At 44.6% G+C, this 129,333-nt stretch overlaps 4 protein-coding genes across 16 annotated transcripts in view; 2 read left to right on the top strand and 2 right to left on the bottom strand.

The window, feature by feature from the left end:
• The window catches only part of LOC147023888 (regulator of G protein signaling 7-like), a 318,575-nt gene extending 313,322 nt beyond the window's left edge, over nt 1-5,253 (top strand). For 3 of the 5 annotated variants that reach the window (XM_085889793.1, XM_085889789.1, XM_085889790.1), the window contains 3 exons: nt 499-585; nt 3,972-4,025; nt 4,833-5,253. In XM_085889793.1, coding sequence (XP_085745919.1) covers nt 499-585; nt 3,972-4,025; nt 4,833-4,946 — 255 coding nt within the window. In that variant the 3' untranslated portion in view covers nt 4,947-5,253. Of the gene's footprint in view, nt 1-498; nt 586-3,971; nt 4,026-4,194; nt 4,232-4,832 lie in introns of all 5 variants that reach the window. The other 2 variants (XM_085889791.1, XM_085889792.1) reach the window with 2 other exon arrangements.
• A 2,584-nt stretch (nt 5,254-7,837) lies between these two features.
• LOC147023887 (zinc finger protein ubi-d4-like) lies at nt 7,838-54,896 on the bottom strand. Of its 9 annotated transcripts, none has more exons than XM_085889801.1 (13): nt 54,715-54,896; nt 38,219-38,379; nt 37,252-37,359; nt 32,771-32,901; nt 32,190-32,297; nt 23,508-23,609; nt 21,293-21,365; nt 21,095-21,136; nt 20,301-20,435; nt 19,926-20,054; nt 13,787-13,899; nt 13,529-13,610; nt 7,838-8,987 (listed from the first exon to the last, which is right to left on the bottom strand). In XM_085889801.1, exons 2-13 carry the CDS (start codon nt 38,241-38,243, stop codon nt 8,917-8,919), a joined length of 1,119 nt encoding a protein of 372 aa, XP_085745927.1. In that variant the 5' UTR covers nt 38,244-38,379; nt 54,715-54,896; the 3' UTR covers nt 7,838-8,916. The 9 variants fall into 9 exon arrangements, with proteins under 9 accessions (XP_085745927.1, XP_085745920.1, XP_085745921.1 ...); XM_085889794.1 differs by lacking the exon at nt 54,715-54,896 and adding an exon at nt 41,264-41,330; XM_085889795.1 differs by lacking the exon at nt 54,715-54,896 and adding an exon at nt 41,264-41,330 and having other exon boundaries at nt 32,190-32,282.
• Nucleotides 54,897-61,602: 6,706 nt separating this feature from the next.
• On the top strand, nt 61,603-71,644 carry MED6 (mediator complex subunit 6). Its single transcript, XM_085889787.1, has 8 exons — nt 61,603-61,716; nt 61,884-62,040; nt 63,641-63,732; nt 66,766-66,848; nt 66,946-67,054; nt 67,309-67,424; nt 67,906-67,933; nt 69,266-71,644. The coding sequence occupies exons 1-8, from the start codon at nt 61,695-61,697 to the stop codon at nt 69,391-69,393; spliced, it is 735 nt and encodes a 244-aa protein (XP_085745913.1). The 5' UTR covers nt 61,603-61,694; the 3' UTR covers nt 69,394-71,644.
• A 20,217-nt stretch (nt 71,645-91,861) lies between these two features.
• On the bottom strand, nt 91,862-121,163 carry C7H19orf47 (chromosome 7 C19orf47 homolog). Its single transcript, XM_085889786.1, has 8 exons — nt 121,028-121,163; nt 118,124-118,217; nt 116,994-117,108; nt 109,067-109,151; nt 103,956-104,132; nt 103,431-103,583; nt 103,123-103,199; nt 91,862-93,928 (listed from the first exon to the last, which is right to left on the bottom strand). Exons 1-8 carry the CDS (start codon nt 121,050-121,052, stop codon nt 93,317-93,319), a joined length of 1,338 nt encoding a protein of 445 aa, XP_085745912.1. The 5' UTR covers nt 121,053-121,163; the 3' UTR covers nt 91,862-93,316.
• Between the last annotated feature and the right edge of the window lie 8,170 nt (nt 121,164-129,333).

The following is a 129,333-nucleotide window of genomic DNA, read 5'->3' as shown; positions in this document are numbered from 1 at the left end:
TTGAAGTTTAGCTATATTTAGTTTAGCAAATTCTATGCCTTTTAAACTTTTGTTTTGTGATAACGACAGAGTTCTAAAATCTCTATCTCTTTCTTTCAGCACACCATCCAAATGCAAAAATCTGTGCATCAGCTTGTGGATGTTAAAGATCCCTCTTGATCAAAAAATAAAAACATTCCATTGTGTTCCCGTGTCTTCATCAAATTCTTCAATTGGGGTCATCTGTATAACTTGCACGACCTGCTGTAAATAGGAGCAGTGTGATGTGGATACGGTGCAGGCATCACTGGACCTTTATCTGTGGCTTATGAGTCAATATACATAACGTGAAGGCTTAGTGTATATACATATGGACCTAAATATACATAAAGGCTTCGTAATAAATGCTTTAAAGTACACCTACCACAATACTGTAAGGATGAAGTACAAGTTTGCCTGAAAACCATAATCAATGGCAATAACAAACATAACCCATTCACAGCTCAACCTGTTTTTAAGGAACACATTTTCAAGCTGATGAAGAGTGACAGCTACACCCGGTTTCTCCGCTCCAGTGATTACCAAGAGCTGCTGGTAAAGAAAAAGGTAAGATTTTCTTTCACTTCTCCCTTGATCATGTTGAAACCGAGTCAATATCAACGGGAACAGGAGAGGATTTTTGCCATTCCACAATTTTTTTTAACCAATAGTATTGAGATACCTATTTCTGCAATGTCGTTGACAAGTAGTACATGTGGAACTTTGAGTTGATACAGTCCGTGTGAGTTGTGGGCTGACATGGTAGACGAGGATACGCACACTCTCCTCTGAGCAGTCCAGCCTGGGTTTGAATCCAAACCCAGCTATAAACTTTCATCCTGCTATTTTCACAAACAGGGCAAGGCATCAATTTGTGTGTGCCACCCCCGATGTTAAATTAAACTGGCGTCGCATCTGCCGCTATTAGTTGGTGGGCATTAAAGATCTCATGGTGTCCTGCACAAAGAGTAGGGGAGCTATCGCCAGTGCCCTGAACAAATTTCTGCTTTAAGTCTAACCTACAAGGGGAACTACATCAGCGGCACAGCCACACTCCCAACAATGATGCAAACCTGTAGTCATGTGCTGCATAAGAAAGAAGAGTTATCATAAAGCTGAATAATGGCTTTTGTGCATTTCTGATCCAGCTCTGGCTTTCATCTTCGATCTTCCAATATATCGATGTTGATACTGCAATGCCTGAATTTGCTCATTTTAATACATTACTAACATTTTGTCTTACAAAAATCTGGACAGCACAAAATGTATGGACTTCCCATAATAAAGCATTCCTTTCATGCTGTGAGGCACATACTCGGACTGCCAAGGTATATTCATTTTGGTTAAGGAGTATAATCCTCGACTGGTCACCACTCGACACAGGGTACTCGAATGGCTTATTGTCCCAGTAAGCTGGTGCTCATTTTACCGACCCCGGAAGGTTGACGAGCTGAGTCAAACCACCTGGCCAACCACACGACAGGGGCTCAAATTCAAAACCCGAAAATAAGATATGGAGACATGACAAAAGTAAATCGACACCATGATTTTAAAATAATTTTTTTATTTAACATTTAATCCATTTTAATAAGTACACCAGTATTTTGTCGACTTGCTATTTGCAGATTTCAATGCTTTTACTCTTTCAGGCATAGAACTAATGAGTTCTGAAATTTTCTCTTGTGGAATTTCTGCCCAGGCTTCATACAAAAGGTTGAGGAATTCGGCCCATGATGTTGGTTTCCTGGACTTTTTCCGCACAGCTCGATCAAATATGGCCCAGAGGTGTTCAATGGGATTCATGTTAAGAGACTGACTTGGCCATGGAAGTCGCTTGATCCCATTTCTGTCCTGCCATTCTTTGGTCTTTTTTACAGTGTGGCATGGAGTTCCATCTTCCATGAACAGAGTGTTATTTTTGACCATCTGACCAGTGGAGAAGACGGGGACGTCCATCCTCAAGGATAGAAATGTGTATCGTAGTGTTGATGTTGCCTACACACTCCACAAGCTCTGACCGACCAGTGCTCCAGATTGCTCCCCACATCATCACTGAAAAAAAAAACATCGTGTTTGACAGTTGGCTGCAATTGGTTCAAAGAAAACTCTTGACTGGGAAGTCTGCAGACCCATTCACGTCCACTGTCAGAAAATTGAGCAAATTGGGACTCATCTGAAAAATTTAGTTTGCCAAAACTCCAAGGGTCTGTTGGCCATCTCGCTTCTATCTTCTTTGAATGTTGGTTGGTCTAAGAAGAGGTTTTCTCCAAGCTGCTCTCCCATAGTAACCCAGTTGATGAAGGTACTGCACGGCATTTCTTGAGCTAACTTGGACCTCCTCTGCAACATCTGCTGCCTTGCAACGGGGAGTTTTCTCAATGGACCGCTTGACATCTCGAAGACACCTTTCTGAGGGCCCAGATCGACCAGAACGGGAAGCTGTGGATTCCTTGCCTTCGCTGGTGAATTGCACAATCACCCGATTGACCGTAGAAAGCGGAATGCCAAGGTTCTGAGCGATCTGATGCTGGCTTACTCCACCTTCGAATTGGCCAACAATTCATCCTCTTTGAAAAGCAGAAAGTTTGAGTGTTCCCTGGATTTAAGGCATAGTTAATTGTCATCCAAGACGCAGGAACTCGTTTCTGCAAAGAAATAGTCGAATATTAGTACAAATCATTGAGTAAAACTGCATTATACAGATGAAATGAAGAAATTTAAGGTGGTGGTGAAGTGTCGATTTCCTTCTGTCATGTCTCTGAAAATCTTTAACATAATTTGTCAAGAAAATAACTTCTTGCACATTTTAAAGTATTGTTTTTCTGATTGACATTTGGCAAATGCATTTTGAGGCTGGTGCTGGCTTAAGATCTTAGGGTCTTGAGTTTGAGTCCCTGTCATTCTGTTGAAATAACTCCAGGTGGGTTGACTCAGCTTGTCATCCTTCCGAGGTCAGCAAAGTGAGTCCCAGCTTTCTGGGGCAATAAGCCATTCGAGTACCCTGCAACGGAGTGCCGACCCATCCAGGACTATACTCCTTACCCAATGAAACTGCTTCGGCAGCCCGATGTGCTTTGCGACGTGAAAGGAATGGTTTATTATTTTAATGCATCTTTAGAACGTTCATTCCATGGTTTGCAAGATATGTGTCACTCGTGGATATACCCGTCCAGGATGGGTGATGGGATTTGATAAGCAGGTGGGCACAGAGGGCCAAAGAACAATCCCAAGACAAACAGAGTAAATGGAGATAACTCCAACAACAATTCCATGACCGTTGGTCCTAAAATACATACAATATTCTGGAATGTTGAGACGTCATCCTGTATGGTACATGCTTCAAGAAAAGTCTACTTTCGACTTCTTCTTTCATGTACAGCACAAGACTACAGGGTAACATCAGTGGCTGAGCTTCTGATGCATGACCTCTGCAAGCGAAAGCAGGAATTTGGAATTTGTTCAGGGTGCTGGTGATAGCTCACCTATTCTTCACAAAGGACACCATGGGGCCTTTAACATCCACCAACTAATGCTGGTAGATGGGATGCAAGTTTAAAGTCCATCCAAGGGATGGCACATATTGATGAATCACCCTCCGTGTAACACCATGATGAATTTATAGCTGGATCAGGATTCAAACCCAGATGAGACAGCTTGGAGGTGAGCATGTGTTCCTCTTGGCCATGCAATAAAAGGAGTGACGTGTAAACTTGGATGCTTCAATTGGTGAAGGTGTGTGCATGCAGAGCGGGAATGGAATAAGTCAAGGATGGACAGACACCATCCTTTTATTTATTTATCGATCTATGTATGTCGATTAGTGTGCCACGCAATTGGGGATTGAATTGACTGGTCGAGTGTTCTCGTTTACTGCCCTCTGGTGGATGCCTTCAGTGTTTTAATGCCGAATTCTACCAATGCCTCCTAACAAATTATGTCCCTTTCGCCTAAAGTCTGAACAAGACCAGGACCGGAGAACGTCCTTTGAGAAATTCACACGAAACGTCGTAAGTACTGAATGCAGAAGGATGTCTCCGTGGGTGCCCCTTTCCCATTGTACTTGAATGTGACACCCATGAACAGCAAAAGCTTCATATTATTTGACAGCAGTGGAGTAATGTTGCAAACCATGAGCACAACAAAAAAAAAAAATGTACTTATCATCCTTGCCCACAGAAAAGTATGAACTTGTTTTGACCACGAAAGGTGATTGGTAAGAGGTTTAAAAAGTAGTTTAGCCTTCCATTTCATGGCTTTACCATTCGTACCAGGCAATCATCTTGTCCTCATCATTGTGGGAATTTGCATGACAATCTTTGATGAAAAAGCTGAACATGGGACCAGCAGACAAAATTCCATCATTGCTCCAGAGTTCACATGTGATTGAGGGCAGTGTCTCTCAACGCAATTAATAAGGTGTGGACTTAAAACATACATGTGTGCACACAAATGTGAACTGGATTTATTACATTATCCATAACTACTTCAAAAATGGAATACTTTCATATTTTTCCATCAAATGTCATGCAAATACTCCATTGATGTCACATCACCCCAGTTTAAGAAAGGTAACTGTTCAAGCTGTTGGAATGACTTGGTAAAATGAATCACACTGCTGTGTGAAAATAACTTGTCTGTGGGGTGATGTGCAGAACACCAAAGCTGGTTTTGATTGGCAACAGGCTGTTTAGAAGTAGTGCTGGAACTCCTCCTCCCATCATTCCATACTCCTGCAGCCAAAACGGTGCAACTTCTAATCAATGGATTAGTGTTGGAATTTAAATCAAACTTAATTCTACCTCAACCTGTTCTAGGAGATGCAATTCAAGCCCTGCCGGCAAAAGCACTCCTGCTCTGCATTGGCATGCCCGACCGAGCTCGAGGGAGAACCTTCACCTCTCAAGGGCCCTGGTGTGAAATTAAAATGATTTCAAGGTCAACTTTGGAGAAAGCAGTTTATATACAACTGGCATGAATGTGATTTGAAATGTTCCATCCACAACTTGTAAGGAATTTGTCAGGTGGGAGAGTTAGAGTACTTTAATAGATAATTATTCTGCAACAAACATTTTCAGAAAGGTGTGAAACAGGTGTATAATTTAAACTCTACAATTTCATACAATCCTGACCATGTCACTTCGCTATTTTCTACATTATCCATGCAACATTCCTTTATTTTACTTGACAGTTTGAAAACAACTGCATTTACAATAATAAAGTTGCCTGTTAAAAGTTGTGTTTTCTCCCAAGTTTTTATTTTTGAAATGACAAACCTTAAACTTAAGCAGCCAATTTACAGGTCACAGGTTAAATTTTTTCTCATGGGAGCCAAGGAGCTCAGGTTTCAAATGGTTGAGGACAGCCATTGCACTTTTGTACAGTGAGTCGGCTCGTGTGAACTTGTTCTGACCCGCATCAGAACATCCCGTCCCATTTTGATCAATGAAAAATTATTTCACTTGTATCTTTTACACCATTTAGAGTCTGCACCAATGATTGCCTTTTCCTATTTTCAAACTGATTTTATGAGTTGTGCAAAACAGAAGGGAGAACTTTCACCACTCAAGGTCCATGGTAGGAAAGGATATTTCACTTCAGTGCGGAAAACAAAACAATATTGGCTCAAACGGTTTCAGGAAAGTAGGACCTGTCCCTACCAGTTTTGATCATTAAAATAGCATTTTGTTAACCGATCCATCACCATGTCACTTGGCTGAATGTTGGTTCTGACAATTGTAATAGAACAACCGAAACGACAAATAATTGTTCGCAGAGGCCAACTGCCATCTCCACCACATCTGAATACATATATATATATATATATATATATATATATTCATTCTGTCTCTCTCCCAGAATCCTATGCTGAAGAAGTGTCAGCCAAGCACATTGCTAACTCAAGATGAAGGCTATAAGAAAGTTTACTCGTTAGCAAAGTTGAATCTGGATGTTTTCAGAAAGGGGCCTGTGAGCAACACATTTGATTGGTGGGATGATTTAAAGTGTTCAAATGTATAATTCATCTCAAATAAGATTTTAAATGTTGTAGAAGAAAAATTCAGAAGTTTACCACATTACATTTGTTCTTTGTGCATGCTTGCATCCTTAAAAACAGTAAGTTTAGTGTTTGGAATGATTTTTTAATTTCATTTCACTGCCAGGTTGGCACAGAGAGAAAAAATATCTCCATTTTTTTTTTGTCTGCACATTTTGCCAAGTACTACTCAACTGCAGGTTCATGTTCAAAAAGATAAATATAACATTCAATGAAATTCAGTTGCCCAATCATAAAATGCCATTTGCAGACAGAGTGAACCAATGACTTAACCCCACTTTTCACTTCGTGCAATTAAAAGAAAAAAATTCTACCTTTGACATTTTCTATTCCATGAGAACATTTAGCCTGAACAATCCATCTCAGCTTGTCTGAGGTTCCCAGATTTCAACATTTAGAAACTACTTAATCACTTTATGGGATCGAAAGAAAGGGCTGAGCACTTGGACGAAGATGACATTCTGATGAAGCAATAAAAGCACTCTGCACCTGCACAAATTCAGGTACAACACCCATTATTAGAAAAACCTATCAAATCACCGAGGAATGCTTGTGCCAGCTACGAAGCAGATTCATCTTGTACAGGGCACAGATATTAGGCAAGTTGTCCTTTGAGGTTTCTCTATGTATTCACAAAACAGCCAAGTTGGAATAAGGAAGAAAACTATGCTCATCACCCAGAATTGGCACGTACCTGTACAAGCTTCAATAAAGGTTGCTTTCATGACGTGGAGCTAGCTGGAAGAAAATCCTGCATGTTATTCTTTCAAATGATTTAGTGATAAACAGTGCATGGGTATCAAATGAAACCTCAAGAAAGGTTGGTTGGATTCAAATTCTTGATAGGGAGAGAAAAAATAAAATTAAAATAAAAAAGCTGAGATGTAAATAACCACAATCTTTTATATGAGCATTTCAAACAGCTTGAGCCAAGAATACCAAAATAAAGGTGTTGAACTTTGGGACCAGTAAACAGTGATTTATTTTTTGAAGTAAATAAAACAACCAACCCTGGAAAGTGCACAATACTTGGCACAAGGGTGACCACAAAATGCAGATTTTAACCAAATCAGAGATGAAACATCACAAATTTTGAAGAGTGCATAAGTGAGAACAGCAATGGTAAATGTGAATGAGTTTAAGCTCAAAAAACAAAGAAGGTTCTTACCTGACCATAAAGTCAATAGTCTTGTCAAGTTTTAGCAAAACGTCATTATTCCACATTGCTGAAGTCAACAGTCAGATAAGAGATGACGTACACTAGACTCGGAGTCTGGGAGGTTAGCCAGTGGTTCAAACGCCGGCAGTCATACCAAAGAAGAAAAATGGTACATGCCGCTTCCATATTTGACACTCAGCATTTAGAAGAACAGAGCACAGCCAAACAAGTATAGGTTGGCAACCATTGCATCAGCTTTGAAGGACCTCATTGCCACCTCCAGTGTTAAAGTTCCTTGTAAGGGAACTCATGTATTTTACCACAAAAACCATGCGTACTGAAAAATGGTTCGCTTTACATTCCATCTCCACCTCAGTTGTACTGGGAGCTCGCATCGAGCGGTCATGTCGTGCTCGAAGGATAGCATAATGGTGGATTTTCTTGTAAAGTGCAAGTAGTTCATGCTCATTACACAACAACTCCATCAGCCCACAATTTCTACAATCCAGAAGTGCAACTTTAATGCCCTTCCAGCTTCAAAACAGGAAAAAGCATTACAAAATCGGTTTCTGTGATGCGAAACAGAATGTTCGAGGAAACGGGGCTTTTTTTTTTTTTTTTTCTTTATTTTACAGTTTGCGCTCATTTTGTTTGAATCATACCAACAAATAAACAAATCAACTCACGGGGCCAGCAGTGAGAGGGTGTAGTGAAGCTCTTTCTCCCCCAATCCAAAAAAACAACAGCTCAGTGCTAGCAGTGTGTGCGTAGTAAAGCAATTTGTATTCCAGGTGGCCAGACGAATCCTGCCCCTAATGATGAAGAGCCAAAGAAATTTTCAGCATGACCAAAACAATATATATTTTTTTTTAAAGGGTACAGCAAACAAATCCAGAGATGGCATCTGCAGTGTTTATTTTGCAGCAACCAGCAGTTACAGCCTACGATGACTGTTGGCACACGATTATTGACATAATCTCGTTACCTCGAAAGTTAAGGTCTCTCATTGAATGCACAAGACGTAACCTGCACACCCCCCCCCCCCCTTCAACCATTATGTCCATTGGGCAAGAATCGAACCTTCAACAGTTAACCACAAGCTCATTTGCAAATGTAATGGAGCCATTTAAGTTCTCCACAAATTAGACTTCAGAGAAACATGAAGATGTGCTTCAATAAAGATCAACAAGGTTTAAAAATGGCATAGATTTAACATTTGTCATTATATGGTGGGAATTTTTTTTTTCTTTTTTATAAAATTATGTAAGAATGTGCATCTGTATAAAAAAACAACATGACAAAGGCAAACAGCGAATTAAAATTTAAAAAAAAATGAACAGGGTTTGACACTGTTACATCACATGATTCCCGTACAAACGAGCGAATTTAAAAAAAAAAAAAAAAAAAAAAAAAACGATGCGCAAAAGGAAGTGAGACATTGGAACAATACGAGGCTCAGGTTGGTTCAGTCAGGGCGGTTAGACTTTTCAGATAGAAAAAATAAAAATATTAAACACACTATATATCAGTACTTCAGAATGTATACTTACCCTTACAAAATAATATACCTGAATGGCTAACGAGTAGGAAATGTCTGTGTTGCATACTTCTCTTCTCGCTTGCTCCGAGTACCCTGATTGTTAATGGAGCGTAGGTGAGCAATTTTTTTGAAAAAATACCCTCTTTATGCCTTGTTCGTGAAAACCGAAGCTCTTTCCTTAAGCAGTTCCAAACAAAGGTGACAACTCCAACTGCCTGTAAAATAAAAATACAGAACAAAGCCAAACTGCATAAATGACAAAAACTACAAAAGGTTATTAAATTAGTGTTTTAAATGCATACGTCAAAAAGCTATACTAACTGGCATCCCATCCTCCAGGTGGGCGAACACTTCTCAACCCACTTTTGGTGCGCAATGTGCTGCAGTACACATTCTGGGAAATGCACTATGAATAATTGTCATTTTTGGAAAATTACTTTATTAAATTCACAAGATAAAGGGACATTTATAATACCGGCTACAACCAAAGGTGGCGCGATTTCTGCCACATTGTCAGTTTCATTGAGTTTTGGTGACTTCCAAGTTTGCTCCATTAGAGCAAAATTTATGTATTGCATCGTGAAGGCTGGTGGATGATGCATGGAATCTATCAGATTTTAGATCCACAATACATCCATTGGGATGTTATGATTGGATTGGAGCACTGGCACAGATCTCGTTTTCAACCAAATGTCAACAAGCTCAAGTTGTACGTTTATTCTTCTTCTTCTTAATCTCTTTAAGCCTACCAGTGGACGGTCTTCCCAGCATTGCATACACACCACCAGTGCAAAATATCTCTGGAGGATGAAAAGTACATACATCATATTTTTCTGCCTCCAAGTCAAATTGGCCAATATCCACATTTTTTTTTCATTCATTCATATACAAGACAAAGTCGGTTCAGTGTGTGTACTGCCTGGACACAACTGAGGTTGTGGTCTACCGATGTAGGTAATCCACTTATGTGGAACTGTGACCAAAGTTGTGGATATGCCGCTTTGGGAGGTTCTGGGCTGAAAGAATCGAAACCTCGAAGAAGAAGTGTGCCCAGCTAATGATCCATGCAGTCGGGAAACCATTCTATTGCTTACAGGTTAAGGTTATTACTTTAGGTAAGGGAACCATGTTTTGAGGTGGACAATTTAAATGAAGTTGAATAGAGGATGTTGTGAAATTAACATCATTTACAGCAATCCTTTAAATTATATATTTTATTTTAGGAATAGCTGATACTGTACAATGTGTGTCTTCGCATGAAAAGCTTTTTTTTTTTTTCCCCTCTGAAAGCACTTGGCCGATCAATGCAAAACTAAGCAGAGAGACTCCCCATGGAGAATACTTTGATTGCTCTGACATCACAAGTTGCATGTTATGGCAGCCATGTTGGATAAAGGGGAAAAATTGACATATTCTTTGAAACTGCTCTTCGAAAGAAAATTTTAACTTGCCATATGTCAACTCCCCATCAGGTATGTAGGGTGACAATGATGACATTAGTGAAGTGGTATTCCGACAATAATTGGTTGAATCAAAATCCTTATCCAAAAAATCTGATCGACCACCTGATGAGTGAAGAATTAAATTTATGATGTCATCGATCATTTGGTCTGACAGCCATATTGGATTGAAAATAAAAACGTTTAAAAAAAAACAACTAAAAAACTTCTCCAGAATCGCTTAACAGGTCGATGCAAAACTTCATACATATTTTTGTAGTTATGGAAAAGCCCTGGGGAGTTGCATCCAGCACAAAAGAACCCTGGAGTTTAGATATTTGCACCGTGATTGTTTAGTTAGGTTACCCATCCTCTCATTTCAGGGGAAAGGGAGATGCATTGTGATTATCGGTAGAACCTTTCCATTTGTTCTCTTCATTATTTTCCAACACCAACCCTCAAATCAACCGCCATTCTCAAATGCTTAGTTTCCGACACAGACTTGAACCCACGTTTTCTTGCTTCATTCTCAAACACAGATCATCAAATGACGTCACCTTAAGAGTATTTTAGCGAGATAATCGCCAATCCAGCACTGTAATGGCCGTGACTCATCACCATTCCAGAATCGGATCAACGGAGGAACTTCCTGAAGCGCTGTAATCAATCCTAGCTGCTGGATCGCAGCACACCATAACCAATTAGGTTAGTTTCCAAAAGCGGATGTCATTGGTGACACCGTGGAGGCAACAATAAAAACCCGGCATGTAGTAGTTGTGGAGGACTTCACACACCAGGTAGTTGGTGTTCAGGTCTGTCACAGTCCAAATCCAAGAAGAGAGCAGCCCAGATCTTGAGTAAGTTTGCGTCCAGTCCAGGATGAACACCAAAGGCACAACCGAGCGTAATGAGAGAAGGTGCGAGGTGAATACTTCCCAACGAGGGCGCAGAACAGGGTGCTCGTCAAAAACACCAGGTGGAACGGGCACTCCTGATGGAAAGAAAAGGTGCGACGCCCAGAGCTCTCCAAACTGCAAGGCGGGATGAGCACTGACCAACCTGATTTCTTACACGTCTTTCACACACAAACACACCATATAACCTCGCATCTTCCAGCAAATACACCTCAGGGCCTGTCTGTTGTGGAACATCAATGAACAACACGAGACCCCCCCCCCCCCAACAGTTATTTTCAGAGACAAGCAACACACGATACCGCACCTCCTACCAACTCCTGTCACTCACCTGTAATGATGCCTCGTTGAGCCCCACGGGGCCAACCTGCTCACATATGAGTGAGGAAGGGTTCGTCAATACGCCCTGACTAATCCTTTCTTTCTGTCCCTCTCCAATTTCCCTGGATGAAGGTGGTGCCTGTCTGCATTTCGTAAGGCCGTTTGTACAAGGGGTTTTTTTGAGTGCGAGAGGTAAGGAGGTTTATGTGACACTGCATTTTTGTAAATACATGCCTGTTTATTGCATGTTTTTGTTTCCAAACCTGCTCGATTGTTGCTTCCTTCATTGGTTACACAGAGCACACATAAAAAATAGACAGGACGTTGTGCCCCACTGATTCGCTGTGCTCGTCTAGCTCGCAGCCCACCTACGGTTTCGCTCGACCGTATACAATTAATAGACAAAGATGGGAGGCCAAGATGTCTCTTTCTGAATTAACTAGGTCAACAGTAAGGTAACGCATGTCTTGGAACGGGGACCCTGACAGACTTAACCTTCTTAGATGGCGTCCATTGTTGCAAAGCAACCTGCCGGGTCCCGGAGTTATGCGTGGCTTGCGGCTCGGTCGCAGGTCGGGAAACGGGTCCAAGAAGGGTCACTCGTGACCCTGTGACATAGCCACAATATGATATGATCGACTAGTCATGGGGAAAAAAGTTTCAATTTTTCTTCATATTAATCTTCATTGACACAATTTAGCCTTCATGTGCACAAAAGTGGTCATACAATATCCTCAAAATCAATAATGAATAAAGCTTCAGATAATGGCAATGGATGTGACATAATAGGATGCATGAATACAGGTGTATGGGCCATAACAGCAGTGAGCCATAATAGTTGCATTTTTGTACAGAATGAGCATGTGTAGCGTGATGATGTGCTCTTCCGAGTGTCTTTCTAGTTGTAAAACAAGCAGTCAATGTTTTTCCACCTCGCTTTGCAGCGACGATTAGCCTTCTTCGTTTTCTTGGTAGTCCGTAACGTATCCTTCGCTTTATGCCAGTCCCGAACACATTTCTTGTATTCATATTTCCCCCAGTGCTCTGATCACACCATCTCACAGTACCAGTGATGACTTTTACGCTCTGAATTTCTCCGTGTGGCCCGTTCAATCAGAGAATTCTCTATTCCAGATTCGCCATTCAACTCACCCGAAAACCTGATCAGGGCAAGGGAAGCACCATAATCGCTCTCGGTTTAACCCTCCCCCCCCCCCTTTGCCTTCCCAGACCACAAATTATTTGAACAATCCATCTGAGACATGAAGGTCCACTTCTCCCTCCCTGTACCCCTCCACTCCAACCAGCACCTCTCCCGTCCCGCCAAGCAATCTCGGCTCCACATTTTGGTGAGCACCCTTATAATGTTAATTGTCCATTTGTTATCTATTTGTCTCGAATATGTAGTTAAGTGAGGTAAGTTGTTAGGGTGACCGAAAATGTGCCCGAGGAACACATTCCCCCCATTAAACACTCTATGCAAATGTCTCCTCTATGAACATTGCACTTTCTAGGAACGCATCCACAACATAAAGTGGAAACTACCTGTAGTGCTTTAAATGAACAATTATACAATTTATTTCAGAAAATATCACACTTTGCAAAATATAAGTATATATATATAAATATATATTTTTTTTTCATTGAGGCCTATGCAATTCAATGTCTATTCTGAGTAGGAGTCCGGGCCAGACTTCTGGGGGGAGGGGGGGGAGAAAAAAGTATCGAATTGTACACCAAAACTATGGTGTATGTATGTCTGTCTGTCTGTCTGTCTGTTCCAAACTCTGAACCAAAACAAACATTAAGGCTGAATTAACCAGTCAGGCAAGAAATAGCACGTCCTGCGACAAATGCAATCATCATTATTCATACTGTGATTTACTATTTCTGCTTCAACACGAGTAAACTAACAGGAGATTTTCATTGAGACAAACTGTCTTCAGAGTTGATTATAAATAAGAACAAGTTTTTGTGCATTTTTTTTTTTGCAATTATTTTGTCAAAATTAGACTGGAGGATGATTACTCTTCACAGGTTTACAGTAAACTGAACAATACTGCAAGCTTCTCGTGCATGTACCTTCAGGTGGTTCAGACATGGGAGGTGATAGGCAGTACATGTGGTAGCCACGATCACAGTCATCACAGAAGAGCAACTGGTCCTGAAAAAGGGGGGCAATCAGGTCCTTGAATAGTCTGATTTCTCAACCTAGACTATATATATACATATATACACACATACATACACAAAAGCAGATACATAGCTACTGTGTTACCTTCTCCAGGACAATTCAATTCCCATGTTAAAAGCACAAAAGGTGCATGAACCAATACATACATCATTCTCTGACGTTCCACAGAGATTACAGCATTTGCATTCTATGCATTGCCAGCGGTATGTCTTGACAGCAGCAATCATGTTTGGGGTGAATTGCAGGCAAGAAGGGTGGCCTGTCAGCAAAGGGAAAAGGGGGCTTCAGTCGGCAACTTACATTGCAACCGACAATGTCAAGACGAGCAATTTACAGCATCAACCCTTTCGCTGCTGGGCTACACATCGAAATTTAGACCCGTTTCTTGCAAGGCAATCAAATTTACATGTTGCATTGTACAAGTGCTTCAATTTATCAAAACATTATGGTGAAACACACTTGAACTGCTTTCATGTAGATTTCCGAGAGAAAATAATAACAACTGGAAACTTCTGTAAAGTGCAAACAACTTTATTAAGAATAAATACCAAATGCTTTTAATACTTGTTTAAACATCTTTCAACCTGCAACAGAGAATTACATCAAAACACATTAAGTGCAAGTTGTAACAAAGAGCAGTGTTTTCATATAATCAAATATACATCTTATATATTACGTGCAGTAATGTAAACAAATCGGTATATTGCAAAAAACACAACTTCCGAGGCTAAAACAAAAGAAACACTTTGCATCATTGCCAGGCATGGCAGAACCAAACAAATTATTTTTCCAGAAAGAAAATTAATGGCTCAAAATATCAAAACACCTTGAATCTTTGCATTTCACCCAAAAGAAACAGTCATGGGGAAAATTCAACATGTTCAGTAGTCGAGTATTTTTTCCCAAATTAATAGCAAACCAGTGTTGAGCCACCTATATGAAACACCTTTGAAAGGAGTAATTCAAAGACACAAACTATGCTGAGAAAGGGGAAAAAAAAAAAAAAAAAATCACAAAAAAGTAAAAATATCTTTTGGTCAAAAATACATGTTTCCCAATGTTTGCTCACAGCTCAATTCCCCTGCAGAGATTTTGAACATCCCCATCACTGCAAATTCTACCCCTGGCAGTTTTAAATTTCACCAACAGAAATTTAATTATCTTCAAAATGATGACAATAAAACTCAACTTTCACATCATTAGTCACTATCGATATATTTCCTTACCACATGAATTAAGAATGCTCTTCATCGCAAACATGATGAATAGAACAACATGCAATTCGTACAAGAACTCAAACCAGGGCTTAACAACTAAGAAGGGGAATTCATTTTCAACACAGATCAGACACAATCCTTTGGCATACAAAGAGACTGGGCTCTATGTGGTAACAAAATTGTACCTTGAAATTATCTCACGTCTCAAACAATTTGCTCAAAGCTTTACATTCCCTGCAAGAGATTGAATAGGTTACGAAAAGTGTGCGTTGCGTATCGACATACAAACAGCAGCATCAACCAAATCTTTTAAAGTCAAAAAACACTTAAAGTTTATTTGGTGCTGCTATCAGGAAGGAAAGTCGGTGACAGAATACGGACAAACGAAAACCCACTTCTGCATCCCCATTCAAAAAGGAAGGCCATTTTGATTATTTGACACGAGTAACACTTATACACATCACAAACAACAGTAGATTCGTTATTCAAAATGATTGTCTTTGGGAACATCCATTTTCAAAACTGGAGGCACCACCGATTGGTGGGTGAGGCTCAAGGCCGACTTTTCAACTGCTCAAAGTGATCAAAAAGTCAGATCTCAAAGTTTCGCCGTTAAAGCTGCGAACAGTGACAGTTCCTTAAAATTTTCAACAAGAACTTCATTCATATGTTCACACAAAAGGGGAAAGAAAAATGTTAAGCCTACTTCAGTGATGATAAACTCTAGTGAAGAGATACATTCACAAGATATAACATAACATATATATAAAAATAACATACATACATATATATATATATATATATATATATATATATATATATATATATACATACATACACACACAACACACACAATACTGTATATGCAGAAATGTTGATTTTGTGACATGTGGCTACTGCAGCTGCTTGTATCCAAAATACAGAAAAATACTATGGCTTTTAATTTAAAATTTCAACTTTTCCAAGCACAAAGAGTCAATGGATTATGAGTTTGGGGTGAGAATGCAAAATAAAGCATGAATAGGCATCAGCTGATTACCTGATCTGAAAATGCAAAACAAAGATGTAAATAAATATATAAAAGAAAACAAATGCTTCAAAAACTTTCAGCAATTTAAAAGTACTCTCATGAAGAACTCAAAGCTCCAAATGTCTGACAAGGGACAAAAGCTGAGATTAGCAAAACTAATCTAAATGTACAACCTGCGATTGGTGATATTGGATGCACTGCCGACGATACGAGGCGTGAAACAAATGAATGAGACACGTAATAGCCTTTAGAATAATTTGTTTTGTTTTCACGAATTTAAAAACAGAAAAAAAGCATTACACAGAAAGTTATGAAGAACTACGTGCAGACAATACACGCAGAACGTTCCCTGAAAAACAAATATCGAGTTGGAGCATTCCACCAAGCACTGCGCTTGCAACTTCATTTAAAAACCTCAAAAGCAATCATATGCCGCCCAGCTGTCAATCTGCAAATACAACTTTGCACTCGTAACCAATTCCCACTTTAACTGGCATTGGAGGAGGGGTGGATGGGGGAGGGTGAGCGTTGTTGCAATTAGATATGGTTTCAAATGCAGAATTTCTGGTGGTTTAAACGGCATAAAAGCTCCTCCGATCATGATGCTGCAGCACACTTCTCTTCGGAGGCGCTCTTGTGAACTACTCAATGACCGTTGTCGGCTAGGGCCTCTTGGCGGTCATCTTCAGAAAATCCCAGAAAGGTCGAACAGTCGCTATCGGAGGGTGTAAAAAGCTCCTGCAAAACGTGCATGTCTGCTTCGTCGGAGTCGCCAGCCCAGGCACACCACCGGGGGTCAAACATGATGCAAACAAAGCAGCGCAGCCGCCCGTCACTGACCTTCCACAGCACGCACGAGCTAAAGCAGTTACCGGTCGACTCTCAATTAGTCAAATACTCAATTCAAAATAATTTACTCATAAATATGGTCCCCCATGTAGACCATTCAAGAAACAATAATTATTAAATTAGTCTTTTACGTTTTAATTGGAGCAACTGCCACTGCTGTACAGTGGTATGCCATGTGACAATTGAAAAAGAACACCATTCGCTGATGCTACTTTAATGTACATTCAAATTGGCAATTGACTCGTAGCTTCCGGTGACTCACGATGATGGACATTAAAAAAAAACAAAAAAAAAACAGAAAAGTAAAATGAAAAGCTATCTGTTTAACTTGAAAAATTATGTCTATGTACTCTTATAGGACTAGAGATCAAGTCATTATGGAAGGTGGCGATAGACATCCCTCTACAGGGCATTTCCATGAAGAGGCCTGTACCACATTAACTTCCTGTCCATTGATCCCGATTAACAGAATATATCTGGTGCATTTTCAGCACATCCCATAGAAGGCGAGCTATCACAGGCATTCTGGCCAAATTACAAATTCCTGCTTTAACCTACAAGGGGCACTGCATCAGTGGCACAGCTGCACCACCAAACACACAACCCTGTGGAAGAAGTGGAAGAAGAACAAGAAGAACTGGCATCCGTTGAAGACAAAGTCTTCGATATCCCCTGCCATAGTAAATGAGGATTAACAAAACATCTATTCCCTAAGCGTGTGCAATATGTATGTGAAGTTTCCCCTTGATCTGACCAGCCGTTCTGGAGAAGATGTTTGAAGGTTTTAGGGTAAATTCGATATGGCCGCCAAGCCATGTGACCTATCAATTAGAAATTAACAAACTTCTGAAAGGATGTCCTGGGGAAAGTGTATGTGAAATTTTGCCTCAATCTGTCCAGCCATTCTGGAGAAGAAGATTTTAAAAATTTATTAATTTTCAATCCAAGATGGCTGATGAACCATGTTACCTATGACATCATAAATTTACATTCTGCCTCCAATCCTCCAGTGAAATAAGTGTGTGAAGTTTCGTGTTAATCGGATGAGGTGTTTTTTTCTATCCAAGATGGCCACCAATCCATGTGACTTGTGACGTCATAATTTTTACTATGTATGCTGACATGATGGAAGATGATAGTTGCAAATTTTCACTTCATTAGGTGATGTGATTCCAGAGAAAACATTATTTAATATTTTTCTTGAATCCAACATGGCTGCCAAACCATGTGACTTATCAATTAGAGAATATCAAAAGGCACCAGTTCACCACTTGCTTGATGTGTGTACCAAATTTCGTAAATACATCTTAAGGGGATTTGTAGTTAAGCTCCGGAAAAAAAATGTGACGGACGGAACCCATTTCTATATTCCCCGCCAACTTCTTTGGTTGGCGGGGAATAACAACAAGAAGAACATACCATTAATGGCGACAGCAGGTGAATGGAACCTGCGAGGAAATAATACTTAATATCTGGGTCAATCGGCAAGAATTGTAATTGTTCCCCATCATGGCTACGTCCGACGGAGATATTTATATATTGCCCTCCTCAGTAACATCTCAATATCCATAAACAGAATCTCCACCCCCCCCCCCCCCACCAAAGATAACAAATCACGTTTGCATTTTATAGTGTTCAATCTCACACTCACATGTCCATTGTGCCATCGAGAGTTACGAGAAATTCCAAGTGAGCTGTCGCCAGTTTGAATGTCCAGCAAAACAATGCAAAGCAAATTTATGGGGTTTTTTTTAAATCACCACATGCTATAAAGTAGTAAACAATAGCTCCAAATAGATAAATAAATAAATAAAACTTTCATCTTGCCAATTCAAGGGTCTCCAGAACTTATTGAGAGCCGACTGCATAATGAAGATCACGTGCAAGCCACTTCGTACTCTGCAATGTCACCATATTGGGAGGACTTATTTTGTTAGAAAAATCCCAGCAGCAAATGGTTAATACTGTAAATATCCATACGGTCATGCAATCATGAAATACAACAGGGATGACAAGAGGCCAATAAAGAATGACAGCATCCCATCCCTTCCCACAAATAAAACACAACAATTTTGTGGCCAATACAATTTAACTGTGCATAACCTTGAGAATTACTAAAAATAGATTTGACAAATGTAATTTAAAAACAAACAACTAAATAATCAAAAATTAAATATGTGACTTTCAAAATGACGTAATCTGTCCCAGAATGCTCAGAGTGCGCATGCGCAGAAACCCCAAGGAACAGCGGTGTTCAAGGAATCATAAAGGCATGTGTGCGAGATAAGGATCGTCGCCTTATAGCTCACAAAGCTTCTAAAAGAAGCCGAAAATACTTGGAAAAGTACCTGAGAGAAAGGGCCATGCCTCTGCACAATGAAAGACTTGGAGAACTTTCTCAGAGAGCCAAATCGGCAGTTGCTCATGCTACAAACTCCCAACCACACGGGGCAGTGCAAGGCCTGATTGAACTGGCGTGTGCTACACAAACCCATGACGGATCGCTACCAGTGAATGCACTTTGAACCTTGTGGGAATTGCCTCTTGGGAACATGACAGGCTTGGTGATTTACTTTATGGATGTCTACAATTTGGAAGATGATGCTATACGTCATTACCAACAGTAACCAGCTCTTCAGCAAAGGACATCTTCACAATGTGAAAATACAAAGCTTGTGCATCTTGATTTGGTGCTTCTGAACACTGATGCGAAGGACATATCTCGGAAGGACACTGATAGCCACTCGCTTATATCAACAGGAAATGACAGGAAATCAACACCTCTCAGTCTCATCCACAGATATTTCTCATATCTCCTATATTTTCGTGAGTCCAATTTGCATACAGGAATGGAACAATTATGGTTAACAAATATAAAATTGCCAGTGTTTTGTTTAAATGCTGGAAATCATGTTGAAAAGATTATTTCACGTCCAAATTTTGTGCAAGCAACGGCAGGTTAAAAGTACCCAGACGAGCAGAAGCGAGTCACTGAAAACGCACACACAGCCTCGTTTGTGTTCATACGTAATTATGAAAGTCACGTATTGACATTGGTAACAAATTTAGACAACAGAGTAGAGAAAAAATACTGTTGAAGACCAACAATACGTGCCACATTCTGTCGGAACAGAAGACATGCAGGTTTCATTCAATGTACGAATATAACAAACATGGAGAAGCACGTACCAGAACGGCCGCAGTCAGAGCACGAGACGAGCTCCTCAGGCTGCCCCGTTTTCTTATTCTCCAATGAGCCACCAAGGCAAAAATCACAATAATTGTTGGGAGTTGCTAAACCATCGGGACCTTTCTTTGCTATAATGTGAAGATGGAAGAAAAAAATTGTGAATACAATCAATTAGCATTTGAAAGACCTGAAATGATGACATGAACAACTACAATGTGCAATCGTTAATTCCCTCCCCAATATGAAGACCGTGAACTAAATCAAACAATACAAATTATAATCCCACACTCGCACCATTAAAACAACAGCATTTTTAAAGGATCAGGATTTCGAACCATAAGCGCATCCGACAGGGATCAAATTAAATGGCGTACACTTGCGCTCGTCGTTGCGACGCGTTACGGGGGTAGAGGGCCGTGAATCAACATCCTCGCCCTCTTCGTCGGCCAGGTGGCTGTGAGTGTAATGGTAACTCAGGCCCGGACGGTTCTTGTAACGCTTGCCACAAACTGTGGGAACAATGAGAGCAGGGGAGGAATAAAAATGTGAACTGAAGAGCTATCGATGTGAGATTGTGAAAAATATTCAATAAAAAAAGAGCCATTGGGAGGTGGTATGATGGTGGAAGGGGGGGGGATAGTGGTGATGGTGGGGGGGGGGTGGTGCCGGTGGGTGGTGATGGAGTGGGTGGGTGGGGGTGAGGAATGGTGGTAGGTGGGGAAGAAGTGGTGGTAGGGGAGGAAGGGTGGTGGTGGTGAGAAGTAGACATAAAAAGCAACAAAATCGAAATGCTTTCATGTTCATAAGCATGGCTTCGAATCAATCCATGCATCACATTCAAAAAAAAAAAAATTTTGAGGTGTGCAAAAGGTTTAACAAAAGAAAAGGTGTTTTTCTTTCGTTAGGAAAAAAAAAATAAAAAAAACCACCAAAACTGTGGAATGAAAGCTCTACAGCCAAGTTAACATCGGTTGTTGCAAGCATTTTGACCAAGCCATGACAACATTCCAAGTCCAAACTCGCAAACTCACTCAAAACGTAAAAGTCAATGAGAAAAAGAAAAGAAAGGGAAGCCATGCTATTTTAATGCGACAGTTTGTTACGTTCTTATGATCGATCCCTCAGATGTACACATTTCGCATGGAAGGAAAAGCCAACTTTAAAATACCTTTATCGGATGCTTTTGAGCTACGTTTGTGTTTGTAACTATCTGAAAAGGGAAAGACAGAGGCATGAAACCAAGACAAAAGATGAAAGATGAAAGTAACCTCGGAGGAAGTAGAGAAAAAAAACACGGCACTTCACGTATATCACGTCACTTGAACGCGTACAACCACCATGTGTGTGTCCGATATGCACCACGTACTGTCACAGGCGTACGGCTTATCTTCCTTATCATGCACCTCGTTTTTCCTTTTACCTCCACCAATGCCTTTACCCTAGAAAAAGACAACAACAAAAAAACAAAACAGGATGGTCACAAGAGAAACAATATCTCTTGCATACATTCAAATTACAAGCAATGCTATAAATTTTCATCTGTAAACCAAAGAAAAGCTTAGCTAAATGCAAATCAAAACAAAATATATTTTAAAAAGGTTTTGACCATAATGGATTTGTGCATAAAAATTACCTGCTATTGTCCATCTCACATGGTGCCATCGACACATCTGAGAGCCCATAAGGACAATGGGTATTTAAGGTCTCCGATCATTCGGTGATTCAGTGGGCACGTATGCCCAGTCGTGAGTGAGGAGGTGTTGTCGTGCCATTGATTAATTAAATAGTTGCTATTGCTTGCTTTCCTTGTGTTCTCTTCCCTGTGTGACCATTTATTGCTTCTTAAATATACTGTACCTGGTCTTCGGGTTAATTCTGGCTGGCGTGGTTCTCCTTGGTGATGAGGAAAGGTCAGTTGAGGGATAATTGGTGGCGGAAATTTACGTCACGCACCCAGACCTCGTCGCACGTCTTAGGCTCGCTCAGCCTAAATTGTGCAACATTAGACCGATTCGATAACTCCAATCTGTCTGGTTATCGGGGCTTTCAGACACAGGATCTACTTCAATAGGGCACTTAACCGACCCCCAAATTCTCTAAATACAGCCTTATCTCGTCAAAAGGCTAAAATGTAATATGTGACGTAAGTTATAAACTTCCCCTTTGGCCAAGTAAATGACATAATCTTGCTCTCTCTCGATGGTGCAAATTTGAAGGTACGCACGCGCGCGCGCACGCACGCACGCACGCACGCACGCACGCACGCACGCGCGCACGCGCGCACACACACACACGCGCGCGCGCGCGCACGCACACACACACACACACACACACACACACACACACACACACACACACACACACACACACACACACACACACACACACACACACACACACACCTTTTAAGTTACAAACTCCAAACTTGGGGTACAAATACAACTCATTTGTGTGTGGGGGTGGGGGAGCGGAAGGGGGTAAGATAGGCGATGTGGCCACCTCACGCAGGGGTGTGGGGGGCCAGAGGGAGGGGGGTCATCAATTCTCGAGGTAAATATGTACCTTGTAGCGCTACATGGTGGTGGCACCAGAGGGCATTACAATTTCCTTTTTTACCTGGGCAATGCTGAAGCACTTTTCACATGGGTAAATATGTCTTTCTTCCTCCCAACCCCCCCCCCCCCCCGAAAAAAAAAAAAAAAACCGGAGGGGCCTATCAAAGCCTGTCATCGTTTGTGAGACATTTTTAGCGAGAATGGATATCAGGACGAATGGGGTGAAAGGAAGGGGAGGGGCAGGATGGGGACTAGGAGGGGGGTGGGGTGAGGGGTTAAAGCACTATATGCATAAGTAAATTTGTCTTCCTTCTCCTTCTCACCCAACATTTATGGCAAATACGACAATAATTGGTCCATCAGTGAAGCAATGAGTAGGCTCTACAAGTTAAAAATAGATGCAAAACCACACATATAATAAACCAATATTCTACATCAACAGAATCACAATGATAGGTGTTGACTGAGGCTTAATCCAAATATTTTACCTCACCAAGCTATGTACTACTGAATGCGGTTCCATGACAATCATACGGTGTGTGTGTGTGTGTGTGTGTGTGTGTGTGTGTGTGTGTGTGTGTGTGTGTGTGTGTGTGTGTGTGTGTGTGTGTGTGTGTGTGTGTGTGTGTGTGTGTGTGTGTGTGTGTGTGTGTGTGTGTGTGTGTGTGTGTGTGTGTGTGTGTGTGTGTGTGTGTAAAATTAGCACACAACTTTTTCCAAGAAACTTAAGCTAGAATTAAATTGTAAAGATATTTTTACACACAAAATAATTTTATTTGAAACCAATTAAATAATGCAACTTTCATGGTTATATGGAGCTGAAAAAGAATACTTGTGGGGACTTCTTGGTTTTACTGCCCATCATAGATGGGCACTTCAGCTAGAACATTATAATGCAGCTCGAAATGACATTCATATTGCATCAGATTGAATATGAACGTTTACATGATTAAAATAAATAAATAAATAAAAATCAATAAAGGTCAAAACAAATTAGAATTGAGATGTTCTTCAAATGAGACTTACACTGCTTCCAGCTTCAGAAATAACATCTCCTCTGTCCTGTTCATCAGAAGCTCCTTCAGCATGTCTGTCTGAGTGTCTCTTGTAAGCACGCTTTCCTCTGGTCTAAGTAATACATAAATACATGGAATACAGATGAAAATTCAGCACCATCCAGGCAACAGGTACAAGTTAATGGACAAACCGAATTTACCCACAACAAAACAAGAAAGTTATAAAAGAGCAAATTAAACAAGCCTTCATATACGCCAGGGTTATGTTCAAGTAGAAGAAATTTGTGTGAATTGAACTGAAGGGCTAATGGGAAAAAAGAGAGTTGAGGGACAAGGCTTTGTGACAGTCATTAATAAACATCCTTATGGACAAAACAATTGTTGAACCAGTTCAAGAACAAGACAGCAGTATTGCAGGCCTTATGGTTGGACCTCGAAAATACAGACAGGTGGTCCTTGATCTGCCTCTTAAATGCTCGTGGATTCTTAGAGCGGTACAGGAGCATCGGCTTCACCACACAGTCTCCAGAAGCATTGGAACAGATGAGGAGCATTAGCCTATCCTTGGCTGCCTTGAACCCAGGAGCAGCATGCTCATCCTTCCAGATAAAGGTCGGGCTCGGCATTCTCTTGTGGAACAATTGGCTGTCTCGGCAGCATTAAACACTTGCTCAGGCAGATATCCCTTCTTGATAATCTTAAGCTCAGCTGGGAAGTCGGTAGCTGCTTGATGGTCAGCAGAGGTAGCTTATCCTGTTATTTTCACATGGTGCAGTCTGTCCCGTTTCTTGAACTTGTCAATCCAGCTACTGCTTGCCTTGAATCCCTTGCTTCCTAGAGTACCACCACCAGGGCTTACCAGATGGTCGTAAATCCACTGAGCCTTTTCGCGCATCAATGGACCACTCACCACGTGCAAGACGATCCAGAATTACCACATCACCATTCTGGACTTTTTGGCTCTGATAACACTTTAATCAGTCGACTTACAACTCATGATTACATGTAAAATGAGCACTTTTTTGTATACATTGTCAAGAATCATATGAGAGCTAACACACAGAATGTACAAGGGGAACAGGAGACAAGAGGGGTGGGAGAGGGAAGGAAAAAAACAGTGGGGAACAGAGACATGAGATCTGTGGAAGGGAGAGGGATGGGGTGGGGTACACAGGGTAAACAAGATGGACATGACAGGGACTTCCAGGTAGGAAAGCAGGGAATTTGAAGGATGTGGGTTTGGGGTGCATTAGCGGGGGTAGAAAAGTTCATGGTTTTGGATGGGGGAAGGAAAGAGATGGTGATGAACAGCTGTTTTGAAGACCTGGAGGGAAGAGTGCAATTGAAGAGAGTGTGGTAGTTTGCTCCAAAGGTGGGGAAAAAACAGGGATGAAAGAGTGAAAGAGAGCAGTGATTCTTGAATTTGGTAGTTTTACCAGAGGGGGTTGCTGGCGGATCTTGAGCGCTCTGCGGAAATATGGAGGGGGGGGGGTACATATCTCAGACAGAGCAGGAAGAACGAGGCCAGAGAGGAGACGGTAGAAAAGAGAAAAGCCACTGCCTGCGTGCAGTAAGAGTGTCGGAGACCCAAAGACTCAGCCGCATCGCAGGAGATACCAATGATCCTAAATGCCTTGGTTTCCACAGCGTGAAGCTGAGAAAGGTGACAGACAGGAGCACCAGCCCAGAGGTGAGAGCAGTACTCCATCAGGCTGCGGAGGAAGGCTTTGTATGTGATCAGGAGCTCAGGTGTGCCAAGGAAGGGCTTTGCACGATGGAAGATGCCCAGTCGGCGACTGGCTTTGAAGGCCAGCTTGGAAATGTTGGTTTCCCAGGAAAGATCATGGCAGACAGTGAGGCCCAGAAGCTTGAATGAAAGGACTTCAAGAGGATTGTTGAGAAAGTAGATGGCGGGGGGGGGGGGGGATTCCAGACGGTCCTTTCGGAGAGACATAGTGAGAGCGTGAGATTTGTCAGGGTTGAAAGACATGTCCCACGTGTTGGACCAGCTTGTGATTTCATCCAGATCTGCAGAGAGTGAAGAGGCTGCTGCTTGCCGATCTGTGGGATGATAGGTGGTACGGCAGAGGGTGGAGTCATCAGTAAAGAGATAAAGAGGATTTTCCAGACAGTCAGAGACATCATTGATGAAAACCAGAAAAAGAACAGGGCCCAGAACACTGCATGAGGAACTCCAGCCTGGGCAGGAAGAGGGGATGAGAGAACTATTTTAAGGTCCACATATTGGCTGTGACAGGAGAGGAAGTCTGCGAGCCATGAATGGAGATGTCCTTGGATACCACAGGAAGAGTTTGGTGAGCAGGGCAGGGTGCCAGACCGTATCTAAGGCACACGACACATCTAGGGAGATGGCTCCGATTTCATATCTGGCATTGAGGATCTCAATCCATTGTTGGGAGAGCAGAAGTAGCATATCTAGGGTAGAGTGACCTGTTCTGAATCCAAATTGATGATCAGAAATTAAATCATTGGAGAAGAGGAAGGATTTAATGTCTGATGCGATGATGGATTCCATGACCTTGCTGATGATTGGGAGAAGGCTGATTGATTTGTCATTGCAGGGAGTTGTTTTTGCACCATTTTTATGCATAGCAGTAACGTTTGCTAATTTCTAAGCAGATGGCAGCTGACGTTGAGCTAATGAGAGGGTGAATAGAACAGAGAGGGTGAGCAAGAGCATCAGAGCATGTTTTTAGGACATGTGGGTTGATGCAGTCTTGACTTGTTGCAGAATCTGAGTCGAGGTTTGACAGCAAGCTCTCCACCTTGTCAGGAGAAAAGGACAGAGTCCAACAACAGCTGTGTGCAACTGGGTGAGGTGGGTACAGAAAGCGATGGGTTTGAGACAAGATTTAGAAGGAAACACCGAGTTTAGGCATTCAGCCTTTTCACGTGCAGTGTCAGCTGTGCGGCCATTTGAGGTAAGGGAGTGGATAGAAGGGGAACAAACACCAGAATCAAACTTAATGAGAGACCACCAGGATTTGGAGGAGGGAGACAGGTTTGAGAGTTCTTTCTTGAGATTAGAAAGATGTTGTTTTCTGGCTGTCTTAAGGGTAGACAGACTTTTTCCAAGCTTTGTGGGAGGAACTGAGATTGCTTTCAATTGGATTAGCCTTCCATGAGCTGAAAGCAAGTTGTTTCAGGACAACTGCCTCACCACAAGCTTCAGTGTCCCATGGGTGGAAGGAAGGGTAAGACAACTGAAGACGAGATGGGATAAATCTGTGCATGAGAGAGAGAGAACAAGAATCTTTGAAAGAATTCCGAAGACAAATTGACGTCGGAGGAAGTAGAGATGGGAGACCAGTCTAAAAATTTGATGGCTGCTTGAAGTCCCTGCCAATCGGCCTGAGTGAAATGCCAAACTCCTCCCAGATTTGAAGGGTGCCTTCTCCCAACTGCTGTTTTCAGATCTCCCCACAGGTGTTCAATGGGATTTACCTCTGGACTCGTTGCTGACCACTTCAGAACAGTCCAGCATTTTGTCTTGAACCATTCCTGGGTGCTTTTTGAAGTGTGTTTAGGGTCATTGTCCTGCTGCAAGACCATAACCTTCGATGGAGAACCAGCTTTCTGACACCGAGTTGAACATTGCACTCCAAAATGCATTGGTAATCTCCCGATTTCACGATGCCATGCACACATTTAATGGCACCCAGTGCCAGAGGCAGCACGGCAACAACAAAACATCACTGAACCTCCTCCATGTCCGACTGTGGGGAAGGTGATATTTTTTGAAGGCTTCATTTTGTTTTCTGGAAACAGAGATAATGTGCTTTAACAAAAAGATCTAAATTGGACTCATCTGTCCACAGGACATTCTCTAAGAAGGATTTTGGCTTGTTCAGGTGTGTTTTGGCAAACTCCAGTCGGGCTTTCTTATGTCTCTCTCTCAGCAGTGGGGTCGTCCTTGGTCTCCTTCCATAGAACCCCCTTTCATCGAGTTGGCGACGGATGGTGCGAGTTGAAACTCTCGTACCTTGTGTCTGAAGGTCAGCTTGAATCTGTTTGGCAGTTCATCGAGGTTCTTTCTCAAGCATTCGAACACTCCTTCACTGTAATCTTTGATCAAGTTTTCTCCTGCGGCCACGTCCAGGGAGGTTGGCTACAGTGACATGGGCCTAAAAACTTCAAAATAACATTGCGTACGGTGAACACTGGAACATCAAGATCTCTGGAGATGCACTTGTAGCCTTGAGATTGTCCATGCTTGGCCACAATCTTGTGTCTGACCTCCTCAGACAATGTTGTTGCTTTTTTTTATTTTCTCCATGCTCATTGCGGAACACAGCGACACAAAACAGCAGAACGACTCCTTTTCTCGATTCAAACTTGTTGAATGAGTGATTTCTATATTGCAGGCACCTGCAACTCACCACAGGTGAGTTCAATTCTAAAGTGAAGGAGAATCACCTGCTTGAAATCTCATTATTTCTTACAACTTTTCAAAGGTGCCAATAATATTGTTGCGGATCTGGGGTGGCGGGATTCTCACCCGGTCCGAGGCGCCATCCTCACCACCACCGTCTCCGGGGTTTATAATGCTGGCCGGCTCAGCACAAGCCTCGGGTCACACGTCTTCAATCGCGATACCAACGTAATCCTTGTACCTTACCAGTTGGGGAAATAGAACCCCGGTTACAGACTGGTTGTGTCAGATGCCGAGCGTTTTCTGCCAGTCTGTAATCATTTTGGTTTTATATGCCAATCGAACGGATCGTTCCTCGATGCGACACAAATTAATCCATAGCGGCAACTTCATACAAATTAACCAGATTTATTGGGGAACATCGGGGATTACAACACAAGCAAAATTCACGACAATGTTTTTATTAACAATCCTCAACCCGTTCTTAACTAGGGAACCACGGATGACAGGTTTTGAGGGGGTCGCTACCGAGATATGCCTTAAACAACGTGCAGACAAGCACAGACAGACAGCATGCATGCAAGACAAGACAGAGTACTTGGTGATGTCTCATGGACGAGAGGACAGTGTCAAAAGCACGAATGTCGCTCGCAACAGGCAGATGTCCACGGATTCGAGCTCCAGCTCGAACGCGCCGCGTGGCGAAATGGAGGTGTCGTACTCTTACCCCCTTCGCACCGCACGCGGTCTCCACGCGCTCTGACCCCGCGTAAGGTCGACGATGGGCCTCAGCTGATCTCTCTCACGGTCCAGCATACAAATCCAGGCCTGGCACGTTCACCAGACAAGGCCCAAAATCGAGGTGCCAAGCTCCGCAGGCGGATCGATAAATGTGTCGAGCCATGAGGTGAGTAAGTACGGAGGCTCCGCGGCCAGACGCAGGCCGAACCTGTCGATCACCTCCCCATACGAGTCGATCGTCGACTGGAGTTGCAGGCCGCCTCTCCCACTGTCCAAAAGGGCAGACTCGACATGCAGGCAGCCTCTCAAAACTCAACCTTTTCACGAAGCCTTCGTTTCTCTCGCTTCGAAGCGACTCCGAGCACGCCTCGAAAACCCGACTGTTGTTTTCCACACACACTCTTTTCTCCGAAGCCTTCGTTCGCTCGCTTCGACTTCGACACACGAGCACCCTCTCAACCGACTGCAGTTTTGCACTTCTGCCAAACTGAAGTTGTTCACAAGGTCTTCGCTTGCTCTCTCGTTCGCTCCTTCGACACACGAGCACGCCTTCCTCAGCGACTGCAGTTTTGCACTTCTGCCAAACTGAAGTTGTTCACGAGGTCTTCGCCTGCTCTCCCGTTCGCTCCTTCGACACACGAGCACGCCTTCCTCAGCGACTGCCGACAAACTCCTCCCCTTCGCGTCACTTCCTCTTTTTGGCCACACCCTCTCAGCCGACTGGGCAGGGCCTTGTCCGGGATGGGGAAGAAAAAGAGGACCTCTCGTTCTACCACCACCGCACAACAATAATACAGCCTCTTACAGCTCCCGACACACATATAACGTCCATTTTACCTAACTATACGTGCATTTAATGGGGGATCTGAGCTAATCCTATATTTAGTAGTCCAATAAGGGCCATTTCCGTAGCAATATTGTCCAGGCCATTTTAGGATTTCTTTGTGGAATAAGCAAAGTTTTCGTAATTTTTTCAGCTTTTTTTGTTTTGTTCCACTGCAAACCAAAGGAATACATGAGTATAACAAAATATTTTTTTTATTTCAACAATTTTCTAGAAGATATGGTGCATTATTTGAAAAAGTGCAAGTGTGCCAATATTTTTGGCCACAACTATAGATACCTCCCATTATATTCATTTCTCACCGAGCCAACACCCTTTTCTTCCCCCTTGGTTACTCAACTACTCCAAAGAGAGAGGGAGTGCGAGAGAGAGAGAGAGAGGGAGTGCGAGAGAGAGAGAGAGAGAGGGAGTGCGAGAGAGAGAGAGAGAGAGAGAGAGAGGGAGTGCGAGAGAGAGAGAGAGAGAGAGAGAGGGAGTGCGAGAGAGAGAGAGAGAGAGGGAGTGCGAGAGAGAGAGAGAGAGAGAGAGGGAGGGCGAGAGAGAGAGAGAGAGAGAGAGCGAGTGCGAGAGAGAGAGAGCGAGTGCGAGAGAGAGAGAGAGCGAGTGCGAGAGAGAGAGAGAGAGAGCGAGTGCGAGAGAGCGCGAGCGCGAGCGCGAGCGCGAGAGAGAGAGAGAGAGAGAGAGAGAGAGAGAGAGAGAGAGAGAGTGCGAGTGCGAGAGAGAGAGAGAGAGGGAGTGCGAGAGAGAGAGAGAGGGAGCGCGAGAGAGAGAGAGAGGGAGTGAGAGAGAGAGAGAGAGAGGGAGTGCGAGAGAGAGAGAGAGGGGGAGCGGGAGAGAGACAGAGAGAGGGAGAGCGAGAGAGAGAGAGAGAGAGAGAGAGTGCGAGAGAGAGAGAGAGAGAGGGAGTGCGAGAGAGAGAGAGAGAGAGGGAGTGCGAGAGAGAGAGAGAGAGAGGGAGGGCGAGAGAGAGAGAGAGAGGGAGTGCGAGAGAGAGAGAGAGAGGGAGTGCGAGAGAGAGAGAGAGAGGGAGTGCGAGCGAGAGAGCGAGAGAGCGAGAGAGCGAGAGAGCGAGAGTGCGAGAGAGCGAGAGAGCGAGAGAGCGAGAGTGCGAGAGTGCGAGAGTGCGAGAGTGCGAGAGTGCGAGAGTGCGAGAGTGCGAGAGTGCGAGAGTGCGAGAGTGCGAGAGAGCGAGAGAGCGAGAGTGCGAGAGTGCGAGAGTGCGAGAGAGCGAGAGAGCGAGAGAGCGAGAGTGCGAGAGTGCGAGAGAGCGAGAGAGCGCGAGAGAGAGCGAGAGAGAGAGAGAGAGAGAGAGAGAGAGAGAGAGAGAGAGAGAGAGAGAGAGAGAGAGAGATCAAACTGAAAAGGAGACAAAGAAAGAAAAGAGAAAGTGAAAAAAAGCAAGACAGGGAAAGAAAGAAATAAGTGTGACAGAAAGAAATAAAGAAAGGAGAGAGAGGGGGGGGGGGTCAAAGTAAAAAGACAACGAAAAAAAGAGAAAGAGAAAAAAAAGACAAAGACAAAAAGAAAGAAATATAAAGAACGAGGGGGGAAAAAAATATGGGCAATATCTCTGGGCACTCACTTGGTAGTGGCTGGATAAGAAAACCAGGGAACCACGAGTCAGCATGGATGACCCACAAAATATTGAACGGAGAAGGATGGATGTTTTTTAATGCCGAGAACAAACATTGGTACATCACGGGTTGTGGTCAGGTTTCATCAAATAGTTTGTGTAGTTTTGGACAAGAAAGCAAATACTTATTTGGAAGGGGGGGGGTGGGGGGGGTAACTTTCAGATACTTTAAGAGCACATCGCCAAACCATTTAAAATATAAATATTAATCTCACAGACGCTACGAATAAGCAGTCCCTCAGGAGGTCCTCACAGGTTACAAGGTGAAGCAGTGAACAGAAAGCATGTGGTGTCCCTTCCAGTCTCACGGTTATTTGAATTTAATATATTTTCCTCATGAAAAGTGTGTTTCTGAGTGGATTTGCAAGAAAATTATCTTCATTAAACATGTAGCCACACCAGAAGGTCCCAAAAGTGAAAACAGAAATCAACTAGAACTTAAGACAGCCTCGTTATATGGCATGGAAACAGATGGAAGCCCATGGAAGCTACCCCTTGCTGCAATGCATTCCACACAGACAGAGTATATAAAACATTCAATTTTCACAAAACTTGATGCAACTGAGTGTTAAATCAACCTTCGCGACTATGAAAAGTGAAAACAGAATTTAAATTGAACTTAAAATAACCGCGCGAAGCTGTGTTGAAGTCAGCGGACCTTGTGTTGCCCAATAAACAGGGCCAGACGACAGAAGTAATGAGAAACTAGTTGGTCAAATTAAATCTCCTTAATAATCCCTATGAAACCCATTATGCATTATAGTCGTCCGATGCTTCCTGATCGGCCATTCCACCAATATGTTTATTTTGCACTTGATGACCCTGTAACCTTGACCCTGAGGCGAAAATGCGACAAAGGGCTCAGACAATCTATAGAGAGCAACGAGTACTATCATGTCAAGTTAGAATTCAATCGGCCGAGACGTCTTGGAAGAGATAGAAAAATAAAAATTGTTGACGGACGGACAGACAGACAGACACAGACGAAAAAAAACGGATCTGAGGACATCGAACAGTTATATTAGGTCAGCGAGCCGACCTAAAAACAAAAAAGAAAGAAAATAATGCAGCAGGAACTCACTCGTCCCTTCGTCTTAGTTTTCCGCTTTGGAACATCTTCTTCGTAGTCCTCATCATCCAAATCCTCATAGTAATCCTCAGCATCAAAGACACGCTGCAGAGGCACTTTCTAACATAAGTAAAGCACCAATATAGATGGTCCGGCAAAACAAAACAAAAAATACAATTGTATTTCTTCTATAACAAAGCTGATAAAAGCAGTAAATAGGCCTTGAAATTGTTTAGAAATTAACGAAAATTATGACATTGCTTTTATGGATTAACGGCTGCCATTTAGGATGGCAGCCCTCAAGCCATAAAGGCAATAATACACAGAAGGAAATTGAGGATGGCAGCCCTAAATCGCCATAAAACAAAGTCAGTCATGTATGGAAACCATTTCACAAGTGAAGAAAGTTAAGCATTGAAAAAAAAAATTGGACAACACATTAAAGCACAATTATTGTGAAAGTAAATCACTGCATCTATGACAGCCAATAATATAAAGACTATTAAAATGACATAAAAGCTTTTGTCATCAACCAATACTGCACCATCTGGTGTTGAAAGCACTCAAATGCATAGCATGAAATGTGTGCAAACCTGGAATTCTACAATGCCGTCATCTTCCTTGCTCTCCGGTGCCTTTCGTTCCGTTTCACTGCGCAACAGCAGCTCCAAGCTAGAGCCCTCACCAGAGAGTATGCCTTCCTTCTTTGTGGGCACTTCATTATCTGCAGAGATAGCAAACAGGCAAACCACCTTTACTTGCCATGCATACTTTCTCAAGCCCTGACAGAGATAGTATGGCTAGATTATTCAGAGTATACGTCAACGACATACAAAATAATACGTCGAGAGTGCGCCATATGCACAAGGATGTTTTCTACGTTGAATAGATTACATTTTGTGACACTATGACACGTTGTCAAAGTAACAAGGTTTCTTATTGGAAACTTAAGCTGGTGTCGATCTACGTCAGCAGACAGGTAGAACAATGGATTTGCTTTTGCAATGAGGGTGGGTTAACACCAGCTTCTCCGCTTTTCCAACGGTGGTTGCACCTCTATTGACGTTCCATTGATTCCATTTATTGTTCTGTTTGGAAACTGACTGACAGAAAAGAAGCTGCAGCAGCAAACTTTCTTTTTCAAATAAACTGAGCATCCCTCACAGCCTTACAAAGGACACAAGTACTGCGCAATACAGGGTGAGCCCCGACCCCCTCCCCTAAAACAACTATAACAGAATTTAATAAACCCACTATTTTTATTTAAAAATAGAGTTCAAAGAACACCTCATCCCACATCGTCTTGAGAAAAAGGACATGGAAAGGTTCTTCTCAACTCTGACTTTGCATTTTGTCGAAACAAACAGCGCTACGCGCACTGCCTTATTTGGCCGAATGTTAAATCTCAAATACTCTGCCCTCAGGACATGACAGTGTAAATATTTTTTCATGTACAGCTCAACTGAAGGTTTATCAAAGTGCCAAGAAGGCGATTTATGTTCTGCAGTGTTCAAGTACATAATTAAATTGAGATAAAATAAAGGTTTTATCGTGATAGTGACGTCTGCAGAATAAAAAATATTAAAAAACCTTTTTCGGTAGTTTACCACCGTTGATGCACTGTCTTTTACACCACATTATTTAACACGTTAAATTAGTCCTTAATGCCTGTTGTTTGTGTCGAAGTTATGACATCCTTAAAAACAGTAAGTTTCCTGTTTGGAATGATTTTCAATTTAGTTTTGACTGCCCAACACGCAGAGTAATAAAAATTACCTTACTCATCTGCACATACACAATCAGGAAGAGATTCATTACAATTTGCCAATTTCAGAGCCAAAGTACTGCAAAACTGCAGATTCATGTTTCAATTTGTGTTCTATTGTGCTCAAAACATAGAATTCAATTGAAATAAAGTAGTTCCTCCAAAGAGCGACGTCTGCAGATAGACAGACATTGACAAACAAAGTGAACCAATTGCTTATTCCCACTTTTTGCTGACGCATTGACATGTTCTTTGGAACACAATTGCGTCACATGATGCCTCATCACGATAGAAAGTTTCAGATGGATATCTTTAATGTCATCAATTTGATCGAGGTTAGAGCACATGCTTCAAATGTCAGCCTCAACGCTGCAGGCACACTTGGATCGGACAAGAAAAATTGTTTACTATTCCGACACATTTGACTGGAGTGATTGAATGGATTTTGTCATTATTGCTGTTTTGAGATCTATGGATTGTGGTCTTCAATGGGATTTAAGCATTTAACTCTGAACTTGATTTGAGTCTTCTTGAAGGATTTTGTTCTTTGGTACATTTTGCCTGAAAAACGATTTTTCTTTTGTTGTCCACGGTATGTTGAAAAAAAAAAAAACAACAACAAAAAACTTAATCTGCTGAATATACACGAGCTCTACTTTGTACACTTGCAAAAAAGTAAGATTATAATATTGGTATGGAGGATGTTGGAGGTAAGGTTGGTGCTGTGTTTTTGTGGTCACCCTTTATATAAATAAAATATACCATCAGAGATGGGGAATCCCCTGCCATTGAATGAAAAAGGTCATACATATTCCAGATAATGAGAGAGGTGAATTGGAAACAAGACACCATTTGGTCATCATCTCAAAAAAGTTCCCCAGGGGTGAGGAATGTAGTAACCAAAAATAATTGAAATCAGATAAGCGGTTTTCCATTTATTACAAAAAACATTTTTTCAAGATGGCCGCCCCAGTCGGCCATCTTTGATCCGGCCACACCCAAAATCAATGGGGTTCTTCCTTTTCAGGTGGTACATGTGACTCAAATTTCAAATCGATATGGCGAAAAAAAACATTTTTTTCAAGATGGCCACCCCAGTCGGCCATCTTGGATCTGGCCATGCCCAAAATCAACAGGGTTCTTCCTTTTCAGGTGGTACATGTGTGACCCAAATTTCAAATCGATATGGCAAACAGTTTATGAGTTATAGCACTCACAGCTATAAATGTTGACGCCCGGACAGACGGACGGACAGCCGGGCGACCTGGGTGACAACAATATCCCCCTTCCGCCATGCGGCGGGGGATAAAAACTACATTATCTAAACAAATGGATACTCCACAAGTCCCTTTTTATTGTTTTTTTTGGCTTCCATGTACAATTGTAAGTACCTCCAATATATTTTCCAAATTTAAATGGTATTTGGGGATGAAATTATTTTTAAAACATGACAAAGTTTACAACTTTTGAAAGTAGTTCTGAAAAGCACAACTTCATGGCGTTACTGCACCACATGTAGGAAACGAGCACTAATGCAGCATGTGAAAAATTAAATGACCAATCATATTGACTAGTCGAAACCCGTCACAGACGGAATCCGTTCCATGAGCCCAATATGACAACCAGTGGCGGCTCTTGCAAGAGCCGGATCCCAGTCGATGTACTCATGGCCTTACCTAATGAGGCCTACAAAACGTCCTTGTACACGACATTTTTTGGTGTACACTACTCCTTGTGAAGAAGTCCCCCGATTTGTGCACGTGTCTACTTTGACGTACAAACACCGTGTCAAAACTTCTCAGGTCACAGTACCGAGAAAAACGTGACGCGACCGCTTGGAGGAGCACAAAAATTGGTCCTTTAGTACTAATCTATAGATACAATGTTTGTTACATTTTTTGCGTCAAATTCATATTCTGAGGTCATCAGTATGTGCAGAAGAGGGTTTTACATTGCAGACGCTATTTTCGAAGAGTGGAATTACACCTCTCAGCGGTGACGGTCTGTCGAAGACAGACGTAACGACGTCAGTAAATGACCGATGATGTAATGACGTCTTTACGCCTCTCAGCAGTGACGTCACACGTCGCCATGTAAACGAAAAGTGTTTATTCTGCTTCAGAGTTGACGTTTGATTATTGCCACTATGTGCGATGCACTCTTACAGGTACGAAGTTTCTTTCAGTCCAGAGAAAAATGACGCGACCGCTAGGAGGAGCACAAAATTGGTCCTTCAGTATTAATATATAGATTATTATTAATAATTATTACTGTGCTATAATTACTGAGAAAGAACAAGACTGTGCAGGATTGTTGCTTTAGTGCTATCCCACATATGCAAATAAATGGAAATTATTATGATGCCTTGTCAGTGGTTTCGTTAAGAAACATGAATTTGAGTTTGTTTTTTTTAACCCTTGCAGTGAAGTTATCTGAAATTAGCACGAGTAAAATTAGATAATTTTAAATGTATTTTCCCATTTTAACCGCATTCAGCACCTTGTGGTGGATTTTCCCCACAAAAGGTCGACATTGAAAAAAAATGTAATTTTAATACCGGTGGTAAAAACTGACCTTGAGTGAATTCCTGCTACAACATCTGATTTCTGTCAGTTTTGGGGCTTTTATGTTTTCTCTCTGAAAGAGCAAGGCTCATGGAAGAGCAAGAATTTGACTTGCCCATGCCGCCGCAATTTCAGCATGACGTGTAACATTAAGGAGAATCTGTAAAGTTAGTCATGTCTGCAATAACAATTCAAGCATAACTGTGACATGAATTTCAATTAAAATTCTAATTACCTTCAAATCTGCTGCAGCTGCATGTCAAGGAGCAAAGCAAATTTTGTACTTAATCCTATTTTGGCATTGGTGTAAGCACTGGTTGACATTTGGTTTCATCGTATCACACATTTAAAGCAATGACTGACTGATCATGGAATTAGTTCGCAGCTTTGTTTGTGCAAATATAATCATATTTTTCAAAAACAAAATGCACCTAAAAAAAGAAATACAACAAAAAATGAAAAAGAGAGAGAAAAGAAAAGCAAATAAAAATAGAATTTTCTTCATAAAATGATGAATGCGAAAAATGTTTTAAAACATAAATTTAACCAAATGATCGAGAAAAATTGTAACCGTTTTGGGATGCTTATTTTTGCTATCCATAGTTATGAAAATGTCACTATTAAAAAGGCAAAAAGGGGGGGGGGGGGAAAAAGAGAGATAGAGAGATAGAGAGAGAGAAGATTGATGGTATAACTCAAATATCATGGCATCCCATTTTAAGGGGTACAATTAGAAGGACCTTACCCGTTTGTATTTCTGTAACACGGAGCCTTGGGTCTTCCGGAGGAGGAAGTCTGCGTCTCTTGCGCCAGCGTCGAGCAGGGTAGGTGTACAGCTGGCCAGGAGCAACCCCTGCCATGCACAAAGCAATTTCCAAGGCACACTTGGAACCCAATGATCCAGGAAGAGGTGCAGGAAAAAAAAAAAAAGTCCGCAGAGGACACCCCATCGCACCTTAAAAATGGGATGTCGATTTTACATTTCAATTATAACGAAATAAATAATATAAAGTGGCATGTTGGTAGCAAGGATAGCAAACTGTATGTAAATAAATAACTCAAGGTGGTATGCAGATGATGAAGTGTGTACATAAATAAATTATTTAATAATGGTAAAGTGTGTAAATAATTAAATAAATCAAGGTTCCATACTGCTCATAAGGTGTATTTAAATAAATAAATAATCCAAGGTTGTGTATCAATAGTGAGATGGTAAAGCATAGAAAAACAAAATTAAATGGTTCCCCAAAGCATATAGTAAAATCCTAGACCATTCTCTCCCATTATATATATATATATATATATATATATATATATATATATATATATATATATATATATATATATATATATATATATATATATATATATATATATTTTTTTTTTTTTTGCCAAAGCTCCAAAATCATTTGATGAGCCTCATACCCAGATGTTATGCATACATATGCCAAAAATGAAAGAAATGCGTCTAATCATTTTCGAGTAGAGGCTCTGACGGAGGCACGAAGAGACAGGACCCAAATATACAAGCCTCGAGCTGGACTGATGCTCACATTAGGGATAAAAGACGAAGACGAAGACACAAAGCTGGAACTAACATTTGAGAAATGGGTTGACATTTTGAACCATGTAAAAGACAAAATCTAGACTTGAACAGAGGCGAAAGGCCTTTGGTAAGAAAATATGAATAAAAATTATATTTCCTGCAATACCAGGTCCTCGGTGCCGTTTCTCCATCCATATGTAGCAGTTGTTCTGTGCAACACCCGTTTGAGAGTCGAGGAAAGGCAAGCGAACACTCCGTTCAGCGCATAACCTTGCATTGTAGTTGTGGCAGTGCTCGATCGCCTCCCGATAAAACTGCTCACCCAAGCTGTGAACAAAAGCATCACAATTTCAAATGTGCACAACACCTACAGAACCTTAGCAAGAAACATACAAATGACGAATAAATAACACCAATGCTGGGAAGGCAGTGGCAAAAAGCCCAGCAATCCTTGCCCTGACAATGCTTTGGTGGTACCAACACGGTCTGCAAAGTGGGATGAATCACAACACTCATACGAAAGTTCAGCATGAGAAAGCAACATGCAAGAGTTTCAACTTTGTAAGTGAAAGTTTTCAGCACCTTTGGATGCATGGTGTCCTTTCAATTAATGTCAAGGTTGATTTCTTTTCTTTCTTCCCCCCCCCCCCCCTTCACATGGATCAAAGTTTTGATCTGACGAGGACACCATTTTAAAAGACAAACAGCAATGCCCTGAACTGTTCACCAACAAATTTTCCAATGCAAGTTTGTTGAGACATTAGATATAGCTTGTGAAATTATTTCAATTAAATATGAAGATTTTTTTTTTTGATCAACTTTAAGAAACATGACAATCTTCAACAACTTATATTTTAAGTCAATATCGAAGTCTCTAAAATTGAAAAATATGGAGAAAATGGAGCCGTTAACATAAATGCAGAATATTATGAAAACTAGTTAATAGAATCAACTTAACATGATGAAAAAAAAAATTATAAAACACCTTCGACAGCTTGCCTCCATTACTTTGACTCAAAGCTGGAGGTATACCGCCATCTCATGTCATTTCCCCATCATTGCCGACAATATTTTCTACCTCAATTAACCGTTCCGAACCTAACCCTCATGACGATTCACACCAAATGTGGCGATCCAACAGTCTATTTAAACGTTCCGAGACCAACGCTATCAGCACTGCTGAAGCACCTTTTGGCAGTGAAAAAAAGCTGGGTGGTTTTGCCGATTCATGCCTTAGTCAGGGCCTATTCAATAGTCATAAAGGTGGGAATTTCTATTGTGGCACACCATGGACCTTTTAACATTCACTTGGCAAGTGCCAACAGTATTGGATTAAACCAGCCCAAGTGAATGGTAAACTCACTGCAGGGAATCATTCAAAATTTGTATTCAGGTGCTGTCTCAACTCACATTAGACAGTTCAAACGCAAATATGTAACCTGTATAGTACAAAGGATTAAATCAACAGGACATCGATTGAGATATGCTAATTGCCGTGGGAAGCAAGGAGAAGCTGGCATTTCGGGGGGGGGGGGGGGGGCGTTCACTGACAATTCACAAACAAATAAATATTTAATATAATCAGTTGGAAGGGCTGCCAGTGGACACAGAGGGCAGGATATGGTAAACATTGATTAGCGTCAACTTGTTTCACATTCTCATTTGAATCACTGGCTCATGATAATCAGAATCCCACATACAGTATGCATGGTCCAGTCGACGAATGGCCTTAGAATTGGCATTAAAAATGAAATGTCTCACAACGCTTTGTCCTACATGTCAATGATGTACAAACTTCACTACAAAACCCAAATCAATGCAAAGGATCTTTCTTTTTTTTTTTTTAAGTTCACAGATTTAGCTGACAACACATGGACAATCTTATGGGTTTTTAAAGGACTGAAGTAAAGATCATGAAGATGAAACAAGGACAAATTCCACAGATGAGGAGAAATGAGGGACAGAGGTGAAAATAAAGCTTAGATTTGGTGAGAGCAGCAAAGAGGAGTGGGCTTTTGGATGCATGGATGTTACAGAGATGGGATGGGATGGGATAAGGAACAGAGAGAGATAACAGGAGAGACAATACCAGAGGAGCAGAAGGCAACAGATCTGTCTGTTGTTAGGAGCAGCCCTATGCCTCAGCCTATTGCCAATTAGTTTGAGTGCCTTGGATTCCACCTTTGGGAGGACAAGGTGAATCCCATAACACCAGCTCACGGAAGAGGAGCCACTTCAAAGGAACATCTTGTACACTGTTACAAGCCAAGATCGATTAAGGACTTTTTGTAATACTGTACAGTATTCCAAGGCAATGACCACCCATGGAGACCATTTTGTAAATATAATCAGCTTAGGATTGGTTAGATCATGAGAGCAAATACTGCAGCCGAACAGCTTAGAATGTGTTCGATTACAAAACATATTAGCAGGTTTACCAGCTGATCTTTGTGAACGTACAGCGAGTTATTACCGTTATTTGGAAAGTACAAATCTCTTCAAAGATGTGTTTGAAGGAAAGAATTATTCTAAATAAATACAATATATACAATTATTCATGAAAAAGAGAAGAAATCATTTCATTTTGAAATGATGTAGGTTGATTAGTCATTGGCTTTCAGAGAGTTAATGACATTTTTGAGCATAGAGGAGGGTTGATGAAACTCCATTTCAGAATCTTAAAAGTTGTCAAATAATGCAGTCGAGACCAAAGTAACATTCAAACAATTAAAATCACCATTACAACAAAGACAGATCAAATCAAAATATAAAGCAAATGTAATATAATAATTGTAATAACGATCAAAAACTTAAAAAGGGATTGAAGCATTTCAAGGAATTGGAAGATATTTCCAATTGTGAATTGGATGAAAAGACAGTATCTGGCAAATGTGGGAATGGCTCGCCTTTCAGTAACAAGCCGTGGGTTGTAACAATAGTGATTTCAGCACCCTTTTAACAAAAGAGAAAGGCGCACACACACAAGAGTCTATCCACCTCTGCAATTTTCGATGAATGTTGAAGTACTTTTGGCAAATAAATACGCAGAAAAGGGCAACACAAAAACCATAACAAAATAGTTTCAGCCACAAATATGATAAGGCGCCCTCTATATGTAGTACCAGCAAACTCCGCAAACAAGCGCCAAGTTTATCGTGAGCATACAAAAAAACGAGACAGGAGAGTTGACCAACGTATTCAACAAACTTACGTCTTCAAAGGGTTCTGAACAACAGCCGCCATCTTGGCGTCTTTGTGCTGTGCAACGCTCTCGCGAGATTGTGACGTCAACGAGATGTGATTAAGTCGATTATTGATTAACGTGTCATGTTGTTGTTGTTTAAATGCCTTTAAGTTTCACTGCAATATAAACGGTCAGCTTTGTCTTGTAATTCCACTTTAAATTGATATATAAAGCAAATAGACACAATCGACACAATGAAAAGGCATGCAAAGAGACATCAACAAACCTGCATTTTATAGTTGAATGACATCCAATAAAGATAGAGGTTTGGTTGGAAAAGTTTACTTTTTACAGTTGTTAAATATAACTGAACCACACATCATCTTGGGGTGAAAAGAGGATTTTCATATAAAAGATTAACCAATCACAGTCACACATTCATACACAACTGTCACTTTTTCTATGAACTTACAGTACAACAATTGGGATATATTGTTGTGGGCCAGGGTTCGGTGGCGAAAAACGACCACTAGGTGGAGCAGTGGAGTCATCTCCCAACGAACACCCGGAATTTAGGTCGTGACTCTCGGATAAGTCCGAAGGTCACGGTCCCTTAGCAGACCGTGGTTGCCAATATTTTGACGGCGTGGGGTAGGGTTAATTGTCTAATTTCAACATACCTAAGTACCCACGTCGTCCAACTCCCAAGGAAAACCACACCCTCGGCCAACTCTGTCCGGACCGAGTCGCAGGTACCGACTCGGATCCGGCGTAACAGAGTGGAGTTACCAGAGCCACGCCGGTCCCAATAAACAATCCACAGCACGAACGGCCCTACCAATTTGCAACATGCACCATGATAGGCCAATGGAGGAAAGCACAGAAAACGAGCTGCTACATTTAACACGGGGAGGGGGGGGGTTATTTTACAATAATAATCAGGGAAGGAGCACACAGAGCAGAGTTATCACAAATTAAAAGCAGGCAATGTACAATGAGCAAGAAAAAAGCATTGAACAATTCTACTTACAGGACGGCGATACACACACACACACACACACACACACACACACACACACACACACACACACACACACACACACACACACACACACACACACACACACACACACACACACACACACACTGGACCTCGTGGGTCTATTTTAGGTAGAGCCGGGTATCTGCCTGCCTCGTGCGGTTTCACCGGATCCGCACTAGTGGAGCTCGAGTCCGTGGACGGGAACGGGGATCCCAGCTCGAGCGCTCCAACGCAAAACACCATGGTGGGACTCGAACCCATGACCCAGACCAGGCCGCACTCGCCACCAAGACCGCAATCGCCACGATCCTGCAGAACGCACCCTTGTCTGCCCAACACTGGTCCAGACAACCACTCTACTCTTCTGAGGTGGGAGGGGTCTCTTCTCCTCCCACTCGCCTCCTGATTGGATGAGGGGTTGTCGGATGACTCGTGGTCACCTCCCGATTGGCTGGAGCGTGCGTGTCATGCTCGCCCTTCGCTGGAGGAAATGGTCCATGCCCTTCCTGGGGATGAAGTTCCCATCTGAGGCGTTGGAGGCTCCGCCCAAGCCTTCAGCCGAAAACACGTGGGCAATGGCGACCAGTCGAATGCGGGACTGTGGCGTTGTTGTAGTGGATTTGTAGTAGTTGTGGTTGATGAGGAAAAACCTCACTAAAAAATAACTCATAGCGCACACATGTAATTCCCATTAGACAGAAGGAAGGAGTCTAACTATAAACACATACTTATCGAAATAACTGAACTACGGGGACTGCTGACTGTCTGTGTGCAGATGGCTTCCAAATCCGTAATATATATGAAGACCACAAGGGGAAAAGAGATGTCAGGATAAGTCAATTTTGAAGAAACTGAAAAACAAAGTTTCAAGACTTTGGTGGACTGTTTAATAACTCTCATAGAGATTTCTTTTCCAGTAAAAGGAAGAGTGATCATTGGCCGATAAATTAAGCATGTAGCATTTGCCAAGCTTCTGTGTTATTTAATTTAAGAGCAAAGAACGAATCAATGTTGCAAACTCACATCACTGGTTATGCCATGCAATTTTAACCCAGGGTGTGCAGCAAATTCATGCTTGTTGGTTATTAGCATACATTACATGACTTCGGTGATCACAGATTATTTTTTTCAACATTAAAACGGTCATTGTTTTTTTGTTTGATTGGTGTTCAACGCCATACTCAAGGGTATTTCGCTTATATGACGACGGATTCTCCATTTCTTACTCCGTACTACTTAATATGATGGAAAACCGGGAGGAAACCAAGGATAAACCACCCCCGCGATAGCCGAAGTCACCTCATGTGACTCCCTCATATACCTAAGCAGGTTGATTGGGCGGTGGGTACATCGAATGAGGATGGGTACTCAGACGCGCTAACCATTAAGCCACGGCGTGGGTCCCATAAAAGTCACAATAAAGGTTTGATCAGGCTTGAACCACGATATGCACCAACTACGGAGCCCATGATATAACCAAATAGGCCATTGTGGTGCTCAGAGTTTATGCTGTGAAAGTTTTATAACCTTTCATTTTTTAGTTTCTCAACTCTGAATATTATGGTGGAACAGTTAACATGAATGAAAGGGAGATAACCAGGAGTAAAGTACTGACAACTTTGACAACACTTGTTTTTCATTGCACAGCTAAACTTTATACCATATAAATTATGTGACACCCCTGGTTGTTTATTAAAGTAATATTGTGAGAGGAAACCTTATGTTGCCAACTATTGGCAGGTGCAATAACCCTGAAATTTCTAAAAAAAAGTGACATCTCTGGTTTTCCCCTTGTGGTCCACATATATATATATATATATATATATATATATATATATATATATATATATATATATATATATATATACATATATACATATATACATATATACATATATACATATATACATATATACATATATACATATATACATATATATATACACACATATATACACATATATATACACACACACACACACACACACACACACACACACACACACACACACACACACACACACACACACACACACACACACACACACACACACACACACACACACACACACACACACACAAATAATAAATGTCGGTGTGAGTGTGTGTGACTGTGCCCTCCATAATTCCAAAACCATGAAACCTCGCTGCTTACGAAGGGAACTCCAAAGAAGTGCATTAATGAAGATTAGGTGTTTTGGGTTGATTGAAACATCGCCTTTGAAGATAATTAACAGCGTTATTTAATTATCCTTGAGCAAGGCTCATATCCTTGGGTCACCTCGCTGGTGTCTTAATTTGCCATTTATTTTGGCCTGCTCAACAATGTCTTGACTTAGAATAGGCCACGACGATTTCTAAACGATAGAGTGCTCAAAATTGTTTTTTCACTTTCCTCCCTCATATCATTGAATGCCTCATCTTCATAACTTTGAATCAGTTATAAACGTGAGGCTTATTAAACATTTGAATCGTGACACCAGTGTCTGCGGCTTTATTTCATTTCCGCACGTACGACAACCTCTAGAATCTAGAATCTCTCAACCTTAACCTTTGTGTGTGATCTGCTTTCATTATCCACCCGTCACTTCGACATCGATCCATATAAAATAAAACATACAGTACAAATCTCACATCAACCAACTGTGTGGGACCCACGGTTCCGTGTGGCACCTTGCCCGCTGAAAATGTTATGCAATTTAATTTTTGGACGACATCGCTTTGTTTAACATTTTTCGTCTGATCTGCTTTCATTATCCAACCAGCACTTTCACATCAATATATAATAACGATGTCCATTGACGTCTTGTTTGGAAATCTTCCATATTGGTTCGAGCTGTAAAAAGCATAGACTGACATTTTGTATTCTCTGTGGCTTGATATTTTTTTTAATTGAATTTCACTAATATTTCACTTGAATTCCATATTTACCTCTGCCACTGAAGGTGGTTGACCGGTGTTACCTCAATTATCATTGGAGTCAGCTTGATGGACACAGCTTCAGCAGCTCCTTGGGCATGGTAACAATCAAAGTGACCAGACTCATAGTAGGTTTAACAACTCGCCATGATATCACCACTATCTGGTCTCCGAACCTCAGAGAGTGCTGCAATAGCGATGTTCAAATGCTGGAGCTCAGTTGATGAGACAGGTGATGATCCCCTCTTAGGGAAAGGACATTCAGGCACCCACCTGAAGGGGCCGCCTCAGGTTAACGCAAGGAGACGCCGTCTGGTGGACGACACCTCAGCACCACTCCGCCACACCACCATAATTTGACAGTAAGTTTACTCTGTGCTTTCCCTCCTATCATTAAGTAATGGGGGTCCCTAGCCTGGTGTTGGCTCAGTGGTTAGGGTGGTGGCTTGGGATCCTAGGGTCCTGAGTTCAAGCCTCGTTTCCCACTGAATTAATTCACCAGGGGGTTGACTCAGCCTGCCATCCTTTCCAGGTCGGCAAAATGAGTACCAGCTTGCTGGGATGACTGAGTCATTCAAGTATCCTGCGTCGGAGTGGCAACCCATCCAGGATTGTACTCAATAGCCAAGGAGACTGCTTCGGCAGCACCAACGCTCTGTACAGAATATGGTCCCAATGGGGGGGGGGGGGGGAGTCCCGAAGGCTTTACCCCAATCCCATCATCCAGTGAGCTGGATCCAGCAACACAGGAGGTAATCCGCTTGAGTGGGTTTTCAGTTTTCTTTGCATTTGTAGGTTTTGCGAAATCAAGTGTTTTAAGGTGGCCACAGTGTAAATCCTACCACCAACTTCCTTTAAATAAAATAAAAAAGGTAACCCAACTGCAGGACGACATCCGCAGACACAGTTGGGCACTAGATATGGATGGCCGTTGGCACACAAGGAGTTCCTCCACCCTTTGACAGATTTTGTTTTTAATCCTGCTGGGTGTCCATATCCATAAAACCCGCCTCACCAGGAAACCTGGTGGTGGAGACAGTTTAATTGCTGACAACCAGACCATGAAACAGGTTAGTACAGGCTTACATGGTACCTGAAGCAAGACACAGATCTGATATTGCCTGACCTGACAAAAGCTTATTCCCTTGCTTCAAAGTCATATGAGTGGGTTTACAATGGCACCAAGGAAGCACCTTTCAACTGAACAGTGTGAGAAGATTTGAACTCTGCAAGAATAAGAGCACACTCTGAAGAAAATGAGAAAAGCTGAAGACTTCCTTCAATGGTGTAAGGTACACTTTCCAAGGTCTGAAGGAAATCAGCTCAGTACAAGACAAGAAAAGGTCAGGCAGACATAGAAGAACCTGCCCAAGGAAATAAAGGAAAATCAAGCCAGAAGCTGACAAATGAAATGAGAGCAGTCCTAAACATCAACATCTCGTCCAGCACTCGTGCACAGAAGGTCGATTCCGGCAGGTCTCCATGGCAGAATTGCAGCAAGGAAAGTCACTGCTGAGACCACAGAATAAGGTGAGAAGACTGAAATTTTCAAGTCAACATCAACATTGGGCGACTGAACAATCGATTTGAGTACTCTGGTCTGATGAAACGAAATTTGAACTTTTTGGATCCAAGAAATGCCAGTCCGTATGTTGAAGACCTGGATAATGTTCTGGGGTTGTATCGCAGTTTTGGTGCAAGAAAACTTGTTAAAATTAGAACGGCACTCAGTATAACATGTACCTCCACCAAGCTGAACAGTTTACGTTTTGTATCCCAACGCGAAGCCGGATCCGGACCTGAACCAAAATCTAAATCGGCTTGTTCTCATCACCTAACCAACTCATCCACCTACTTTTCTCTTTGCTCATCCACAATTTTTGAAATATGTTATCGTTTTTGGCCCCATTTCCAAATGGTGAAAAATCACTAAATTATTAAAAAAATTATCACATCCGGAACTTCACCAAAATCAAATTGATTCATCCTAGTCACACACCAAACCGGTCCACCCAGTTTCGTCCGAATCTGTCCATAACTTTGAGACATTGTGGTTTGTCGGTTTTGGCTGTATCTCTCAATGGTGAAGAATAACTTTTAAAATTCTAGCATTCGGATTCGGATCCAGATCTTCACCAAAATCTAATCATTGAGTCGTCGTCACACACACACACCCAACCTCTCCATCAAATTTCGTCCAAATCCGTCCACAACTTTCTGAGATATCCTGTTCACAGAGACAGACAGACAGACAGACAGGGGTGAAAACATAACCTCCGGCCACCTTCGGTGGCGGAGATAATCAATGAGACGCTAACAAGAGAGAAGTACAAACAGTTACTGCAGCACCATGCATTTCCTAATAGAAATCGTTTAATCGGAAGAGGATTCATTTTCCAAGATAATGATCCAAAACACTTTTTTTTTTTGTATACATTGCCGAGGCTCGTATGAGAGCTAACACACAACTCACAGCAAGGGGGCATGAGACAAGAGGGGCGGGAGTGGAAGGGACAAAACAGTGGGGAACAGACACATTAGGTGAACTGTGGAAGGGAGAGGGATGGGGATGGGATGGGGAACATGGCGAAGAGAAGATGGACATTACAGGGACTTTCAGGAAGGAAAGCAGGGGAATTGAAGGAAGTGGGCTTGGGTGGATTATCGGGGGTAGAAAAGATCGAGAATTTGGATGGGGGTAGATAAGAGGTGGTGGTGAACAGCTGTTTTGAAAGCCTGGAGGGAAGAATGGGAAAGAATAGAGTGAGGAAGTTTATTCCAAAGGCGGGAAAAAAAGAGGAATGAAAGAGTGAAGATGAGCAGTGATTTGTGATTTTGGTAGTTTTACCAGAAGGGGGTTGTTGGCGGACCTTGAGCGCCCTGTGGAAATGTGGTGGGGACAAATCGCAGAGAGAGCAGGGGGGGCAAGGCTGGAGAGGAGTCGGTAGAAGACAGAAAGACCACCGACCAACCTGCGGTGATTGAGTGAGAGGCCCAAAGACTCAGCTTCATTGCAGGAGATGCCGATGATCTTAAATGCCCTGGTTTCGACAGCGTGAAGCCGAGAAAAGTGGGAGGCAGGAGCACCAGCCCAGAGGGGAGAGCAGTACTCCATCAGGCTACGGACAAAAGCTTTGAAAGTGGTCAGGAGCTCAAGAGGGCCGAGGAAGGACTTTACACGACGGAGGATTCCCAGTCGGCGACTGGCTTTTGAGGCGAGGTTGGAAATGTGACTTTCCCAGGAAAGGTCATGGCAGATAGTGAGACCCAGAAGCTTGAAAGAAAAGACTTCTTCCAGAGGATTGTTGAGAAAGTGGATGGGGGGGGGGGGGTTTCTAAACGGTCCTTTCGAAGAGACATAGTGAAAGTGTGAGATTTGTCTGGATTGAAAGACATGTTCCACGTGTTGGACCAGTTCGTGATTTTATCCAGATCTGGAGTGAGCGAAGAAGCTGCTGCTTGCCGGTCTGAGGGATGACAGATGGTACGGCAGAGGGTGGAGTCATCGGCAAAGAGAAATAGAGGATTTTCCAGAGAGTCGGAGAGATCATTGATGAAAACCAGAAAAAGAACAGGGCCCAGAACGCTACCTTGAGAAACTCCAGCCTGCACAGGAAGAGGGGATGAAAGAACTCCATTTCGGGACACACGTTGACTGCGACAGGAGAGGAAGTCTGCGAGCCATGAGTGGAGATGGCCTTGAATACCATGGGAAGAGAGTTTGGTGAGTAGTGCAGGGTGCCAGACTGTGTCAAAAGCACGTGATATGTCCAGGGATATGGCTCGGATTTCCTGTCTGGAAAAACACTTCCAATATTGTAAAACAGTATTTGGAGAACAAGGTTATAGCTGGTGTGCTCCATGTGTTTGAATGGCTACCCCATAATCTGGGCATGAGTCCCATCAAAGTCATATGGGATTATCTAGAAACAGAGAAGAACAAGAGGAACCCAACTAACCTTACTGAAATGTGCAATGTACAGGGTGACTGTCTCTCCCCCCCCACCCCCCCCACCCCAAAAAGTGGACCCTCAGAAAAGTTTAATTACCTTCACAGTTTTCATTTTTTAGGAGGTCTGAACTGAGTTAAGCGAGAGTGTATCTGCAGAGTTTTTTGAATCTGTGTTTTTTAAACCATGTTGTGGACACCTGAAGAAAAGTCATATAATGTGGAAAACAATCTGCAGACAAATTCATTCTTACAGATAAAGCATCTGTTCTACACACATTTTGCAACAAGTAAAGCACCCAGCAAGTCTCAAATTCAAAGGTTTGTGAAAACAATGAGACAGCATGGCACAGTCTTGGATATTAATTCACCAAACATAGGAGGCCACTCTGGCCAACAAAAATCAGGAAGGTCACCCAAAAATATTGCTGCCACGGCTGACTCAATCGCCCATAGTACCCAAAAAAAAAATCTCTTCAGCACCGTTGTAAACATCAGCAAAGAAAGCTTGAGAATAATTCAGTGAAAACAAGTTATCAACAACTTTGCTCGAAATGTGGCCCTCTGTATTGAGTGAAATGGAGCACATCAAACATCGACGTCAGTAATTTAATTGAAAAATTGTCAAATTTATTTGAAGACAACTGAAATTTTCAGTGTTATCTTGACTATGAGTGAGTAATAGGACTGCAAGTTTTGTGAAGTTTGATTGTCTATTAAAGTTATTAAACATTTCCTCAGGACAACGTTTTTAGGGTCACCCTGTACTACAGGGTATTTGGCACAATATTCCTGCAAGAATGCTTCAGTTGTATATCGATGGCAAAAGAGAGATGGGGAGGGGCAAGATGAGATGCGAGATAAGAAAGAAGAAGATGGGGACATGTGCCCCTGCACACCATACACTAGCCCGGTTGTACTACAGATGATCCTACAGCCCCGGACCTCCTTGCACTCCGCTTTCGAACATTCCTGTCCCGCCAACGCGCCGCGCCTTTCCATGCGCCCAGTGATGAATTATGCACATATGAACTCTATGCAGCCTTTTTAGCGGGAAAACGTTTGGGTTGTGCAAGGCGAGGTGGGGTCCAGTGAGGCAGCCAGATGGCGAGAGAGTAGTGCCCGGGACTCAGTGCAAAGGCGAGAGGTGAAGGATGTGTGCGTGTGAATGAAAGGATAGGTTGAAGATAAAAGAATGAAAGGCGGTGAAAGAGAAGAGCGAGAATGAGAAGAAAAGCGAAAAGGAAGACAGGGAGGAAACTCAGACAGACAAGAGTGTGTGCTGTAAAAGCTTCTGGATAAAGCCCAAGAAAAGAACCGACCAAAGAGGCTCTCAGACTCTAGAAGCTCTGTGCGCCTGTGTAGAGTCCCTTTATAGAGAGAGAGTAGCGACATAGAGGGTCCGGAAAAATCTAGTCACGTGATTGCGTGGAGCCATTTTGAGTCCATCGCGGACAGGATCGGACGCATATCGGTCAGCGTTTTAACATTCCCGCTGTACGCAGCGTTCTCATTCGTGTTTTACATCGATTTTACGACAAAATAACAGGTTGGTGCACCTTTGGGTGGACAGGTAGAACGGAGAAGGGATTCAAGATGTATAAATTTCCATCAGATGCTAAAAGACAGAAAATCTGGGAGAAGAGAGTCAGTAGTGTTGGATGGAAAGCAACTTCGTCAGTTCTCTGCCAGGTCAGTGTGATGGTGGTAACTGTCCCATATGCGTATATTTGTGTGCTGCAAGTGAGACTGGCCTTTGCTTTGGCTTTCCAGGCTTGTTATCCATTGCTCGTGGATTAATTAGCACTTGAAGGGGAAGGCATCTTTATTTAAAATTAAGTTTGAGTTAGAGTCTTCGAGCTAGATCAATTAATATAGGGTCTAGATCATGTCTCCAAAGTCAGGCTCAGACTCAAAGTCAAACTAAAGTCAAAACAAAGAGGAATGAAAGGAGAACGGGATAACACGGCCCACTCTTCAAAGGCAGGGTTAGGGTCAACACTAACCCTAACCCTAAACCCTAGCTTTTAAGAGTAGGTTATACCAAAGATTTAAAATCTATTGGTGTGGGTGTAGACTGCCAGATCTCAGGATACTAAACAGGTCGACACCCCAAAGAAGCATAGAAGGGAGCCCATCTAACTTCTGAGTGTAGAATGGTTGGGACTGACCTTTACCTTGTCTCTGTTGATTTTAATGTGTGAGGACATTAACTTGTGTTTGTGACTTTCAATTTATATGTGTGTGCGATTGTAAATATGTAATCGAGATTGTGGAGAGGGAGAGGGAGAGGGAGAGGGAGAGGGAGAGGGAGAGGGAGAGGGAGAGGGAGAGGGAGAGGGAGAGGGAGAGGGAGAGGGAGAGGGAGAGGGAGAGGGAGAGGGAGAGGGAGAGGGAGAGGGAGAGGGAGAGGGAGAGGGAGAGGGAGAGGGAGAGGGAGAGGGAGAGGGAGAGGGAGAGGGAGAGGGAGAGGGAGAGGGAGAGGGAGAGGGAGAGGGAGAGGGAGAGGGAGAGGGAGAGGGAGAGGGAGAGGGAGAGGGAGAGGGAGAGGGAGAGGGAGAGGGAGAGGGAGAGGGAGAGGGAGAGGGAGAGGGAGAGGGAGAGGGAGAGGGAGAGGGAGAGGGAGAGGGAGAGGGAGAGGGAGAGGGAGAGGGAGAGGGAGAGGGAGAGGGAGAGGGCCGGGTGGGGTGGGCTAAATATATGATCGGCAACATGCAGCAAAGTTTAGATTAATAATTTAAATATGGAAATTAAACAAACACAAATATATACCCACACACGATAAACAAGGTCAAACAACTGCAGAAATACAAAGATAACTCTTAACATTGTATCGTACATGTATAAGCAAGGAGGTGAGAGTTCGAGTCTCGCTCTCGCCTCCCTGAAATTAAAATGAGGCAGAAATAAGCAGCACGTGCACTTGTCGAGTTCATTCCTTCTTTGTCATGATTCTAAATGTCTGTGACTGTTAAATCACAACCAGCTCTGTGAATTTCTTCTTTATCATATGGCTCTTAGTTGTCATAAATCTTATATTTTGTCATCTTCACATAATTTGTCCATTATAAACATGGAAAAGACCATTCCCATCTCTCATACATAGAGAACATAATGGAATATACGGTTCAATGCACTGGCGCCATACAGCGGTTCCGCACCGCACTGAATGGAATGGACTCAAATCGTTAGTTGTCGCTACTCTCTCTATAAAGAGACTCTACACCTGTGCGCCCCTCCCCTTTGATGGCATTTCCTCCTCCCCCCCCCCACCCCTTCACCAAGCCCCCCACCACATCCATGGGAGGAGTCGTGGAAGTCGGTGAGGGTTTCTCCCCTCACCTGATCGGCATGTCAGAGCCCCGCATTTTGGGATTGGCCCCATGCTGTGGTTTGTTGGATTCCGGGTTTTGGCATGCTGTCAGGCTTGGTGGATGGGGCCATCTGCTGCGGAGCTCTGATAAACCAATAGCCATTATGGAGCCAGCCAGTTTGCGAGCTAACAAGGGTTATATCGTTGTGGGGCCAGGTCTCGGTGGCGAGCACGACCGCAAGATGGAGCAGTATCTACAGTATCTACAAACTGTAGAGTTGGCTCCACCGAACACCCGGAATTTATAGGTCGTCATCCCAGATAACTCCGGAGCCGACGGGTCCCTTATCAGACTGAAGATCGCCAATAGGTCGACCACGTGGGATAGGGTTAATTGCCAATTTCAACATACCTAAATACCCACATCGTCCAAACTACTGGGGAATTCACCCTCGGCAGGATCTGCGCGATCCGCGCCGTTACCGAGCCGGATCCGAGTCGTACCCCGAGCGGAGAGTACCAAAACCTGCTGGGCCGATTGCACGATTATGGCAGCCGGGCCTCCTAATTCCCGTTCGCAGCGCGGCAAACCAATGATGGAAAGGACAAGGACGAGCTGGGACATTCAACAATAGGGGTTTTATTTACAATAATGGGTAAAAACCAGGAAGGGAGACAAACAGCAGATTACAACCGAATATATTCCAATGTACAATAACGCAAGCACTTAACGATTCTACTTATAGACTGGCCCACACACAGACGCACACCCAAAAAAGAAATGGACCCGCCGGGTCTTTATTCAGCTCTCCAGCCCAGGAGGATAGTTTGGCTGGGAGTCAGGACAGATGGCTACCTGTCCACGAGCGTGCGGCTGGTCGTCCACCCCTTCCCGGAGCTCCGGTCACCAAAGGACGGACCAGGGCAGCCGAGACGAGGTGGTGTCCCTTGATTTAAAAAATCGTCGACCGCTCGCTGTAACGCGCCAGACGAGACACCTCCGAAGCGCGGGATGCAGTCTGCCGCAAACCCAGGCAGACACGCTTTGAGACACACGGGACGCAATCTCCTCACGCTCGTCCCGCCAACCACACTTTCTCTTTAGGAGGGAGGGGCCTCTTCTCCTGGCCACTCGCCTCCTGATTGGTCGGACCCATTGCGCTATTCCCTGGCCGTCTTCCATTAGACAGGCCCACGGTAGGCGGGGCAACTCCCACCCTTCTGGGTGGAGTCCCGATCGGAGGCGTTTGTAGCTCTGCCTACCTCCTCACCTCTGGCCACGTGCGTAATGGCGATGGTCTTGAGTGGGGGGCGGGGCGGGTGAGATGCCCACTCCTTGCCGATTGGCCAACGAGGGACGCCATGCTCATGTTAAACTCCACCCACGCATGTGCTCGCTGGTGAGCGCGCGAAGAATGCTGTGAGCAGTGTTGTTGTTGTTGTTGTGAAAGTGATGTAAAAGAAAACCCTGACTATCAAAATAACTCAGTAGCAGACGAACATTTAATTCCCATTAGACTAGGGACGGGACCCTAACTAGAAACACGTACGTACCGATATAACTGATCTATAGGACCTGGCTGTTGTGTGCTCATGGCTTCCAGATTCGCAACAATATAATCCCATGTGGTACTTCAAATAAATAAATAAAAATATTACTTGCTGGTATTATTTGTAATTTGAAATTCTATAATGCCACCTAACAAGGGTTATAATTCCACGTGGTACTAAATATGAGGACAGTATTGGTAAATTTGAAAATGGTGTGAGGATGGTGGACTTCCTGTGTAGGAATGACCGACTCACACACACACACTGCAGCCCATTATATAATTGTAACACTATATAATACGGTGTTTTCACAAATAATGAATTGTGCAATCAAAATACAACTCTCGAGCATGTAAATTTTTTTTTTTAGTACAGAAACAAGGAATAAAAACTTTTCATTGTTTTTAATGTGAAAGGATGTCGGGATGCCATGCCAAAAGTATGCACAGGTAAATGGAGGGTCACACGAAATGATCATGTGAAACCATCCCGACATCTTTATTTGAATGGGCTGCTCCTCGTCCATCCCCTGCATCCATTTCTAAAGACGGTGATCGCCCATCGTTTCCGCGCATGTATGAATTCGACCAGTGGACCATTCAACAGTTGTTTTTTTTTTTTTTTAAAACACGATTTTTAATTTACCATGACTATGCACTAGGCCCGAACACGACTGTGGAAATCAGGTGTAAATTCCTACTCACGTGTGGTGGCTGACACGGTGCCTCGACGAATGCAGACGGTCCCATGGTCCCAGATACCTTCCACCGAGTGAAAAAGACCGATTTCCTGAGATTCAGTAACAACAAAAGCTCTTCGAGTCTGCGCCGGAGGCTTTTGGCGCGAAAACGCATCGCAAAACGTCGAGCCTCAGAGGGAGAAAATACGAACGCCCCAGGCCCGACACGCAGAGAATAAAAGCGAATCCACCATCCACCACAGGAATGAAATAGACGAGAAATACAAGTTTCTTTGGTCCACGCGAGTAACTCAGACAGTGAGGTGATAGACTGGGGTGTGGAAACAAACAGTCCATAACTGGTAGCCGGTTAAATCCACAGTAAACGTCTTGCAGCTCAACAACAACAACCCCCTCACGGGAAGCCATTTTGAATCTTCTTCTTCTTCTTCTTCTTCTTCTTCAAAGATCCTGCGACCGTCGTGGAAAAGTACCGGAAGCCAGGAGGAATCTTCTTCTTCAAAAAAATCCTGCGAACGTCGTGGAAAAGTACCGGGAGCCAGGAGGAATCTTCTTCTTCAAAAATCCTGCAAACGTCGTGGAAAAGTACCGGAAGCCAGGAGGAATCTTCTTCTTCAAAAAATCCTGCGAACGTCGTGGAAAAGTACCGGGAGCCAGGAGGAATGTTCTTCAAAATCGTGCGAAGGGTCATGGAAAAGTACTGGGAGCCAATTGGTTGTTCTTGCATTTAAACCACGCCCAGTTATCTGAACGAATGTAGAAATTTGTTTGTGAAAAAAAAGCTATCCTGGAACGCCCGACGTGTCCAGATTCTTTAAAAAAAAAAATATATCAGCGGAGCTGTTAATATGCTTGGCATGGGTTCGTCGGTGGATGAAGCGGATGTTGATGGCTTGAAGTAGCTGCTGAGGAGTAGATTGTTGATAGTTTTTTATTTCTCCTCAAGAGTCCTCATATAAAGCACGAGAGCAGCGAACAATGTAAAACACGATCCCACAAATGCTTTATTGTCATCACCTTTCTCCACCAATTAGAAGCAAGCTTTCATCAGTTACCAGGTCATTATGCATTGTCGGAAAGGTCATGATTCGTTCTTTGGGTTGACGTCACTTTAAACTCATTTGCAGACACCACGTCTCGGCTACGATGGTAGCACGTCGAGCTACCATCCGCTTGAAATTTTACTTGCAAACATGATATGTATGTTTTCTGTGTATTTAATTTTTTTAATTATTCATCTTGGCGGGGCAAAGGAAAGGTCCGCCCCGAGTGCCAAATTCTCTTGGTATGCCCCTGAGGCTCCAGGCAGTTTACCAACATTTTGAGGTTTAAATCACTATATTTTAAAACACTCCAAGTGCGACGGGAAAAACCATGCTTTCTCCACATACAACACGTTCTGCCACACAGGGAAGAGCACCCTCAAACCCCTTCCTGCGGAGGTGATGCAACACATGGGCGGAGCATAAACATGTATGAGACAAAACACAAATGTGCATGAAGAAAAACATAAATATGCATGAAACAAGACATGAATATGCATGAGGCAAAACATGAACATGCATGAGCAAACCATGAATATGCATGAGCAAAACATGAACATGCATGAGCAAAACATGAATATGCATTAGGTAAAACATGAATATGCATGAGGTAAAACATGAACATGCATGAGGTAAAACATGAACATGCATGAGGCAAAATATGAACATGCATGAGGTAAAACATGAACATGTATGAGCAAAACATGAATATGCATGAGGCAAAATATGAACATGCATGAGGCAAAATATGAACATGCATGAGGCAAAACATGAACATGCATGAGGTAAAATATGAACATGCATGAGGTAAAACATGAACATGCATGAGGTAAAACATGAATATGCATGAGGTAAAATATGAACATGCATGAGGTAAAACATGAACATGCATGAGGTAAAACATGAATATGCATGAGGTAAAATATGAACATGCATGAGCAAAACATGAATATGCATGAGGTAAAATATGAACATGCATGAGGTAAAACATGAACATGCATGAGGCAAAATATGAATGTGCATGAAACAAGACATGGGTGGAGCATAATTATACATTTTACATTCAAACTTGGTGACATCATAGAAACCACTGCATCGCCCCCTTCTACATTGCTGGAGAGGGATGAAAACACCGATCGATCATCCTGTACTAGGAGCACGTGATGAAAAACAACCATCAATCATGGAGATCAAGCCTTCAACATGTTGAAAGAACTTGCACAAATTGCACTGGTAAGTGTACATGTCTTCCAGACCTCGATTTACTTGCTTCTGGAGATATAGGTTGAGTCACAGAAGAGGGTGCAGTAGTAGGAGTAGCATACCTTGCAGTGGAGGAATGGTACTTCATTCCAGTTGATTGTACAATTGGCTCAGTTAAATAATCACCCTCAAGGTGGGCTTCCATCGTGATCAATGCTGACAGACTCCCGTTTGTCCTGTATGCCAATATTGAAATTCGTGGGAGTTCAGCATATCACTCTAAAGTCTCAAAGGTCCTGCATGGGGTAGTGGTTTGCGTCACAATGGGCATCACAACGAACAAACAAGTGCGTACAGTCCATAAGTCCTCTTGGAACTTCAGTTGTGGTTCATTGTGATTATATCGCAGTTGATGAGGTACTGGACATGTGCTCTTGCAGTCGATGTGTATAACTGGACCCAATGTCGTGGGGCGACGAGGCACAACCATTTGTCTTCGTAATTTAAGGGTGATACCATAAACAAGTTCCGCTGACGTACATCCTAGATCATCCTTCATGGTAGTGCGAATGTCCAGTAGCACCAGGGGGAAATATTCACACCACCGACTCGGGTCTCATTGAGCTTTCAAAGCTGCTTTCAACTGCCGATGGAAACGTTCAACCATGCCATTGGCTGCTGGGTCATAAGCAGCGGTACGAGTACGATTGCTGCAGTACCTTTGGTTCGTCAAACAGGCTCGTCAACTCAGTGGAACAGGTGGAACTCAAATTGCCGACCCCTTTCTGTCGTCATGGTGGATGGTGTGCCATGCTTTGAAATCCAATGGTGTACTCATGGTCTGGCGACTGTCTTTGCTGTGATGTCATGTAGAGGAATAGCATCAGGCCACCTGGTGCAGCGATCAATGCAGGTGAGCATGTAACTGTATCCACATGATGGAGGTGGTGGTCCCACAAGATTGATGTGAATGTGTTTGAATCTCACATCTCACATAGCAAAGATACCTAAAGCAGACGTGACATGGCGATGGACCTTAGCTTTCTGACATGGAATGCAATTTCTTTGCCCACTCATGGCATATATGGTCATTCATGGCTTATTGAGACATCACACCAGATGCATCGATCTGAAGTAGGGAGTGGTACTTGCCATAACGACAGTGGAGAAGATGGATCTCGTAGCTCACAGAGCTCCTCATCATGCTTCTGATCAGCTGCTATTTGGTTGTAATCGATGGAGGAAGAAGTGTGAAGTGCATCGATGTGCGAATGTGAGAGTGCATCAGCTACCACATTCTTGAATTCCTTCACGTGCCTGATGTCCGTCGTGAACTGAGATATGGAGTCGAGATGACCAGTCTCCCTTGGTTGAGTGTGAGGCATACACCAAAGGTTTGTGGTTGGTGTAGATGATAAAAGTTCATCCTTCCAGTGGATGTCTGAAGTGCTTGACGCTGAGATACATGGCTAATGACGCCCTACCAAAGGTACTGCAGCAAGTCTCAGCCTGTTGCAGAAGAAGAGTGGCTGCCATTCTCCGTCAACAAGCTGTTGGAGTACGCCACTAATGCTCACATCCGATGCATCAGTCGCGAGGCATAACAGGGGTGTCTGGCTTACGATGGACATTGAGGGCATCCTCAACCAATTGAACTTTCACCTTTTCAAAGGCTGAAAGCTCTCGCTCACCAAGGTTGACAGACTGGGTTTAAACCAGGCCTAGTTATCTGAACAATTTAGAAATAATGTCTGTAAAAATAGAAACCATGACATGACCTTCCCAAGGCTGAGCCTGTGAGAGGCCCGCCTCAGAGTGAAGTGCCACCAGAAGTGCCTCCAAAGCATGATTGAACCAATGATAATCACATCCCGACAGGGCCCGCAAGCCTGCCTGCTGGAGTACCCCCGAACCTTTCCAAGCCCGGGCGACAAGCTCGGCTGGGAACTGCTGCTGCACATGACTGCCGCCCCCCACCTTTGCAAGGGACTCCACAAAGCGGGACTCCCCCTTTATTACGGCAGAGCCTTCATTGCTCTCGGGAGTGCTTTACAACACACCTGACCCATCAGTGCTGCCAGTACCCCGCTGCGCGCCCCCCCCCCTCCCCACAGGCTGTCGCCAGGCCATAAAAAATTGTCCAATGCTTTAAAAATCGGAAAATACCCAGGAATGATACCCCACCTCATTTTATACACATACTCATTAATTAGTCACAGCTCGCTCAGGTGCAAGGAATCCAGCAGGCTTCTGGGGGCTATGTAATTTTGACGCTAAGGACGCAGGGCACAGTTTTGAGAGTCGAGGGTGTCTCAGCATTCTTCCGGAACTCTGTAGCATGTCCTACTTGGACCACATTAGATCTTCCACTCATTTGGCCTAATATAATCCTCCTGGGTGATGGGAGGAGGTGATTTATGATGGTCAACCTGTCTGGCGAAGATGACAACGGTCCATCACCGATTGCTAGTCAAGCTAGGAAGCGGGGCAGCCATTGGCGGGAGAGTACCGATGAGTCGGACCCTCCCAAAGTGGTCAATGCCCTGTCTATCCCCGAAGAGCATCACACCAAACTGTTAGTCATAGTTTTGGCCTCTGATGGCTCCAAACCCTTGAGCCCCGACAACCCGATCAAAATGGCATGACTGATCAAAAAATAATTCGGAGACGCTTCCAGTGCCAAAAAGCTCAGAACCTGTGTTGTGTTCGAGTCTCGTTCCAGATCCTTCGGTCTCTGAGGGAGAGTCGAGGAATCATTCACAGGATCGCTTCCTCCATTGAAATTGATGACGTTAAGAACCATTTGGACGATGTGGGAGTTCTTGACGCCCGCCTACGGTCAGGGATGCCATCAAGGTCAACACCCCAATGGTGGTTTTGACCTTCAGTAACCCAGTCCAATATTTTCCTGGGGTATCACGGTACGTGAATAAATCCCATCCTCCTGAAGGTGTTCCAAGTGCCAAAAGTTTGGGCATACTGATCCAGCCTGTCGGGGCAAACACCGCTGCAGCAAATGTAATGGAGACCATGAATACGGAAGCTGCACAAGTGAAAAAAATGTCTTGTGCCAACCGTGGTGGGGATCACAATACAGCATTTAGAGGATGCCCTGAATTCCAAAAGATATGTTCAGATCCAACAGGTGAAAACCCAAAGGAAATGATCCGATGCTGAGGCTGCCCTGAAGGTCCCCACAATTAAGTCCCCAATAAACGAGGTCAACATTAAGACCAAAACTGATGGCCAGGTTAAAGTATTAACGACATCAAGTGGGAGTTCAGACCAAGAGGTAAGACCAAGAATGCCAAACTGAGTGTAATCACCGCTGTGGATGTGAATTTCAAAATGGGGTTCAGTCATAAAGTGCACAGGCCAAGCAAAAAGGAGATCCGAGAAAATCAATATAATTTCCTCCACAGCCATTAAAACACGTGGGGTTGGGAGGTAATCTTTTCCAAGGAGATAAATAAGATATTCAACCAATGAGGTCATAAAAGTAGAGGGTCAGATTCCAAACAGTCCCAGGACATCCCCTGCAGATCAATGAGAATGATCCAATGGAATGCAAAAGGCTTAGTCGCTCGTGGCTCTTGAGTTTACTGAGTTCATCAAGGATCTCTCAACCAAAGGAGATGTAATCTGTGTTCAGGAAACCTGGTTAAAATGTCACAACTAATTTAACATCCTGGTTGTACCTTCACGCGCAGGAATAGAGCAAGTTGAAATGGAGATGGGTGGTGGGGTGTTTCTCAAGCTTGATGTTCCCTTCATGGTGATGGACTGGAATGTAATCGAATCAAAATCCCATGCACAAGGAAGACTGCCACAGTTATAAATCTCTACAACCTGGTCCTGGACCAACCCCAGATCTAGAACCCACTCCAGGAGATCCGAAACAGGTGCAATGGGGGTGATCTTCCGGTGAATTTGAAACCCCAACCCCTCTGGGCCCGTCAGACCTCTGTGATCTAAACAGGAGTCGCACTAACAAACAATGAGCAATTTCAGTGGGAGACCTCTCCCGACCAAGGGGACATGGTGCCATCAGGTGCACCCTTTGGTTGAAGATCCGAATCAGGTGCAATGTGGGTGATCTTCCGGTAAATTTGAAGCCCCAACCCTTCTGGGCCCGTCAGACCTCTGTGATCGAAATAGGAGTCGCACTAACAAACAATGGGCAATTTCAGTGGGAGACCTCTCCCGACCAAGGGGACATGGTGCCATCAGGTGCACCCTTTGGTTGAAGATCCGAATCAGGTGCAATGGGGGTGATCTTCCGGTAAATTTGAAGCCCCAACCCTTCTGGGCCCGTCAGACCTCTGTGATCTAAACAGGAGTCGCACTAACAAACAATGGGCAATTCCAGTGGGAGACCTCTCCCTACCAAGGGGACATGGTGCCATCAGGTGCACCCTTTGGTTGAATGCTCCGTCTCATTTCCCCGACTCTCCAGAGGAGACCGGGTGATCCTCCACAGGCCCAGACTCAGACATTGCGCTCTAAACGACTATTTATATCGGACAGAGCGTCTCCCAAGGTGCTTCTGTGAGCGGTGTAAGGTTTCCGGAGGTTTGGATCACATCTTCACACAATGCCCTCGGTACGGGGCGTATATAGAGCCTCGTAGCTCTGAAGACGCCATTTTAAAAAAAATAAAAAGAGAAGAAGAAGATTACCATGACGTCATGACGTTTCACCGGATGCGGTCTCACAGTCGTTCTGCTTCCGGTTCATCATGGCAACCATGGACGGACGAGGTTGATGTTTGATTTGTTGTTGTTGTTTTTGATCCAGCACGTCATCGCGGGATCATGTGGCTCATTTAACCCGGTTTTGATTTTGTCCGTTTCGTTGTCATAACGTAGTTATCTTGTGCCAACGCGGGTGTCATCGTATACTGCATGGCGTTGCCGTGTTCACACAGATTTGCTGGGAATCTCGTGGCATGACAGTAACTGGATTCCGCTGCTTAACCCTGCCAACGTGCTGGACTACTTCTCCGAAAGGAGCAATCCCTTCTACGATCGTTCGTGTAACAACGAGTTTGTGAAGATGCAGCGACAGACCTTGGATCAACTCAAGTGTGTTGACTTGCCTCGTTTATATTTCGATTTTACGAGCATCGTAGTCCGTACCCACCGGGTGGGTGGGAGGTTGCCCATTATTTCCTGAACAAGCTCAAATGAACGAAGATCCTCGTCCTCTTAATGATGACGTCATAAAACGAATATGACGTCGTAGTGATGTATCAGGTTTGCGATAAATTATCCGTGCTCATGCCCGGCTTGATTCCCGCAAACAAAATGCAAACGGCTTGCCTAGTTTCGGAGATAATTTTTAAGGCGATTTCCATTAGCGGAGATATTATGACGTCAACTTTTTTTTTCTTGGAAGAATTTCCAAAATTGGAGATGGTTACTGCCTGCGCGTGGGCTTTCTGCATATACATGGCAAGTTTCACGAAGATCCGATGAAAACTCTGGGTTGTGAAACAAAAAATGTCAAAAAATAGGAATGACGTCATAAAAATTGATATGACGTCATAGTGATGTATCATATGTGCGGTAATTCATCTCTGCTAATGCCCTGTTCGATTCCCGCAAACAGAATTCAAAAAGCTTGCCTAGTTTCGGAGATAATTTTTTAGGCGATTTCCATTAGCGGAGATTTTTTGACGTCATAACTTTTTTCTTGGAGGAATTTTCAAAATCGGAGATGGTTACTGTCTGCGCGGGGAATTTTTACATATATACGCCAAGTTTCAGGAAGTTTCTTTGAAAACTGTAGGCTGTGAAACAAAAAAGTCCACAAGAACAACAACGTGAATAAGACTTAGAGATCCTCCACGAGGACCTAAAAAGGTCGATGCTGTACATTACAATAATACTCTGGAGATGTTTGCGTGCTGTGCGTATGGAGGTCGAAAAGGTACATTCAAACAGTACGTAATTAATAGACACTAGCCGAAACCCCATCACAGACGGAATCCGTTCCATGAGCCCAATATGACAACCAGTGGCGGCTCTTGCAAGAGCCGGATCCCAGTCGATGTACTCCATGACCTTACCTAATGAGGCCTACAAAACGTCCTTGTACACGACATTTTTGGTGTACACTGCTCCTTGTGAAGAAGTCCCCTGATTTGTGCACGTGTCTACTTTGACGTACAAACACCGTGTCAAAACTTCTCAGGTCACAGTACCGAGAAAAACGTGACGTGACCACAAGGAGGAGCACAAAATTGGTCCTTTAGTACTAATATATAGAAACTCACGTGGGTCTAGGGAGGGAGGTGTCACCGTCCGCAGTATGCCACGCCCACTAGGTGGACGTCATTTGGTTTCCTCCAATCAGATGCAGGCAACCTCAGCCTTGCAACTTGTGAGTGAGCTTCTCCACTTCAGCCCTGTCGGTGTATTCCAGTGGAAAGTAACTTGCTGCCAAAACCAAATGGGGAAATGAAATTATTGCTTTAAAAGCATCGGCGTCCTTTTCAAATCCAGCGGCCAATCGTCGTTTCGGTGAATCTTGTTTGCTCGCAGGTTGCTGTGGATTGTAGAGTTTACATGTACACATGATTATGTGGAACCTTTGCTTTGAAGTGGTTTATTGAGCATTTGTTTTTATTTATTTATTTATTTATTTGCTTGCTTGCTTGCCCTTCCCTCTTCCTCCCCCCAGCACCATGACTGGCTTGGAATACATTCTTCTTCACGTTCAGGAACCCATTCTATATATTGTCCGAAAGCAGCATCGCCATTCTCCCACACAGGGTAATCGAGCTTTCAAGTGCTGTTCGAATGAACACGATTGATTCCTGATATATATATATATATATATATATATATATATATATATATATATATATATATATATATATATATATATATATATATATATATATATATATATATCTATCTATCTGTGGTGCTCTGACTGAAGGCAGGTTGTGTTATCAAAGTACCTCCATGACTAGCATTACACCGGGTGGTTTTCCTTCACCTTCCCCGACGTAGTCGGCAGAGGAATTTGTAATTTGGTCGTGGTGCTGGAGATAACTCATCGACTCGTCTTAAAAGACGCCGTGAGATCGTTAACATCCACCGACTAACGCTAGCAGGCGGGACACTCAGCTTGACGACTGCATGAGGAATGGCATACTTTGTGACGCAACGCCCCACGTGTGAAGCACCAATTGATCGCATACTATGTTTGTGTTTTCTCGATACAGAGAATCAGTTCTGCCGAAGCAGTTCCTTGGTTCGAATTGGAATGCTGGACAGGTCACCATTCTGACACAGGAAGTTAGGGCAGGAATTTGGAACTTTGCCATGGTGCTGCCAATAACTCACCTACTCCTCACAAAGGACCTTTAACGTGGGATCTTTAACGTCCACCAACTAATGCTGGCAGATGGGGCGCCCAGTGTAACGGCCATCCGAGGGACGGCACCCACGTTGATGAATCGCCCTGCCTATGAAACACCGGGATGACAGGTTTATAGCTGGTTCGGGATTCAAACCCAAGTTAGACAGCTTCGAGGCGAGAGGTTATGGGTGCACACAATCTCGTGTTTCTCCTGCCAGTACCTTTCCAGGGAGACCGTTCCATGCATTAACTACTCTGAGTGAAAGACCCTTTGCTTTACCATCCAAACTCTCTTCTTTACTCTGAAATTGTGAGCCCAGTCCTGTCACTGTACATTCTATTGAATAATTATCATACACTTATCTTGTCTACACCCTTCATTACCTGAAACATCTCCATCATATCTCCTCGTAAACACCTCAACCATAGCCTCCTGCATGACCGAAAGTGAACGTTTTGAAATGTTCAATGATGATCTCATTGCAAGTCATTTCCTTCAAACGTATTGCGCTCATTGGTGACCGACGTCCGTAATTTTCCCCAAAACTGCAGCAATAGTATTGTTACGGCTGTGGAAATTCGCAAACCACCATTCAGGTCCCGTAGGTGAGATAACTCTAAGTACATGTGTAGTTAGCCCCAAACCCGTTGTTTAGAGGGAATTTATGTGATTCATTCGGGCTGCGACGCTTTGAGATAGCCGTTTTTCTGTTCTATCTTTATTTTGAACCAACCACGTCTCAACCGCCATAACCATCAAACCACCACCGATAAATCCTCCACCACCCTCACATCTCTCCTTCTACGGCCATTCCCGCACCACCTGTGAACACTGAGCGTCGGGCTGTCTTGGGCTTGTTCAGGATACGCATCGAGCCGCGAGTGCAAATAGCGGCCTTTCCGAGGGAGAATTCGGATCAAGAATGCTACACGCCCACTTCTGATCCGTCCAATCAGCAAGCGCGGAGCGGCTTGGCCCCGCCTCCAGGCGTGTCCGTGTGAAATCGAAATATGCAAATTCTAGGATCAGGGGAGGTTCACGCCCACTTTTCCTCCGTCCAATGGGCGAGCGTGGCTCCGCCCGCGAGCTCATCCTGATCCGGAAATTTGCATATTAGTTCTCCTGCCGGCCTATAAAACGCCGAGCGCAAGGCGAATCGTGGCAGAGTCAGTTTTGGTGGCAGAGAGTTTTGGCAGAGAGTGAGAGTTTTGGTAAGAGTCATCAGGCGGAGTGTGGCAGAGTCAGTTTTGGTGGCAGAGAGTGAGAGTTTTGGTAAGAGAGTCATCGGGCGGAGTGTGGCAGCGGCGGAGTGTGGCAGAGAGTGGAGTCGGGTGGCGAAGGCACCGAGTTGGGTTCTGCAGTCGGCTGAGGAGAGTTGGGGGAAGAGGCCAAGGAGCTCGGGTCCGAGGCGAGAAGGACGGCAGTCGGTGACGAGGTCGCGGTGGGAGATCGCTTGTCGCGGGACCTAAGCTAGCCAGCCATTCTCCCTCCCCCAGAGCATCAACAATTCCCCCTTTTCCCCCGCGCTGAGATAGTGCTGAGATAGTTTCGTGCCAACGAAACCCGCGAAGGAGCACGGAGTCGGGGCACATCCACGCGGCCACGTCTGTGGCTCGTCCGCCAACACGCCACGAGGACGTGGGTAGGACCCACCCGGTCTCGCGGACCTGGCCGCTCCTTCAGGTCCCGCGCACATATTGGCCTACAGGCCCGTCTGCCCCCTTGTCTATGATGGTGGCTTCTTTCCTTTGCTTTTGAGTAAATGTGGGTTGGCGCCGTGTCTTGTAAAGTAGAACTGTGTAAGTGTTGCCATGTGTACGCGTATTCGGTTGTAACTCTGCATCGTTGTTTCTTTTGTTTTCCTGATATAGGTGCATTCTGACTGGCTGTATATGTGTGCTTTCCGTATGTCGCGTAATAAATGTGCATTGTGTGAACTGTTTTCCCGTTTCGCTTCGTCTTTTCTTTATTGACTCTCCATCCTGCTTCACGTAAAGGGTTCGTAGTGGGCTTAATACGCCCGATAATTAATCGGAACCGTCGAGGCCGACGATAACACCGCTCGGTTATCCCGATAGCACGGAACGGACCGCTTAAGCGGTTCGTGTCTGGAGTCAGCCTGCGGCGAGGTACGATCGCCCGGTCGACCATCTGCGCAGGTACTTTGGTAGATCGAATTTGGCGAGCGACCCTATCCTGCGCGGGTGGGCAATTGGCACAGTCGTGATGGGGTTAAACCCTCACCCGTGACTAGCTCCCAGCGTTGTTCCGAGAGGGTCACGACAGAATTGTCCGTTCCGGTGGGCGAGGCGGCCGCCATTCGAGTCGAGCAGCCGATCGCACGCCGGCGGGTGCGAATTCGCAACAGTCTATTCCAGTCGTGCGTACAATGTCAATATCTGATGTACAATTGCAAACTTTTTTGTTGTTGTTGCAGTTACACCACTAACCGACTACTACATCATAGCCGGTGTGGTTTATCAGGCACCGGATATTGGATCTGTAATTAATTCCAGAATAGTAAGTTTTCATCCTTGTGGAATTAAGATTTAAATGATTCAAGCTGTGATGACGAGCAGGGAATGTAACGAGTTGTTTTTTTCCCTCCAAATCGAAGCTCAATGCTGTCCATAATATCCAATCGGCATTTGATGAGACGCTGTCATATTCTCGGTACCACCCATCAAAAGGCTACTGGTGGCGCTTCAAAGAGCAAGAAGAGAAAGGTAAGAACGAGAAATTCGATGAGAAACGATGTCATAGTTTGGCTGCTTGACAATCTCGGCCTTGATTCCAAATCGAACTGCCGTCCAGTCTGATTTTAATCCACAACCTCTGAGGTCAATCCAGGATTGCTGACCACTATCCCATGCTCATAATGGCTTTGTAAGCATTATGATACAATCACAATGGTGTTGAGATTTCTAATTTCAAATTTTGGTATTTCTTGGCATACTCGTGTTTACCATGTACGTTCCAGAAAAGGTTGCACCAAAAAGCAAGAAAAAAGAAGAACCAAGTTCTTTGTTCCAGCGTCAGAGAGTGGACATGCTTCTTAATGAACTCTGCCAAAAGTTTAGCCCAAAGTTTTATCAGGTTTGTGTGTTGCTCATGTGATTGTCTTTCCACATTTTGCTTCATCACCCATCGTGTTGATCCGATTTATGGTTTTTGAACCTCCTTCATAAATGGACATTTTCACTCCCTTCGGCTTTGGTTAAGAGTTTCGACCATTAAAGGCAAGAGGAGGGTTTGTTTGGAAATTCTATAATCTATATCTTCTGTTTCACAGACTGTAGGGTAAGGAGCGATTCCAGGAATGTGTTTGACATGTTATGTAGATACAGCCTGTGTGTTTATAAGCAACATACAGTGCTGAATACTGCACTATGTGTACCTAATGCAATGGCAGCACTCGTATGGTGTTTTTTTGTGGGCAGTAGTTTTGGCAGTGTTGGTGCACGCTTTGTTAATCCCAGCGGCAGCACTGCGTGTATTTTTCCTAACTTCCTTTTTTTTTTTTCCCTGCCCCTCCTTTTCCCCCTTCCCACTCCCCATATACGTAATGCATACACAGGTGAAGCCTGGAGAGAAACCTGTGCCAGGTAAGATACCAGATATTAATATTTGTGTTAAATATTCTCCTCTTGGTTTTGTACATAAATGGACGCAGTTTCCACGATGAGTAACCAAAGTTGATGCTCTGCACGGTGTAGGCCATGCGGTATAATTGCAGAGACCTCCGGCCTTTTACTGCTAAGGATGCTTGTTCCTCGTCCTCCTGCTCTGCCATGTTTTGTGTGTTAACCAAGACTGTGTATGTTGAGCCAGCGATGAAAATGGACATTTAGATCACAGGACAGACGTGGTATTGCATCCACTAGTTTAAACGACACGATCACCTTGTCCACATATTTGTAGTGAGCATCGTGCTTGGCGGGCTGGCAGGATGGCCAAGAGGTACGCGCACTCGTCTCTAAGCAATCCAGCCTGGGTTTGAATCCTGACCCAGCGATAAACTGTCATCTCGGTGTTTTACAGGCAGGGTGATTCATTAATGTGTGTGCCGTCCCTTGGATGGACCTTAAACGGTCGTCCTTTCTGCCGGCGTTATTTAGTGGACATTAAAGATCCCACGGTGTCCTTGGCGAAGAGTAGGCAAGCTATCGCCGGCACCATTAACAAATTACAAATTCCTTCCCTAACTACTACTAGGAAAGCAATGGCAGACCCTCCCCCCCCCCCCCAATATAATCCTTGCCAAGAAACTGCTCCGTCAGCCCCGACGCTCTGCCACAGAGTATGGTACATTGGCATCAGAATGGCGCTTGACATGTGGGGAAGAGAGCAAAGTTGATCCCTACTGCCCTCAGGCCTGTCCATCCCTTGTACCCAACACGCCACTTCAAATGTTCATAAAATATTCGACATTATATAAAGATTCACCCTGCATCCATCCATTGGGACCATACTCTATGCAGAGCGTTGATGCTGCCGAAGCGGTCTCCTTGGCTATTGAACACCATCCTGGATGGGTCGCCACTCCGCCACAGGATACCAGGAAGCTGGCACTCATTTTGCTGACCTCAGAAGGATGACAGGCAGGGTTAACCCCACCTGGTATTAATTCAACAGCTGAGTGGGATTTGAACTCAAGATCCTAGGATCCCAAGCCCAACACCCTAACCATTAAGCCAACACCAGGCATCCTGTACACTTGTGTTTATAAAAGAAAAGTTGCAAAATATTCAACATTTCAAAAAAATGATGAAGGTATCATGAAACTTGAGGTGATAGGGCTGGAGGGGTTTTTTGTTTTTTTTAAATGATAAAAAAGCAAAATTGACCAGAAAACTTACCAGTTGCCAGAAATCTGGTAGTTCTATTAAACATTGCTTTATCATGTATTACCATGCCTCCATTTTGTACTCGTGCAGCTGAATCGGCAAAGGAGGGAGAGCAGCCAAGTGAGTCTGCAAAGGCTGATGAGAAGGACACAGCCAAGACCTCGCAGCAAGTTCCAGCAGTCAAAGCCCCTCCTGAGAAACGGGCACGACTTGCCTAGAGCCAGCCTACGAGAAAAAGCTCAAGTATCAACAGGACACGAGTCAAACCTAAATATGAAGGCAACCAACATGATAGTTAATTTACTGCTGTCAATCTGCCCAATCAGTGGATGATATGCATTTGAATTAAAGAAAAAGGGAACTACGTAAATTCCACTTCCGACAACTCTTGGTTATCGTCGTGGCAAAGATGACACCGAAAGGTGATGGCCAAAAATGCTTTTACATTTCATGGCCAAGTCGGAGCAGAAGTTGACAAGTACTCTTTTTGAGCTCTTGAACCCTCGACCAATGTGATTTGGTTGTAAATGGAACCACACGTTTGTTTGTGCCAGCACGAGAATTGGTACAAACACTGCTTGATGGGTTTCATGATGCACAGTGAGCAGTGGTATGAACAAAGTGCAAGAATTGCAGCTTACCTTTGGCATCAAACAATTTATGTTGTATCTTCTATAAAGAGCAACTCAATGTTGTGTATAGATTTTAATGATGAGCATTTTGCATTCACCTATTTTATTCATAACAAGGTTTAGGGATCAGAGGACATCAAAAACGGATACCATTTGGTGTTTTTTAAATTTCACTTTAACGTGTGGTCTTGGTGCTGGCAGGGGTGTGCATACTCATCTTCGAGCTATGTCGCCTGGGTTTGAATCTTGACCCAGCTTTAAATTGTCATCCTGGTGTTTCACAGGCAGGGTGATTCATCAATGTGTGTGTGTTGCCCCTCCAACAGATGCTAAACTGGCATCCTGTCTGCCAACATTCGTTGGTATACATTATAGTCTGGCAGCCAGGTCCTGAAATAGCGTTTCGTTTCACCCCCAGGATAGACAAGGTTTGACACTTGTATATGGAAGGGGAGGGTCTCGAGTATTTTAAGACCAAGTGGAAGCATCTACTGAATCAGCAAGGTACTTGAAATCTCAAATCTGTGAAGGTACCACAAGGTGACTCGGCTGCCTTACTTTTGGGGAGCTCAAAATATCATCGCGGGGAGAGCCACGAAGGAGGGTCTGTCCCTGGTTTCTGTCCGGATTCACTGGGAATCGCAGGCTGTCGCACACGAATAATTTTGTCGCGGCAGGTCGCGAATCGACTGCGAATGCCAATAACTTGACCACGTGACCCAGGGTGCTCCGTCTGACAACCGTTTACCTAGGAACACATGATCGCCTTATCGGGGAATTACGCCCTCTGCGTACTTGCGTTACTTTCCATAACAGGTGCAGCTGAGCGGAGTTTCCAAGTACGCACCGGTTATTTAAACAGATTTTGGGGAATAACGTCCCGGCTAAGCTCGGGGCCATGCTCAGTGGAGGAAATCAATGGAGGAAAAGACAAAAACGAGCTGAATACATTTCTGACAGGCACATTTATTTAAACGACAGTGAGGAAAATTATGTGGCACAGCAAGGGATTTATTGCAAATGTACAACAGGGATAGCAAGGAATTTGTGGGGTGTGACAAGACATACAATATTCACAAAAGAAGTAGACACCATACAGTTATATGAAATATGAAATATTATATGAAATATTCTTAAAGAGTCTTAACTTATGCCACAATAGGCGCCATCACACACACACACACACACACACACACACACACACACACACACACACACACACACACACACACACACACACACACACACACACACACACACACACACGAGGAAAATTAGAGATAGCCAAGAGAGGGATAGAAGCAGTTGAGGATTAGCGACCTCTCAATACCTGGCATGGTCGGTGGACCTGCGCATCCCAAATTGCTTAGGAAAGGGGAGGAGGGAGAAATACTGAGGGTGTCGAGGGTGCGTGAGTGAGAGGTGCAAGTGTAATGTAACGTGGGGTGTAGTGTAATGTAACGTGGGGTGTGGGTGTGGTGCAAGAGAAAGAATGTGAGGTGCAGGTCAAACTTACCAGTTGACTTCTTGATTTTTTTCATTTATTTATATTTTCATTTACGGATGCTTTCCAACAGTTCTGTGATTATTTTTTTATTTTTCCTGGTGTATCGGCTTCGATGTCCATCGGCACACAAAATTTCAGCTTTCTACGTCACCCAGAAGGTCCCTATCTTTAATATCAGTTAGTCAGAGGTTAGAAAGACCTTTATATTTTAGATATATATCTCGATGGTCAATGTTAGTCACCTGGAATACACCCTTGTTGTTTTCCAATAGTTTTTGACACATCAGGTATCTTATCTCGAGAAATGAATTAAACATGCCTCTGCTGAAACGGCTCTATTATGGACATCTTCATGTATGACTGCCAAACTTTCATGTTTGTGATTTGCAGTGGTTCATTTAGTTATGCTTTAAAATTTAAATCGTTATTCTGAACAAACTGGGATATATTTGATCTGAGCTTATGATGCAAGGGAGGCTACTTGTTGTTCTGCACTCGGTAATGTTCTCATGGATTGATACACCATTCAACGTAAGATACGTGACGTCACATGGTAAAATGGCAGTTCTCAGAAGACTAAAGTTGTATTGTTTTCAGGAATGTAACATCATCTTTCTTGAAAGGCAAGTTGATCTAACTATTCACTTCCCTCAGGAGCCTTTTATCCTTTTGAGAGTTCTTTTTTTTTGTCGTCAATGAGATTATCTGGAAAATCCAAACTGATCGTCTTTTGTAGACTTCTGTTCAGTTGTTTCAGGTCTTCCAGCTCTTCAATAGCGACAATTTCTGCTCGATTTAATAATGAACGCATTTGCTCTTTCAGGATTTGCAGAAGAAAGCCGCATGACATTCCAAGTTCCCTTTGTGTGCAGCCTTTTTGGCTGCTGGTTGGTTGCATCATTGGTTATGGGTGCAGCTGTGCCGCTATTACCAGTACACTGCTGCTCATTTCACAGACCTCGGAAGGATGGCAAGCTGAGTCAACCCCTTGGTGTTAATTCAGCAGAAAACGGGGCTCAAACTCAGGAGCCTAGGATCCCAAGCTACCACCCTAACCGCTAAGCCAATTTCAGGCTACACATTCCAACTGATCCAACTCAACAAAGACTTTTGTCGCATGAGAGCTTCCACAAGTGCCTGTTCTTATGGTTATAGGTGTGTAGGTGTCCGGCACGTTGTTTTCTATCAATAAACTGACGTCTGCTTCTATTGTGGGTATTGCTATGTCTCTCAAATGTGGCCAATGGTGGATACACTTTTGGTAACTCTAAGGTTTTCCATTTACAAATCTCCCACGACCAGTCCCTGAACTGCATAAGTCTACATTGCATGCAGAGCGTTCATCGTTTTAAGAGCTATCTATGGGTTTTCCACTACCCCCAAGCTTTCTGAGAAGACCCTCAACAGAATGATGCGTGCTACTTCCAGGATCCAGGAACGCATATAATAGGTCTGCAGTATTCACACCATTGTTATTTCAACAGTTACTGGAACGATAACCATAGTACAATCTCTTTCCCTGAATTTCAAGCCCTCTTTTACATCGCTAGCAAAGCTGGCACATGCTTCCATAGTACCTGTGTCATCATTGTTGTTTACTGAGTTCCACCCTTTCTGTCCAAAGGTCTGAGGAGGTTTACCATTGACATGACACATGGAAGGATGCCGTCCTTCACAATGCTGACGGGTAGCTTTGTATCGACCCCGTTTTTACTGATGGCCAACCTTGAAACAACCAAAGCATAGACCGTTGACTTTGAGTTTATTTTATCTTGGTATGGTAATTGTTTCACATTTTTCGAGAGAACGTTCTGTATTCTTTCAGTACAGACATGGTGGAGTAAAGGCGATTGTTTTCTTGATGTCGTAGCTTTCATTGGAGTTACTCAACTTTCCTGGCTGTCTATCACATTAATCATCTGGTTGTTCAGAGACTCACCTTGGTAGCAAAGCTGTTTTTGGAACTTTCTTTTGAGAGTCTGTGGTGGCTCATTAACTTTCTTAGATTCACTTTTAACAAACTGGACCAACTGTGTAAATTTCACCTGCTCAGATGTGATCCTGTTTTGGTGAACAATATTTCTCCATTTATCATGTGGTAGAAATAGGGCAGCTTGTGGACCGACTTCTTTAGGTTGTTCGAATATTCCAAGACCTTCACAGACTCGATGCTATGGATGGCATGTTCACACTCCACTAAAAAAAAAAAATACTAAACCCATCCAAAGCCTTTGGATTGTCCGGTTTAATTGTGGGCCAGTCAAGGGTGCATTTTATAAAGGCGTTGGCTAACACCTCATTGCTGCCGTAGTGCTCTTCAAGCTCTAAGTACTGACAGGGAACCAAGGTTAGTGTCCATGTAGCTAAAACCACTCAGGATCTTCTAGGCTTTGTCTATCATGCACTGCTCCAAGTTGGAGCAGATCTTAAGTTTGATCTGTGGCACATTCTGTTGCTGAATAGTCAGTTCAACATCTCCTATGTTCTTGTAGGGTCCTATAGCTGAAGGGTCTCAATATGAGGTTTTAGTCTCTCATCGACCTCGTCAACATGAGCAATAGCTGAATGTCATTCTCCTCCATGTTTACAACTATCTTCGAGTTAAATTGCCAAATAAGCCTTTTTAAACTCAAGTAGATTTCCACCACACATTGATTTCTGGAACAGGTTCCGCATCCGATGGACAACAGACTATTTGGTTTTGATTGGTGAGTCCTGACGAGCTGAGACATGAGGAACAGCTGGCGTCTGGCTGACTGGTATTGTGGGAGCCAGGATTTGGACATCCTGTATTAGCTCCATTGTTTTCGAGGTCCTTTGTACTTTCGTCAGAGTTGACCTCAGTGGTTTTGATAGAGGTGGTAGGAATTTGGAGTTGGTGAAAATCAATGAAGGCACTGGTCGAATTGTTGTGTTCATCGACGGCAAACATGGTGCTTAAATTTTCCCGACTAGAAAGAGCATCACCAAGTCGTAACAGACATGCAAGCTCTATCCCATGCAATAATCCTTGTCCCAGATGAGTTTCTTTAGTTAAGCTGACAGAACAAAATATTAATGATTGAAGAAGTTCATGAGTGAGTGTGGCTGGATCAATTATATCTGAAGATGTCCTACCTGTTTAACATTCCACGCCGCTCTTGAGTTTGATCTGTGACACGGAAGTAAATGTGCTCGCCATGGTTCAAGTGTTAAATGTTTAATGCAGTTTGAAGTGAAAATGTGAAATTGAGTGGTGGAACCTAATATAAGTAACCCAAACGTGAAGCTAAGGATTATAAAGTTCTGTTAGCAAATATTTAAAGCAGGTTCCATTCAATGTGGAAGCAAAGCAGAACAACGAGCACCAAGGTGTGGGTGTAGTCTTGAATCAGTGAAGTTGGTCTTGATCGTCGGTTGGAGAGATCAGGTCCGGGGTAGAGTGGAGGCGGTTGAAAGCATTGGGTTGAGTGTCCTTTCCTCCCTTGGGGGCATGGTTCCTCTTGCTGGAAGAGAGTTTTGTTAGGTTAAAAAGGTCATCAGTGGCTGAAGCTCTTGTCTGGAATTTGGAGACAATGGCAGCAGAAGCTGGTTCTCTGAATTGATAATCAGCCATGATGTTTTCTTGCAGCAATGATCTATGTCCCACCTGTTAGGCTGGTTTTGATAAACCATTTTCCTAATTCAGATAAATATTCTCTGGCTTCTGGATCTGCTGTTCCAGTGGAGATTCACTTCCAAATATCTCCATCACCAGCAGGGTTGTGCAGGCATGTAAGTGTGAGAACTGTCTTGCTCGTGTTAGTTTGACTGACCTCGCTTGCGAATTAATCAAAAAAGCCGACAATAAGTGAACCCGTTGGAATCCGACTGCGGACTGTCGCAGTCAGCGTAGCTTCCGTTCCAAACAACTATTGCTCAAGAGTCACAGTTCAACATCTCCTCCTATGTTCTTGTATAGTTGAAGGGTCTCAATATGAGGTTTTAGTCTCTCATAGACCTCATCGACATGAACAAGAGCTGAATGGTGGAATCGTTTGATACCACCAGCTGTACCACCATGTGACAGTTTTCTCCAGTTGTTGTTTGACATTTCAAACGTGAATGAATTAGTGGTGAGACAGGGACGTTTGAAATTAGTTGAGAGTGAAAAAGTCTTCTGATGTCACAGTTTCTTCCGATGAACTCTTGGCCATCCTGCTTGTCTTCAGCCGACACGGCTAATGCAGAGATGCCTGAAAGTGTACAATCGTAGGACCCACCATAAGTTTGAAGACGTGGAACCATGTCCAGTCACCTTGAGTATTATTACCTAATAACCTTTCATAATATTCTGTTTTTCAGCAACCCTTTGCTCGTTCTGCGAGTGACAAGGAGTGTGTATACGCGTAATCGAACAACATTGTCATGCAACAGAACAGTGAGGGTATGGTACTCGTACTCAACTGTGCCCACGCTATTCCATATGTAAGTTTATGGAATAAGAGCTGCTGAACCACTGCCAATAACGTGGAGAGTTTCTCCTCGCCTTGGCTTGATTACACATTTCCTAAATTCTTACACCCGGTCTAAAAATACTCCAGACGCTCCCCTTCCATATACAAGTGTCAAACCTTGTCCACCCGGGGAATGAAACAAACTCAAAATGAGGCCTTGTTTGAAACCTGGCTCCCTAACTATTAAAGATCCCACGGTGTCCTTTGCGAAGAGTAGGCGAGTCATCACTGGCACCCTGAACAAATTACAAATTCCCGCTCTGACCTACAGGGGGAACTGCATCGGTGGCACTGACGCACTCCTGCAAGAACTGCTGCCAACCCGCAGCCTTATGAACGACAACTTGTGATCTTTACCATCCACTAATGATGACAGTTTGCTTCTCATGGCTCATTATAAGCTGTTGTGGTACTTCAAGATGATTGCCCTCACCCTTTTATTTGCTTTCTGCATTCCCCATTGTTTAGTGCTGCCTTTGTAAAATAAGTGTGCAAAAATATCAGGGTAAGGTAGGCCAAATGGCCTTTTTGTATTCCCATATTTGGTTTTTGTTTTCGTTTGATAAAATTAGAAGATAAGGATTTTGAATGTTTTTCTAATCTTCAAACTTTTCAAAATTTAATAAAATGAAGCGCTCGCCAACCACCCCCACCTTCTGAATATCCGTCCTCACAAAATCTTCCTATCTCAATCATGGTCTACCTATTTTCCTCTGACCTCACCCCCTCCACCTCACCACTTTCTTTGCCATTCTCTCTTCCTCTATCCAAACCAAGTATTCAGCCCACTTCAGCTGGCTTTTTACCAATGTCCCTGTCAAGCACGTCTGCACACCAATATCTTTCCTCAGGTAATCCATCCTTCTATCCACTCTCTTCACTCCCGTAATCCTCCTGACAGTTCTTCTCACAGACCTGCAGCCTCTGTTGGTGTCTCTCTGTCATTGCCACCATCTCTGAAACATAAAGGTAGGCCGGCGTTACACAAGACACAAAACTTTCCCTTTTAATTTCCTTGATATTTTTCTGTTTGCCATTACTCTCACCCTCCTCCACGCATTTGCACCGACCTTAATCCTCTGCACATCTGCCTCTGACCTTCCATCCCTGGTCACTGTCCCCCCCCCCCTCCAGATACTCAGATCTACTTCCCTGCCTCCAACCTGATGTTCATTTCCTTTCTCTGCTGCCCAATCCACATCACTTCAGTCCATGCTTTCAAAATGCCTCCTTCCATTCCACCAGTACGTCCTGCATCTCTCACTTGCTCTCCGTTACAACAGCAGGGTACAACATCCTGCACAGAATACCTTGCATTTTATGCTCCTGCTTACCAGCTCCATCATAAACATGAGAGCTTCCCCATCTCCGACCAACCAAAACTCTTCCCTTCATTCCCTCATACATTCCTTTCACCAACCTAACTCCTGCTTCCGGCACTCCCATCCATTTCAGTGTCGCTATCATCATCATCATCATCATCATCTCTCCCAGAACAATAGCACAAGCCTTCTCCAGGTCGACAAATCCTAACGCCATTGCACCCGGCACCTCCATCCTCTTCTCCATCAACTCTGTCAGCGTGAACATCCTATCCCTTGTCCCCGTACCATTTTCTAAACCCTGTTGCTCTCCATCTACCATACATGCTTTCTATTCCTTGACAATGTACCCTTTCCTGAAGTTCTTCCACACGAAACGTCTGCAATTCCCATAAACGCCTCTCTGTACTTCTTCCACTCATCCTCCAAACCTTCTTCTTCATCAAGTTACTCATACTTGGCTCTCACCCTCTCCTTGTACTCTTATAGCGACGTTGTCCCTGCACTTCCCCCACTTTAACATCTTCCGACCCCTGCTCTTACTTTACTTCCTTTTCTGCATACATAAACAAATGCCACAGGCTTGGACCGGGTGGTGACCTGCTCTCCGACCACCGCCTTAGTCCTTGATCCTTCACAACTACCACCAAATCCCATTCCATTTTGTGCTGTTTACTCTTGAAAGTAAATTTGTGGCTGTCCCACTTCTGGAAGAACGAATCAGCTCTGGCTAAACCATTTCTCTCCACCAGCTCTTGACCCTCTCTATTCCTAGTTTCCCATACAAATTGACCAACACATTCCTCTTCACCCAGCTCCGCTACTCCCACATGTGTGTTGAAGTCTCCTGCAATGCACAGCATTATCTCCAGCTCAACCATTTCCATCATCCTTTTCACTGTGTCACTGAACTCCGACCTCTTTGCCTCAAGACCTTCCTGTCTGCCCATATAATTGACACAACACACATCATTTGTTTCTGTATCAGCAACCATGCCAGAACTAACCATCCATGCCTTCTTTTCATTCTGACCACATCCTTGCTGATCTGTTCTGTCACTATCATTCCCATGCCATTACTCCTTCCATCCCTTCCCACGTGCAGCAGCTTGTACCTTCCAACCAACCTCCTCGCCCTGTCCCCTTTCCATCTGGTCTCCTGCACACACAACACTTCAAACCTTCTCAGCAATCATCCCCATCACAATGACTCCTCTCCCCTCCATTGATCCCAAATTCAGATTACCCAGTTGGATGTCACTTCTGAATCGCTGTCGGGCAGAGCAAGTACCACCTTGTTCAGTTTGGGACGTTCTGGTCATCAATCAGCAGTGCTGCTTGGGCTGCCCTGCTCGACCAACTACCCAGCTGGATGTTATCTTGTGTATGCACTACCTACACACACACATTGCTCCCTCTCCATGCCAACCCACCACCCCCACCCCTCCCCCCCCTTTTTGCTCATTTCCTTTCGGATGTCAGGTCAGGCCAGATTAGATCTGTGACTTGCTACAGGTATCATGTAAACCTGTACTAACCTGTTCCATGGTCGGGTTGTCGGCGAATAAACCATCTCCCAGAACTGCAGTGTCCACCGGAGTGCTCAGTTTCTCAATACTGATCACCGGCTTGTTGTTGCAACTCTGAAGTTGCACCTTAAATCCAGGAGAATGGTACCATCCCAGCCTCGGCTGGATGTTGGCAAGCTCAAGGATGAGAGAGTAGCTGAGTAGTTTGCGAACAAGCTGAGTGGAGATTTGAGGAGTCTGGGTGCTGTGGGAGGTCCTGAAGAGTTGTGGAGTGCCGAGAAGACCACTGTCCTTGATGTTGCCGGTGGATGTCTTGGAACTCACTGTAGGGCAAAGAAGAATTTTGTCTCTTAAGGGACACTGGATACCATTGACCAGAGTCGCAGGGCCAGGCTGAATGGCAGAGCTGAGCTGTTCAGGGAGCTGAGGCATAAAACTGTACGTGCGCTAAGGGTGGACAAGGAGGCCTATGTGTGAGGAATCTGTGAGGGGATAGAGTATCACCTGTGGTCAAGGGATTCTCATCCTGCTTAGAGGGGAATTCGTGCATTGCATTCATCCAAGCCCATCACTCGGTGTACTGCAGTTGGAGCAGAGGGTGGTAGGCTCTTGACAGAGGATTCTGAAGTGAAGGCCCGCTGGGCCGGTTACTTTGAGCGGTTGTACCAGGCTGATCCCCCAGCTGTCGAGTTGGATGTCAGGGGTGTTACAATCCCTGTTGCTGACCCTCCAATCAACTGTGATCCAGCTTCGCTTGTGGAAACACAGGCTGTGGTGAACTGGTTGAAATGGGGGTAAAGCTCCAGGGATCTGTGGCATCCATGCTGAACTTCTCAAGGCTGGTGGAAATGCTGCACTCGTGTCGTTGCATGCAGTTTTGTGCTCTGCCTGGAACAAAGGCATCATCCCAACTGACTGGAAGAGGGGCTGTGGTGAATTGAGGTGAATTGAGGGACATGACGCGGGATCACATGTTGTGCGTCTCGCGTATAAGGGGAGGTCTCTGCGGCACGAGTGGTTGTCCCCGGGGCATTGCCATTTACATCGGCTGTTCACTTGATGCTCGTTAACTGAAGGTGCTCATTGACTGGTGAGAATGGAGATTATATCGAACTCCGTGCTTACGCGGATTTATTCTGCGGTGATTAATCGCACATGTATACGTTACTGCTTATGTACTCCTAGCTGAACCTGTATTCCCCGGTGTGCCCACAGAAGCGGCTCCAATCAAATGGAATAAAGCCTAAACTCTGAAGGTTCATCTCTCGCTCTCATTTCAATTTATTCCATTTGATTTTCTCGGCTCTCTCAACCAACGATGGACAAGATCTACAAACCAGAGAGGTTCGACGCAGACCCAAACGCGACTGACGCAGAAATGAAATGGTCGCATTGGTTCTGTTCCTTCTCACACTATCTGACCATCATCGAGGAAGGAGCCGACAAATTTGCCGCTCTCGTGAATCATGTCTCGCCCAGCGTGTACAGGCTCTTCTCGGAGTGTGACACTTACGAAGCAGCGATCGAGGTGCTGCAAGCGCTCTACGTGAAGCCCAAGAACGAGGTATACATACGGCATCTTCTCAACACACGCAAGCAAGCAGCCGGGGAGACAATCGATCAGTTCCTGCAAGCTCTGAATCAGCTGGGAAAAGACGGCAGCTTTCGGGCCGTAAGCGCCGAGGAACACCGAAAGGAAGCCACACGGGAGGCATTCATCCAAGGACTCAGATCAGCCCACATACGGCAACGCTTACTAGAGAAAGCGCAACCCACTCTTGACAAGGTAGTCGATCAGGCACGAGCGATGGATACGGCTCAGCAGCAATCTGAGTCATTTGGGACACCGATGCTGCTAATGAACGCTGCTACGGTGGGAACTCAAGGAACCCCACTGGCACAGACACAGCCAGACATAGGGGATGGAGAAACACCCGAGGAGCCGGATACCCAGGCCACGTCCAAACTCCTCAGCAACTGCTCCGGTTGGTAAATGCTTCTTTTGTGGGTACAAAGGCATCCTCGTCAAAAATGTCCCGCCAGAGATGCCACATGCATGAATTGCGACAAGAAAGGGCATTATGCCAGGGTATGTAAATCTACTCTAAGGAGAAATAAACCCACTTCTGCGGCTCTCTACTCGCAGAATAAATTAACTGCAGCCTCCCCGGGGAATCTATCCAAGGCTATCATCAACGTACGAATTAACGGGCATATGGCTGAGGCACTGATTGATACCGGTAGCTCTGAAAGGATTTCGTCAACAGCTCGCTAGTGAAGGGCAGGAAATGGGTAATCCACCCGACTGACAATACGGTATGCATGGCCGCCACCTCACTACAATCCCGCGTACGAGGGTACTGCAATGTTGAATTGGACGTAAAAGGGTACACGCATCGGGATGTAAGGGTACTGGTGCTTCGTGATTTGTGCGCAGACGTAATTCTGGGTCACAATGTCCTCAAGCAGCACACGAGCGTCGAAATACCCTTTGGAGGAAGCAAACCTCGTCTAATTTTAAATGCGTTGACCACCGCGGAGGTGACGTCCCCCCAGCTGTTCGCTAACTTGTCGCCGGTCTGCAAACCGATAGCGATTAAATCGCGGCGATATACCACTGCTGACATGAATTTCATCACTTCAGAAACCAAGCGATTACTGGAAGAAGGAATTATAGAACCGAGCGACTCACCATGGCGCGCACAGGTGTTAGTAACCAGCAGTCAGAACCATAAGAAACGAATGGTTGTCGATTATTCCCAAACGGTCAATCGCTTCACCCAACTCGACGCCTACCCCCTGCCGCGCATAGATGAGATGGTCGAACGCGTGGCCAATTATAAGGTATTCAGTACCATCGACTTGCGAAGCGCCTATCATCAAATTCCCATCCGAGAGGAAGACAAACCTTACACTGCATTCCAGGCAGGGAGGCGCCTCTACCAATTCAGGAGAATACCTTTCGGTGTCACGAATGGGGTAGCTTGCTTCCAACGGGTTATGGACGACATCATCTCAGATGAAAACCTCAAAGACACTTTTGTTTACGTGGATAATGTCACAGTGTGCGGTAGGGATCAGAGGGAACATGATAGGAATCTGGACAGATTCTTGAGCATTGCTAGAAAATATAATCTGACTCTCAACTACGAGAAATGCGTATTCTCGGCAAGGTCAATTGACCTTCTCGGCTACCTAATAGGCCGGCACAATTAAGCCTGATCCTGAACGATTGCGCCCGCTCCGTGAGCTTCCACCACCTCAGGACTTGCAGACAATGCGCCGGGTGATCGGGATGTTCGCTTACTATGCGAGATGGATTTCGCAATACTCCGAGAAAATACATCCCCTAGTGCATTGCAAAAACTTTCCACCAGATGCCGCTGTTGTAAGAGCTTTCCACAACCTCAAGGATGATATCAGTAAGTCCGTGGTTTTATCGATCGACAGCTCGGTGCCCTTCGTGGTGGAAACCGACGCTTCAGATCACGCGATAGCTGCTACACTTAATCAGTCTGGGCGGCCGGTCGCGTTCTTCTCGAGAACTCTCTCTAGAAGCGAGCAGAGACACTCAGCGATAGAGAAGGAAGCGTACGCCATCGTTGAAGCGCTGCGGAAATGGAGACATTATTTACTGGGAAACCACTTCACGCTCGTTACGGACCAACGATCCGTGGCATTCATGTTTGATGGGAAAAATAACGGGAAAATTACGAATGAAAAAATTATGAGATGGCGGATAGACCTAGCTTGCTACAGTTACGACATTGTTTACCGGCCCGGGAAAGAAAACCCTGCTGCAGATACCTTCTCTCGGGTCTACAGTTCGGCAACAATCAGTCAGGCTTTGCAAGACCTCCATGTGTCTCTGTGCCACCCGGGGGTAACCAGGATGGCACATTTCGTGCGCAGACAAAATCTTCCCTATTCTGTTGAAGATATTAAACAAATGAATGCTTCATGCCCTGTTTGTGCTGAACTAAAACCCAGATTCTTTGGCGCGGCATCTGGCAGACTGATCAAGGCCACTTCCCCCTTCGAGAGACTAAACATCGACTTCAAAGGGTCCCTGCCGACCGAGACAGACAACAGATACATATTCACCATTGTTGATGAATATTCAAGGTTCCCTTTCGCATTTCCGTGCTCGGATATGACCTCGGGCACTGTCGTAAAATGTCTCTCTGACCTCTTCGCTATGTTTGGGAGACCTTCGTACATACATTCAGACAGAGGGCCGTGTTTCATGTCGGCCGGGCTAAAACAATTTAGAGCTACTAACCTACTAGAGCTCGGCATAGCAACTAGTCGAACGACGGGTTACAACCCACAGGGAAACGGGCAGGTGGAAAGGTATAATGGAGTTATTTGGAAAGCCGTAACTCTGGCGCTGAAATCGAGAGGACTGGGCCCCGAGCGGTGGGAGGTTACTCTTCCCGACGCTCTGAATTCCATACGCTCTTTGCTCTGCACGTCCACCAATGCAACTCCTCACGAACGAATGTTTACTCACCAGCGACGTTATGTTGACGGTCAAACGGTGCCCAACTGGCTGACCCATCCCGGTACAGTGTTCATGAAACGCCCGGTACGACAAAGCAAGTATGAACCCCTGGTGGACGGGGTCGAACTCGTGACACTAATCCAGAGTATGCTCATGTCAGGCTCCCGGATGGCAGGGAGACCACTGTGTCGGTTCGCCATCTGGCTCCCTCAGGTACTCCTCCCGCCGGTACACCACCTTCTGGCACTCCTCCTTCTGACATTTCCCTCCCCAGGAACTCCGCCGGGCGACGGGGCTGCCGCGTTCCACCCGAGAGCGATCGAGGAGTCATCCCCGGCACAAGTCGAGGCTCACCAAGAGGATCGGGAGTCTCCCTCAAGTGAAACTGCCGTTTACTCCCGGAGAGGTCGACGAATAAGGCCCCCTCGACGACTCAATCTGTAAAGGGGATTATCGGCATTCTCGCTGCTCATGCTCCCATATGCTCATTATATCATATATCGATGCTCATTTCCATGCTCCTACAACTCAAAATAATCACTGCTTGGCATGTATGCTTCTGTAGACCTATTAGTCCGCGTTGCTTGAAATGTATACTCCTATAGTGCTAAAGCAATCATGGTGTGTAAGATGGGCCCCTAGTTACATTTTAAAGGTGAGGAGAATGTGGTGAATTGAGGTGAATTGAGGGACATGACGCGGGATCACATGTTGTGCGTCTCGCGTATAAGGGGAGGTCTCTGCGGCACGAGTGGTTGTCCCCGGGGCATTGCCATTTACATCGGCTGTTCACTTGATGCTCGTTAACTGAAGGTGCTCATTGACTGGTGAGAATGGAGATTATATCGAACTCCGTGCTTACGCGGATTTATTCTGCGGTGATTAATTGCACATGTATACGTTACTGCTTATGTACTCCTAGCTGAACCTGTATTCCCCGGTGTGCCCACAGAAGCGGCTCCAATCAAATGGAATAAAGCCTAAACTCTGAAGGTTCATCTCTCGCTCTCATTTCAGGGGCCTTGTTGTCCCTCTCTGGAAAGGGAAGGGTGATCGCCAAGACTGCAACAACTACCGAGGAGTGACGCTGCTCTCAGTGCCGGGCAAGGTCTTTGCTCGGATAATTCTTGATAGGGTTTGCCACCATCTGCTTGAGCACCAGCGTCCAGAGCAGTCAGGCTTTACACCAAAGAGGTCAACGATTGACCGTATCCTTGCTCTTCGTGTCCTCACCGAACACAGACGAGAGTTTTGGCAGGGGCTGCTTGCAGCCTATGTTGATCTCCGTAAAGCGTTCGATTCAGTGCATCGTGATGTCCTCTGGAGGATTCTTGGTCTTCGTGGGGTGCCACCAAAACTGATCGATCTGATGTCTGAACTATGTTCTGGTACTGAGAGTGCTGTGAGAGAGATGTGGTGGTACCATCTCTGACTTATTTCCAGTTGTTACTTGAGTTCGTCAGGGGTGTGTATTGGCCCCCACCCTTTTCAGCACTTGTATGGACTGGATTCCAGGGAGGATGTCGGAGAGATCAAGCTGCGTTGCATCGTTTGGGAATGTCAAGATCTCGGACCTTGATTTCACAGATGATGCAGTCATCCTTGCGGAGACTTTAGATATCCTTTTGGGGGCCCTCGAGGTGCTGAATGAGGAGTCGGAGCTGCTGGGATTACGGGTTTCCTGGATCAAAACTAAGATGCAGGCTTTCAATGACATTTTGGATGCCGCTATCTTGTCTGTACCTGTTTGTGGTGAGGATGTTGAGGTCGGGGAGAGATTCACTTACCTTGGTAGTGATATTCATGTCTCTGCCGGCTGTGAGTCAGAGGTCAATAGACGTCTGGGTCGGGCCTGGGGAGTCATGGATTCACTGGATAATGGGGTGTGGCGCTGCCGGTACCTGCGCGGGAGGACGAAAGTCCGAGTCTTCAGGTCCTTGGTGCTTCCAGTCTTGCTCTATGGATGCGAGACTTGGACTCTGACCAAGGATCTGAGACAGACAATTCCTTTGGTATCAGGTCTCTTCGGAGAATCCTTGGCTATCGCTGGTCGGACTTTGTCTCCAACGAGCGGTTGCTGAGACTCAAATGAGATTTGTTACCTGCATAGTCCGTGAGCGTCATATGTGGCTGTATGGACATGTGGCTCATTTTCCTGACGCTGATCCTACTCACCAGATTCTCTCAGCGAGGGAGTCTCGTGAGTGGAGGAGTCCAATGGGCCGACCACGTGCCTCGTGGTTGCAGCAGGTTTCTCGGAATCTCAAGGAGATGGGGATGGGCCTGGCATCTACCTGGGGGATGGCCAGACGGAGGCCCCTGGAGTACCGGCGGAAAGTGGACGCAGCGATGTGCTGCTCTGGTGCATGCTCCCATACCTGATCTTCCCTTACTTTTGTCCCACGCTCTCTCTGTTTTAGTCTCTCAAACCTAAAGAGTTTAACCTTCACTCCCAGAAACCGCACACCGATAAATACAGAAAAAGATACGCATTTTTAGCTCACCTGGATTTTAGTCAGGAGAGCTTATGCGATCGAGCAATGTTTGTGAGTGAGTGAATCAGTCAGTCCGTAAACACTTCAGTCATTGGCACACAATTAGCAATCACCGAACCGTCATCTAAAACGTACACCTCCTGGAGACGCCCAAAATGTCAAATATGTCCGAATTGGACAAATTAATACTTTTTTTTTTTAGGAGTCGGAAGTGCTGCTAAATTTGATTCTGGAGCTTAAATTTTGGAATTCGATTTAGCTTAAGAGAGTCTCAAGGTTATCGCGTGTGCGGAAATAAAATAAAGCCACGAATGCTGGCATCTTCAGGCGTTTATAACCATTGGAATGTACCTGGCGATTTGTTGCTGTGATGAACAAGCATTCGAGGATAGGAGTGGGGAAAAAAATAATTATAAAATATACCATCAGAGATGGGGAATCCCCCGCCATTGAATGAAAAAGGTCATACATATTCCAGATAATGAGGGAGGTGAATTGGAAACAAGATACCATTTGGTCATCATTTCGAAAAAGTTCCCCAGGGGTGAGGAACGCAGTGACCAAAAATAATTGAAATCAGATAAGCGGTTTTCCATTTATAACAAAAAACTTTTTTCAAGATGGCCACCACAGTCGGCCATCTTGGATCCGGCCACAACCAAAATCAATAGGGTTCTTCCTTTTCAGGTGGTACATGTGTGACCCAAATTTCAAATCGATATGGCGAACAGTTTATGAGTAATCGCACTCGCAGCTATAAATGTTGACGCCCGGACGGTGGGACGGACAGCCGGACGACCTGGGTGACAACAATATCCCCCTTCCGCCACGCGGAAGATAAAAAAAAACTATCGTTAAATACAAGGAAATCAGACACAGGTGGAGGCCATTCAGCCCATCATGCCTGCGCGAATACCACACCAACCCATCTCCACAAGATCCGAGGAAGAAAATACAAATTATTTTTTTTTTCCTTCCCCTCAGGGGAGGGGGCATGGGATTGGTTAAAAACACACAACCCCTCTTGACAAGACCCCCACCAATAGCACTCTGTACACATGCACACAATCACCCATCAATGCTCAAACTACCGAAAAGTCCTGCCAACATCCCTCTACCCCTCTATCTCCATAACTTCCAGGTACCTATCTAATTACAATTTAAACTTATCTCCTGTTTCTGCTGTCACTACCTTTCCAGGGAGACCATTCCATGCATTAACTACTCTCTGAGTTAAAGTCCCCTGCCTTACTACTGTGGTGTACGAGGTGCAGTAGAACACGAGAAGCAAGAGTGTTAGCAGCAACTCCGCTTTATTGCGCGTCCTGATGTACATTCCTGCCACCCCTAGCGGGCGAGTCATGATATACGAAAACCCAATCACGTGATACAGCACACTTCTCCCCTCGTAAAATGACAAGTCAAAGGATGAAAGGACAATCATAACATGACCAACCAAAACCAATCAACACTCAAAATCCTCCAAGTACCGCGGCCGCATCCTGACCCGCCTCGGACGGGCAGCGACGACAGACGGCCCAGGCTCAGACGCCTCCCGGCTCGGACGAGGTGACACCCTCGCCGGACTTGCGCCATCCGCAATAACAACTGCCCCCGGCCGACCAGCCTGACCGACGTCCTCGGGCAGGACTGAATCAGGTGAAGACCCCATGGGCGTCGGCACATCCGGCCCTGGCGATACAACGTCTGGCCACGGCGACATTACAGGTGGGGGTCCCACATCGCTCAGCACGGGGGGGGGGGGGTGACGCTGAACAGCGATCATGCATTTGGTCCACGTGCCGCTTCCACACCTCCCCACCATCAGTCCGCACCATGCAATTCGCCGGCCCCAGTACCACAGAGACCACAGCCGGCACCCATTTGGAACCGTGGAAATAATCGCGCACCATCAACCGCTGTCCCACATCAAAACCGCGCAGCAGCGTCGGGCGTGACACCGCCCCACTCACCGACCCTCCAGGTCGCAGCAAATCCAGTCTGGACCGCAACGCTCGTCCATAGAGACGAATGGCAGGAGAATCGCCCGTGACAGGATGAATCGCGGTCCTGTAAATGGAGCAAAAAGACATCGACCCCCGTCTGCACAAGTGCAACACCCCCCCCCCCCTGTGCAAAGCCCGTTTCAACATCTTAACAAACGACTCAGCCTGCCCATTCGTCTCAGGATGATACGATGCGGACCTTAGATGTCGAATACCATTTTGACGCATAAACTCATCAAATACACCTGCGATGAACTGCGGACCGTTATCAGAGACCAGGATCTCCGGTAATCTTTTATTAGCAAAGATCGTCCGCACTTTCTCGACTGTAATGTTTGCTGATGTATGCTGCAATACTACAACCTCCGGCCATTTAGAGAATGCATCGATCACAATCAAAAACATTTTGCCATTAACCGGCCCCGCAAAATCTACATGGACCCTCTTCCAGGCTCTGTCTGGGGTAGGCCATAGTCCCGAAGCTCGACGCGGGTTATCAGCATCTGTTTGACACGTGGCGCAACGCTTAACCAACTGCTCAATGTCTTTGTCCAACCCCGGCCACCACAACAAGCTACGAGCAAGACTCTTGGTCTTCACAACGCCAAGGTGACTGACATGCAGTTCTTCTAAACACCGCTGCCTGAACTTCGGCGGAATCACCGCCCTCATTCCCCACATAACGCACCGTTGGACCAACTACAGCTCCGATGCACGCGATGTGAAAGGCTGAAATGCCGGTGTCGAAGGTAGATCGCTCCAATTCCCCGTAGAAATCGCCTGGACGACACGGGCGAGCACTGGATCATGAGCCGATTCCACCGCGACCTGTTTGGCCATGATCGGCCCGCTTTGGACCTGGCCCAACGCGAACACATCGACCCGGTCGGCCGACTCAGACGCAGCTGGACCCTCCGCACACGGCAAGCGCGAGAGCCCGTCGCAGTTACCATGCTTCTCGGTGCTTCGGAACTGAATATCATAATCGTAAGCAGCAAGAAACAGACATCACCGCTGTATTCGCGCGGCCGCTACCACCGCTACCCCGCGTTCGGGTCTCAGGATGAATTTAAGCGGTTTGTGATCCGTCTACAAAGTAAAATGCCACCCCAGCAGGTATTGATGAAACCTCCGCACACCCCAGACGAGGCTGAGAGCCTCGCGCTCGATCTGGGCATATTCCAGCTCTGCTGCGGACAGGGTCCGGGATGCAAAACAAACAGGCCGCTCGGAAACATCGTCCATCCTGTGGGAGAGCACTGCCCCGATGCCATATGCAGAGCTGTCACATGCCAATAAGAGCGGACGCGCAGGCTCATATTGCACGAGGACCGTATCCTCTGTGAGCAGCCGCTTGACGCGGTCGAACGACACCTGGTGTGCAGGACCCAGGCCCAGCGCTCGTCCTTCCTGAGCAACCGTGTTAACGGCACAAGTTGTGAGCTGAGCCGGCACACGAACCTTTGGTAATACTGGGCCATACCAATGAACGAGCGCAGCTGAATCTTGTCGCGAGGCGGTGGCATGTGCTGAATCGCCTCCACCTTCCGAGGGCCTTTCAACAGCCCCTCCGGCGTGATGATGTGCCCGAGGTATTCCAAGCGCTGCTTGAAGAACGCGCACTTGTCCCTGTTCAAGCGCAGGCCGCACGCTTCAAGCTTTGTCAGCACTTGGGCAATGTTTGCAAGGTGCTCGTCCGCCGTTTTCCCCGCAATGAGCACATCGTCCAGGTAGGTCTGAGCGGGCAGGCCAATGCAAACCTGATCCATGGCTTTCTGCCACAAGGCTGGGGCCGAAGCAATCCCAAAACAGAGTCGGGTATATCGATGGAGCCCTTGACACGTGTTGATTGTCAAAAGCTCGCAACTCCTGGGATCCATCGCCAGGTGAAAATATGCATCACGCAGGTCTAGCTTCGTGAAGTATCGACTCCCCGCCAATCGTGCATATATTTCATCGATTGACGGCAGTGGATATTACTCCACGCTGAGCCCCGGGTTAACCGTGGACTTGAAGTCCCCGCACAATCGGACGTCTCCATTCCGTTTCAGCACCGTGACGACCGGGGTGGCCCAATCTGAGTACGACACCTGTTCGATCACTCCACAGGCCTCCAGCCTATCCAGTTCACCCTTGACCTTGTCCCGCAAGGCATACGGCACCGGTCGTGGTTTATAAAAACGAGGAACCACCCCCTCCTTCAGGAAGAGCTTTGCCTCCACGCCCTTGAGTTTCCCAAGGTCGTCGCAAAACAAACCTTGATGTCTTTGAAGAATCTTCTCCAACTGATCCTCCCACCGGCTCGGCACGGGTTGCACAAGGTGAACTGCGGCCCAGTCTAGCCTGATGCGGGACGGCCAGTCTCGGCCGAGGAGAGACGGTCCCCTCCCCCGCACGATGTACAACGGAAGCGCGGCGACCTGACCTTGGTCCCACACAGACACGTCTGCCATCCCGACTGGCGTTATCTTCTCGCGGATGTACGTGAACAGCGTGAGGTTTGACCTGATAAGCTTCAGGCCGTTGAGTCTACGCGCAGTCTGTTCGCCTATGATCGACACAGCCGCTCCCGTATCAACCTGAAACGTGATTGGCGTTTTGTTCACTTCGATTTCCACAGTCATCGGGCGCGCCGCCGCCGGGCCAATTGAAAACAGGCTCAACAACGGCTGCCGGTTCCGCCCCGGGTCGCTGAGGTCGCCTCGCACATCGCCGTCCATGACCTTAACAGTGGCCGGCGCCCCACGGCACACACGCTTCAGATGACCCACCTTGTGACAATTTAAACACACGGTGCCTTTATACGGGCACGCACGGCACAGGTGTCAACCTCCGCATCCCAAACATGTCCGCGGGGTCACCTCGTCGCTCGTGAGGCGACGTCCGACCCACACCGAAGATCGTGCGTGCATCCCGGGGCGCTCGCGACCCCGCGTGGCTGGTGATGGCCCGAACATCTCCGTGAGTCTGCTCGACAGCTGTAGCAGTGCCGACTGCCGAGTCGAATGTAATGGCTTCACCCTTCAGCCGTAGAACCGTCGAAACCATCTTCGCATCTTGTAAACCAGCAATAAAACGATCTCTGAGCCGAGCTGGACACTCCCCCGTCGTGAACTTGCAGGCCACGGAAGAATGTTTAATCCGCGCCACGAAATCAGCGACGCGCTCCTCTGCACCTTTCGAGAGGCGATCAAACTGGTATCGAGCGAGCTGTAATGACATCTCCGGCACCATGTGTGCTTTCATCTTCTGCACAATGTCCTGAAACGACAGCCCGTCATCACGGGGCTTGTCCGGCGCCACCAAATCACTCAGTAGTCGATAATGTTCCGTCGATAGCGAGGCGAGCAAGATCGACTTCTGTTTGCTCTCGTCGACCACATCATTCGCGTGGAAATAGCATCCCAATTGTTCTGAAAACAATTCGAAGTCGTCTCCGACGAAAACGGGCACATGTCCGTGCGCCGTGACTCGTCGATCAACCATCCTCATCGCCAACTGTGGTGTACGAGGTGCAGTGGAACACGAGAAGCAAGAGTGTTAGTAGCAACTCCGCTTTATTGCACGTCCTGATGTACATTCCGGCCACCCCAAGCGGGCGAATCATGATATACGAAAACCCAATCACGTGATACAGCACAACTACCATCTAAACTCTCCTCTTCTTTACTCTCAGGCTATGGCCCCTGGTTCCTATCACTGTCTACTCTGTTGAATAATTAATTCATCTACACTTATTTTATGTTAAACTTTCATTATCTTAAACATATCTATCATATCTCCTCGTAACCGCCTCCTTTCTAGTGTATAAAGCCCTGTCTCCTTTAGCCGTTCTTCACAGCTGAGTCGAGCCAGGCCCGGAATCAATCCAGTAGCCCTGTGCTGATTGCAGCCTGTTCCAAGTCAAGGCATGGTTGAGCAGACCAATAAAACATGGTGGCTTCAGACCCCAGCAAGGGTCCCCAGGATACACCTTAAGACCCCACAGAAAGCGGTGACTGCGGATATGCCTGATAAAGGATATAATTAAATCAGGCTATTGATCATCTTCAAAGGGGGTGTTTAAATTAACCCAAACATCCAATTTTCACTCATGCACTTCCTTGGAGTTTTCTTAGTATGCATGAAAAGTTTCATGGTGTTCGAGTTATGGCGCGCGCGTGCACGCACGCACGCACACACACACACACACACACGAAAATGATTAAAGGCACTCTCAAGCACAAGTAAACATTTAATGAAACTCCAAACTTTTTGTTGTAATTTCCGCTTCACACTCAGATATTTTCTTTACATTTCACAAGCAGCCCGAAGATTATTAAATGCAGATATACAGTGGTGACTGAATACACTCTTCAAATCCCACAAAGCACAATTCCATGCCAACTAAAATGAACCATGTACAGTATTTGCAGGGGTTGTTATTGGGGATCCCTCAAGTCGGCCAGTTTTGGCCATTTTGTTGGTGCATTGCTTTCACCTCCCAACTGCGGCCTGGTACAAAAAGGTTATCATTCGGTCATTGCATGCTGACGTATGCAACAGCAACCTCAACCTGTGAAAACATTTTGCTCCCCCACCCTTCCCCCCCAACCAGAAAAACAATGAAGGTCTCCATTGCATCAACCCCATTCTTCTATTAGGATATTCACAAGAATACGTTGCGCCTTCATCCTGATTGAAAGTGCACGGGTCGTCTCCAAATTACAAACAGGGTGGGGGAAAGACAGCTGGAGTGTGTGAATCGCTTTGTACCAAAGGTCGATTCTGGTTCAACTGGGAAGCCATGGGTTTTGTTTTAAAGACCTTTCTATGATATTGTGCAGAGTTAAAAATTCTCGATGGGACAACAATTTGACCGCAAACTCGTCACGGCACTTCTGGGACAGATCGCTGTGCCCTTTCGGGGAAGAAATGAGGCCGAGTGTCCCGGTGATATAAAAGAGGCGATGCATTAATCCTTTGGTGGTACATTCGCCGCCGAATTAAGATAACCAATGCAACAAGGAATTGTGGCGGAGAAGGAGAAAGGTCGAGAAGACGACGAATAAAAGGTTGTCGTGTTTGCGGCCAATTTAAAAAGAATCATCGAGCAAAGGAAAATAAACAAGTTATCTTGCTTCTGGCATGCGACCAAAAACTTTTATTTATACGAATACATTACGTTGCCAAAAAGGATCTGGAATTGACTTGAGATATTTTGTACACTGCAGCGTCTAAATCTCATTCCCAAAGTGTATGGGGGGGGGGGGGCAGCGACCAAACCTTTACCATTGCTGCAGCCAAATGTAGACGTCCGAGGTTCGACCAAAAAAAAGTGATGACGTACACAAGTATGGTAGAATTTTGGACTCTCCCCAACATGCACCTTTCCTTCTCCCCTCTTAATTGAATCTCCTCCAAAAACTCCTCTCCTTACTCTTCCCTCCCTATCATCCTCCACTCTACCATTTTAATTTTCTTAAGCGCAGCCCATGATCATCCCCATCCCCACGTGTGCACTTGTAATTAACATATGGGCGCCAAAGCTTTATCAGCAATAGACTCCAAAAATAATAAAAAAAATTGCCCATGACCGATTTCAGTGTTAACGCCTGGAAAAGGTGGCTCAACACTTGACTGTACATTCATAATATAACAACGTATTGTTAAACTCGCCCTTCAATCAAATTCAAGAGCTTTTCCTTCCAAGCCGTTGAAAAACACTGATGAACTTTTCGCTGTCACCGTATGCAAACATGCCCTGAGAGGTTCCAATGCCAGTGCTGCTGTTGCTGCTGCTGCTGCTTACTTGGCCAACTCCTTGGCTTTGACCTGCTGTCTTTCTACGTGTTGAGATCACTTGCCCACGGGTGCTAGAAATGGCCACCTTGCCTCGCTTGAGGAGTCCACTACTCCTGCTACTGCTGCTGCTCACACGGCTTTCACTGCTGGATTCCACGGCTGTCGTTTTTCCAAGTCGACGCATCACCCCACCTCGTTGTTTTGCCGCCTCAGTTCTGCTGTACAATGAGATCCCAGCGACGCCGGTGCTCGCTTTTGTGGGGGTGGCGAGTCGGTGGATGGTGACCGGCCTTTTGAAAGCAGCAGACAGCGCTGGTGGATTTATGCGAATCATGACCGGCCTGGAGCTCTGCGGCACAGTTTTGAGGACACCGGCATACTGCAGTACTGAGGAGCTGTTAACATCCCCTTTGGCAATGTTGTCATAGTCGTTATCATCATCCTCATCATCATCACTGCAAGTCTCCTGTTTCCCCAAGCGACTGAACACACCTGTAGGCTGTGGATAAATGAAAATGTGAAAAGGATAGGAGGCAGGCAGAAGCAATGTTTTACTTGATATGCTAGACTCTCAACAAAGCATGCTGAATTGCATCGATTCAATTAGAGTAATAATGAGGTGAATCTTTTTAACTTGCTTCGTAAACACCAGTTGGCAAAAACGAAAACTGGTAATTTTATGTAGCAGTTTCCCTCGAATGTATTTCATAACCAGTTGATTTGTAACAAAATTATGTTCATATCTTGCCAGAGATAAATGGAACCACACCGGTAATCAAGCTTGGTCAGTTTGGCATTCCTTGAGCACATGACTTGTGTGGCTGGGATCGCTGGTTCAAATGTTGTCCACACTATCGACTTATTCATTGTCATTCAAATTGCAATACGAGTAAAGAAATGCCCCCGGTAGAGCACATACCTCCACCAGGCTGAACAGTTTAAGTTTTGTATCCCACCGATAGGCCGGATCTGGATCCGGACCTGAACCAAGAACCAAAATCGAATCGGCTTGTTCTTGTTACCAAACCAACTCATCCACCTTGTTTTGTCATAACTCGTCCACAACTTTTTGAAATATCATGATGGATCTCGTTTTTGGCTCCATTTCTCAATGGTGAAGGATCATTTTAAAAATTAAATACTATCTTATCTGGATCCAGATTCAGATCTTCACCAAAATCGAATCAATTTGTCCTTGTCACACAACCAAATCTGTCCACAACTTTTTGAGATACAAGTGCGCACGTTGGTCCGACGGACCAAATTTTCATTGGTCTTCACAGCCTTGTTGCATACCCGCCTGCTGTACTGCTTGAGCATTAGCTTGCCTTTCATTAAACCGAGATATGCTTGGGGCCAGCGCAGGGATTATATGTTAGTTATTATTATTGCCATATGATACTACTATTCTTATTATTGTTGTAAATATTATTGGTATTAATTAGTATATGCTTTGTTACAATGTTATTCATTTTGTAATTAGAATGCCATGGCGTGGTAGAAGGACATATTAAGCTGCTTTATATACCTTAACATGGCGTGCATTTAAAACATGGGAATTCTAACAGATTTTTTTCTGTTAATTAGCCTAATCAACTCACGAGGTCATAATGATCATTTTGGTGCATTACATTCCACATCAGAACACTCTAGAAGAACTACACACAGACACAGACACAGGCACAGACACCTCTCATCCATTTATCGTAGAGTCTTAAAGGGTTGACAGGGTCTTTTTGGTATATTTGGTCCTCGGGAACTTTTGGATCTTCTGGATGTTTTGGGTCTTAAAGGGTCTTCCAAAGTCAGAGGGGTCGTAAGGGTCAAAAGGTCCATTCCAAGAGTGCATAATTAATTAACACACACACACACACACACACACACACACACACACACACACACACACACACACACACACACACACACACACACACACACACACACACACACACACACCACCCATTTATAGTAGATCATGCTCACAGACAGACAGAAGAATGAAAACATAACCTCCGTTCACCTTCAGCGGCAGAGGTTATAATATAGTTGCCAACTTTGAGAGAAGAAAAAGCAAGAGAGAAAGGATCCGTAGTGTGAGGGAGAGGAATGACCAAAGGGGAAGGGTCTGGGAGGGAGAGGGAGGTGTCTCCCCTCCCCAGATAGAGAAGATTTTTAATTACCTCCGCCACCAAAGGTGAAGGAGTTAATGTTTTCACCCCTTTCTGTCTGTTTGTCTGTCTGTCTGTGTGTGTACAGGACATCTCAAAAACTTGTGAACGGATCCGGATGAAATTTTGAGGACAGGTTCGTTGTGTGGTAAGGACGAGCCGATTAGATTTTGGTGAAGATCTGGATCCGGATCCGACTACTACAATTTTAAAGTGATTCTTCACCATTGAGAGATCGGACCAAAAATGATATATATATCACGATATCTCAAAAAGTTGTGGACGGATTCGGACGAAACTTGGTGGATATGTTGGGTGTGTGACCACGACAAACCGAATCGATTTTGGTGAAGATCCGAATCTGGATCTGTAGTCAATAATTATTTAATATTTAAAGTGATTATTCACCATTGAGAGAGAGGACCAAAAACGATGTACAGCATGATATTTAAAAAAAAATGTATTGGGCCCGATATGTTCTCGTGGATCAGGCATTTCGTGCTGGAGGTATGCGCTCTACCGAGTGCCCTTCTAGTTTAAGTTGTTTTCTTTTACATGCAACTCCTGAATGTTTTGAACTTTGCATTGTATATCATATTGTTGCAGTTTTAGAAGACCCCGGGAAATCACATCCAGCACATAAAGGATCCCAAACGTAGCTACATCCACAGTAATTGTGTTTTGCTAAATTCCTTGGTTGAAAACATTTCGAAACATTGACCCGTCGGCTTCAGGGTCAAAGGTTGGGATGCGGGTTCGAGAAGCCCCATGTGACCCCGGCCGCCGAACTCATAATATGTTGTAATGAGAAATATAAACTCAAATTTAAAGGTAAACATCGACCTGGCAATGCCATACTCTCCAATACAGACATTAGGTAGATCTACTGCAATGACATGTCACTGGGATGCTTGGGGACCCAGCACGAAGATGTCGGTGGGTCGCTCTCTTCGCCTTGACCAGTTTTGTGTGTGCGCATGTACTGTGCATGTGGCTGACGCAGCACAGGCATGATTCTCATTGGTACAATGTCTTGCTCCGAGTTGCATCGTCGGTCAACCAATGAGAAACATCCTACTCTTTGCGGGTCAATAATGCTTGTAAATGGGACAGCATTGTCCTTTGCTGCCGCATACTTTGAATAGCAGCTGTCGCCAATCAAATGCTATGAGAGTACGAATACGATTTTTCACACAGCATTGAGGGAAACAGCCCGCAGGCCGACAGCAACCTTGTCACAACATGAAAATCCATCAAAAACTTTGACATTATTTGGTAAAAGCGGTATTTTTCGATCGCTATTATTGGACAATAAAATCGGTCGGCTGTTAATGTGTGCAAAAAGCAGTGGAGTTGGCAACGATGATACAATGAATTTGAATGCCCATGTCCATGATATTTCTGTTCAAACTCGTCCATGAACCAAAGCCTTAGGTCAGCGTTGAAATTTCAAGTACGTTGCGACACTTCAACGAGTGGCGAGAGCTCGATTACAACTGGAGAGAAGAAAAGTCGGATCTGCACAGCGCATAATGTGTCATCGCCATCAATTTACTTCATACACATGGAAGACTGAGGGACGTCTGAGCCAATGCATACGTATGTGGTGCATTTGGTTGGCAGGCGGGGGGAAGGGGAGAGGACATTTGCTTAAGGCCCAGTCACACCTTGACGTTTCAGCCAGCTTGTGCCGATTTTTGGAAAATTTGTCTAAAACGCTGGTACACGTCGGATACGTTATGGGTAAGTTTTGATAACATTGAGAGCACGCTGAAAAACACTGCCATACGTCGTAGTACGCTGGCTTTAAACGTTGTACTTTTCGGTTGTCCTCAAATTTTCCATGCTTGAAATTTTAAGACTTATGCCAGCGTATGACTCACACGTTCCGCATAACGCTGGCCATAAGTTGTAGGCACGTCACGCGATCGTTGACACACGTCGACACACGTTACTTGTAAGTTACTCATAAGTCGAAACACGTTGAGGTAATGTTTAGCGTACCCGAAACTTATTTCTAACCTATGAGTAACGTGTTGTACTCACGTTACGCGATCGTTGACACACATCGACACACGTTACTTGTAAGGTACTCACAAGTCGAAACACATCAAGGTAATGGTTGGCGTCAGTGTTGCAGACTCCCTGGTTTTTTTTTTCTTCCTTCCTTCGGTATGATGGTGATTTTGACACTTCGATTTCTCGTGCGGTTATAATATAATATAATTAATAGGCTGCCGCTCAACGATTTAAATCATAACCGCACTGTACACTGAACACCGTCATACCGAAGAAAAAAAAACAAACCGGGAGTCTGCAACACTGACGCTAACCATTACCTTGAGTGTTTCGACTTATGAGTACCTTACAAGTAACGTGTGTCGATGTGTGTCAACGATCGAATATCGTGCGTACAACTTATTCCCATCGCATGCGAAGCGTGTGTCATACGGCAAGTACGTCGTAAAATTTTCAACATGTTCAAAATTACAAGACGTCCTCCATTTACTACGACGTATGATAGCGTACTTTAGCGTTCTATTCACGCATACCAAACTTACCCATACCGAATTCGACGTGCGCCAGCGTTTTAGACGCATTTTTCAGAGGCTGGCATACGCTGGCAAGATCGCCAAGGTGTGACTGCGATGTTGACACTTCCATTTCTGCGGCAGGTTATGATTTGAATCGTTGTGCGGCAGCCTTTTCATAACCTACGCCACGTCATCGTCGGCGATGCGTGCAGCGCGCTATGCATAAGTTGGACTATCGTTGGGCATAGGTTGTGAAGGCCGACAACAGGTTCAGCATTCGTTGGTATAAGTTATCTATAACACAACGAAACGTTCTGTGTCCGTTACTAATACGTTATGCATAAAACCAAGTCGTTATGAATACGTCCGAATCTTTAAAAAAAAACATCTAAAGTTCAACGTAAGCCAGCGTTTTACATACATTTTAATACGTTGGCATCAAACGTCAAGGTGTGACTGGGCCTTTACATGAACGAGGAACAACAAGGAAATTTGATGCAGGAAGATGCCACTCAGCCCATAATATGCCTGCACGACACCAACATCAGCTTACATAAATCCGTGAAGCTAGCATCGTGATTTCATGATGGGAATGGGGGGAGGAGTCGAGATGAGAAAAGTGTAGAAGGCTCAGGGACCTTCCCAGGGTGTTAAAAATAAGTATTAAATTTAAAATGTTTTTTTTTGTGTAGGTGGGGGAGGAAGGCGAAGGCGCATTTCAGATAAGAAATGCACAAACACTGACGGAACCCTCTCACAGACATCACAATCAGCACAGTTGGATACAATCACCCATCCATACTCGAGCTCCCCACAAATCCTGCAAATATCCCTGTACCCCTTTTTTTACTCTCAGACTCTGACCCCTGGGCCGATCACTGTCTATTCTGCTAAAAATCTCTTCTGCACTTATTTTGTCTTCATTATCTTAAACATCTCCATTACATCTCCTCGTAACGGCCTCCTTTCTAATATATAAAATCTTGTCTCCTTCAGCCGCTCCTCATAGCTGAGTCTAGCTCGGTCCGGAATCGATCTAGTAGCCCTACGCCGAACCCTCTCTATAGCAGCTATGTCCTTTATCAGATGTGGTGATGACAACTGCACACAATATTCTAGATTAGGTCTCAGAAAATTCCTACATCATTTTCTTCTTTTGGCTGCTCCCGTTAGGGGTCGCCACAGTGGATCATCCGTCTCCATTTCGCTCTGTCCTCCACATCTTCCATTGTCACACCAACCACTCGCATGTTCGCCTTCACCACATCCATAAACCTCCTCTTTGGTCTTCCTCTTCTCCTCCTACCTGGTGGCTTCATCCTCGGCATCCTTCTCCCGATATACCCTGCATCCCTCCTGTGCACATGTCCAAACCATCTCAATCTCACCTCTCTCACTTTGTCTCCAAACCGTCCTACCTGCGCTGTCCCTCTAATATACTCATTTCTTATCCTGTCCATCCTAGTCACTCCCAATGACAATCGCAGCATCTTTAACTCTGCCACCTCCAGCTCCGCCTCCTGTCTTTTCGTCAGCGCCACCGCCACCGCCTCCAAACCACACAACATAGCTGGCTGGTCTCACTACCGTCTTGTATACTTTCCCTTTCACTCTTGCAGATACCCTTCTATCACAAATCACTCTTGAAACTCTTCTCCACCAACTCCATCCTGCCTGCACTCTCTTCTTCACTTCTCTACCATTCTCTCCGTTACTTTGGACAGTTGATCCCAACTATTTAAACCCATCCACCTTCACCACCTCAACTGCTTGCAACCGCACCATTCCGCCACCCTCCCATTCCGACATACAGTGTTGAAACTACATCTTTTGATTTATAATTTATCCCCCTACCGTTAGCTTTACCCAGAGCTGTCCGGCACTGCCCTGTCTGCTTACCTCCCCATCCCCCATTTCTATTACCACCCCCAGATTCTTCTCCTGTGTCACATGCTCCAAAATTTCCTCTTGCATCATTGTAATCTCTATTTTCATGATTATTACCCATCCCCAGCACATTACATTTCTTTATGTTAAAACTACATCTGCCAATCTTTTGCCCAATCTATTAAAGCATTTAAACTTTCCTGAACCTGATCACCATCCTCTCTGCTATCCACCTAACCTCCAAGCTTAGTGCCATCTGCAAATTTGGAAAGCAAACTCTGAACTCCACAGTCCAAAAAATCATTGCTGTAAATTATGACTAATAGTGGTCCGAGGACTGATCCCTGACATACCTCCGAGCAAGAATCCTCCCACTCACAGCTACTCTTTGCCTCCTACCACGAAGCCAGTTTGCAATCCAATTAGCTACCTGACCAGCCACTCCACAAGCCCTCACTTTGGCTAACAACCTCCGATGTGGATATGTGGATAACAACCTTATCAAATGCCTTCTTAAAGTCTAGATATACTATGTCCACTGCCTTTCCATCATGCACCCAATCAGACACTGCTTCATAGAACTCTGAAATATTTGTTCGACAGGAACTACCTTTGGTAAACCCATGCTGACTACCTTGAATTAGTTTTGTATTTATTTAAATGGTTCCCCATACGATTCCAAATTAACATCTTCAACACCTTCCCTTACAAATGAAGTTAAACTAACAGGTCTATAGTTCCCCAATTTTTCTCTGGATCCTTAAATAACGATGTTATATTTGCTACTCTCCAATCCCCTGGTGCCTCGTTTAATTCCAATGAAATGTTAAAGATATCTGTTGACATCATGCGAGTCTACTCCCCCAGCTCCCTCACTACACGTGAATGCATATTATCTGTCCCTCCCTTGGAGCTTTGTCTTCTCCTCACTTTCCTAGCTGCTTCTTTACATCCACCAAATGCACTTCCTCACCTCCTTGATAGATACTCTCAGATACTGGTAAATCCTCCGACTCTTTTTTTTTTGCAAAACATTATAATTTTTTTTTTGTTCTCGTTTTTCAGATTCTTCCACCAATCATACATTTAGTTATTTATTTGAGAATCCTGATACGTTAGTTTCCCATTCAGTAAGAGCAGATAGCAGAGGCAGTGGTGATTGAGCCGTGATAACCCTGAACTGGCAACAGAGAAGATATGGGTTCAAATCCAGCTGAAGGCAGAGATGTTAAGGATTTGGCTTTGAAGCTTTTGAAAAAACAGGAAACAAGAGAAAACCCAGTTGGCTCATCATGATCTTCAGGAAGTGGGTAATCTGCCAGTTGTTCCTGCTCTTGTTGCCAGGAGTTGATCCAAATATTGAGGTTGAATCTTAAGTCTATGGTCTATAACGCTGCCATCGCAGACAGCTCGGTGGTCTCAGTCTTCTACCACCTCCTTTCTGGTCTTGCAACTGCTTTGGGCAACTTGGGAAAGTTCGGGAAAGTGCTACCTGTAAATACGTGCCACGAGTAACATCACCGCCCCATAGGGAAACACTGGTACTGCAAATGTATAAAGAGCAGTAGGGGAATGGAGCACGGGGGTAGGGTCCCGGTTACAGTTAAGACTTGAGAGCCAGTCGACAAGTGTAAGGTGTGCAAAGGGTCCGTCTTATCCCCATAGATTTGTTTTTTTTCTTTTTGTATTTATTATTCATGGTCTGGGCTCGTGGAAGAGCTAAGACACAGAAGAGATCAAGACGCAACATAACAAAAGGAACAGCAGGAGAAAGGGGGAAATGCTGTTCGGGTGGAGGGAGAAGGTACACGTACAAACAAGGGATGAAGGTAATGATGAGAATGGAAGAACGCAAGGGGTGAACAAGACGGATACACAAGTAAAATTACGGGTGAGGTGGGGATGGTTTAATGGGTGTAGAAAAGATAATGGCTTTGGAAAGGGGATTTTCTTTTTTTGTAATCATTGTCGATGCTCGTATAGGAGCTAACACACAGAACATGTAACAAGGAGAGCAGGAGACAAGAGGGGTGGGAGAGGGAAGCACAAAACAGTGGAGAACAGACATGAGGAGATCTGTGGAAGGGAGAGGGATGGGGCGGGGAACACGGGGTATACAAGATGGTACGATCGGGACTTTCAGGAAGGAAAACAGGGAATTTGAAGGTGGGTTTGGGGTGGGGGAAGATAAGAGATTGTGGTGAACAGCTGTTTTGAAGACTTGGAGAGAAGAGTGGGATTGAAGAGTGTGTGGGAGTTTGATCCAAAGGTGGGGAAAAAAGAGAAATGAAAGAGTGAAGGTGAGCAACAATTCATGATTTTGGTAATCTTACGAGAAGGGGATTTTTGGTGGACCTTGAGCACCGTGAGGAAATATAGGGGGTACAGAGCAGGGGGGAAGGCCGGAGAGGAAACTGTAAAAGACAGAAAGACCACCGACCTGCCTGCAGTGAGAAAGTGAGAGACTCAGACTCAGCTTCATCATGGGAGATACCAATGATCCTAAAAGCTTTGGTTTCCACAGCATGAAGCCGAACTAGGTGTGAGGCAGGAGCACCACCCTAGAGGGGAGAGCAGTACACCATCAGGCTGCAGATGAAAGCTTTGTATGTGGTGATGAGCTAAGGTATGCCAAGGAAGGAGTTTGCACGACGGAGGTTGCCCAGTCTGCGACTGGCTTTGGAGGTCAACTTTGAAATGTGGTTTGCCCAAGAAAGATCATGGCAGATAGTGAAAACTCAGGAGTTTGAGTGACTGAACTTCCTCAAGATGATTGTTGATGAAGTGGATGGGAGGCTTGGGGAGGGAGGGGGTGGTTGCCAGATGGTCTTTTTGGAAAGAGACAGAGAGACTTATCAGTGTAATGGGAACAATGTTGTTATTGAAGGCTGACTTGAACTTGTCCAGGTCAGGGTCATGTGAAAATATGTAATGTCCCTTGTGGTGCACTCCACCTCAACACAAATATTGAAACCTAAGGTCTATCTTGCCTTCACCTTCCAGGAAAAGTGAGATTTTTTTTTTAAGACATCATCATAAATAGGCATTCTTTAGTCGTCAAAGAGACTCAAGAAAGAAGAATTTGACGAGTCATCGAATCTTACCTTATTTCCAGTCGTGGTGTCAGGCTTACATTCTGCACCTAAGCGATCAAATACTGAATTCCGCTGGAGCACTTTGCCTGCAAGTCCAACACAGTGGAGATGTCAAACAGTTAATAAACAGCCTTGTACCACATTGAGAAATGAATTTTTTTTTACTGCATATTCTCAATTTTAAAAACACAATATCAATAAAGCTTTGAGGACAAAAGCATCAGACAAAGGGACTAGCAACACAACTTTATATTTGATCGGCGAACCACTCCACCCAATGACTGTAAAAACACAACCCCAAACGTGGTAGCACTTACTCTGGATTTTCTGCTGCTCCATGAGTTTCTTTGTTTTTGCCGTGATTCCCTTTGGCATGTTCACCACATACTTGCCCTCAGTCTCTGCCGTGACACGCCTGTTCTTCTTCACTGGTACTTCTTCGAATGCTGTGCTGTCCACCTCGTAAGACACTTTTCCATCGCACACCAAAGATGTCATTCCGTCATCGACAATCGTGCTCAGTTATTGCATCCTGAATTAATTTAGTGTTAAATGAGTTTGTGAGTTATAACCAAGTCCTTTCCTACATACCAATGCTCTAAGAGTACATTTGTGCCAAAACACCTGAGCTGCAACAATAACTCTTCCCAAAACTAATCTCACAAAGACAAGGCAGGAGAAAGATATTAAAAATAAAAACAAAAAACTTCCCTTTCAGTGAAGGGGTAGGGTAGGGCCTTCCTGTTTGATAAATTTCCTGCACAGAAGGCAATGATAATGTATGTACATACCACGTCCCTCCCCTCCCTTTCTGTCTACGTTGCCTATTTCACATCATTCACCTGGTTCGAGCCTTTTCCCCAGTGTATTTGACACCGTGACAGACACCTGCCGTTCCTCTGGCTTCACCCTCAATCGGCCAAAGGTCAACTGATCCGAAAAGCTGGACACGGTTGTGTCGATTGCACTGCATGGTGGAGCATCGCGAGGGAGGCTGCTGGTGATCATCCTGGAGGCGACTGCAAGTTCAACACAACCCGCGCCAACTAATATTAATTTATGACAATTCACTCAAACTTTATATTCCTTGATTTATGCAACTTCCTCGTAAAAGACAGCTCACAGCCGAAGACAAAAGGACCTCGGAGCTCCATTGTTGAATCTTAGGCAAGAATTCTCAGCGTTTAACTATTTCCTTCATTACAAACAGGCTTAGAAAAGCACAAAAGCATCTATCGATGACCAAAAGCATCTTTTGACCACAAAAGCATCTATCGATTGGGACCATACTCTGTGCAGAGTATTGGGGCTGCCTAAGCAGTCTCCTTGGCTATTGGGCACAACCCTGGATGGGTCGCCACTTCGACACAGTATACCAGCAAGCTGGCACTCATTTTGCCGACCTCAGAAAGATGACAGGCCGAGTTAACCCCACCTGGTATTAACTCACCAGCTGAGCGGGATTTGAACTAAGGAACCTAGGATCCCAAGCCAACCACCCTAACCATTAAGGCAACACCACACAAAAGCATAATGGTCATGAATCAAGGTGAAAATGCCCAGGTGAATCTCAGTCATGTATTACATAGACCTCTTGTTAAAATGAATAATCATCCAGACAAATGTCGATTTGAATAATAGCACAGGGGGGAAAAAAAAGCAATTACGAATAAATTATGTTTGCAATGATTAATAATTTGACACAGACTATTCCACCTCATGTGATAGTGTGGGCCGGTGCACACGTGCATACGCCACACATTTTGCATCGATATTTCAACAGTTTGGATTGAAGGTCCAATGACATCGAGGCTCAGACCTCCTTGGTACGTGTGAACAGCATTATGCTTTTAAGGGCGTAAAATATTTAAGGCTTCACGTCGCGTGACGAGCCATTTTTTCGGCATTGCCAGAGCCACGTGGCCCCACGACCACAACCAGTCCAACACTATTTCTCATAAGACTGAACCGGCAAGGCTATTACCACGCTGTTTATGAAATAAAGTTTAAACTATTTGACTCTCCAGGGAGTCCAAATTAATCAGAATGTTCGTGCGACAAAATGGCGGCAACACGAGGCAAGCCATTCCTTAAGAAGGGATTACAAAAGGTCATGACAACAATCCACATGATGTTAACCAATTTCCCCCCTGAGTGTGACACACACAATTTTTTTGTTGTTGGTGTTGTTACTACTATTGCTACTACTACCACCACCACCACCACCACTCTCAGCCCTCAGGATACCTTCCTGGAGAAGGCTGCGCTTATCGAAAATGTGCTAAAAGGAGTCATTATACCATTACTTATACTAGAAGCACCTGCTCCTTGCGGGAGCTGCCAGGGGAGGTACATGTTATTCGGGTACCAAGCCTTTCAGGCTGAGTAACCTGTTGTATTTCTTCCGTTTCTTTTTTAAATTGTTTTTCTTATTATTATTCCGTGAGCATTTTTCGGGTTTATTCCCTTTTAAATTCATTTTCTCTGCAACCGCTTATTGGATCGACAATTTTCATCATAGGAGCGACTGCACCTGTATAATTTTATAATGACAATTATGACATCATAAGTCACATGGTGTGGCAGCCATGTTGGAAAAAAGGAAAACATTGGACCTCTGTATCTCTGAAATTGCTCCATGGAAAAATTGAAACTTGGCACGTGGCAAGTACTCCACATTGTGAAGTGACATCTCGGTCAAAATTTGATACGTAGAACACAGTCCAAAAAAACTTCCATTGTGACCATACTCTGCACAGAGTGTCAGTGCTACCAAAGCAGTCTCCCCGGGGTATTGGGCACAGTTCTGGATGGGTCACCACTCTGACGCAGGATACTCGAATGGCTCGATCATCCCAGTACAGCAAGCTCGTACTCATTTTGCCAACCTCTGAAGGATGACAGGCTGAGTCAACCCCATCTGGTATTAATTCAACAGCAAAGCAGGATTTGAACTCAGGACCCAAGAATCCCAAGCCCACAACCCTAACCATTAAGCAAACACCAGGCATGTAGAACATTGTATCCGATCTGTATAAAAATTGAGGGTCATCTCGGGATAAATTGGTCGACAGGAAATAACTGATGATGTCAGAGGTCACGTGGTTCAGCAGCCATATTTATTTATTTATTTATTTTAAACATTAAAAAACAATAAAAAAATCTCTGAAAGGGCTGAACAGATTGAGGTGAAACTTTACAGGTATGACCGCGAGGACGCCCCCCAAAAAATGAATGCCAGAAAAAGATAACCTCCAACCCACCATTCGGATGCATTAGCTTCACAAATGTTACAGTAAGTTTTTTCTATTTTAATCAAATAATATTTAGAGCTTTCACAACACAATCAAAGTTTCCTTATATGTCCTCTATACGAGCTGCATATGTCATTTGGTCATGTCCATTGTCCATGTAATTATGACTAAACCAGATTACGATACAACTAATAAAATGTTCAAGACATGTATTTTCGATACTAATAAAAGGCAATAGTAAATAAAACATCTTCACAACAGAAATGATATTTCCTTTCACATGTGTGGGTATATTAATTGCTAGCAAACGATGGGATGCATGAAATACCATTTTGAACATAACTGTGAATGGCAAGGATCACTTATTGAATTTAAACCACTTTTTGATGCATGTTATATAGAGTGCCTCTTGAAAGTCCACACCCCCTTTTCAAAAATTTTCACCTTTTGTTGCCTTATCGCCTGCAATTAAATTGCAGTAAATCAGACTTTTTTTCACCTTTATTTACACATCGTAACCCACAACTTCCGAGTGAAGAACAAATTCTACAAATTTAAGAAAATTAATTAAAAATGCAAAACTAGAATATCTTGGTTGGATAAGTGTACACCCCCCTAAGTTAATACTTGGTGGAAGCACCTTTGACAGCAATTACAGCTGTGAGTCTGTTTGGATCGGTTTCTACCAACTTTGCACATCTTGATTGGGCAATATTGGGCAATGCTCCGTGGTGCGGCACCTGCCAATGTCGTGCGGCTCGTTTCACGGCCACACACGTGGAGACCGTGTCTGCGAAGGAGCCCGGGTCGAGTGGAGCGGAGTCCGAGGCGGGGGGATCAGGGCTGCAGACGACCCAACGAGAGATCCGGTCAAGGTCGGGTTGAGGTCTTCCCAGCTCTCTCACACTCAAAACGAACGACCTCCAAACAGCGCAACCACTCTACGACCTTCCTCCTTTCTTTCGCTACCAGCCGACGAACCGTCTCACTCCAACGCTCTTCGCTCTCAGGGTTGCTTCATAATTTATAGATCTCCCTCAGCGGGGAGGGGCCTTGGTGAAGCTGACGTCACTGTCGTCCCTGATTGGACGGGGCTTCCATGGGTCCGCCCTTTCTGGGCGGAGTTTCAGCCATGCCGGGAAGCCCGCCCACTCCACTCGTGTCTGGATTTGCCAAAAAGGTACTGCACAAAGATTTTGCCTCGGAAAGCGAGAGGAAGGTACTGTGGTTCAAAATAAAATGGGAGAAATGATTTATAAACCTAACTAAAAGCCATCACAACGCACCCCCATTTGCTTTCCCACTACACACAAGGAGGGGTTCTATCTGCACATATACTTAATGGCATAACTAACTTTGGGACAACTGTATGTTTGTATGCATACGGTTCGGAGAACCGTAACAATATATATATATATATATATATGAAACATTGTGGTTATATAGCTCAGATAATTCCAATTTCACCCACCCTCTTACCAAAGGAAGAAAATACTAAGATGGGTGCATACAGTACAAACAATAATAATACAGTCCATACAGTAAACAATTATAAAATGCAATACAGTACAGTACAGAGTGTGTTGTACAGTACAAACAATGGTGGCGGGTGTGTTCACTCAGCGAGCGTTGCGTGTTATCGATTTTCTTCTTTTTTTTTTAAGCAAAAAATTTCTCCACGGCAAAGAGCTCCATAACGCATCACCCTTCGACGGGGCAGCGTTAAGCGAGGTATGTGTTGCCACAAAATGGAACTTTTTCGTTCTGTGATCAATCACTTATGGAACTCGAGTTTCTGGATTTCATCTCGCTATCAGCTTCAACTTTGTCCATTCCTAAACGCATATTCCAAGCTGGTCTCAAAAGGCTGATTCTGCTTTTGCTTTCGATGACAATTTCGGAATTTTGCTCTTTTCTTTTTTTCCTCAATGCACTCCAGAGAAGATACCATTAAAATAAAACATGCTTCTCCATCGTTGGCCATCGTCCTTGCATCTCAATCCTGGAGCTGCTCAATGCCGTCAAGTCCAAAGCCTTAAACTACAGAATGCTTCGTGAAGCTTTGGTTTTCAAGCAGCTCTCATCTGGCCTGATTCTTAGAAATCTGACCCTTTCTAGTTTCGATCAGCCACAGGTGATATCTATTCCTACTCATGGTCAGAATTCACAACTCCAAGCTTTCCACTGACATCAACTCATCTCCTTTTTTTTTTTCATGGCCGGTAAAATTGCCTCACTTCGTCAATGTAACAGCACTGTCCACACGACTCCTCATTTGGTGATGGCTATCGGAATTCCAAGTCGTACCTCAGAACGATTCAAAATAGTTGCTCATCCCACTGAGTTTATTCATCTGTTAATGCTACGTCTGCCCATTTCTCTGTTGATTATCAAGACAATGACTTTGCACCTCTGTTGTTGAATTATATTTTCCACAAATATTGATGTACATTGAAATCTTTGAAAACTTTTTCACAAAGAAAGACAGAAGTACTGTCATAAACTTTGTCAAAGTTACATTTAAGTGTGCAGTAAATTATTGAAGGATCACCAAACTAAACTTGGCACATTCATTTCTTTCAGAGAAACATTAGAACGTAACATCATGTCACCGGAGGATAACTTAAAACGTGATAAAGATGAATGTGGTGTGGAATTATCAGCATACTACTCCAATAACTCAATTGGTGGAACCATACCGGCGTGAGGACTTCGCTTCAGTGGAGTTGGCTTTGGCATCAAATCGCTGTACAACCCTTGCACCCCAACGGCTTTTCCAACTTCCTGCAATAACCACACAAGGCAGCAGCAAAGCTATTTTCACTACTACTACTACTACAACTACTACTAATACACACGTCCATCTAAGGGGTGTAGTTGACCCCGTTGTGGTTGACCCTTTTTCACTTCATTCCCTTGGGACAGGGGAAATGCAAGGTTAGGGTGGGAATTTGGAATTTGTTCAGGGTGCCGGCGATTGCTCGCCTACTCTTCACGAAGAACACCTTGGGATCTTTAATGTCCATCAACTAATGCCGGCAGACAGGACGTCGAGTTTAACGTGCATCGGAGGGACAGCACCCACATTGATGAATCACTGTGAAACACTGGGATGACGGTTTGTAGTTGGGTCTGGATTCAAACCCAGGGTAGACAGCTTAGAGGCGAGTGTGCGTACCTTTAGACCATCCTGTCAGCCCTAACTACACCAGTTGGGTTTTAACCAATTCGTTGATCACTCTTGACACCTCTATTTTATCACTGGGCCTTGCTTTATGATGTCCTCATATTCACAAGATAATAAAGGCCACAAAGGGCAGGAATATATATCCTCTTCCATGGCCCACCTATTTTCAATTGATTAGTTGGTAATGAATGAACATTCGGTAATGAATTAGTTGGTAATGAATGAATGAACATTCATAACCAAAGTCGAGCCAATGATTTTCCGTTTCAAAAGAGTACCTTCTACGTTTACAAAAAAAACCGCCAAAAAACCCCAAAATTCCATTTTGTGTTATCAATGGAAAATAAGTATTAATTGCACACTTTCTTTGGAAAAATTACAATTTTCCTCAAGTCTAAATTCTTCCAGTCCTATCCTGGGCGGTGCATTGTGCCATCAGGGTGAAACAATCGTGGGGAATAATAGAATTATCAACGGCAAGTGGGAAAAATGTGGAAATTGGATCCATGTGACGTGGCACTTTAAACTAAACGAATCTTAACTATGATGTCCATGTCTGCTCACCGACAAAGGAAGTACACAGATATGTTAGTACTTATACTCATGTAAACACACCAGAGTTTATTACCTCTGCCGCCAAAGGTGGACGGAGCTTATGTTTGCACCCCTGTTTTCTCTGTGAGCAGGATATCTCAAGAGGTTATGGATGGATTCGGACGAAACTTGGTGGACAGGTTTGGTGTGTGACAAGGATGCAGTGATTAGATTTTGGTGAGGATCCCAAAACAAATCCTGATCAGAAATGAAATGTTTTTGTTTTTTTTCATGTTTTTGATCATTATTTTTGGCCATATAGTTTAAGAGAATTTGTTGATAACATCTGTATTTCAAGGGTTTTTAAAGGGTTTCATAAAAATAATAATAAAGTTTCTCGAAAAGTTGCCTGTATGTGTGCGATGATCAACATTTTGTTTTTGCTGGCAATCGTATTTTCACCAAATTACCAATAAAGTGGGGCGACTTTCAAAATAGAATTTCACGTGGACTGGACTCGCCAGAGATTGTTGGATGGATTTTATTCAATACTTCGTGCGAGCAATGAAGACAGCGATTCACAGCGACACCCGTCCGAAGCAGCTGCGATTGGCGCGAGTGGAACCAATGGCTGTGCTTGAGCTCCGTGTATCGACAGAAAACCTGGTGCATGGAATTTCGGTGAATTTCTTTAACAAATCTTCATAATTGCATTGTAGGAATTAAGTCTGTGGGGGGGGGGGGCACTCACACACATTATTTCGAATTCAACCTAATTTTGACTTTTTCTGGAATTTACGACATTCCATTTTTTTTCCATGTCGGATTCAGTTTTACATTTCAAGTCACCGATTCCATGAATTCCATCTGTTATTCCACGATCACGGAACATCTATGGTTCTACCAAGGCAGTTGGAAGAATGTACGTGAAAGCATTATGGCCAGAATTTGTACAAGAAATCAGTTGCATTTTTTTTTTGTCGCAACGGTTACCGATACGTTGTCTTTTTACTGCAGCAAGAGAGTGGCAAGGAGTTGAGGACAGCTTCTCATATGATACATTTCCTTTATGAGAAGTTTGTTACAATATTTATATTTGAGCAATCATTTCCGTAACTTTTTATTGTTAATTGTTATTGTGTTCAGAGAGCCTCTAAACATGATGTCAGCTACCATGTAATGTTCGTGAGCAAAATATGAGGGACGTAATATCTGCGTGAACTGCAGTTCCCACTACATCTTAAAATAAATACCTTCTATATCCATGACTCTTGCTTGGTAGTTCTGATCATTGCTATTAGATAGCACCACTCTTGGTATCAACAGGATCTATAATGTACTTGATTCCACTTCCGGTTTCATGTTTCCTGGAGATCCATCGAGATTATGTCATCTGAATGCTGATTTAAATCCTCATTCATCCGTGCCAATAACGTATGCAATTAATGGTTTTTGTGATTTCCATCTCCTTAAGCATTTGATTTCACAACACATAGTCGTCTGACTTGGATAAAGAGCTCAGTGTTATGGTATTCAGTACTCTGCATCCCAAGGTGATTGTGTCAGACAATCAGACTCATGTCATCGAGACTTTACTGGCTAACAATGACCAGGTGCTGGAAGCCATTCCTCCTACTGTCAAAGTGGTCTCTCTGTGGTCGGATTGACCAGCACTGCAAATCGAGAGCAGCAAAATAACAGTAGCCATTCCTTCACTTGAAGCGGAGCACAACATCACCATTTGAGAGAGTTTCTTTGCAACCTCACATGGCAAATTCCAAGTTGACAAGATAGGTGGCACTATGAAATGGCAAGTTTACAGAGCAATACAGTCCAGGAAGCATAAATGTTTGTGGAAGCAGCCATCTTGGTTATGGATGTGGAGGTAATCGAGATGCCTCAATCTGAAATCGATCAATGGAACAAGTCTCTGGACTTTGAAAGAGATTTTGCTTATGCTGCTGCTGTTGTTGTCTGTGGAATTTCTCATATGCATCATCTTGAGGTAATTGATGGTAAAGTTGTCACCTTTACATTGGCCAACGATACGACATATCTGCAACTTCTGGAGTCGGTTGGAACTGGTGCTGATTTCAGAGTTCACAATAACATTCAGATCAACAACTGGTGTGTTGTGTGCAGTACGATAGAGAACTCTTTTCTGGAGAGGCAAAAGCTGCACAGGGGCACGAGGAGGTGTCCATCACGGTAAGCGCTGGTCACTACAGGAAGTAGCCTGGTCACAAAGACAAAATCTGTCACATAAAGGACAAGGTTGTGAAAACGCTGGTTGCCCCAATTATGGTCAACTCCCAGGAATGCTACAAGTTCTCCAATTTCCACTGATTGTAAACTGCTGAACTCCAGTGAATCAAATTCAAATTGAATTTGTTCAGGTTGAAATTAGACTTTTTCATTTATCGCCTGTGTTATCGGTGCTTTCGATGCCTGGTGCGCGATATTTCACCAAGTTGCATTGAAACTCGTCAATGTATCTGTGCAGAGAAGAAAACCTGAATCAATTTGCTCATGCCTTTGTACACTGCATGTATGTCTGGCAGTACAATGAGAACATTGGTTACCGAGTTCCGTAAACCCTAAAATATTGCCTGGGGTTACCTTCGTGGAAAATGCTGCGATATTCAAAACCGCGATAGTTGAAATCAATTTCCTATGGGAATAAGGGGGTTAGGTTCCTGGGCTTCAAGAAAATATAGAAGAAGGTTGGCAGCAGCTAAAAATAAACACATCACAATTGAAATAAACATGTAAAATAAATATAAATCGGCTTTGTGATCAAGTCTCTTGCTCTGTTGAAGCAGATTAAATGTTCAGAAGTGATTAAACTTGCCCCCCTTCCCCCACCATTCCTCTCCCTATTGATCTCTTAAATAGTTTTCCTTTGTCGTCTGTCGATGTGTGATGCGTTTCTTTTTTAAGTCGTTCTGCAGCTCCATAACTAGTGAATAAATGAATGAAAACAATAACTTTTGTCTATCTTTTTACACTTTGGCGCCATTCCCATTATTAACGATGAACGAGAAACAACAAAAGCGAGATAACCGTTACAGCTCAGCTCAAAACTATGATATTCAAACCCACGATATTTAAGGGTTGACTGTATTTTTTACGTATTGTTACTGGTTAAGAATAAAATTTCACTCATTATCTGCACGTATTCACTGTAACATGACATGTACTTTATGAACAGAAACTGAGATTCGAGGAAAACGTTTGAGGCCAAAATGAATTTAAACCTACGAGTGGAATTTTGTCACGTACATGTCATGCAACGTCGGTTAGGCCTAGGTCACATTTGCTCTACGGCGAGGACATGGCGGCCGTATGCCCTCTGAATTGACAGAAACGTGCGGCGGCCGCAGAGAAACTGAGGTGGCCTCAGGGAGGCCCTACGCCGTTTGGCTATATTTTACAGGCCGTAGGGGCGCCCTGGAATTATAGCACGGAGTTATAACTTTTTAAAATTTCTACGTTCGCCATAGCAATTCGACAAGCCAAGCTATGACGTAGTTGTGTTCCACGTCGACCATACGTAGGGCGTACAGTGGGCTTGCGTTATTCGTGTGGCTGCGGTAAGCTCTTCTCAATGAAAAATGAATTTTCCCAACCCCCAAAAAATTACGGCGGCCGCACTATTTCCACGGTCGCCGTATGGTGGCCTTGCGGTCTGTGTGACTACCTGCGGGCAACGCAGGGTCGACACACGGTTTCCCTACGCCCGCCGTGCACCTACGTACGGCTTCCGTGGCAGTCTGCGTCGACCGTGCGCTACCGCTAGAGATCGGAGTATAGGTGTTTGCCTATACACAGTGGTGTCCCCAGAATCCCAATTTAATTCGTTCCAGGAGGCTGTTCGGATTGCAAAAAGTTCGGATTCCAAAAATATTTTCCCAATAAGAAATAATGGAGTGAATTAATCCGTTCGTGGACCCCAAGAAAACCCACTTTCAAGACACTGTAAACTGAAATTCCCCATGTTTAAGGTAAAATAAGATGAGTAAATGACCTTCGGTGGCGGTGTATTGTATGTAAACTGGTACAATCACCAATCCAAAAGTCCACACAGGCTCGTGCTCCGGCCTGGGTTCCGATCGCTCGCGCACACTGCGAGAGCGCTGCCCCCAGGGCAGCTCATCAAACATTATGCCCGCAGAACCACAATCACTTTCATCAAACGCATCGGGCTGACGTAATCATGGATGTTCCAAATTACAACCGGTTTTGCTGTGAAATTCAATCCTTGCCCGACAGTCCGTCACATCACGTGATCGGATTGCTTTTTTGTTATTAATTAAACCACAAGATGATTAAAAAAACAAACCACAAATGAAGGTGAAAACACGAGGTAAGGCCTAAGTCACATTTGGCTCGGCGGCCGGAGGGTCCACAAAATGTATGGCCACTAGCAATTATACGGCGGCCGCAGTATTTCCACGGTCACACAATGTAGCAGTCACACATGTTTTTATTTTTCGGGGAGCTGCACGGCGCATTTATAAATTGTGGAGACCGAAAACGTGGGGGTGCCATACGGTCTTCGATTTGATGTCGCATGGTGACCTTAGGGCGTTCTGCAGCGGCCATAGAATTTTCAAGGCAGACGCAAGGCGACCGCAGGGGGACCCTAAGCCGAACTTGCAACCAGACGGACGGTAATGAATGGGTTAATTTTTTTTTTTTTGGTACCAGTTTTTTTTGTTTCGGCTTGTCGAATTTCTACGGCGAACGTAGAAATGAAAAAAGTTATAACTCCGCGTTATAATTCCACGGCGACCTTACGGCCTGTAAAATATAGCCATATGGTGTAGGGCCACCTTGAGGCCACCTCAGTTTCTCTGCGGCCGCCGCATGTTTCTGTCAATTCAGAGGGCGTACGGCCGCCGTATCCTCGCCGTAGAGCAAATGTGACTGAGGCCTTTAAAGTATCGATCGACACACGAGAGATGCTTTCACGAGGACTTCCACCGACGAACTGAATGAACAAAGCGCGAAGATGCGGCTCGAACAGGTGGGGGAGACACGTGAATAAACATGAACGCCACGTTGTGTTCGTTTTTTTTTTTATGTATTCGGTTTTTAGGGCAAAATTTTCTCGAAAAAAATTGTTCGGATTCCAATTTGTTCAAACAATGGGGCGTTCGGATTCTGGGGGCACCACGGTATATTATAGTTATAGTATATTCAGTTATATATACTGTTATATTTTTATTTCAGTAAAAAAAAGAACTGGTATATATACCCACTCGTTACCGTCCGTCTGGCTGGCTGCACGTTCGCCTTCGGGCCCCACTGCAGCCCCCCTGCGGTCGCCTTGCGGGCACCTTGCGTCTGCCTTCAAAATTCTATGGCTGCCGCAGCGACATCCTAAGGTCACTGTGCGGCATCAAATCAAAGACCGTACGGCACCCCCACGTTTTCAGTCTCCACGATTTATGAATATGCCGTGCGGCTACCCGAAAAATAAAAACATACGTGACTGCTACATTGTGTGACCGTGGAAATACTGCGGCCGCCGTATAATTGCTAGTGGCCACAGATTTTGGAGACCCCACTGCCGCCGTGGCAAATGTGACCTCGGCCTTACCAAGGAATAATGGACTGTCCTGTACAGATGACATTGCATCGAATCCATATTTTAAAGTCATCCACTCGGCCTCGGGCCAAGTATGCAAGAACCGAAAGTTCACAAGTTTAAATGAATGTTCGATAGCTCTGGAACTGAGTTTGTGAACTTAGAGTGGTCAAAATGTAACCTCTGTTACCGTGGAATTGCCATTGATGAAAATTTGTCTTTTAAAACCGATATTTATTAAATAAACATGCATTTTGTTGAATATGATGAGGTGTGGTAGACATGGCTTTGTACAATAAATATTGTATCAAAAATAAAAGGTTAGAGCTTAATACAGGTGCTGCCTAGTTATCAAAATGGAAGGAATAAAGATCACGATGGGTATATGCACTGGCTGAGTGGTGGTCAATGTTGTGTTTATCCCAGCTGGTAGCATGATGGTGAGGGTGTACACTCTGGGTCTGGAGGGTCGGAGGTTCGAACCCCGGCAGAATCACACCAAAGGCTTTCAAAATGGAACGTGCTGCTTTCTCGCTTACAGCTCAGCATTTAGAGGATACAGTAACGATAAACCCTACGGGTTGGCATCCCATGTGGTGGGGGAATGGTTGGGAAATTTTCTCCTTAATTTACCCACTGATTGGGAAGAGAAAAGTGATGTCACAAGATGGCGGCTGCATCTGGACCTCAACCAAAATCTAATCGGCTTGTTCATGCCACCGAACCAACTCGTCCACTGAGTTTTGTCAAAACTCGTCCACGACTTATTGAGATATCGTGTCATATGTCGTTTTTAGTCCCATCTCTCAATGGTGAAGAATGACTTAAAGTTTTAGTATCCAGATCTGGATTGGGATCGTCACCAAAATCTAATAATTTCGTCCGTCTCACACCCCCAACCTGACCACAAAATTTCATCCGAATCCGTCCACTTTTTGAGATATCCTGTTCACAGACAGACAAACAGACAGGGGTGAAAACATAACCTCCATCCACCTTTGGTGGCAGAGATAATAACGTTTCTTTCACAAGTGCAAATTCCTTTGATTCCACTGCATTCATAAAAGCAAGGCAAGCATTAACTTGCAAAAACTTCCAATGTTCTTTGTTTCTCCTCCAATTAGTTCAAGACTTAAATTGGGAATAGAAAAAAAAAAAAAAACAGCACACCATGATACTACAGCAGACAGAAATGGACCAAAGCCGTTAGTCAACAATCCACAGCTGAGTCAAACCAAAGGTCTGACAATAGTGCATGTACCCTCGTCTAATCGGAAATCAATTATGAGGATCATTAATGTGAAGTGCTTACCAGCTGATGAACCACCTTGGCATGCTTGATGATTGCGATCACATCTCCCACCACTGATATACCCATTTCATGCAGTACCTCTCTCGTCAGGTCTAACAGCATTGACTTATTGATCCTGCAGCAAAATCACAATTAAACACAGGTCATCATTCAAATGACAAAGCATTTCATAATGCAAAGCCCATCCACATCTGCTTTGTATTCGAAATGAAGTTGATGAAATCTCCACACGTGGGTAAGTTTCAGGAGATAGAGCGAAGACCTACCAGGTCTCAAAGTATCCAGCTACTTATACCACCCACGGCAAAATGGCGGTGCAACATCGGGCAGTGGAAGTTCAATTTGTCTCGAGTGTAGAATATCCTGGTTGCGAAATGAAATTTGGCATCGGCATTATTCATGCCTGCTCTCCAGTCAATTGAAAGTAAATGTTGAGCTTTGCCTGCAAGCACAGCTTTTGAAACGGCGTGGGAAGCAGCCGGCGTAAACGGGAGACAGACAAACGCACAAGACACCGTGGTTCGCAATATATACTGTTATTTGTTCAAAAGAAAATGTAGCCCACTTACAAGCTATCTACGTGAATATGCTTGTAAATGAGAATAATCTTTGATGTTGCCGTCGGAGTTCTACAAATCGGAATTTCCGTCTTTGTCCTGTCATCACTGGCATCCGGTTCGAGGCGGTGTGGTTGGATTACCGCCTCAACAGCACAATTGTTATTTACACTGTCACACTCAAATTCTAAGCCATCGTCCTCAATGTGCACCGAGCGAACGGTGCTGCTACCATCGACGTGGCAATCGCTCGGCTCGCTCAAACCCGTTTTGGACCAACACTTGTTACGTCACGAGTGGGGGGTTACGAGATGCCAGATTTGGAGGGTGACATTTGGTAGACTTTATAAATGCCGTCATTTCCCTTCGGAAAAGGACGTATTCCATCAAAACTGGAACCAGTACCCAATTCATTAACAAAAGACATCTCGGGGCGGCTGCATGAGCCCTCCAACACTCATCTCATTTACTTGACTTAATCCTCCAAAAATAAACAAATAAATATTCAAAGAATTAAAAAACAAAAATAAAAAAGTCAACAAACATGCACGTAAAACAAAAAAAAAAACATACCTGTTATCCACAAAGGTTAAAGCGTAATTTGCCGAAGGTCCAGGAGGAATCCCAGCACCCTCGAAGAACTTGACCCATTCCGGAACCGCCAATCCTGCACAAGTAAACATCAGAGACACAGCAAGTTCAACCACCCATTCCTTCAGTCGAACAACTTTTCTCACGGACCACACATTGAAAGAATAATTGTTTCGTTCAGAGATTAACACACAAAGTACAGTCGCTGAGCAATGCACGTAAAAGAGACAAGGGGATTAAAAAAAGACAAGGTGTCTCTTAAAAGAGACGCCGAGTAGTGGCACATCCCACCATAACGGTCTCATATGCCTTACACAAGTCCGTAAAAGCCACTCCTGCTCTCAACTTTCATTGGTATTTGGCATCGATACGAGATGGCCACAAGTACTGCAAGTTGATCCAAATCCAGCTTGCTCCCTGAGAACAACTGCTTTGAAAATTGTGCTCAGACAGGAACACGAAGGTAAACCAATGTTGGTGCATCGTGATCATCCTCCTCAACACGATTATATAGCATTAGAAGGGTCAAGCCTGGTGTTCGCCGAATTCAGATCTTAGAAATCTGAGTTCGAGCCACTGTCAGCCGTTAAATTGACACCAGGTGGGGTTGACTCAGCCCGTCATCCTTACGAGTTCGGCGAAATGAGCACCAGTGTTCTGGTAACAGAGGGCATTGCATCAGTGGCACAGCCATGCCCCCAGAAAATTATGCAACCAGGAACCACATGTTATCACACGAATGGTGGTGGTAGAAGTGTCTGCATTACTTAGAATCAAGGGCAGGGAAGTATCAAATTGAGTCATATAAGGGAAAGCGAGATGATGGGAGAGAGCAAGTATGGTAATAATAAGGGAGTATGAGAAGAATGGTGAGAGAAAATAAAGGAATATGGGAATAAATAGGAGTAAAGGGAAGTGATGGATGGAAGGAGGAAGAGTAGGAGCAGTTGGACGAGGAGAAATTCGAGGATTTCAAAAACTTAACCAAATTGCATATATAACTACAACGGCACTCGGTCGAGCGCGTACCTCCGACAGGCTGCTCAGTTTAAGTTTGGTATTCCACTGATAGTCTGGATCTGGATCCGGACCTGAATCAAAAATCTAATCGGGTTGTTCTTGTCACCGAACCAACTTATCCACCAAGTTTTGTCATAATCCATGCACAACCTTTTGAGATATTCTGCTGTATATAATTTGGGCCCCATCTCTCAATGGTGAAGAATCACTTTTTCAAATGGTGAAGAATCACTTTTTCATCCTCGTCGCACAACCAACCCGTCCACCAAGTTCCGTCCAAATCAGTAAATAACTTTTTGAGATACCCTGCTCACGGCCAAACAGACAGACAAACAAGGGTGAAACTATAACATCCGCCCACCTTCGGTGATGGAGGTAACAACAATGCTGTGAACAACCTTTGGTGCATCATGAGTAATGACGGTTGTCGTCAAGTTTCATCGAAATTGTGTGCTTTTCGGAGAAGAGAGTAAATACCTGTTGCAGCCAACGTGCGAACACCTTGGCTGCATAAATCTGTGAGGGAGGTGCTGTCCACACAACAACCACACACTCATATAGTAAGCGTAAGTCTGGTGTTGGCTTAGCGGTTAGGGTGGCTGGTTTGGGATCTTAGGGTCCTGAGTTCGAGCCCTGTTGGCTGCTCAATTAACACCATGTGGGGTTGACTCAGCCTGCCATCCTTCCGAGGTCGGCGAAATGAGTACCAGTGCACTGGTGTAGGGGCACAGCATCAGCGGCATAGTCGTGCCCCAACAAAATGATAGCTACCCGGCAGCCAAGCTGCCATACGCAAGAAGAAGATACAGAAAGCGGTTTAACCTGGTGTAAAAGAATATGTCCAAGAAGACCGGATCACTTGCTACCTGCACGCACTTCAGGACGTGGATTTGGAATTTGTGCAGGTAGCCGGTGATACCTGGACTCCTCTTGAGTGAACTACTCAACGTCCACAAACAAATGCAAGCAGATGGGCCCCCAGTCGGTCTTGGGTAGTCGTGTAGTCTGTGTTCACGTGATCAAAACTATGCATCGTCTTCAACCCCTGCACCAAATCAGCACGTTCACAGCTCCATCACAACTTCAGCACACCCAATGCTCTCAGCCGTGGCTTATCTATCTATAATTCCAGTAATCTCTGTGTGTCTGTCTGTCTGTCTGTCTGCGACCGCTGTTTCTCGACAACCACTGGTCCGATCTCAATGAAACTTGCCAGGTATATCGCTGGGGACCTGAGTATGTGCTTTTTCAAGGTTTGATATTAATCGGACAAGTGGTTCCCAAGTTATGGCCATTTATTTACCAATCCAACGACAGGACATGGTGCGATGACGTCATAATTGACGTCACAATTCTTTTTATTTATTTATTATTATTATTATTTTTTTTGCACGTACGGCCACACACTAGTATATTGAAATTCCTTAACTCCTGCTGGTCTTGTTTATTTATTTAAGATATCCTTTTGGACTCAGGTGTGTGAACAAGGAACATTGGGATGCAGGAGGCCATTCAGCCCATCATGCCTGTGCTACACCAACACTAGGACCAAACAAATCCGTCTCAGGCCACAGACCCAATCTTAGTGGGTACGGATGGGGTGGGTACAGATGGGGTCGGGGAGGGAGCGGGTGAACTCTTCTGAACTCATTGTCGATACCCTTCATTATGTTCAACATTTCGATCATATACATATCCCCTGGTTAAACCAGCTCCTTTCTCATGTATAAATCCCTCTCTCCTTTCTCATCTACTCCGAGCCGAGTCTTGTCGTGGACTCCCAACGTCGAGGTTCAAAAGAATGAACGCATTAAGAGTACGAGTTTCATTACAATGTTTATAAAAGGAGATACAATTGAGACTCACCACAAGACACAACGCCAGCAGCCATGACGAACAGAAGTACTTCCGGTTCCGGTTGTTGTTTAATGCTCTGCCACCATGGAGTTCACAAACCTTTTCCTGCGGTAATTGTTATTTTTTTTAATGATTTCGATGTTATGGCTGTTTCGGGTCCCAGATTCCTCGCAATGACATCGGACGTCCTCTTCACGATAATTGTTGGTATTGTTTGAACACAATAGGCTCGATAATATGGAGGAATTACGAGCCCATAAGAGTGCGTTTGCTGATGAGGCCACGCGGCCGCCATCTTGGGACTCCCTTACGACCGGAAGTTCAATCGGCAACAACGTGGATAAAAATCAAAGATTTTCATGTTTTTAAGTAGACTGTAAGTTTTTATTTTTATAGGGTTTTTTTATTTTGTGGTTGTAATGAAAGCGAGGGAAAAACCTTCAGAGTGTAGGCTTTATTCCACTTGATTGAAGCCGCTTCGACGGGCACATCAGGGAATACAGGTGCAGCTAGGAGTACATGTGTAGCAATGTATACATGTGCAGTCGATCACCGCAAAATAAATCAGTATAAGCACGGAGTCCGGCATACTCTCAATTCTCACCATTCAACGAGCACCAAGTGATCCGCCGCCGTAAACGACAATGTCCCAGGGACAATCCCCCCGACCGTGCGGAATCTCGGTTTTATCTATCCCGTGCACGAGCCGCGTGACACGTGATCACGCGTCACGTCCCTCAATTCACCACATTCTCCCCGTCTTTAAAATGTAACTGGAGGCCCAACTAACGCACCATGATTACCTCAGCGCTACAGGAGTATACATTTCAAGCAGCGCGATCTATTTAAACTACAGAAGCATACATTCCAAGCAGTGAGGATTCTTTTGAGTTGTAGGAGCATGGTAATGAGCATCGATATAGGATGTAACGAGCATATAGGAGCATGAGCATCGAGGATGCCGATAATCCCCTTTACAGATCGAGTCGGCGAGGGGGTTTTATCCGTCGACCTCTTCGGGAGTAAATGGCGGTTTCACTTGAGAGAGGCTTCCGATCCTCTTGGTGAGCCTCGACTCGTGCCGGAGATGACTCCCCGATCGCTCTCGGGTGGAACGCGGCAGCTCCGTCGCCACCATTCCCGGGTGGAGTTACTGGGGGGGGGGAACACCTGGGGAGGGGATGTCAGAGGGAGGAGTACCAGATGGTGGTGTACCTGCGGGAGGAGTACCTGAGGGAGCCAAATGGCGAACCGACACAGTGGTCTCCCTGCCATCAGGAAGTCTGACATGAGCATACTCTGGATTAGCATCGATGAGTTCGACCTCCTCCACCATGGGTTCATACTTGCTTTGTCATACCGGGTGTTTCATGAACACTGTTCAGGGATGGGTTAGCCAGTTGGGCACCGATTGGCCGTCAACATTACGTCGTTGGTGAGTAAACATTCGTTCGTGAGGAGTAGCATTGGTGGACGTGCAGAGCAAAGAGCGTATGGAATTCAGAGCGTCGAGAAGGGTAACCTCCCACTGCTCGGGGCCCAGTCCTCTTGATTTCAACGCCAGAGTTACGGCTTTCCAAATTACTCCATGATATCGTTCCACCTGCCCATTACCCTGTGGGTTGTAACCCGTCGTTCGACTAGTTGCGATGCCGTGCTCTAATAGGAACTGTTTTAGCCCGGCCGACATGAAACACGGCCCTCTGTCTGAATGTATGTACGAAGGTCTCCCAAACATAGCGAAGAGGTCAGACAGACATTTCACGACAGTGCCTGAGGTCATATCCGAGCACGGAAATGCGAAAGGGAACCTTGAGTATTCATCAACAACAGTGAATATGTATCTGTTGTCTGTCTCGGTTGGCAGGGGCCCTTTGAAGTCGATATTTAGTCTCTCGAAGGGAGAAGTGGCCTTGATCAACCTGCCAGATGCCGCGCCATAGAATCTGGGTTTTAGTTCAGCACAAACAGGGCATGAAGCATTCATTTGTTTAACATCTTCGATAGAATAGGGAAGGTTTTGTCTGCGCACGAAATGTGCCATTCTGGTTACCCCCGGGTGGCACAGAGACACATGGAGGTCTTGCAAAGCCCGACTGATTGTCGCCGAACAGTAGACCCGAGAGAAGGTATCTGCAGCAGGGTTTTCCCTCCCGGGCCGGTAAACAATGTCGTAACGATAGCAAGCTAGGTCTATCCGCCATCTCATTATTTTTTCATTCTTAATTTTCCCGTTATTTTTCCCATCAAACATGAATGCAACGGATCGCTGGTCCGTGACGAGTGTGAAGTGGTTTCCCAGTAAATAGTGTCTCCATTTACGTAGGGCTTCAACGATAGCGTACGCTTCCTTCTCTATCGCCGAGTGTCTCTGCTCGCTTCCAGAGAGAGTTCTCGAGAAGAACGCGACGGGTCGTCCGGACTGATTGAGCGTAGCAGCTATCGCGTGATCGGAAGCGTCCGTTTCCACCACGAAGGGCACCGAGCTGTCGATCGATAATACCACGGAATTACTGATATCATCTTTGAGGCTGTGGAAAGCTTTTACAACAGCGGCATCTGGTGGGAAGTTTTTGCAATGCACTAGGGGATGTATTTTCTCGGAGTATTGGGGGATCCCTCTTGCATAGTAAGCGAACATCCCGATCACCCGACGCATTGTCTGCGGGTCCTGAGGTGGGGGTAGTTCACGAAGTGGGCGCAATCGTTCAGGATCGGGCTTAATCGTGCCGTCGGCTATTGTGTAGCCGAGAAGGTCAATTGACCTTGCCGAGAATACGCATTTCTCGTAGTTGAGGGTCAGATTATATTTTCTAGCAATGCTCAAGAATCTGTCCAGATTTATATCATATTCCCCCCGATCTTTACCGCACACCGTGACATTGTCCAGGTAAACAAAAGTGTCTTTGAGGTTTTCATCCGAGATGATGTCGTCCATAACTCGTTGGAAGCAAGCCACTCCATTCGTGACACCGAACGGAATCCTCCTGAATTGATAGAGGCGTCTACCTGCCTGGAACGCGGTGTAAGGTTTGTCTTCCTCTCGGATGGGAATTTGATGATAGGCGCTTCGCAAATCGATGGTGCTGAATATTTTATAATTGGCCACGCGTTCGACCATCTCGTCTATGCGCAGCAAAGGGTAGGCATCGAGTTGGGTGAAACGATTGACCGTTTGAGAGTAATCGACAACCATTCGTTTCTTATGGTTCTGGTTGGTGGTCACCAACACCTGCGCGCGCCATGGTGAATCGCTCGGTTCTATAATACCTTCTTCCAGTAATCGCTTGGTCTCAGAAGTGATGAAGTTCATATCAGCAGTGGTATATCGTCGCGATTTGATCGCTATCGGTTTACAGACCGGCGACAAGTTAGCAAACAGCTGGGGGGACGTTACCTCTGCGGTGGTCAGAGCATTTAGAATTAGACAAGGTTTGCTTCATCCAAAGGGTATTTCGACGCTCGTGTGCTGCTTGAGGACATTATGACCCAGAATTACGTCTGCGCACAAATCACGAAGCACCAGTACCCTTACATCCCGATGCGTGTACCCTTTTACGTCCAATTCAACATTGCAGTACCCTCGTACGCGGGACTGTAGTGATGTGGCGGCCATGCATACCGTATTGTCTGTCGGGTGGATCTTCCATTTCCTGCCCTTCGCTAGTGAGCTGTTGACGAAACTTTCAGAGCTACCGGTATCAATCAGAGCCTCAGCCATATGCCCGTTAATTCGTACGTTGATGATAGCCTTGGATAGATTCCCCGGTGAGGCTGCAGTTAGTGCCTTTTGTGAGTAGAGAGCCGCAGAAGTGGGTTTATTTCTCCTTAGAGTAGATTTGCATATCATGTCTTGTCACAATTCATGCATGTGGCATCTCTGGCGAGGCATTTGTTGCGGAGGTGTCTTTTATACCCACAAAAGAAGCATTTACCAACCGAAGTAGTTGCTGAGGAGTTTGACGAGGTCTGGGTATCCGATTCCTCGGGTTTTTCTCCATCCTCAGTGTCAGGGGTGCCCTGAGGGGTTCCTTGAGTTCCCACCGTAGCGGCGTTCATTAGCAGCATCGGTGTCCCATATGACTCAGATTGCTGCTGTGCCATATCCATTGCTCGAGCCTGGTCGGCTACCTTTTCAAGAGTGGGTTGCGCTTTCTCCAGTAAGCGTTGCCGTATGGGGGCTGACCTGAGCCCTTGGATGAACGCCTCTCTGGTCGCTTCATCTCGGTGTTCCTCGGAGGTTACGGCCCGGAAACTGCAGTCTTTTCCCAACTGCCTCAGAGCTTGCAGGAACTGATCGATTGTCTCCCCGGCTGCTTGCCTGCGTGTGTTGAGAAGATGTCGTATGTACACCTCATTCTTGCGCTTCACGTAGAGCGCCTGCAGCACGTCGATCGCTGCATCGTAAGTGTCACACTCCGAGAAGAGCCTGAATACACTGGGCGAGACATGATTCAAAAGGGCGGTCAATTTGTCGGCTCCCTCTTCGATGATGGTCAGATAGTGTGAGAAGGAACGGAACCAATGCGACCATTTCATCTCCGAGTCAGTCGCGTTTGGGTCTGCATCGAACCTCTCCGGTTTGTAGATCTTGTCCATCGTTGGTTGAGAGAGCCGAGGGAATCAAGTGGAATAAATTGTAATGAAAGCGAGGGAAAAACCTTCGGAGTGTAGGCTTTATTCCACTTGATTGAAGCCGCTTCTACGGGCACATCAGGGGATACAGGTGCAGCTAGGAGTACATATGTAGCAATGTATACATGTGCAGTAGATCACCGCAAAATAAATCAGCATAAGCACGGAGTCCGGTACACTCTCAATTCTCACCATTCAACGAGCACCAAGTGGACCGCCGCCGTAAATGACAATGCCCCAGGGACAATCCCCCCGACCGCGCGGAATCTTGGCTTTATCTATCCCGTGCACGAGCCGCGCGACATGTGATCGCGCGTCACGACCTTCAATTCACCACAGTGGTGAGTACCAAAAGCAGGTTTAATAAACAGATTTTTTTTTTAAAGTAGGACTTTTTCATGTTGTGGTGAGTACCAAGATGGCGGCAGGTGACCAGTTTTTTTCAGTAAACCAGTGATCCAATTATATTTACATTTGTGTTTAAACCTCTCCCATCCTGGAGACGACATCCAACCGAAATATCTTCCTGCAGTAATTGTTGTTGTTTAAACCCCTCGAATCCTCAGGACGACATTAAACCACTGAACTGAAAAAAAATTAGAATGCTCATAACCCGTCAAAAGTGTAGCCGCCGTGAGCTCGATGTCACGTGGCCGGCGCCATCTTGGTTAGCACTTCCAAACCACATTTCAAAGTTGGCCTCCAAAACCAGCCGCCAACTGAGCATCCTCCGTCATACAAAGTCCTTCCTTGGCACACATGAACTATCCACCTACAAGGCCTTCATCCACAGCTTGATGGAGTACTGCTCTCCCCACTGAGCTGGCTCCCCTGCCTGATCACATCTTTCTCAGCTTGACGCCATGGAAACCAAGCCTTTAAGATCATTACAGAATCTCTCACAATGAAGTTGAGTCTATGGGCCTATCTCTTCGCCATTGCAGACAGGTCAGTGGTCTCTCTGTCTTCCACCGCCTCCTTTCTGGTCTTGCACCCTCGACTCTTTCCTTACACCTCCACCCCAATCCCCTCAAGTTTCTGCAGGACTCACAGGCACCATCAAGTCCCTTCTCGTGAAATGACCTAAATCCAGGATCACTGCTCACCTCCACCCATTTGTTCCTCTTTTTTCCCTACCTGTGGAACCAACTTCCACATCCTCTTCAATGTTCTTCCTCCCTCCCGGTCTTCAAGACTCAGGATCACCACCATCTCAGATCGGCCCCAATCCAAAACCATGATCTTTTCTACCCACGTTAACCTCACCAAAATCCCTCCTTCCAATTAATTTTCCGGTTTTTCCCTCCTTGGAGTTTCCTTCTGTATCCATCTTGTCCACCCCATACATGCGTGTCTTGTGTCCTGTTTTTGTCTATGACGTCCTGATCCATTCACTGTACTAGCTCTTTCATGAGCCTCGACTATGTATACAAACAAAAAAATCTTTCACAGCTCCTTGTATTCGGGACAGGTACTGGAGGATTGGAGAGTAGCAAATGTAACAATGTTATTTAACAAAGGATCCAGAGAAGAATTAGGGAACGATAGACCTGTTGGTTTACATTCATTGGTGGGGAAGGTGTTGGAAACATGATTAAGTGATGGATAGGGAAATATTTGAATAATTTCAGACTAATTATAGGTAATGAACAAAGATTTACTTTGTTAAAGGTTATTAAAGGTAATAAAGGGAGATCATGTTAAACAAATTTACTATAGTTGAATGAAGTTGTTTCTGATTGGGTGGATGAAAGAAGTGCAGTGGATGTGGTATATCTTGTCTTTCAGAAAGCTTTTGATGAGGTATCACATCGGACGTTGTTAGCTACGAAGGTGAGGGTTTGCGGTGTGTCTGGTTGGCTAGCTAATTGGATTGGAAACTGGATCAGTGATATGAACCAAAGAGTGGTTCTGAGTGGGAGGATATTGGGCTGGGAGGATACAAGTCGTGGGGTTCCTCAGGGAACTGAGACCATTATTATTCATAATTTACAGCAATGATTTGGACAGTGGGGTTAAGAGTTTGCTTTCCAAATTTGCAGATGACACTAAGCTTGGAGGTTAGGTTGATAAGAGAGAGGGTGGTGATTACATTCAGGAAAGTTTGGACACTTTCAATGATTTAATAGATTTGGCAAAAGATTGGCAGATGCATTTACCAATGTTGTTCAAACTTGGCAAACAGGTGAAGAATTATAGCTTACGTAAGCACGTCATTGTTTGTTTTTTGAGATCAGATCCAAGATGGCCAACTGGTGGCCATTTTCTTTCTTAAATGTGTCCCCAACCATTTTTACAGCGCGTGCGCTGTATACAATTGCACCGAGTTTGAAATGTCCCCGGTGTCTACCACGTCTCCGGTGTCCCCTGTCCCCCCCCCCACGTGCCTCAAGACAGCCAATGACGGCCGTCCGGTAGATGCAGTGCGTAACCGAGACGGAAATAGCGAGAATTGACGGAAATACCCGAGTATTTCAATGGAAATTTGTGAAACTAATGTGTTATATATGTGAAAAACATTTAATTCATTGCTTGACGGGGAAAAAAACCAAGAAACGCGCCCCTCTCATGTACGAACGAACGAAAGACGTCATTTCCGCCCACCATCGCATTTCGCGCCGATCGCCGAACGCTGAAAGCTATGTTCTTCTTATGCTATCATTCTTTTGCGGCCTCCTGCCACGCTGTATCGAACGATTTCATTCCTTCTGTTATGTATAAAGGTGCTTATCACAATAATAAGAAGATTTTTAACATTTCAAATCTTAAGTACGCTTTTTAATTGTTTTTCAACTGAAATAGCATAAATTGCATATTTTAACATTAGTGTACTCATTTGCTTCACCACACGCGCAGTATTGAAGGATTTCACTTGTTCAGAGATGTATGGTCTGATTTTGTTCAAACTTGGCACAAGCACAGTACATGACGGCATACACATGCACCTCCCGTTATTTTGCGATCTGATCAAATATGGCTGACTGGTAGACTGGTGGCCATTTTAGTTGCACATAAATATAGGCTAGCCCTTCAGTTGCAGATAGCAAAATTACTAAAACAACAGGGGCTCTGACATTTTATGTCTTTTTTACTTGGTGATTACGTAACACACTAGTACCGTACACAAACACCATACAGCATACACCACACAAAACAAGTCCTGGCGAGGGTCTACAATCTCTGATTGCTCTTTTTCTTCTTATTATTATTCATCTGACTGTGCTGCAGATGGTGTTCTGTTCGATAATCCATTCATCTTTATCTTCCTCCATATCTTTGTCAAAGATCTTGCTATCCGCTGTGGAGCTATCTGTTTATACCCATTTACATTAATGTGCATTTGTCATTTGTACTTTTTATGTTGATTATGATGCAATAAGTCAGACATCATCTTACAATTGAAAATTATTAAATCCAGGTGGATCCGCTTTGCAAATCCTATCTTCTTTTTCTTCATGCGACTTACCATCAAAACTTTTTGAAAATATAGTTCAACAAGTCGCATTTACTCTGTTCTCATTTGGCCCCATTGTCGTTAAATCCACCATTTATCCTATGTCATCCAGGTCTTCCTTAATCTCAGATTGGTTTGTTAAAATATTGTGCCAACGGATAGCTATTCTGAGCAGAGAGGCAGTTAGGTAAATGAGTTCACATGGGAGGTGCTGCGTGCAGCTGGC

Source organism: Eptatretus burgeri, chromosome 7 (assembly GCF_056783735.1).
Source record: "Eptatretus burgeri isolate ZD-2024b chromosome 7, Ebu_testis_v1, whole genome shotgun sequence".
Classification (NCBI taxonomy): domain Eukaryota; kingdom Metazoa; phylum Chordata; class Myxini; order Myxiniformes; family Myxinidae; genus Eptatretus; species Eptatretus burgeri.
This window is presented reverse-complemented; position numbering and strand designations above follow the sequence as displayed.

Bases quoted from the DNA above. Each gene is read 5' to 3' on its own strand.
- C7H19orf47 (XM_085889786.1), bottom strand. From the start codon at position 121,052: ATGGCTGCTGGCGTTGTGTCTTGTG. The intron at 104,133-109,066 runs GTATGGTTCCAC...TTGAACTTGCAG, and splicing joins GAAGCGAAGTCCTCACGCCG to TCGCCTCCAGGATGATCACC. The intron at 93,929-103,122 runs GTAAGATTCGAT...ATTTATCCACAG, and splicing joins ACACCACGACTGGAAATAAG to CCTACAGGTGTGTTCAGTCG.
- LOC147023887 (XM_085889794.1), bottom strand. From the start codon at position 41,295: ATGGCGGCTGTTGTTCAGAACCCTTTGAAGAC. The intron at 13,900-19,925 runs GTACGTGCTTCT...CTTTGCTGACAG, and splicing joins CTCTGACTGCGGCCGTTCTG to GCCACCCTTCTTGCCTGCAA. The intron at 13,611-13,786 runs GTATGTATTGGT...CCCCTTTTTCAG, and splicing joins GTGGAACGTCAGAGAATGAT to GACCAGTTGCTCTTCTGTGA.
- MED6 (XM_085889787.1), top strand. From the start codon at position 61,695: ATGGCAACCATGGACGGACGAG. The intron at 62,041-63,640 runs GTGTGTTGACTT...TCCTCCCCCCAG, and splicing joins CAGACCTTGGATCAACTCAA to CACCATGACTGGCTTGGAAT. The intron at 67,055-67,308 runs GTAAGAACGAGA...TGTACGTTCCAG, and splicing joins CAAAGAGCAAGAAGAGAAAG to AAAAGGTTGCACCAAAAAGC.